The 144,179-nt window shown below is 38.4% G+C and overlaps 1 protein-coding gene across 2 annotated transcripts; it reads left to right on the top strand.

The window, feature by feature from the left end:
• Positions 1-4,270: 4,270 nt before the first annotated feature.
• Positions 4,271-93,356, top strand: HHIP (hedgehog interacting protein; the record flags this gene model as incomplete). Of its 2 annotated transcripts, XM_082653182.1 has the most annotated exons (14): positions 4,271-4,549; positions 10,280-10,472; positions 16,480-16,636; positions 17,338-17,539; positions 61,508-61,659; positions 62,040-62,213; positions 62,825-62,968; positions 66,740-66,861; positions 69,140-69,263; positions 70,215-70,345; positions 74,228-74,309; positions 88,280-88,428; positions 91,992-92,120; positions 92,931-93,356. In XM_082653182.1, 14 exons carry the CDS (start codon positions 4,271-4,273, stop codon positions 92,939-92,941), a joined length of 2,049 nt encoding a protein of 682 aa, XP_082509308.1. In that variant the 3' UTR covers positions 92,942-93,356. The 2 variants fall into 2 exon arrangements, with proteins under 2 accessions (XP_082509308.1, XP_082509307.1); XM_082653181.1 differs by having other exon boundaries at positions 91,992-93,356.
• Between the last annotated feature and the right edge of the window lie 50,823 nt (positions 93,357-144,179).

The following is a 144,179-nucleotide window of genomic DNA, read 5'->3' on the forward strand; positions in this document are numbered from 1 at the left end:
TAAATTTGTTTTCTATGTCTGTGAGTCTATTTCTGTTTTGTAAATAAGTTCATTTGTATTATTGTCTAGATTCCACATATAAGTGATATCGTATGATATTTATCTTTCTCTCTGTCTGACTTACTTCACTTAGTATGATCATCTCTAGGTCCATCCCTGTTGCTGCACATGGCATGATTTCATTCTTTTTTCTGTACTTTAAATGGCAGGGAGGAGTCACTTCATACACTCCTTCCAGCGCATCCTTGGGTCCCAGCTGAAATGTCATTTTCACAGACAGGCTTTTTCCAGTCACTTAATCTGAAATGGATGTGCCTTTGTTATTCTCCATCTTAGCATTTCTTTCATAGCCTTTACCGTAATTATTCAATCATAAGTTCACTTGTGACCTTACTAGACTGTCTTCCTTACTAGATTATTAGCTATCTAGAGGCAGGGTGTTTGTACTACTTTTCATTTCTGGGTACACATCGCTTAGCACAGTGGCTGGTGCTTAATATGTTTGTTGAAATAGAATTAAATAGCACATATTTCTGTGAAGTCCAGAAATCCATATATAAAACCAATTCGAATATCCAAAATCGTTTTATTTTAAACATTTACCAAATTTAAGTTTTGCTAACTTCTGATACACAGACATGTATATCTACATGACTGTTTATATATGCATATATACATATGTAATTCACATCTATGGAATACTTTGAGCTTTACCTATGAAATTAATTTCAATTTGGGTCAAATATTTCATCTTTTGCAAGAAACCTAATTTGTTCATGAAAATCTTGAATCCATGGAGGTAAGGAATAGAATCCCGGGTAGGACTGGGATATGGTAGCGGGGTGGTCAGACACGCCACGAGCCCATACAGGGTGCATTGGTGCAGATTAGAAAAAGGAGCCACATCATCTGGGCAGACACGGCCATGCACCAATAAACTCAGCTTGGTGAGTGGAGCAGGCCTTCAGCTCCCATTCCCTGACACAGCTGGATGCCTTGCCCTGGGTGCAACCGGCATGTAGGTGGCAGTCCTAGAGGGACAGCTCAGTGATGGTGCAAGCAGAAGATGGTGTTCTGGCCACCCTTGTACAGCTCCATTCCTTGCTAGACTGATTTAATTTGTCTGGAGGAGGTTGGTTGGGTAGGGGTCTTTTCTTCTCACCACTTCTGATGATTTAGCTGAAGGAGATCTCCCCGATTGAAAAAGTCCATTTTTCAGGTTCAAGTGTGCAGATGGCCATGCAGTCTCCAAGTGGGCTTTCATGGTTTAATCTTAGGAAATAGCCCAGTGTTGATTCTTGATTCCTAAAAAGAAATATGCTGTCAATCTGGCTGTAGATGAGCTTTGCAATTTCCCTCTGCAAAAAACGAATCGGAAGTTAGTTCACTTGTATAACACTGCTTAGTGACTATTTGGAAATTCTATCAGTGGCGCTGAAAATAAATGCAGCTAACTCATCAGTGACCCGATTTATGGACTGGCGTGACGAAGAGCAGATGGGATCAGTTCTAGCTCCCATGGATCAAGAAGGAACAAGTCTGTCTCATTTCAGTAATCGTTCATAAACTCTATATCTTTAACGTAGGGTCACAGTTTATAACAGCTGCATAATTTTTTAAAACCAAAATTAATTTACCTTTAAATGTCCTTAGTCTTTAAGTATGAACCATAAGGAAGGCCTGTTCCAAAACTAAGATGAATTCATCACTTGGGGTGGGAGCTCATAGCACTGAAATAGAATTTTTAAAGGATTTTTTTTTATTTTGGAAAAACAACGTAAAACTGATGTTTGGGAATAAAGCTTTAGATAGGGGAAAGCAACCTAGATTGGGCCCCTGGTTTTTAAACTACCTAATTAGATGAGATTGTACAAGTCATATAATCTCGATGGGATTCACTTATAGATTTGTTTATTAAATGAGAGTTTAAAGTTTTAAAGTCTTTCTAGCTCTATGATTTTCTTTATATTAAAAAGTCTTCAAAGCAGGAAGAATGTCAGATAAAGCAGTCTGTGGGATCAGAAGAAGCATTTGCGATCACAAGCATACAGAAGTCTTGTGTATACGACGGCCCCTGGGAGAAATGTTAAGTAAGTCATAGGGGCCCTACAATGAGCTCAGGTCTGGACTGAATATCTCAGCAGATTCTTCTCAGCTATTCTAATCTGTCACCTCTTTTGGGAAAAACCTAGCTCCACTAGCAAATCCAGGCCCAGAAAGAGAAAGGGGCAGAAGCCTTATCTAGCCACTGCGACCACTTTAACAATAAGTAGTTTAATCAGCTATCCACACCCACGATCACCAACTTTTACATTAGCTTGGTGAAATCTGTGCCTGAAGAGTGAAGCAAATCCAAATATGGTGAATGTTCCTCCATTGCCAAAATGAGGAAACGGCCTTATCTCCTCTTCAGAACCCATCTACCAGAAAGTCAGCTCCCCTGTTAAATACTCAAGTGGGCAGAAAGCACATTTTGTGATGCAACCCCATAGAGACTCCTCTTGATGCCAACTTGCGGGGATCCAATCAATGCCAAGTCACCACCCTTGATAAGGCACAAATCACTTTAGAAACACCTTCTTTGCGCAGACTTTGTCTAGCGGGGGTGGGGGTAGCGATTTAACTTATTTAGGTTCCCGGGATACGTAGCGCATCCCGCTCATCGACTCCTGCAAACCTACTAATAATTCTTCGTCCAGAGCTGATGTCTCTGTGTTTACACCCCTGCGGAAATCTCCCCAGGATTTTTTTTTTCCATTTAAAATGAATGCTGATTCCAAGGCCAGCTTCTTCTCCGTTCCTCCACCTGGGGCAGGGGAACCTGCGTTCCTGCGTTCCCGGGGAGGCACCAGCGGGGCCCGGCTAAGTTCCAGGGCACAGGTGGGGCCCTCGAACGGGGCGTCCGGGGCCAGCCCGCCCAGGACCCAGGCGAGAGCAACCCTTCCAGGAGGCCCCGACACCCCACCTCACGCACACGCGCTTGTGCCACTCCAAGAGCGCGCAGGACTTAGGCAAGGATGGCTACATCTTCTCGGCACAGTCTTCAAACCACCTCCACATACTCAGCGGCTTGCAGCATCTGGGCTGTTGCCCCCGTCTCTCAATCAGACCCCCAGGACGATTTTTAGTGGCTCGGGCTTCACTCTGGAAATCACCGGGGTCTGGGGGAGTCCAAGCGGGCCAGGGGAGGGAAAGGGGCCAGAGAGCTCCCTCCCGCCAACTCCAGCCCACTCGGCTCATCCTCCCTCCCGGGAGAGGTGCGGACAGGGACCGGGGCCGGGGAGGCCCTGGAAGGCTCCCCTCCCTTCTCGCCTCCCACAGCCCTCTCTTACTCACTTTCTCTCGGCGCCTCAGCGCGGCCGCCTCACGCCCGGGGTCGCACGGAGGGGCTGCGCGAGGAGCGAGGAGCGGGCGGGGAGCCACCGGGCCGCGCCCCAGTCCTAGGCGGGCCGGCCGGGGGGACCAGGGCCGTGCACACCCCCACCCGGACGGCGCGGCCAAGCGGGCGCGCGGCGTCCCGCGCCCTCCAGGCTGGCTCCGAGGACTCCGCCGGGCCCTCCCCCTCCGCCCGCCGCCACGGCCCGCGGCCCCTCCCCACCGCACCCCGGAGGCCGCCGGGGCCGCCCCCTCCCCTCCCCCCAACCCGGGCGGGGGCGCGCGAGCAGCGGTGACGTCAAGGGGCGCGCGGTGGCAGCACCTCCCCGCGCGCTAGTTAAAAAGAAGAAGAAAAGAGGGAACGAAACATGAGAGGCTGTGTGAGAAGCTGCAGCCGCCGGCAGAGGAGACCTCAGCATCATCTAGAGCCCAGCGCTGGCCCTGCCTCCGCCTGCCCCGCCGCCGCCGCCGCCGCCGTTTCTGTTCCTGCTACTACTGTCTCACCTAAACAACTCCCGTTACACGGACAAGTGAACCTCTGTGGCCGTCTTCTCCTCCTCTTCTACCTCCTCTTCCAACTCCTTCCCCTCTTCCCACTCCTCAGCCGCAGCAGAAAGCCCCCCACCCAACTGACACTGGCACCACCGCAAACGGTGTCAACCGCACTTTATCTCGGTCCTCGGGCTCCCCTGACGCATTGGGCCCATCGCCTCGTCTTTTATTTTTTGCAAAGTTGCATCGCTCTACATCTTCTCGCCCCCGCCACCTCTCTCTGCCTCTCGAGTGTCCTGCCACCCCGCAGCCTCCTCCTGGAGCTGCGCCCTAGTGCCCCTGCTGGGCAGTGGCCTTCCCCCCCCATCCTCCCGCGCCCAGCCCCTGCCGCGCGGGGCAGGCGATGCTGAAGATGCTCTCTTTTAAGCTGCTGCTGTTAGCCGTGGCTCTGGGCTTCTTTGAAGGAGATGCTAAGTTTGGGGAAAGAAGCGAAGGGAGCGGAGCGAGGAGGAGAAGGTGCCTGAATGGGAACCCTCCGAAGCGCCTGAAAAGAAGAGATAGGCGGATGATGTCCCAGCTGGAGCTGCTGAGTGGGGGAGAGATGCTGTGCGGTGGCTTCTACCCTCGGCTGTCCTGCTGCCTGCGGAGTGACAGCCCCGGGCTGGGGCGCCTGGATAGCAAGGTAGGCACGCACCCGCCTCGCAGCTGCGAGGTTGGCATACTGGCTGGGTGGGGTGCCTTGTGGCTCCGGCAGTGCTGTGACGGGAAGAGGGGCGAAACTTCTCTGGGGAGTTCTTTTCGATAACTTTTCTAAAGCGCTAGCGTGATTCGTTTGTGTGTTCCTCTGGGGTGCGCAGATACCTCTCCCGCCCCCAAGAGTCTCCGGTCGGGATGCTGTGCAAAACTCCCTGTCTCAGAAAAGAGAAGCTTCTGTGGTACCCGCATTCTGGGCTGGGTAAATACTTTATAAGAATCGCGATTAACAGTGTGTTTTGGATCGAATCGGGCATTGGTTGCGGTAAAACTGTAAATGAAGGTGGCTGTGGTTTCTGGTTTATTTTTCTAGGGTAAAAAGATTTGTGCAGCTTCTCCACGTGCTCGGTTAGAGAGAGGATTGAATCGTAAAGGATGTTGAAGCATGGTTGGTTTATGATCCCCAGCCCCGTCAGAGGGGGGGTGTCTTGCATTACAATAGTTAAACAGCGAAAAGGAACTCCTGGTACTCCAGTTTAGAACCCCAAAATTGGCGAAAGATTTTGCTGGGGCATGTTTATCACGTAAAACCGAGGCGATTCTCCTCCTGTCACGTTTTGTAACATTATAAATTCGGGTTTTCAGTGGTAGTTGTCTAGGAAGATCTTCTCCAGAAACTTGTTTTAGGGGTAATGGCATTTACATTTTCCCGATGTTAATAAGTTTAAACAAATATGAAAATAGTGTTGGTTGGGTGTGAAGACATGCTTATATTTGAGTTTGCAACATTTTTCTTGCCCTGGGTTGCAGTAATGTGTGTTCTCTACTGCATTCCAAGGAAAGACTCCGGGGATCAGTCATTAACAATCCCTGCGCATGAAATAAACAATCAGGTGTCTTTGCCCCCCACCCTTCCCCCATTTTAGGTTTAATTAAGAATTCCTCTGTTACAACACTGCAGTTGTCAAGGTCTGAGAGACTCTTGGAAAACTTCTGCTTCAGTCTTGCTGGCCCAGGCATTTAAAAAAAAAAAAAAAAAACCCAGGCTGAATCTAATTTTTATGCTCAGTTCACGGTAGATTTCACTCTATTCTCATGTAAACAGCTCCTACGAATCAACATATGTGTCTGGGTGGTATCTCTCACTTTGTTTTGTAACAAAAAGCCATATTGCATCATTTAATTTGCTCAAGTCATGCAAATAGGAAAAAATCAATGGGACAAAAAGGGGTCGACTTATCCTCTTCCCCACTAAACTGCTGCCCACACACAGAGTCCTGTTGCTTATGGCAAAAGAATAACAACAACACCATTGTGTTTGTTAGTTGGTTCACTAATGGGTGAAACTAGAGAACATCATTCTCTTTCAGTCCCCAGCTCTGTCCAAATGTTCATGCCTTTTGAGGGAGCATTTGTCCAACTCCCTCTATTCCCAGCTGAGTGAGAACTGTCTTGCTGCAGGTTTTCAGCTGTAACTCTCTCTTTATTCTTACCACATGCAGCAGTAGTCTGAGATTCAGGGAACAGATATTCCCGCATTTTGTTCCAAACAATGTCATTAAGCTCCTGTGTTGTAATTGAATTAAAGTACAAAATCGCTACATTCACATCAGCTCCAGGGTTTTTACCAGGAGCAGGACAGAACCAGGAAATTGAGAGAAAGGATTCAAAATATTTGGCATTAAGCCTCCCTGTGTGCAATATACGCTATGAATGTACCAATGATCCGCAGACCCCTGCAATACTGAACTCTTCCAGGTACAGGAGGAGTGAAAACTTTTTCTTAACTAAATGTAGTGGGGAGCTGGGTGGGGGTGGGGGCGCTGAGACTGAGGGGAGTTATAACCCTTAAGAGGAATTATATAAATTTTTTTAAAGAAATCATTCTTTAGGAATCATTCTGCCATGTTAGCTATCCACATTCCTTTCCGTTTTATGTGCTTCCAATCTCCAACAAACCCCTACTCATTTGGAAAATGTGTCTCAATTAAATTTGGTACACTAGACTTTGCTGGTTCCATTACGAGTGGTTTATAAACCAACAATACTCAAATTGTTCCAATCAGGGATTTGATATAGTTATGCATATGCATTCTTGACCCATGTTAGTTCTCAAGTTTTAATAGTTTTTAAAACATGTTATTTTATAATAAACTTCAGTGTTTCCCTTTTTTCCCCCTAAGCCTTCCTGGCTTATAATATATGTTAGGGTCTTATTTCATAATGTGTGTGCAGAAGAGATGATGGCTATTTGAAAGGGCCCTTTTTTTGTTCATGAAAAAAAAAATTTCCCCAGAAAGCTTTCTGCAACTTTTCAAGAAACTACAGGAGTAGCTTTTTCCTAAGTGAAGAAACTTCATAGACAAATAGATAGTAGCAAACTGAGTAGAATATTGATCATACTTAGCTGTGCGATTAAGTCCAGTTTCCAGGCTAACCCATTTTCTTTAATATGTAATGAACTATTGAATGTAATTGAGTTCAATTCTTTAGCCATGGTACTATTCTTCTAAGTTATTCTATATTTTCATTTCTTTGTATATTTTAATAGTTTTGTGTACTGTAACGAGATGGTTAACTACTGTTACAAATAAGTACTGCCAATATCTAGCAAGTTATATTGTCTTAGCAATATTTTTGCAGCTCCTAAATACAAGATGCTAAAAGGATCTAATTCCCATTAGCCAAATTGAATCTGCAACCAACTGAAATACCCCCATTTCTAAAACTTAACTTGTAGCCACAGAGGCATAGAAGCTCTCTCTACCTTGGGTGGTTTCACAGCCAAAGCTGTCAAGGAATGGGTGAAAAGTAATTGTTTTCAAGTGTGCCCTTTTACAATCATTTGTTTGCTCTGGCTCTTTCAGGGACAAAGGCTATTGTTGAACACATCCAACTAAACAAATAACTCATCCTGGGGTCCCTTTAACAGCTGCCTTAGTACAATGATCTATTTACATATTAGCCTAAAATTGAAACTGAACTCTTTAATGACATAATCCAGCACTACAGTCCAGAGACGCATGTGTTCTACCCAACAGCTGAACAACCTTGTAGGCATATGAGTTTTAGAAATAACTTTTTGTGTACCAAGTGATCTTAAGGCATCATCTTAATATACTGTCCTGTATTTTCTCCTTTTGTCCCCTGATCGAACCCATGTGGGTGCCTTTTCATCCTCTCTCTTTAGTTACTTGATAAATAAAGAGAAATACAGAAGGTCTCTGTCACCCATTTTACTATTTGTTGATAAACTGTAGTTGTAGGCCACGCTTCACTGTGTATTCCAGGATTTATCTTACCTTCCTTGTATGGGTTTTACTTTCCTGTGGCTGAAGATTAGAGGATGACCTGCCAGATGTTATAAATTAGTCAGCAACAGCCACAATCATTACTAGGCACACTGTAATAATGATTCGAAGTTTTACATGATTTCCAAAGTATATTTAGTTTAAACCGCTATAATTTGATGGTTTCGTAGATGGCTTTTAAAAATTGAAACAGGATATTAGCTTAAATTTCTTCTTAAGATTGATGACATTGTCAGACATAAAGTTAAGGACCTGTATAGACACAGACACTTAGGCAAAAAAGAAGAAAAAAATACCCTACCCACAGCAGCACTCATCTGTCTAAAACAGCGCTGCAGCTTGGGCTGAGTCAGTTTAATTGACTTCAGTAAGACTATTGGTTCATTGAAACCAAAGCCAGAATGATGGCTCTATCTATCTTCAAATAGGTATTTACACTGCAGACCTCACACAGAGCAAAATGTTACCATCCTGCTGGGTTGGAACAGCATGAAACTTTACAAAGAATAATATTATACTTGATTTCAGATAATTTATTGAATCCTATTTCTGCACTTTTGATGAGAGATCTTGTGGCCAGGACACATTCCAAAAATTGTAAAAGACAAAATTCTTGAGGCCCTAAAATCAAGCTCTTCCTGGATAGCAGCTGGGAGAGTATATGGGGATCGTTTTGTTTCAGCTATAAAAAAATCGAAGCATGCATGTTCTCCATAAAACCAAAGGTAATTACATTCCAGTTTTTCCGCCAGCAAAAGCGGTGGCTTCAGCATCCTGCAGTTGTTTTGTTCTTAGTGGACTGCCGTATGATAAACAAACAGAACGGAGTTGAACAGTATTAATATTGCATAGATCTGGTGAGGTCTGCCAGAGTATGGACAACAAAAGACATTTAAAACATTCTTGGAATGCAAATTCTAAGTGTCTGGTGTATGTTTCCCCTTAGAAAACTTTAACCATTTAAGCTATTGTCATTTAAATAAATTGGTAAAAATCAAAATGCAAACAGAATTGTGATTAATAATAACTTTTCTGAATATCGTAGATAGTTACGACTCATCATATTTATACACATTTTTTTTTTTTCCAAAACAGGGTAGCTTCTATTGCACGTTTAACATTTCAGCATGCCTTGTATTCAACAATTTTTTTTAGTTGCTTTGCTCTTTCAGGTCCAAATTTTGTGATCACTTAGAATATCTTTATCCTAAAAAATAGAAGCCATGTGATTTGCTCAATTTACTCAAATTAGAATCTCAACTTCAGAATGAAATATTTGCTTTAAGCAGTGATCTATAGAGTTTAAAATGTTAATTTCAGTTCGTAGTTCTAAAGAAATAATTAAGTATAAACATAGTTATATAAACCGGGAAAACACAAAATTCAGTCCCATGATGGTGTTTTTTAATACCATATGGTGTTTTTTAATATGAAAAATCAATGCTTAATTTAGACAGCACTGCATTTCACATCTCAAATATTGTGCTGATAGTCTATATTTATATTTATTAGAGGACGTCCTGAAGTCAGTTTTTTAAAGTCAGTACTAGACACTGAAACCGATTTTATCTGCAAAGTACTAATCTCAATGAATCAATAACTCTCAAGTTAGTCTTATTGATATAAAAGACATAATAATGCTGTATAAACAAAGATAAAAGTATGCCCTTTTTCACTGAAACTCACTAAATACAATACAAAATCATTTTTATTAAACTCTTGTGTTTTTCGTGCATATAACATACCTGAGGAACTAGTTAGAACATTTTTCCTGGCTAAAATACAATGAATAATAAAAATTGGTCTTAAATCTGTTTGACACAGCTTCAGGTATTATTTTTATAGAACATGAAAGGGCGATATTTCTGCCCCCCCTTCAGAAAACTTTCCCTATGCAATCTGTGTATTGAAAATTAATTAAAATGAGAACAATGTAATTCAAGTAATATCTTTGAGAATGTCGTTAGGAATTTCAGGAGTGAAATAGATTTTTACCCAAGACACAAATAAGCCATGTCTTAAAAGTTGCTTTACGTACAGTGGGATAAAGGTATTTGGAGTTTTCAAGTTAAATTATCAGTCAGTGTATACTTTGAGGCAGAGTAAGAAAAAGGGTTAAAGAATCTATATATAATTGTCATTTAATTTTTCACACCTGAAGGACAGATAAACAGACTTGGATTTGCAAGAGTAAGAAGCATGTCTGTGCATCCCTACCCTTTGCCCTCCCATCCCAACCCAAGAGACTGCACTTGTGTCCTTATAAAGGCATACTGTATTGGGACTTGGTGATTCTTTGCAGACAACAGCTAAACGACACTTTTCTCTTTCCATGATGACCAAAAAACATAACTAAACCCAACTTCACGGAACTAAAAAGAAGTTTGTTTCTGATTTATGGCTTTCAGATGTTTTCTGTTACCAACAACACAGAATGCGGGAAGTTACTGGAGGAAATCAAATGTGCACTTTGCTCTCCACATTCTCAGAGCCTGTTCTACTCACCTGAGACAGAATCCTTGGAAAGAGACCTGGCACTTCCCCTGCTGTGCAAAGACTATTGCAAAGAATTCTTTTATACTTGCCGAGGCCATGTTCCAGGTAAAAAAAAAGATACATTAAATCAACTACTGCAGAATAGCTTGCCAAGATACCTGTTCCTAAATGCTTGCTTAGGAAAGTGTAAAATTTATCTGCCTTTCACAGTATCTATTTTTACCTCATAATTCACTGTGCCAAACTTGGAACCTTTTATTGCTGCTCAAATTGCTGCTGTCATTTCAGCCTACAAACAATACATTGTTTTGTTGAAGTGTTTAACATTTCTCGTTAAATGGATAATACAGTTGGTAATCTTTACACAGCTGGATTATCAGCACAAATCTCTTGTTGGTGCCTTTAGTCATCAGCGTTGATATCAAGACAGCTTCCCCTTCTACACAGCTGATACATAAGTGCAGATTGTACATCGACTTTTAAGGTATTTCCTTAAATAAAATATAATTCAAGAGGCCCCAAAAAGTAACACCTTACAAAGTAGTTTCATATATAATGACTAATTTGCTCCTCATAAACCCTGTGAGGTAGATAGGAAAGGTCTGGTCATTTCCATTTGACAGATGAGGAAAACTGAGCCTCAGGAGAAGTTAAATGCCGTAACCAAACTTGTACTGTGAGAAAGTGATAGGCTAAAAGAAGTTCAAGTTCTTATGCTTATAATGTCCCAGATATACCTGGTCACTATCGTCTTTTGGACCCTAATAAACATATAGGCTCTTGGGCATTGATTAATTTTACCATCAGAAGCTTGTAAACCTTGATGGTTTTTGCTTTAGGTTGGAAGAATCAACACAGAGGTAGAAACGAATTTAACGAGTCCGATTCTGTTTAGTTAGGCAGTGTCACCCACAAACAAATCTACTGAAACTAACAGTTTATAAAACTCAATGGCACTGAAGGACAAGACAAGCTTTAAGAACTGTAGGATGCACTTGGAGAATTTTTTTTAACCGCTATGGACATTTTACTTTTTTCTCTGACCCAGAAAAGTGTAGATTTTTGTATTTTTTATAGAGCTCTCCTAATAGTCTAAGAAAACATTTTGACTAGGGTTGCTTGCCTCCTTTGGTGTACCATAACAAGTATCTAAACCCATTCAATGTGAAAATATTATTATTGTTTTTTTTAACTACAGCCATGTTTCTAAGGCTTTCCTTCAACCAGCTGTTTCTTTCTCTTTATCACATTCCCCAAAGCAAAGTAGAATAGGTCACGGTTGCCTAGATGGCCTGCCGAGAAGCGATAACAGATTAGGTCCCATAAAGTTTTGCTGCAACTTTCCAGTCTGCAAGGTTTGCCTTTACCACTATAACTTGAAAATGGTATTGACAGTGGGCATTTTTATCTACTTGCGATAAATACCACTAGGCTGGATTTAGAGACTCATCTGTGGGGTGCTTCCTATATTTGAAGGTATTTTAGCTTCCAGAACAAACAACAAAAAGCAATATCCACTGAAAGAGAGAGCACAGCAAACAACTCAGGAGCCAGAGCTGCAAGCACCTCACTCCCCAGATCAACATATGTGGTGACGAATGACAAATTTATTTTTCTACAAAGTTTGTATATATGTAAAACTGCTGAAGTGCATCAAGATGTCAAGTGCTTTTGGTGGCCACCCAGGCTGCCTTGAAAGATAACCAGATGAAAGCTCTACTCCAGTGGTGGGTGGAGCAGCAAGGCTACTTTTCAGGGCCAGGCCAGCAGGCTTTAGCAACGAGCAGAGGGGGCTTCCTCTGCATCCATCAAATGCTAATAATTGCTCTAAATACTTGTCCCAAAAGTGAGCTGTAATAACACACTCTTTGTGTTACTTAGGTTGATCAATTTGTTAGCCAGACTGATCCTTGGCATGTAGGTTACCATTTCCTAAAGTATGATGAATCAGATGATAATCCTCCCCTCAGCCCTGGCCCCCAGCACAGAAGGCTCTTTAGAATTCTAGAACACTCGTTTTTCAGAAATTGCTCAAAATTTGTAATAATTTCACCTTCTTAAGTCTATTTAATGACATGGATTGCTTTTCTCTGAAGTTTGAAATTGTGAAAAACAGCTACTTTGTGATTCTTCTTTTTTTTTTTTTTTTTTTTTTTGCTATCCTCATTGTTAGCCTCATCTTTCTGCAAATCAAAAACATGAAGAGGAAGGGACCTTAAGGGTTGTAGTTTGCTAAGAGAAGGGAACTGCTGAAAGGGGTTGAAAGAGTGAAAATAATTCTAGACACATCTTCATTTCTTCCCCCACTGCCCAATACATAAAGAATTAAACACATAAACGGTCTATCCCTTTGCTTCACCCTCTTGGCTTTAAGGAAGTGCCACTCACTTTGGGATACACGTATACCTGAAAGACAGCTACTCTCCAGAAACTTTAATTCAGAAACATTCATGGTCTGCTTATTTCCACAAAAATGAAAAAAAGAAGTTAAAAATCACTACAGTGAGGATACACTAGAGTTTTATTAATCTTAAATATTCTCCTGTTGTGACTTTACTTAGGGAGATAAACTCTTAAAACTTCTAAAAACATACCCAAATTTCATTTAAAAAAAAACCACAGGAACTCTTTTCTCAATACCATGGGTCTCGTCTTTTGCCTGAATTATGATGAACAGAGGAGATGCTTTACTGTTCACTAAATGATGGCCTAATAAATACCCTCTGTGGAAAGGATAGGAAAGGACATCTCTGGGCCTTGCTTCTCCCTTTATACTTGTTATCATAGTGATTTTTATCACTCTTGGACCATCATATCTCAGCTGTAGGTTATGGTAGTGTGCAATATCTGTCTGTACACAATTAGTTCAATTGGTTTAATCCCATTGCTACAGAGGCCGAGGTCAAGAATTTGATTCCACTGAGTTTCTCGAGTCCACAGCCACTCCTGACCTAGTCAGATATCTTACACGTGTGTCTCATTAGTGCCCAAGAGAGCAAACCAGAGCGGATATATGAATACACCAAAGTCTACTCCCTCTGCTAGAAAATGCTCTCTAGTGCAAGCCTTACAGATGGTAGGGTTTTTTCATTTTTTCTTTATCATGATGAACAGCATATATAATGAGGAAAAAATAACTTTTCTGTAGCATACATGCTCAGAGAAAAGCTAGAGCTTAGAAAACTGCACAGAGAATATTTATTTACATGTCAGTATTTTATAGGGTGCTTTGTGGTACAGTAGGACTGGGTTAATGATCCAGGAGAAGAGTTACAGTTCCAAAACATTTGATAAATTATCAGGAGTTATAAAAAAATTACAGCTGCTGGAATCATCAGTGTACTTCCATTGTTAGTGGACTTCATCATATTAGGATGATCCAGGGTGAGCTGCACATCTTCAGTAACATGCTCTTCAGTGTTTCCTTCCAAACAGAAGGGTACCATTCGGTAAATTATATCCTCCCTGACAATAAATGTTAGCCCTATGTCCTGAAACCAGATCTCTTTTAGTTCTTCACAGGAAAATATATCTTACTCATCCCTGCTTATAAAATCGGGTCATTTAAGGTAAAGTACTAACAAAAGTATTAGATGTTTCAATTCAAAGTAACATAATTGTCAGAAAAATGCCCAGAGTTTTATGTAAAAGCCTTCTGAGTTGGCCCCCTTCTTCCCACTTGGATTGTTCAGTTTGTCTCAATACTGTAAAAAGCTTGGAATAATTGATTGTTAACATTCTGGTTTTGTTTTGTTTTGTTTTGTTTAATTTGCTAAGAGAGCATAGTATCTCTGGAGAGACAGAGTTTATGAATCTGTACTCATTCATCTTCAGATGTTCCATTTGAAAATGATTTCTCATTTCCTCGTGTTTGTCCCCAGCTAATAATTCCTTATAAAATGGAATTAGCCACCGGCATCGTTCATTAATTTCCCCTTAAGATGGTATTGGTTTGCAGACTGTAATGCTGGAAAACAGATATGTTTTTAAAAAGCAAGCTCAAAATTTCCTCTGAATTGCACTTTGGAATTTTTCTGTGACCCCTGCAGGCAAATAATCACATTAAAACAAAAGGTCTCCTTCACACATTCAGTTATAAATAGATCCATAGTATGACAGTCTTCCCGCATGCATCAGACTGACATGGAGAACTCCCTGCCTGAAGGTAAATATATATTGATATGTAGAGAGAGATATATATAGAGAGATATCTACATATCTATATATAGAGAGATATATATCTACATATATTTATATATAAAACACCTAGCCCCCCAAAACTTCTAGCCCCAAACTGTGAAAAGTCTGATTTAGCAACTCAGTTTTCCTTCTCTTCTTTTTACCTCAAACAGAATTATTTCACACTACCAGGCAGTTTTCATCTGATGCTTAGCCATTAAAGAATGGAGGAGAAAAGTTATCTTTTGCAAACAGTGAATTGCTGAAGATGAGTAAAAGCTGTTGCAGCCGTCATTCTTCTCCCCAATTTCTAATCCCTGGATTTTTTCAAAGAAAGATAACCTCCTCCCCAGCTGACAGCCTCCTTGCCTCCTTCCCAGCTGACAGCCTCCTTGCCTCCTCCCCAGCTGACAGCCTCCTTGCCTCCTTATTCTGCCCACCTCCCCCACAACACACACACACACTCCCAAGGACATCTGCTTTTACTTGCCAATTTCCCAAAGGCAAGATGTTTCCCAGTAGTTGAGTCAGATATTGGCCTTGAAGAGTCTGTCTCAGAAATTTAGGGGTGATCCATTTCACCCAAAATTTAGGTCAAAATGTATATTATGTTTTAACCATTTGGGACCCGCAGATTCCAAGATTAGCTTTAGGTTTGAGGGGACCTAGGTCAAGCTCACAGAAAATCAACTTTTTAGGGTCTTTCATGTTCCATTGATGCGCCTCACTTGGTTGTCCCCAAATCCTTGTTCTTGCAAATCCTTGCAAACTTGCATCCATTATACAACTTCTAAACCTCACCTGGGTTACCAGGTGCCTTTGTTACAAAACTGATTGGGAGTACAATAATCTAATTTGTTAGGTAAAAATCAAGACCTTGAGCATAATTAAAGATATGAAACCAGAAGCAGGAATTTGGGACATCATATAAAGTCAACTCTAATAGCAACATCATATTTTAATAGCAAAATCATCAGAATATGGAAGTGAATCTGATTAATTAATATGCTCTCCCCCCAATAAAAACCTACCTTATTAATTCAAATTGTAAAAGAAATGTCAAAATTGCTTTTGTAATAGGATCTTCTTTCTTATTCAACTTTTTATTTGATAAAAATTCTTACTATGTAAGAAATAAAAAAAAAGATCTTTCACATCCTTTTAAGTCTACTCTGCAGTTTTGTTTTGGCTTGTTTTAATATTTTTTTCATTGAGGGGTAGTATGTCAGCTATTCTGCTTGAGAATATTGAAAGGATATCTTAAAGAAAATTTTTGTATTATAAAATAATCATTGTCTCCAGTAAGTGAGCAAGAAAAAAGGCACCAACACATTTGAATATAGAGCCTCTGTTACTGGCATCAATTCATTGCTTGATCATTCCAGGGAGTCAGTCATTTACTGTAGCATATAATGAATGACCTTGGGATAGTAACTAGATTTATTATTTAATCATATATGAGTGACAATACAATAAGAATTGTAAAATGACCCAAACTGCCTCCCGATGGTCTATCTCTTTCCTGATCGCAAATTGTTCTTCTTAGGAATAGTACTGTGGGCAAAAAGTGCTGAATAGTAATCAGATGAGCTTGAAAGTACAACATATGGTAACCAGGGAGGCTTGAAAACAGAGTCAATGCAATAACAAGATTAATGCTGTGTTCGTATCAATTCTGTTTCATAGGAGCCTTTTAAGGCATCCAACACAATATCATTTCACTTTTACTGCAATTTTTAAATTTTGGTTAAAAAAGAAATGGAAATCCCAAGCCAAAAAATATGTTCTTCTTACCTTTTGGTTTGTGTCTATATATTTCCCTAGAATATTCATATAGTTCCTAAAAAATTCTTTACCTATATTTTGTCTTTCAAATGCTCTGTTTTTACCATGACACTAAATATTTCTAAGGTGTCCTTTTACATTTTTAAAGGTTTCCTTCAAACTACTGCTGATGAGTTTTGCTTTTACTATGCAAGAAAAGATGGTGGCTTGTGCTTTCCAGATTTTCCAAGAAAACAAATCAGAGGACCAGCATCTAACTACTTGGACCAGATGGAAGAATACGACAAAGTGGAAGAGATCAGCAGGTTCATAAAGATAAATGTTCTTTAATCTTAAAAAAAAAAAAAAAGAAAAGAAAAAACCCGACAAGTCTTGTGGTTTTAACAATGAGTCAACTGGCTATGCTCATGTCCAGCAGCTATATCCTCCAGATGCTTTTTGTTTTCTTTTTGGTAGTTTGCTTCTCTAAAATCATATTCGCTTAAATGCTTTTAATGCTGAGACTACTAATCTTCTGTTATGAGCTTGGCTTCTCTCTGATTCATGGGAATTTTATGAGTATAGTTTTAAACTTGAATTTTATGATAGTTGTTAGCTTATGGCACTGTGGAAACATTCAGCACCATTATTAGTAGCAAATCAGAGTTTTATAAATAGATCTTAGAACTTTCTCTCTGAGTGCCTTTCTGTAAGGTTTAATTATTGTGAGTAAAGTCAGTTTTAATTAGAGTCACTGAAAGATGAGATAGTGAGCTTGTGAAATTTTAAAATACATATGTGTTTTGATTCTCTCCTTTACTTCCTAATAGAAGGCTTTTTTGGTTGGCTTTTTTTTTTTCGTTGAAAAGAATTTAAAAGAATCAGAGTGTGACCTTGGGTTAGCAGCCCTTCGTGATTATCAAAACCGTTGATTCCTAGAGGAAATATATTTTGAAAAGGATGCTAAGTGCATCCCTTACCTCCTTCATCTCAAGAAAAGCTTACTGGTTTTCTTTAATTTGTTTAGAAAGCACAAACACAACTGCTTCTGTATTCAGGAGGTTGTGAGTGGGCTGCGCCAGCCCGTCAGCGCCCTGCATAGTGGGGATGGCTCACACCGTCTCTTCATTCTGGAAAAAGAAGGTTACGTGAAGATACTTACCCCTGAAGGAGAAATTTTCAAGGAGCCTTATTTGGACATTCACAAACTTGTTCAAAGTGGAATAAAGGTTGGCTTTTTAAATTTTATTTATCTTTGCTCTGGCTATGTTAATTTTATTTTAGTGTTCTCCTCACTAAAGGTATTTCTTTGTAATAAAAGAAATAATATAGGAGAAAATAAGGAGACAACATAAGGGAACAATAATTATGGCAACTAAATCGGGACAATGACATTAATTTTTTAATGTTATTTGGTGACTATTAAGCAGTGCAATCAGATTGATATTTTTGACATCGTTTCCCTATGTAATTTACATACTTAAAATAATTATTGGTTTTATAAAGTATTTGTTTAAATATTGTTTAACAGGCATTAGAATTGTATATCAGCATTTGCTAGCAGAAACAAAGAGGTCTTTGGGTTACTTTGGCAATTGCAAATCATTCTTTTACCGCATCTGTGTTCGAGTCTGTGTCATAAAAAATGCTACTTATACTGTCATTTCCTTGTACAATATTTTTACAGGTAAGTCAGATATTTTTGTCTATAATTAGCCACCTTTATAATATATAAGCCCATCTATTGCCTTCTTTCCCACTTCTCCAATTTGAATTCTCATGTTAAAGTAATCTAGTAGGTATATAAATAAAATTATTGTCAAATTTATTTCACAAGAGAGTAACACAGTACAGTATTAGCAGTACTAAGCTATAAGGCAAATTGTGGCATTCTAAATTAAGACATTTAACAGCTCATGACCGTTTTAGAATGAAACGAATTAAGTATGATTGGGGAAGAACTGGTTATCTTTTTCTAAACTGGAAAAAAAATCAAAGGAGGATTTATACTCTGCTACTCATATCGAAATAAGCTCCTCTTTGTTTTGTTAAGCTCTATTCAAAGGTAAGAACATCAAAACCAGCAGAAACAAATCAGAAAAAAGTATAAATATATTCGATGTCTATCTATTCAATATCTACTACATGAAATAATTAGGGTGACTCAGTTAGATCACAGAGAATACCTATTGTTTGGACCACCCAGCCTCTAGGCCATGTTGTGACAGCATCACCAAGACATACTGCGTAAGAGAAGTATTTTATGGTACTTGTGGTCCTTTAAGGAAAAGGACTTTGGCACCAAGGCACAGATCATTTGGAAAAGCTGTTTAAATCAGTAGTTTCCACTTTCTCCCAATAAAATTTTTTATTACACTTCACAGCAAATATTCCAAAGTCTCTTAAAATAAAGCATTAGTGTTTTGCACATCAGAGTTCAATAAATACATTCTGAAATGTGTTCTGATAACTCATTGCAAGTGGTACCTCATGAGGAAGGAATAAAGATGCAGCAGCAAGTGCATTACTCACTGCAAGTGTTTTACTTACCTTGAAAGTTAAACATGCTCTCTATAAAATAAAAAATTGGGGAAAGTAAAGTATTTTAAAAATCATCACCTATAATCCCATCAGTTAAAGAATATCACTATTAACATTTTGATATACTTTCTTCCAGTTTTTATATTAAAATTAAATGAATTTTTCCTGACTACAAAAGGAACACAGGTCCATATTAATAAATGTGGAAACAGAAGAACATGTTTTCTTATAGCTTTTTTCCTAAGAAGTGTTAAAATAAAATTGAAATCAAACCATATATACATCTTTTTAGCCTTCTTTTTTCACCTAACAGTATGTCATGGATATGTTACCAGATTTGGAAACTTTTCTCAAAAACTTAGTTTTTTTGAGTGTTCCATTTCCTTATTATGAGATATTTAGGAAGACCCCCAGTATTTTCCTTTTATCATTGTAAATAATGTTATCTATCATTCTTGTATATATTATTTAACCTGATCATGGATGATTTCTTTAAAATTCACGATAAAAAGAGCATTACTGAGTTGAAGGACATATGCCACAATACACATTGCGAATTTGCTCTAAAATTTAATATATCTTTGGGTATTTGAGAGAATAATACATAGTTTTCAAATACTATTTTACTTAAAATGTTGGTATGAAAAATCTGTGTATGATAAAATGTAGGTGAAAGAAATGGGCTCAGAATACTTGAAAATTTTGTTGTAAGAAGGAAAAAACTGATGTTCTTGTTTCTACTTCAATTTAACTGCCTAAAGAATGCCCTGCTTCTAATTAGAGTTACTTCAGACGCCCTCTTCATTTACACCCATTCATTGGAATATGAATGAAAGTGTATCTTCTCTGACTTTGAGACATCTCATCATGCAGGAAAATTATACAAACTCGGTTATGACAGTGCCATGATTCTGCAGTATGTTCTGCAGGCCTCTAGGAATTCTGCAGAACCCTTTTGGCCTTCCTTTCCTAGGAGAGCTGCAGGGCTCCTGGGGCTTAAAATAAACTTCGAAATCCATTCTTCTCCATATGTATTGATAGAATACATATTTCTACATTAAAGACATATTTCAAAGTGCATATTTTGGATTCCCTTAGTATTTGGCACTAGTGATATCAATAAGATAGGAATCTATCACATGGATATTTGAGTGTATACTGATAAGGGAGTAACAAGACCACATCCTTATCGCTTCGAGTAGCTTATACAACAACTGGCCTTTATCTCAGTCTCGAAGGAACTCCTGTCACAAGTCACAGATTGGAAGTGTTAGAAGTGGCTACTGTTGGTTTGATGGGGCGGATGCCAACACATTCATGAGTTGATTAGGATTATGCCATTGACTTTTGTGGTATGCCCCTCAGAGACTTCTGAAGTGAAAACATTATCACAGTTACTTCAGTCATTTTTCAGGCTTCTTGATATGTGAATAGTTAGTTGTTCATGTTAGTGTACAGTTAGTGTATTCTGTGTTCGTCAGTGATCATTTTGCATTAATAATGCGAATAGGAATTTTCATAAATTATTATGCATATCACTTCTCTAGTCTTTTAGTTTTAAAAATCCTAAGAGAGGGAATAAAGCTGTTTTAACAGACCAAAGTATTGATTGCAATTTTCAAATCACAGAATTAATAATGTATATGAAACCCAACCTTGGTATGTTTGAAATAAATACAGGACAAACCACAGTGATGATCTCCCCATGATATTAAGTAATGACCAGTATGAGTATATTAAATCAGACATAAAGAGGAACTCTTGATTATAAGAGTTTCTAAAAGCTAGTGCTGGCTATAGGGAATTTGGAATTCCTTTTCTGCTAATTGTCAATTAAGAATTGACAGGGATATCTGTCACCTGGTTAAGGACGGGCCTTTTTGTGGCAAAAAGCTAGACTTAGTTGATCTCCTTCAATCTCTATCAGCCCTGATTCTGATACCACCAGCAAAGAGCCAGTCATTTGGGGAACTTGGAAAACTCCTCCCTAAATGGGTCTTGACTGAAGCTAAAAATATGGCATCTGGTTTTTATCTAACACCCTGATTGTAGGAGATTTCAGTACCCTGTGAGTGTAACTAAGTTTCACCGAGCAAAAGTTAGGTGCAAAAGTGCAAAGCACCCGCTAAAGAATTGACTTCTTTCTGCTAAAGGAAATAAATTATGGAGTTGGATTAATGGAGTAAACTCCGTGCCATATGAATTTAAACTGCCATTTAGGAAGAGGTGATTCCCTTCACAACAGCTCAAATCCTAGAAGACTGAGCTTGGTGAAATTGCCAAGAGTAAGTCAAAAATAGGTTCGAAAACTAGATAGTGGTTTGCTAGATCTTTGGTGCTAGTGCACTGTACAAGCTGACCACTCATACTGATGCTATGAAGAATGGCTCGAGTGTCCAACTGGTGAGCAAACTTTAAAATCTTCATTTTGTGTGTCTAGTGTCGGGGGGAGGGCTTCTACCTTGTCTGTTGTTGATATTGTTTTTCCCAAAGAGGGAAATTCCAGGATCCTGGTGATTTGAAATCTTTAAATTGAGCTTCTATCTGAATTACTAGTCAGAACTTCTGGAAGTACTAGAACCAGCCTCATCTACTTGAAGTCCTTGAGGAGGATAGACCAGTGGTTTCCAAAAATGGCTGCAGAGTAGAACCGCCTGGGAGCTTTAGAAAATTCTGCTGCCCAAATTAAATCAGAATATCCAGAGCTAGGACTCGGGCATTGATACATTTTTAAAGCGTTTACAGGTAATTTCAGAAGCACTGGTCTAGACTGAGCCAGACCCCCGGATCAGTTGAATAAGGAATGAGACACATTTTCTCTGCCCATCCAGGGCCAAGTCATATTATTGAAATGACCACTGAGAGCAAATGGTTGGACACCAGTTGTCATTGTCCTGTACCTTCTGTCATTTACCTGACCTACACATATTACTTGTCCACTCTGAGTGAGGAGATGAGTAGTTAACTCTGTCAGCATTGTAAGATTCTTGATAGAAAGTTTCGGAAAATGACACTTAAAAATCTCAACAGTTGGGCTTCCCTGGTGGCGCAGTGGTTGAGAGTCCGCCTGCCGATGCAGGGGACGCGGGTTCATGCCCCGGTCCGGGAAGATCCCACATGACGCGGAGTGGCTGGGCCCATGAGCCATGGCCGCTGAGCCTGCGCTGCTCCGCAACGGGAGAGGCCACAGCAGTGAGAGGCCCGCATACCACAAAAAAGAAAAGAAAAAAAAACCTCAACAATTCATTCTAATTGGACAATTGCTTTACCTATTACGTTTTCCTATTTTTGTTCCTTTTGGGAATATGGTATTCAGCTAGTTGGCAAATTGTTCTCATTCCTGTTCCTAAACTATGTAGTTTGCTATTATATCTGAAAACCCTTGTTACGCCAGAAGTTACTCTAGTCTAATCTTACCAAACTTCCCCTGACCACCAAGGATCTGAAAGTCAGCCTTAGCTTTGCATGTGTGTGGCAGTTAAGACAAGCCTGCGCCTGTCACCTACAGGGTGGACCCCCAGGGAATCCGACACACACCGTTCTCTGCACCCCAGTTCTCAGGGGCAGTCAGAGGACCAAGAGGCTCGCACCCGCAGCAGACAGAGCTAAGACTTGTCGATCATTGGAACAAGTGTGCCTGGGCTCCTGTCCCTCTCTATCTACTTGGGTCCTCATTTCAAAAGATGCTTTTCGAAGCAGTCCTTTTACCGCGGGAGGAGAGGACGTAAGGCTGAAAGCTGCTGTTGTCCGGGTGGCTGAGCCCATTGACACTGGGGCTCTTGAGAGACAGTGACCCAGGTGCCCAGGAGCCACAAGAGCATGTGGAGGAGGACGCAGTGTGTGCCGGGGCAGGACCCGGCCGGGCAGCCTCTGATTTCACATGCTTGCAAATCACATGCATACTTAATGAGCAGCGAAAGTTTAGTGAAATCCATTGCTCATCATCCCATTGGGATTGATGTCCTACTTTTCTGAAGTTTGTCAGAGACCCTTCCTTTTACATCTTCCTCTGTCTTTAACTGGTGATCTTATGGCAGCCCATGCAATGTTAGCGTATTTTTTTTCAAGTGAAATGAGTCAGAACATAAATGAGAAGCAATTTACTTTTCAAAACTGTTGTTGGAAACATAGCACGCATGTGTGCACACACGTACACATGTATGTGGCAGTGATTGGGTCCCATATCAAATGCTTCCTCAGGAAAATTGTTAGAACTCTGCTTTAAAGCATGCTTCAGGTTGAAAGAAAGTGTGTGTTCGGTTGAAAGAAAACAGCAATATATTTAGTATATTTGATAAATATTGCAATACAATAGAAGAGTCACCATTCTGGAATTTTTTGTATATGTGACATTTTTAAAGTTTGTGACCTATCAAACTACTGCATTAGAATTTATTAAATCTCATCTGAAAGACAATTGCTCTAGTGGTAGAAATAACCATTAGATAAATTCATTCTAAAAGTGGTAGAAAGTTAATTGAAGAGTCTTTCCTCAGATAAAAACTTTTAAATGCCTTATTTTGGGGGTAGTTTAAAATTCTGGTTCCAAACCATTAAAATATAGATCCGCAAGTAAAATTTTTTACTGTGTTTTTTTTAATATATATATCAAGGTAGTAATGATGTGGCATTAAACCCAACTTTATTTTATTGAGTGTTGCTGACCCTACATCAGAATGCCCTGTACTCTGAGATAAATGTTGTTTTCAATTTTTACATAAGTCTAATCTCATTTTAAATCTAATACAAAAGTCCACAGAGAAATAATTTTTTGTCCCTTGGTCATGTGAAATAATCTCAGTGTAATTTCATTTGGTTAAGTTAATTTCATTTCTGGTGCTCTTACTTTTTTATTTTGGCATTTGCAATTCTACTGATAAAGCATTTTAATAAATGTCAATGGACATAGATATGGTGTATGCCAGTATAAACTGGTTTAATCTATAAAGTACTCTCCAGCATGCATCATGTTTTTTTTACTGAAGTCGAAACTGCAGTAAGCAGGGTCCCTCCAGTTGAGTAAAGAAAGACCTGCTTTCTCCTACATTTTAGGTCCTGTAACTCACAGCTGAGGTGAGGAAAGCTTTTACATGAATGTCTTTATATTTATCTAAGACTTGAAGGGCAAAGGAAATAGAGCCTATAAATCTCAGAAGTCCTATGGTAATCATTTAAAACAAGTGAAAAACCAAGAAATCTGCACCCTAGAGAAGGTCACTGCCATCTTTCAAAAGCATCTGTCTGGACGTGGCAGCCACCACCTCTCTGTATCTGACTAGAAAGAGAACAGAGAAGGGCTGCTGGTGATATCAGTTGGCACGACTTTCCAGTGGCTCTATTATCTAATGAAAAGGAAATCACAGGTGTCCCAAAACTGCCTCTAAGTAGTAGAAGGTAGCACAGTACTCCCTTTTAGAGACAGTCAATAGCTTTTCTTTCCCAGTACTAAAGATAGTCTTCAAGCCAGCCATGTTGTTAGCAAGAATACAGTAAGTCCCCTACGTACGAACGAGTCCTGTTCCGAGAGCACGTTCATTAAGTCCAATTTGTTCTTAAGTCCAACAGAGTTAGCCTAGGTACCCAAATAACACAATCGGCTCTATATACTGTACTGTAATTGGTTTATAATACTTTTCACACAAACAACACGTAAAAAAACAAACACAAAAAATAAAGAAAACATTTTTAATCTTACAATACAATACCTTGAAAAGTACAGTAGTACAGTACAACAGCTGGCATACAGGGGCTGACATCAAGTAAACAGGCAAGAAGAGTTACTGACTGGAGGAGGGAGAGGAGGTGGGAGATGGTAGAGCTGAAGCATCGTCAGCAGTAGGAGACGGAGGGCAAGCTGCAATTTCACTCACACCTGACGTTGATGGAATGCATGTTCGCATCTTTCAAAATTCGCAACTTGAAGGTTCATATGTAGGGGACTTACTGTACTCTAGTCTTCTCTCTTACTAATCATAACCACCATTCTTTTAAGCACTTACTTTGCTAAGCCATTCCATAGAGTACCTCTGTAATCCTTCTGGTAACCCTGTGAGGCAGGTATGCATATCCCATTTCACAGATGAAGAGACTGAGACCCAGAAGTTAAGGAAACTGCCCAAGAGAACAGCACAGCGCCAGTAGCAGAGCCAGATTTGCAAGGCAGTTGTCGGACGCCATTCTGTCAACCACGGTGCTGTGCTACACTGTGCTTTTGATCAGCAGTCACTGCACAGGAGAGAAGACTGGGTAGCACGTTTAAGAAGCAGAGATGGGTGACGGTTGGTGTAGACATGCTCAGTGCTGCTCGTCCTGGCTCGCAGGACAGTGGGGAGGCTGAGGGCCTAGGTCTAATGTCAGGCATACAGACTTGGGTGCTAGTCACTGCATTCATACCACGTGCTGGTTGTTTGACTCTGGACAAGTTATTTAACCTCTAGGCTTGGTTTCTTCATCTGTAGTATAGAGGTGACAAAAGGTTGCACCTACGACTTTACGTGTACAATCTCACATGAATCCGAAGTACTTTGTAAGCATTAGCTGTTATCATCATCTATTACACTAACATGAAAAGAAGAGGAAGGAAAGGAAAAGGTGCCCAGCCCTTAGAATGACTTACAAGCTCCTGTGGCCACAGTTAACTAGACTCTGTAGTATTTAACAGTCCCCCCTCGTATGGGATTGGATGACAATTTATGGAAATTCCATGATAGTGTTAGTGTTTGCACCAAAATTCTATGGCAGTCTTATGGGAGCAAAGTTATACCGACGTGTGTCTGTGGGTTTACTTCCATGCAAAAAGATAAACCTAGAATATTTTTTTTTACCAAAATGTATAACTGGAGGAAGAGAACATCTTCATTTTTAGATCATCACCTCTTGGCATTAGGTGTAGGGCATTGCCACCTACCTCATTATGCAAAACGCCCCAGGTCTGGAGTTTCTCAGAGCACATGCCTGACGATGATTAAGCACAAAGCAGCTGACCCATGAGCACGGCAGCAAAAGCTTCCTCAGCATTTCCTTGCTTTCAGAGTAGTTTTTCTCAACCTGGATATTATAGTAATGTAGGTCTTTTTGTGTGTTTATTTTGGAACATGGTTTGTGTCCCTCTGCCATAGAGCTAATAAATTGTAGGATTTGCAAAGGAAATATACTGAGACTGAAAACTAAGAAAGCACATATTTTTGCCCACCAGCAACAATCGCTCAAAGAACAGATTTAGAATCTCAGGATCTGGGAGGGGAGCAATTGGGCAAAGTTGCTCTGAAATTAACATGTAATGTCATGGTACAAAGAGTGTATTACTCAACAAAATATTTTTGTAAAAGAAGCAGATGAGGTCAGGGAAGAGAGAAGTTTAAAGGAAGGTTTCAGAATTAAACAACATAACAGACATCAGTTAATTTATCATGAAATGTGCTAGAGGTCAGGTGTGAGAATATATACATGAAATGATCTCAGCTACCTCCCTCTCAGACCCCAGGCTGCAGTAGACCCTTTTCCTATCACATCAACTCAGTAGTTTACAGAAAGCTTCCTAAATCTGTAAGCACGTTTGCTCCTTGATTTGTCTTCTTACCTAAGACCAATTTTGGGAGTTTGTTTACGTAGCATTTGCCTTTTAACAGACTTCTTTCATCTTTACATTTCTATACTAAATATATAGAGAGATTTATGTATATAATATATAATACTTATGGAAAATAAATATGTACATAAATATGTTATCAATTACTATAATCCATTTTAATTTATTTGTTGGTAGTATTCGCCAATTGACGTTTAGTTTTGTTTTGTTTTGTTTTTAAAGTCTGAAAGTCTGCAATTATGTTGAACTATCCTAATATCAAAGTGGCCAGAACTGAGGACATTTTGAAAAACGGGGTCACTGTCTAGAAATTAAATCATCTTTGGAAAGCTATTTATTGAGACCATTCTGTAATGTGTTATAATGAGAAAAGTTCGAGAACATCTTTTTCTAAATCATGTCATTTTCTATCCCAGCTTGTCTTTGTGATACTAGGTGACAGTACGTATGGCCACAGTGGCTTTTGGGAATTACCATCCAAAAGGAGTAAAATTTGACTCTTTTTCCTAGTGAATTTTCATTTTACTCTATCTGGGCATGTTGTATACAACTAACTTTAAATTCATCCATTTACTCATTTTAAAATGTTGTGCAGTTCCACAGGCCTAAATTTCAAGTCACAGAAAATCTGTAAAAAATAATTATTTGTTTAAGACAAAAAATATGAGCTAATTATTCTATCATACATATATGTAGTAGCACAAAAACAAAAAAAAACCATCAATAAATTTGATCTAAACTAATACCATGATTGCTTGCGGTTGACATTATATTTAATCTGCTTGTACAACTGAACCCAATAAGCTGAAACTAATATGAAAATAAAGCATGATGACAAAGGATCTTAAAGGTTTATATATTGTCACAAAATTCTTGAGAAAAGAATATTCCTTCCAAATATTCAAATATTGAACATTCTGGCTTTCTCTTTAAAAGTAACTAAATTCTGTACTTTAAAAAAAAAATTCTAATAAGCTGTTTCCAAACCAACCTCTTATCCTAAAGTACCTTTGATCCAAATGGATCACACAGTTAAATAAAATGACATCTGTCCTCAGGCTATTTCTAGATAGGGAAAACACATCTGTTCTAAAAACTCTTAGCCAACAGTTTGAAACTGTTCAGAAGAATTCCTTAAAAAAAGAAAAGACTATGTACAGAGAGCAAAGAGAAGATGCTTGAGGTTGGAAAAAATTAGGACAGCACTAACCCTTAAGAGGATAAAAAGATAACCCAATGTAATTCCCATTAAATTCTTAGCCTTTCTATGAAAGATTTGGTGATGAGATTCCCACAGTGCAAACATCTTTGTGGATGGATGTGAACACACCTGTTCAGGAAAAGGGAAACAAAACTTGAACTGACTCCCTTCCCACACAGGTCACCAAACATCTGTCATAAGTTATCAATTACTAGCCTAGACTGGACTCAAGCCTGTGACCTGAGGTTGAAAAAGCCACGTAGCTCATTCTGTCTCTTACCTAGTCTGTGGTTTTACCCTGTACCACTGGTAAAGCTTCTGTTTAAATCTCCAGGGGTTTGGAAGACCAGGTTGACCCCGTGACATTCATAATGTATTTACTCCCAGGGTTTCCACGCACACCACCCTGGGGCTGATCTTAGTTAGGATTGTGTGACTTGCAGTAATGTAGGCAGCTCCAAAAAGATTTACCCAATAGTTGGCATAGTTCTTTAATTGCATAAGTTCCTTAATTGCAACCTAAAGACAATGTCTTCTTGTCCAAGGAAGGTTGTGTGTGTGTGCACGCGTGTGTGTGTGTGTATTTTAAGATTTTGACTTTGATTAAATGTCAATACATATAAAACTTCTGCATAAAAGCAGAGAAACGAAACAAAGAAAGAAAACCAAAAAAGGCTTATGGGCATGACTAACTAGGTGAGCTTCTTCCCTTGTAATTATTAAAACTTTGGGCGACAGCATCAAATTGTCAATGCTTTTGATCCCTCCTGTGTCTCTTTCCTGTAATATCCCACCTCAGTTGGGTACATGTGAGAACTAATCTCTGAGTGGCTATGGCGCTCATCCACGGAGTTTGCCAGTGGTTGTGTGATTTGGAGCAATCTGCTTAACCTTCTGTGATTCTCTACGTCCTCATCTTCGAAATCAGAGGACTAGGCTAAATGATACCTTAGGTCTTTTCTAGCTCTAAAATTCTGTGAAATAGAAAGCAGTGTAAGTCTCGAACATTTTCCAAGAAAATTATGGTAAAGAGAAGTGGTCAGTGTGGCTCCGACATTGGCAACTCCACCATTGCCCAGGCTCAGAGAGCATGGGGCTCACTTTGCTTTATTCTGATTTTTTGCCTTTGCACTGATATAGAAACACAGGCAGTGTCTCCCAGTGCAGAGCCCACCGGGCACCCTACCACACTGACAGATAGGTGCACTCACCTTTCCGGAAGGTCACCATCACTCCAGTTAATTTTTAAAAGCTGCATAACTCAGCATGAAGTGAGACTTCAGGTTTCAGTTAATGGAAGCATGATGTCTTTAATGTGTAGGAATAATAGGGTGGTAAGTTTTCAAACCTGGGTTCGAAGGTAAAGATACACCATGACCTTGAAGTGAGCAGTACTTGGTGTGCTGGGGAGGACACACTATGGAGCTGAGTGACAGAAGAGGAGAGTCCTCATAGGAGATAAGATTGCAGAGCACCTATGTAGTGCTGGCAGGGTGGAAGTTGTGCATCAGATAATGCAGGGTCTCACATGCTCTCCTAAGGTCTTTGGCTTTTCCTGTGAGTGAAAGGGGGAATCACTGGAGGATTTTGAACAGAAGACTGACACGGTCTGACTTAAGCCTTTTTTTATATATATATAGATTTATTTATTTTTGGCTGCGTTGGGTCTTCGTTGCTGTGCGCGGTCTTTCTCTAGCTGCAACGAGCAGTGGCCATTCTTTGTTGCGGTGCGCGGGCCTCTCATTGGTGGTGCAGTGGTTAAGAATCCGCCTGCCAATGCAGGGGACACGGGTTCAAGCCCTGGTCCGGGAAAATCCCACATTGCCGCGGAGCAACTAAGCCCATGCGCCACAACTACTGAGCCTGCGCTCTGGAGCCCACGAGCCACAACTCCTGAGCCTGTGAGCCACAACTACTGAAGCCCGCGCGCCTAGAGCCCATGCTCCGCAACAAGAGAAGCTGCCGCAATGGCTTAAGCCTTTTTAAACAAGATCAATAGCAGTGGTGTAGAGATAGCCGGCGAGGCAGGGCAGGAGTGGAAGGAGGGACACAGGGAAGAATATCGACTCCTGGTACTAGTTCTGCTCTGAAAGTGCCTTGTGCCAACGGGCAAGTCATTGACCACTTGAGCCTCGATTTTTCTCTGTAAAGGAGCGAATCAGTAATAGCTGAGCTTCCTTTCATTTCCAACTTTCAGTGCATCAACACTTGGAGAAATATTTAGACATTTACCCTATTAAAGGTAAGCATTTTTACACATGGTGTTTACCGAATGTATACCTTCTTTCCCATAGTTTTAAAGTGCAGATTTTAAAACTCAATACCTTAACAACATAGGACATTTAATTGGTTCCGGTGAAAGGTTGTGAATTACAGGAAAATATCAGTTATGGTATTTTATATAAAGAAGAGGGCTCACTCTATACCAGTCGTAAATGTTAATTCATGAAAATGGTAACCACAACTAAAGACTATCTGTGTACTCACACACACGTTCCTCCTCGGGAAATGTACATTTACATAGAGGAAGGGGGTCAGGTGATTATTTTTTAAAAGGGTAATTATAATTGGATTTAGTGTATAAGAGGCCAAAATCCAGGTATCCTTAAGTCAGAGAATATTAAAATAATGATGGAATACAAAACTATGGCCTTCTAATAAGGAGGATACACAAATATTATTGTAGGGAATTTCTAACTATTTAAATTATAAAATAATTACCTAAAAAATAAAAATAAAATAATGACTTGACTTCTAAAATATCCATAATTCACTCTCCAAAGTAGAATATTCCCACATATAGTCAGTGAGTTTCTTTTTTGTTTATGCCAATGGAACCTTATTTAACTAATCAGTCTTTCGTGCTGTAAATTAAGATGGCAAAAAACAAAACAAACTGGCTCCTTTTCTACCTGCGTGTGAATCTACAAAAGTTAATTTGGTTGTGCACAGAGTAACTAGATGTGAAAAACTGAAAAGGGAAAGAGGGTACGCTCCATCATTTTACTTGCACGTGTAAGGATTTCAGTGCTCTGTGTTTTCCTTGAACGAAATCCCATGGTGCCAATTAACCTAACGTATTCAAAAACAATTCTCTATTTAGAAAGAATAATTTTCATTGTGGGTGTTCCTTGAAATCGTATGCCTCATCCCCTGTTATTACCAAGATGTGTGCTGGGCGATTCAAAGTACCAGCTTCACTTCCACGCACTGCATAGATTAGAGCTGTATCCCACACACAGTGTCAGATAATCTGTTTTGATTTTGTCCAATGCACACATATTTTCACCTTTAGTAATTTTTTTAATGTGGAAAAGCCCTCTCTACCTAATATTAAACCAAATATTTCATGTCAAAATTATCAAAAACACTCAAAGCAGGAGATTTGGTTTAATCGGGAAATCGCTTTTTCTTGCAAAAACTTTGCAATAAGTCAACTTTCCTGGCTTGGTTTAAATAGCATCTTCATTTTTCTTTGAAATAACGTGAATACATTTTTCCTCCAGTGTGAGACAAAACTGGACTAGAAAAGACTGAAAAGGATTTAACTAACTTGGTAAATACATTCTCCATTTTATTAGGCTGTGTTGTCTATTTGGATTTCTGGAGTATTTATTTTAAACCTAATAAATCAATTAACCAGTATTCATTCTAAGATTTAATTTGGTGAATAGAATATATGTGCTTTTCATCAGGGCACACATCATTTTTAAGTCTGAAACCACCACACACAAAGGATTTAATTCCGACAGACATTTGTTCTCAGCATAAATACTTTAGGCCAATAGTTGTCCCCACTTAATCATGCTTCTTAAAAGTGAATTCCAGAAGACTTGAGGCCCCAAATGACCCCTGGTAAGGTGAGTTGTCAGTAAATTACTTTTATGATGTGCCCTAGGGAAGCAAGTCTGCTAGAAACTTGGTAGGGAGCTGGCCCCCTCTTGCCTGTAGGGGGATGACCTTTAACTTTATCTAACCTTTGCATTTCTAATTCTAAATTTCTAGGAGGCATTTAGTCACATTGTTGGATATCTTATGAAAAGGGAGGCCTCTCCTGTGCCCATAAGATAGTGTTAACCACACATTTGTTGCTAAACTTCCCAATGAAGCATGCCAGGACGCTTTTTTATTTCTACAATTGACTTTTAAATACCAAACATTTAATGAGTTGAAATATAAATGAGTTCAAAACGGACTCATAGTTAAATTATGACTGCCTTGGGTGACATTTGGGAAACACTGCAGAAAATTTAATCCCTGTAATTTTGCTAATTTGAATTTATCGTGGCACTTGAAAATTTATAAGAGCCATTAAGGATGATTGAAGATATTGCATCAGAATACATTTTTTTTCACGATATATTTAGTTATTGAAAACAAGTCTTGTCGATTTTTGTGTTGTCTCCATTATGAGAAAGTTTTTATTGTGCTTTGGGAGGATAATTACATCAAAATTATCAAATGGAGGAATTTAGATTCAGTTTTAGATGAAAAAATATATACCCTTCTTTGGCTGTCTTATACTGAAAACATTGGAAAATAATGCTCATTTACAGGATATAAAATACAAAGTGATCATTAATTTCTTGTTAATGATCAGGGCTTAAGTTAGGTAGACCCAGATGTCTATGTTTTAGTTCCATGAATGTCTAATTTTTCTTCTTTTCCCATTAGTTTTGGATGACATTGAAGAGACCAGTATTTTTAATTCTTTCCTAAAGCAAAGTATTTCATTGCTCAGTTTTATTGTTTATAAGTGTGTTATACATACATGTAAGTATGTATGTATATACATACATGCATATATAATAGAACACTGTGTGGCTGAATGAAATATTGCTAAAGACAAGCTTCTTCCAAAAAATTATACACCTAATTTTTAATCAGACAATGTTTAGGTATTTAAATACGTAGACTAAATGTAGAATATTTCTATAATCTCTCTGACTTACATGTCAGATTGTAACATAAGCAAAGCCAAGTGGTCTAAGCTTTGCATGTGATGTCAGCCCTTTGAGGAGTTCAGCGATATGCAGTCATAGAAGCAATTAGTGTAACTTCAGTAGTTTTTTAGTGGGGAAGGAAAGAGATCAGCAAATTCTTTCCCGTAAACCAAAGGTTCTGGCTCAAGAGCATATATAAACAAGATGTAAGTTTTAAATATAGTTTAAATGCCACCCAGGAGAAAAATTCAGCGGTAAAGAAGTTGTCAAGAGACAGGGAGCAATCTTTAAATGGTGAAGAAAATATCAAACTGGTGACAATACTTTAGGAATACATAGGCACGTGCTTCCAAACACTTCAGCCCAGAAGGTCCTCTTCCTCCTACCCCACCCCAGTTGTTTATCTTTGGATGTGGAAGGAGTAGCAACAGTAAAGTAACAGTCAAGCAGGATATAGATGTAACTTGTTGATAACCCTAAGAAGAGTTTAGCTGAGAAAATGACCATCAAACTCACAATTTTGAAATGAATTTGGAAGCAATAGTTAGAATACAATACATGGCACATTATGACACTAAAATTCAAACTATCTTAGGCTATTTGCTCGTTTTAATCCTACCAAAAGCATTTGTTTGTCATCATGTATGCTCCTACTGAGATATGGCCGGGCATTTTTTTCTTTGTGTGTGTGCTTGTTTTTGTTTTTTGTCAAAAATTCTGCGCGAAGTATCTTGACGGTTTTGACCGTTACAGCCTGGTCTGCTTTATTTTTGCCTGGAGACTTGCTGTTCGATTACCATTGAACATGGACCAGAAGACACATTCATGTGTTAGGTACTGAACAGGGCCCATCTCTGGAACCCGACCAAAAAACACAGGACCTGGTGTGTGGAAGGTAATTCCGCAAAGGAAAATCAGAGTGCTCTGACCAAAAGGACTGGATGTTGGGCGGGAAAAGCAATAGAGATCTGAGAAACTCAAGTTAACAGGGGAGAGGAAACAGAAAAAATTACCTGGTACGTGCTATAACGAAAGTCTGAGCTGAGTATGGGAGATCCTCCATCCATCTGAGGATGGTGGCCCCTCACGGAAGGAATGACTCTTTAAGGGTATGGGCAGGAAAGAGGGCTGAGGCTTTCATGCAGGAAACATCGTGAAAGGATTGAGATGGGGCTAGACATGTAAACTGAGGCAAGAGACAGCCCCCATAAAGGGTCTTGTATACTCAGGGATTCTGAGTTTCTTCCTAGAGTAGACAGCAAGGACAGTTCTGGCCAGCCCCCAGTGATGTATTAGGCTCTCGTGTAACCGGCTGCCTTCCTTAGGCTGCTGTGACTGCCCTACCTCCCCTTGTAGGGGATCTGGGAGCTTCTCCTTTTCCTGGAGGGCAAGGCAGCTCAAGAACTGAATCTAGAAAGAACTTAAAAATGAATGCAAAGGGAGAAGATTCTAGGGAAAACAAACTCAATTCAAATGGGCTTAATCAAAAAACAAAGCGAAACAAAACAACTCCTGGCTTTGCTTTCCCCGTGTTAGCTTCATTCTTTGCCAGGCTTTCTTCCTGTGGCACAGATTGTGGTAGTTCCAGGCTCACGTGCTTCCAGTTTAGCAAATGCAGGGGAACAAGAGCTGCTTTCCCATAAGAGTTCCATCAGAAGTTCCCTAAATGATGCTCCAGTCTTAGGACCTACACCCACCCTGGGGTGAGTCATGTGCTACCATGGTTGGCCTGGCCTGGGGTCATGTGCCCGTCTCTGGAGCCAGGGGCAGAGATCAGGACAGTCCAAAGCACTACGCCCCAAGTGTGGAAGGGGTAATACCCCAAAGGAAAATCGGAGTATTGTTACCAGAGGAGGAGGGAGTGGATTCTGGGCTGTCTACACAACAGACATCCACTACTCATTGGGCAGAGAAGGCTACTGTGAATCAGAGTCCAGGCTTCTAATATTCAATCCTGCCTTCCTTCCTCCCCATGCTTCTGATTACTGGGCTTACCTCTGGGTCATATTTCAAGGACATTCAAGGGTTGTAAAGCAGCCCAACTAAAGCGTTCTGTTGGTACAAGATACGTAAGTAGGTGGTATTTTCTTTTTGTTCACATAATACTAGTTTCTTGCTTATGTCTATGATTATTTTTAAGACATGTAGATCAAGATACCTTGGTTCGATATACCAATAAAATATGCATCAGGAAGCATTGCTAAATCAGCAGAAACAATGAGGCCAAAAAGACTGACTTAATAGCTTTTAAATCACAGAAAATGACCCATCTGCAAAACAGGGTAGCTGAGGCCCCATAAGAAACACATCTATACAACCCACGGTCCTGTCCTTATTTTGAAAGGCTTTTGTGAAATTTCTATTTCAGTTTCATCCATTAATCATATTTATTAGTGAGTCACTGTAGAGTTTGCATCCAAGCCTGCAAGAATTCCAGAAGCGTGTAGGGAACTGCCTTCAAAATGCTTAAATAGAGAATATGAAACATTTGATGATAATGTTTTGTATTTTGGCAACATGTAATTTTGGAATATTTTGCACCCTATGGCTCTAAAGTTCACGTTTTCTTTCCAATGATGTTGAGCTCATTTTGTGCAATTTAATTAATTTTGGTAAACAAGTATGACATGTTTTAATTTGTCTTTAGTCATAATGGTGTGATTAATGTGCTGTAGACTACTTAAAGAGTAATATTGTCATTCCCTTTTTTATACTCTGAATATTCTCATGAGTCTGTTAGTATGCCTTTGCTAGGTATTTAATAAGCACATTAAAATCTGTTCTTGTTTACTCACTTAAATGAAAGCAAGAGAAAGTTCGAAAAACACAAATCCTGACTACCCAAGAATGTGCATAGTTTTATCTCTAACATTAGGAAAATCTTTAAATTAGTTATTTGTTTTCTTATTGAAAGCCTTTGTCACATCTAAACATGTTCTTCAAATTAATGCTAACTACATGCAATAAGCATTCAAAAATTAAAAGTTAATTTCTTTTTAATGGAAAAAAACTAGTTTATGTCTTATATATCTGAATTTTAAATAGGAATAGTATTACATAAGTATATGACAGACTTTTCTCTGCCTAAAAACATGCCTATGCACTCATTATCCCTCACTAAAAAAATTAACTTGTTTTCCTTAGCATATATTATACCATTGTCTGTCATATCCATGCTTTCTAAAACCAGTGTTTAATTTGCTTATGTAGAAAGTGGCAATGACTTGACCCTTCTGCTTTATTTCATCACCCTGACCCCTTGTCAGACTTTTCATTCTGCCATTTGATTATGTCAAATGATTGGGAAGGTATTTTTCTTTGAAACTGGCTTTTCACCCATGGAAGGTTCAGGTGGAATCCAGCTAGAGGACTGTTACCCGGAGATGGTAATAAAGCTACCTACTGTTTGATCCAAAGGGCGACAGAGTTGTGGAATTCAGCTCAAAGGAATAATCTGTTTTTCGAAGTTCTCTGTGTAGGAACTTACTGAATGTTTTCCCTGTGTTTTATGGATCTGCAAAAATAACATGGCTCTGCTCCACATGGGGGAGATGGCTGTAGGTGTGTCATCCATTCATTGACCGATTCATTCATCGAGTTAATGTTTATTGGATTTCTTCTATTTGAGCCAGGGGAACTGGGGAAAGTCCAGAAATTCTGTCTTTATATGTTGATGGAATACAATGAATTGATTGTAAATATGAAGATAGAGATTTATAGAATTAGAAGGAGAGAAAGATGGAGGAAATGAGGGCCTTTGGATTTGCATTCCGGGGTTACTTTCGAAGCAAGTTCAAACATCTCCCCATTTACTTGTTCACTTATTTCTTATGAGATATTCCTAATATTGACCTGAAAAATACTAAAATACATAAAATTTCTATTTATAACAGGGAATGAGGACTTCTTATTAACTGAATACTTTTAACTTTATTTTATTGAAGTATCATTGATTTACAATGTTGTATTAGTTTCTTACCTGAATATTTTGACTAATAATTTAAAAGATACATGGTGAAAATGATCAGTTTTCAAAGAATGTACATGAACGTATCACAAAAAGCATGTAAATAATGCCAAGGACCATTTATTCTTAGATGCAGAATTTGAAATATTGTAGATTTCAGGTCATCATTAGAAGTACATCAGGTTCATCATCTCTCATAACCCTTTACACGAAACCCTTGAAACTAGATAAGTTTCAGAATTCAGGGATTTCCAGATTTATACTTAGTCAATATGGTTCACATATTACATTTGATCTATTTTATCTAACAACTCTGATGGGGTCTGGGATAGCACCATGTAAAAAATATATTAATATATATGCAGAAAAATCTGAATATTCAAACTGAGTGGACTAAAGAAAGACTCTAAACTTCTTCCCAACAGTTCAGATCTAGTTTTGCGGACAAATAAATTTTACACAAAACTTATAAAAGAGCTTTTGCTTATCAAAGCTTTTTGGATTTCAGAACTGCCTAGGAGAAATCCTGGACCCCTTAGATAACAGCACTGTGATTTAGCATCTCATTTGTCTGGCGGTGAGTTCAACATCGACTTTTAGGGACAGAGCTGGGAAAGCATAATTAAGCAAAAATGGCTTCTGAGCTTCCAAGAAAATAGCTGTCACTGAGTGTCATGTGCTTTAGTCATAAAATCATAAAACTTTCGAAGTCGAAGGAACCTTTGGAATCATTCAACCTAGCTCTTTCATTTCACAGTTGAGGAAACGAGAGCCTGGAAAAACAAAATCATTTGTTTGAGTTTGGTTAGCTACATGGAGCCATGTTGACATTGAATTATAATACAAAATTAATCTTCATTAGTCAAAAAGGCTGGTGTTTTGCTGTTAGTTTTCCCAGAATGTTCAAGTTTCTGAGTGACAGTGGACAGTGGATTAGATACGAAGGACACACAGGGCACCCTAGAGGCTGATTTACTGAGAAGTGGAGACTGAGAGCAGGATAGGAAAGCAGCACATTTGCAGGGCAGAAAAAACTTTATACATTCCCTGAAGGCTAGACAGCGTGACCAGCAGATTCATGTCAGGGTGGCGATACCTGTCTCTTGTTCAGGTGCTCTTAAAGGAAATGCGGTGTCTCTCCATGAATGCAAGGTGAAGTTCTACATGGCAGTTCTTGTTGCCAAACTATTCACCTTGGGTTAGACTTATCTCTTTCGAAACATCCCCCAATATCAAAGTGTAAAAAGAGAATTGCATTGTCTTCTCGATGATATTTCAATTAAATGGAGTTTCCTAAGGAAAGAGAGACGTGGAACGACAGCATTAGCATTGTTGATAATTAGAGTTATCGTCAGGAAAACAATCTCAATGTGTGAAAACAGAATACAGAGGAGATCATTTTTTAAAAAGAGAACATTAAGACGTTAAGAAAATGTTATAACTGTATTTACAAAAGCAAGGATGTGTGAAATACATTTTTTAAAGATTATCAGTCAGATTTTTACTAGCTTGATTTTTGTTAAAATTCAGATGTCCCTGAGAAAGCTGACTGTTATCCTTACCAGTCTTTTTGGTTTAGTGGGAACAAATTTCAGCTCTTTTCTCAAATGCAGGTTTTGGTGGTGACAAAGCTTGGGAATCTTTGGGTTCAGAGAAGAAAAAATAGTTTTAAAGAGAGAAAAAGAAAGGGAGAACCTGAGAGAGTTTAGACACTGAAAACAAATTTCTGATTTTGTAATCTGTCCCACATTAAAGTAGTAACTTCCAGAATCAAGCTCCATTGTCAGATCATAGGATTTTATGTTCCTGTCCAAGAATTTTGAAAGCTTCTTAATTTGCTTAGACGATTGATAGGCAATCCAATGTTTCTCACTTTCTTTTTAAAATCAAGAACCTCGGATCAGAATGACCAGAGCAAGTGCCATTTACTTTAGTCTTAATTTTTGTAGAAGAAATAAAGAATAAGTGTGATTATATTTATGAGGAGTTTAAGTATAAAAGTTGATCCATGGTTAAAAGGGACAGGCGCTAATTACATCATTTTCTTTTTGTTTTAGTAATGTTAAAGAATTAACAAAAGATCACTGTGGTTGTAATGGTTGGCATTTGGAAATTAAGATTATAGTTAAATAATTGAATTTAAAGCATTAATAAATTATACCAACTTCCTTTACATATGTGGATATTACACCACTGGCGGGCCAGAGTAAAGTGTACTTAAGACATACTATGTGGTAATGACTTAGATTAGGGGTCGGCAAACTACAGACCAAATCTGGCCTGCTGCCTGCTTTTATAAATAAAGTTTTATGGGAATAGCCACACCATTTCTTTATGTAGTGCCCATGGCTACCTTTGTGCTACAACTTCAGACTTGAGTAATTGCCACAGAGAGACTAGACGGCTCTCAAAGGCTTAAATATTTACTATCTGACCCATTAAGAAAAAGTTGGCTGACCCCAGATTTAGGTGGTCAATTCGTTATTCTCAATACACTCTTCTCTTATAAGTTAAGCTGCTTTCAATCTTTGAAGACACTACATTCATTTACACAATTATGTTTTAACAAAATTAGGGATATCTTGAAAAACCACGTTTCTCTAAATGCACATTTTAGTCTTATCTCAAATCCCAAATTTTTTGTGTGGTTTATATTTCCAGGCTTTGATTTTTTAGGATGTCATTACAAAGAACTATTTTTTGAGAGTTCTGTATTTGGAACTAGTGAAAAGAAAATGGTATAGGTGTTTTTGATTGCCTTCCGTAGCTTTCTACTCTAAATGACTTAGGCAGGATTCCCATTAGTCATTGGCACACCTGGGGCTTGTATATATACCTCAAATCCCAACCCATTATCTTGACTCCCTGGGTATCCTGCTGCTTCCTACCATTAACGGTGCAACCTTGCCTATACAGGCACAACTCATTTTATTTCACTTCGCTTTATTGCGTTTAACAAATAACAGCGTTTTTATCAAATTGAAGGTTTGTGGCAGCCCTGCGTGGAGCAGTTCTCTCGGCCGCATCTTTCCAATAGCATTTGCTCACTTCGTGTCTCTCTGTCACATTTTGGTAATGCTTATAATACTTCCAACTTTCTCCTTTTGATTATATTTGTTATAGTGATCTGTGATTAGTGATCTTTGATGTTATTTCTACGACTGACTGAAGGCTAAGATGATGGTTAGCACTCTTTAGCAATAAAATATTTTAAAATTAAGGTATGTACATTGTTGTTTAAGACAGAATGCTATTGCACACTTAATAGATTCTAGTATAGTGTGCACATAACTTTTATACACACAGGGAAACCAAAAAAACTGTGTAACTGGCTTTATTGTGATTTTTGCTTTATTGTGGTGGTCTGGAACCGAGCCTGCAGTATCTCTGAGGTCTGCCTGTATATAACTGCAGCCTTCTGCCCTATGCAGAATAGCCCAAGAGCACTCTTCGTAAGTTACACCCTTTACTGTAGCACTAACTACCTTTCACTGACATTGTCCTCCTGAGGGACAGGGACTCTGCTGATAACATCTTCCCGCCTACCATTTGCAGGACACCATTTGCAGGACAAAGAGCTGATGTTTTCATCTAAAAGTATACTTTCCAAATTTTCCTCGTCCGCACATGCTCAATAATTGAAGTACGTATTAAATGAAGCGTGACCATTTAATTTATCATCCAAACTGGGATACCTCTGCGAGTGAAAGGAGAGTTTTATTAGAACATAGACCAGAACTGTGTCCAGGCAAACTAGGACATATAGTCACCCTAGGCTTTATAAATCTTAAAATTACCAAATTTCCTTAATTATACCATGGTTGATCATTAACTCACTCATTATCATAAAAATGACCTTGATGATGGCAACAAAATAACTAAAAACACAATGTTTTAAAAATTGAGGGATATCAGTTAACTTGAACTTGATATTTTGTGCCTGATATAAGCAACATGATGACCAAGCCTCCTTCTTTTTCTCTTCTACTTCCATAGTATCTTCTCCTCCATTCAGTCCTCTTCTTTTATTGTCACTTTGTCACTATAGACAAAGGCCAATAAAAGAAGAAGAAAAAAAAATGAAAACAGGAGTAAGAAGGGGGCTGATCAAGGGTTGTGTCCAGGATTTGGAAGCAATATCTTGCACAAGCCATCTTGTTTCATTTTTATTCCTTTTTAATCACTTTTTTTTTCAAAGAAAAAGCATAACGGAGCATGCATTGATCTTACAATAAGCTTTACTTAAACAGTAACATTTGAGCCCATGGTAAATTATGCAGTTCACTATATTAAGCCAGGACTTTCCAGTCCACCCAAAGTTTCCAGTAAAGTTCTGTTTGACCTTTGTATAAAAGACCACCTTTGCTAGGTGACTTATTTTTGCTGCCCTCTTGGGTGGTCGAATGAGGCAGATTTCCCTGTTGAACAACATACAACCTTCTTTTTTGCCAACTGAACATTACACTGGGATGTGGCTTGGAGGAACAGTTTCTCAATACTATAAACAACGGCTTTCTTGGAACAGCCTGTTGCTGAAGCATAAAGAGAGGTTACTCTTGGTTTTGCCTTCGGTAGCATATGAATTGGTTAAGAAATAAGTGTGGCTGAGCCACCAAAGTACAGTGGCCATAATATAATTAAGTTCCGTATCCTCCCTGGAGGCTCGGAGCAGTATTATTATGACACCGAGCTTAAAGAAAAGGAATTTTTTCAGAGCCAGGAAATTAGTGAGAAGCAGTCCTTGGGGAAATGTTGCAAAGTCAAAAAAAAAAACTGAAAGAAATCAGTAGAAACAGCATCAAAGTTACTCAAGGAAAAGGGCTGGTTAAAATACAATATTTTGTTATCTTGTGAGCCTGAGTATATTAAGTCATTATCTTTCAAAAGAGTAGTGTTTTGGGGATTAAACATGCTATTGGAGTTAGGATGGGGAAGAAATGGAGGATTAAAGATGTGTTTGAAATATTGAAAACAAAGGGAAAATATGAAATGTTTCTAGAAGGAATTATCGGGAAGACTTTTGCTCTCTGCTTATCCATGATAAATTGTATTTAGAAATAAAGTTTTTAATAACAACTTAGACTATTAAGGTGTAGACTTAATATAGACTACTAAAAATTTATTACAGATGTGAGTGACTCTGAGTGGAAAGAAGAGGACAAAGAAATGAGAATGTAGAGCTATTTGGCTATTTGCTGCCTCGCCCTAAGGCCACAACACTCAGCAAAGCAGCTCATGTAGTTGTCAGAGCTTCCCTAGAAGACCTTAGTCGGGCCTCAGCAGTCACAGGGACAAAAAGTTTCTCAGAATACGTATGAAAGCATAAACACTGAAAAGAAAGATACTTAGCCTGGATTTCTTTCCAAATCATTCCTGTTCAAGGCATCACTCTTTATCTTTTAGGCTCCATGACAGATTGGCTTAAGATAAGCGATCAAGTCTTCAGGGCAAGGGTGATTTATTCTTTGGTAATATACCACAGCTTTGTCACTCTATAGATTGTTATATTCAGTCAGTCCTTTTATCATTCATTGGTTTTGACTGAATAATGTAGCGGGTAATCCTGCTTGTGTCTGTCTGTCTAGGCATCAGCCATCCATGCAATAACTCCTTGGATAGCCTAATAATATTCTCTTCATGTGTCCTGCCCAGGAAAGCTACCTTGTAATAAGCATTGCTTTCATAGAAGTAGAGTGCTTTGGGGTGGAGGAGAAGGGCTGCTGCTCACTATAAAGTCCAATCCCACACATGGTACTGGTCAGACAAATCAAGGGCCTGAATGTGGAGCAAATCCATCTCTTATACAACCAGTCTTCTACCTAGAAGTAGAAGAGTTTAGAGTAAACATTAGTGCGTTGACTGTAAACAAGTACAAACTTAATGCTTAATTTCTGCCAACCTCAAGGAGGATAGTTCAGTCGCCTACAAGTAGGAACCAAGAAAATGTATTAGATATGCTCAAGAATCAGTGAGCATCTTCCAGTTCTTTGGCTCTAGATGTGGAGTAGCCCTAGATTAAACTGATGCTTTGATGTCTTCCTTCTTCACACAATCGGGAATTATCTCCCGACCATAAAGCTATAAAAGTCATTTGATCTGCTGAGTGCTTTTGGTGTTCCAGGTGCCTAGTAACTTTTTGAAATCTTTTTGCTATTGGTCTATAGGCCACTTTAGCATTATCAAAGTTGAATATGATACCTTATACTCTATTTACATGCACCTTTCAACTTGATAGGCAAAGGGATGTACCGTTTTGAAGTTTCACTCTATTTCAGAGACTTTTTAAGGTACACCTTCTTTAATTCTGGGTGTTATTAATAGTCCTATAATCTGGGTATTTCGATTCCTATTTTATAGGTAAGAAACTCATGTTCAGAAAAGTTAATAATCTTCTCAATGATATATATCTAGAAACTGGCAGAACTAAGATTCAAATTCCTGTCTGTCTGACTCTAGTAATTGTGCAATAACCATCCAAAAACCAACCTGTGAACATTTGAAGAAATTTTGTTCCAGAATCAGCACTGATTTGCAGCTCTGCTCGTCCACTGAGCATTCCATAATAAACTAACACAAAGCTAAAACTCAGATCATATTCCTGCTCCCATCAGCCTCTGTTCCCAAGTATGGGTCAACCCTGGAACATCTTGTTGAAGCAGAAAAAGAAGCTAAGCTTGATTTGGCCTGGAGCAATATGATTGTAAAGGAAGTTAAGCGTGGCTTGCTAGAAGAGTCCGTTTGATGTTGGTTGACAGAATGTCCTTCTGTAGAATTAATTGGAGATTCTTTTTTTGAAGTCCCAAGCAGCCAACAGGTGAAAATGCATTATTCATGCAAATCTTGGGGAAAAGGCTCACCTGTGGTGAGATAAGGCTTTCCCTATCTTAGATGAATGGGAAGTTTGATTCTTCTGCCAAAACAAATTGGGAGTCTAAACATTAGAACTTATGGAGAAGGGTTATGCCCGTCTGATGTATTTGAAGAAACCTGAGGCTCTTTTGTTCTGTTGTTTCTCCAAGTCAATTTCGCACACCAAAGACACATGTCATGGGGAGCATGTTAAATGTCAAAGAGACTGTGTCAAGTGGGTAGACATTAATTAACTCTGCCAGATGAAACAGTTGCAGAATGGGAGAAATGAGGAAATGCATCTTCTACGAAGCTGTATGCAGAAGTGGAAGAGTTGGGAATTCTTTCTCATATACACGAAACTTCTCAATTCTCCTGTGTCTCCTATTCTGTATAAGTTGTCCTTACTCGTAAATTGGATGTGGTTAAAGGCCATAGACACTTTATGGGTTTAAAGTAAGAGCACCAAAAACTATAACTATAAATGTCATTGGCGCACTTATTTCTCCAACAAGTTTGGTATGTTATAAATGTCATCTAGAGCCCATGCCATACCAGTAGGCAGATATAATTTAGGAGCTTCTTTTAGATACTTAAACCATTTCAATGACAGATAAATATCTTCCAGCGAATTAGGATCACAAAAATGAAAAAAATATTTTTATAAATTGTTGGATTAGGTCATACAGTTTAAGCTTAGTCCATAGCGTTTAAGCCACTCCTGCACATGTGCAATTCACAAAGATAGTTGACTTCAGAGGGCTTTTAGTAATGTATTTTGTTTCATCTAGAAGATGTTCTTTATAACAAACAGGAAACCTCACTAAATATAACCCAAAGTTTAAGCAGTGGAAAGGCACATAGATGATGTCGTACATTATAAATATTTTTTGTACTTGCTGGTTTATTTCTAAGGAAATTATGAGAATGACATCATAATGATGACTGACTTTTATTAGTGTTTTTGCTCTGAAGCTCTAAAGCTCTAGACCAGTAGTTATAAAGAAAAACAAATTGTCTGGCATTATCCCTTAATACTTTACCTGATGTTTTCTAGTGGCATTAATTCTAGGAAGTAGTTCTAGGACCACTATATTATCATCAGTTCTCTTTTACACATTTATCATGAAAACCAGCATGATAGTAAAGCACACAGTTTCTTAAACTCAAAATGGGAAATAATTACCTTGTATTTTTGGCTGAACTACTGCTTGGATAAGTCTACAACTCGAAGAACAATTTTGGAGTAATATTTTATAGACCATTACTAGTTGCAGTTAGAGAAAGGCTTTTCATAACCATCCAATGTAAATTTTAGCAACATGCTCCTTTGTTCTACTAATACCAAGCGGAAGTTAACTTTCTATTTTTACTGAGGCTTTACTCTAATGCCTTTTCTAGATAAATCCTCTTAAATGATTTATTTGATAAAATTGAGCCTTAGAAGAGCATGGGGCAAAGATATATATAATACATGAGATGGAGCTATAGGTCTTATAGTCTTTTATTCATACAGCCAACTATTTGAGTGCCTATTAGGTGTCAGCCATTGGGTTGAGTGCTGGGATACAGTCAAAGAATAATCAGATTTGATTTCCATTCAAGATTTCTTCTTTATGGAGTAGGGAGACTGGTAAGTACAATCAACACAACATAATAGGCTAGTGATATGGTGTCCTAGCAATATGTAGAAAGTGCTAGGAAGAAAAAGAGAGAGGCATGCTCTGGGATCAGAGTAGACTGCAGAAGAGCTGGAGCTGGGTCCTAAAAGATCTATAAGTTCTTCCCCAGCAACTAGATGGGGATGGTCTTCCAAGCAGAGGAAATAACCACGTGCAAAGGCATCAGGATGTGAAAACCTAGGTAGCATTGAGATAGTATGGCAGAGCTGAGGCTGGAAAAAGAGGTTAGGGCTGTCTTTAAAAGGGTCTTGTGTTCCTTGTCTAATCCCTTGAACTTATTTTTTAGGTAATGAGAGTCAGAAAGTTTTGTTTTGTTATTGTTTTAAGGAAGCAAAATTAAATGATCAGATGAGCTTTTTACAAACCTGTGTGTAGGAAGTGGGGTAAGGCTCTTCTTATCATCAGACACAGCCAACAGAAACAAAAACCTCTCACAGCCAAAGAAGAAAAATGAGCTGTCCTTTATCCTGTCCATGGTTTTCTTACCTCCGTTTAGATTTATATCAGGAAATTACTTGATTCAAAGAAAACTTAGCTTGATCTGTGTTTTCAGCAGCTCAACAGCAAAGGATGGATGCCAAAGGCACTCCGGCATCAGTAAGGGCAGTTCTGTCTTGGGCCATTTCCTGCTTCTAGACTACTCTAGGATCATGTGTGGTATTATACCAAAGAATGTTCCTTGTATATTTGAGAGTTCTCCGGACAATCTCACATGTATCTGTGAGAGTCTTCTGTTTATCACACAATGAAAAGAGTACCCATTTTCCAATAAAAGAAATGACTTCCTTTATCATTTTTACAGTGATAAAATGTGGGTTTCTGGATACTTGGATTTCTAATACTCACATCAACATGGCCTTACATTTTGGCTATAAGTGTAAGAAAAAAAATCCTTAAAAGGTTTTATATTATGCATATTAATTTTGATTGGTAATTTCACATTTCCTGATTCCCACTCTCCAGGCTTATAGGTGTAACATAAAAGGCAAGATATTTTGTGTCTGGAAATATTTAAGAACGAGCAGAACAAGGCAGTTTGTGGATATTGCTGACATTTGTGTCCATAATTCGGCTGATGAACTGCTGCTTCTGGAAATTTGCTTTTTTAACCATATGATGATCCTTAAAGTATCTATGTAGTTTTTGCTAATGTGTTTGTGTTTATATTTTCTTTTTTTATATTCACACGTTATGTATAAATACAAACATTAAGTATCTTTATTTATGTAATTAAATAAGTATGTAGATTTAGATTTCCTATATAAAGATGGCCTTTTAAAGTTGGTTCCTTAATTTGATTTCACATAATTACAAATATACAGTAAAACAAGCAGCTTTACTGCAGATGCCACACATGAGAAAACCAAAGGCCATCAACAATGCCCTTTCCAAGGTCCTCACCCTGAAAGTCACTTTGTCACACAAGCCATCAAATGAGAAACAAATCAAATATTTTACCCATCCGTAGTTTTCCACTTGAAACCATCAAGACAGAAAAGATATTTTCCCTATCAAGATGAAAAAAACTATGAGTGCTTAGGAAGAATAATCGAATTATCATTTCTTTTACAGCTGATCTTATAGTGTACATTTTGGTTTGAGGTTATAGCTCTCTTAGAATAATTGATGAATGAATAAATGATTATTCATCCCTGGATATAATCCTAAACTCTCAATCCTTCCTTACATTTAAGGATAGCACTCTGTTGCCTACTGTCATGTACATGAGCTACAAACCCATCGCTCCATCCCTCACGGTGAGGAAGAAAAGAGCTAATTAGTGAGCAGCTAATATGGACCAGTTGAGTGTTAGTAACTTAAAATTTTTATTGTATTTTTCATTAAAAAAGGAAACCTGATGAAGTAGAAGTTATAATTCATTTACAATAGAAAAAAAAAAAACACAAAAATAACCCTGAAGTTCAAGTGTGTTAAATTACTTCCCCAAAGTCAAACAGCTTGTAAGTCACAAAGCAGGGATTCAAACCCAGCTCTCATATTAAAGACCCACCTTTATTTCACTCTATTCATCCGTGACCTCAGACCCCTAAAACTCTTCACGGTCAGAGAGCAGGAATGGAAGAGTGTGTGTACTTTTGTACTCTTTCCTTACATTTCTCTTTTCCCAAAGAATTATACCCAATATTAATGAAGTGTCTCTCTGGGAGATGCTATTCTTTCTTTCCTTGGAATTTTCTTCCCTTTCATTGTCTGGCTCCTGAAGTCTCAACTTGAATGCATGTCTTCAGAGAGGCCTTCCCTGACCCCCCCAGCCTAAATTGGATTCCCCCTGATATGCATTCCAATAACACCCTATTCTTTTCTTTTTAGTCCTCTCCAACATTTAATTATGCATTTGTTTGTAGGCTTACTTGTCTCAAGACTCTTCCCCCAACTAGCATACAATAGCTGGCCGTGGCATATAGTAACATTGGATGACTTTTGATGAACATCATCTTGTGTCAGGGCCCACTCTACACTCTTTCAATTAACTACCGCCCCCCAACAACTTTTGAGATAGCAAATGTCCCTGTTTTGAAGGTGAGTCAACTGAGTAACTTTCTCACGTAAAAAGCTAACAAGTGGAAGAGCCAAGTTGCAAACATAGGCTGTCTAAACCCCTGGGCCCATCCTCGACACCAATGAATAGGAATTTGATGCCTAATGACCTGGGAGCAACTGGCTCACCATATTTGCCCCCTGATGACTGAGTGGAGTGCTGGAATCTGAGAGCAAAGCTGTGCAGTGAGTGAGGATAAATGGTAACCATGCTATGGATGATGGTGGAGGGGGGGCGCTGGCGGTTGGGAAAGTGGAACCTTTATAAACACTTCATTTGCCCCATGTTTGAGAACCAGGAACTAGTCTCTGCATGGTGATTCTGTGAATGAAAACGGGGCAATTAGTGTGTCATCAGTTTTGTCCACATTGCTACAAATGTTGAATTATAAACATATTAGAAAACTCTGCTCTTTTTCCTCAGTTCACTAAGAACACTAATTCAGGCAATTTGAATAACAGAAGTTTCCTCAAATTTTGCCTTTTGGTCCAAAATTATATTATCCCTAAATATGTAAAGCAACTTTTCCATTATATTAAGAATTATAGGGAACAGAGCTTCTTTTGCACTGAAAACTGTCCTACTGGTGAAACTTCCCTGGAAAAGGTGAACAGCTACACACTGTCCTCCTTAAAATAAATCTTCATGTATTTGAAGCAAGTTATGTGCACTCAGATTTTTTTCTTTTGTGAACTTAAGAAATACCAGCCCTCCCTTTAGTCTTTCTTCATAAATCCTATTCTGATTTTATAATTACTTTCATATCTTTAATCTGGACTTCAGATTTTTCAGATATCTGTAATATACAGTTCCCACACTTAATGCCATATAGTATCATACTTTCCTGATTGTGGAACAGCAAAAATTTATGTTTTAAATTGTTACCTAATTTAATATTCAAGATGCATTTTTCCAGAAATATATATTAATTACTTTTATTCAGAATTACTATAAATATGTAATATATCAAATTTCAAAAAGAGTTGCTTAATTTGGATATCTGAGGCATAGCAAATGTTTGTTTACTAAACGTTGGTTTGTAACTAATGATATTTTGGAGTAAGAATGATTTTTTAATGTAAAAATGAAGGTTTGGAGTGATCGTCTTTTAATGTTGCTCTGTTGCTAGAATTTGATCATTTTGTAAAATAGTGATTAATGAAAATATCAGATTCAAAGAATTTCATTTTATTATTTTGGTAAATTGCAAGTTTAATTGACATCTAAATCATGTAAATGCAAACTCTACTCAGAAAGTAATTTCAAAAGTACCATAATTTTTATATGACCTTGAAGTTGAAGCAATCTATTGCATAACTTTTCAAGAGAAGTCACATAGAGGAAACCTCATATTTTCTTAAATTTATTAGTGCTCCTTGGTGGTCTAAACTCTTGGGGGTTTTTTCAAGGTTTCTTTTCAAAGCAATAATCTTACTTAATTGTTTAATGTTTGTTCTCATATAAGTCAATTTGAGTTCTTTTGAGTAACAATAGGAAATACATAATGGCAAAGAGCAGTGAAACATGACTAGGAAACTCAAGTATCCTAGTGTTGTATTTCTATATAATGATGTGAAGATAATGCTTTTAGCTGCATGACCATCGTATTAGCCACACGTCATAAAAAACAAACTTTATAAAAGCAAGGGGTCAAATTAATTTAAAACAATTTTGTACCCTTACCTAGAGTGAGGCATTTATCCTTAATATTGTGATTTTTTTTTTCTTTCATTGAAAGGACCCTGAATCTTCCATTTTCTGACAGGAGACAAAAGATTTTTCAGACTACGACGGTATAAATCAGATGAAAATATTAAGGAAACATGCTTTATAGCCTTGGGTTTAATATTTAAAATAAAATGGTCAGACTTTATGCCACAAAGATTTTAGCTTTAAAGATGGTAAATGAAATCATATGAGTCCATTTTATTTCTTTAGCTTTTCAGTATGAAAATTTAATATTTCTAATAATTTCATTAAAATTTTTACTCTTTTTCTGATAAAAGTTAATAATCCTTACTTCAGTTAGACCTTTATTAATAAACTATGAAAGGGCTTCCCTGGTGGCGCAGTGGTTGAGAGTCCGCCTGCCGATGCAGGGGACACGGGTTCGTGCCCCGGTCCAGGAGGATCCCACATGCCGTGGGGTGGCTGGGCCCGTGAGCCATGGCCGCTGAGCCTGCGCGTCCGGAGCCTGTGCTCCGCAACGGGAGAGGCCACAACCGTGAGAGGCCCACATACCGCAAAAAAAAAAAAAAAAATTTGAAAATAAACTATGAAAAATTATTTTTCTTTATGACAGACCAAGTCATTCTAAGAAAGATATTTCCAAGCTGTGAGACGATAGAATGACACTTCTTCTTACCCATTAAGTAAGTTACAGCTTTGGGGTTTGAAGGAGTTAAGGTATTTTCTAAATCGTTTTCCTTGTTCCAGAGGAATTAGTTGCTTTTCTAACAAGGCTTGCCCAATATTTGTCAACTTAATAATTTTTTTAAAATATTTACTCTTTAAGAATAATGTTAAGAAGGAAATCCTTGAGGGAGTGAGATAAGTAAAAATTGAAACTCCCCAAATATAAACAAATACTTCTATCTGTAGCATAATCAAATCTTTGGGGATATGTATATTTTAATATTTTTATATGTATTTTTTTAATGGATGTACATACTCTCACATACTGTTTGAATAATTTTAGATTCTTAGGTCATAACTGGATATTCAAACTTGCGTCCAAATTTAGTGTCTTTAATCTGTAATATTGCTCTGAGGTAATTTTCCCAGCTGTTTGCCAATATCAAGAATGCATATTTTTCTATCATAAATCTTGAAAGTGCATTTTGACATAGAGTTTGTTTTTAGAGGGGAGAAAATATTGTGACTTGCCATCTGTATTATTAGAGAACAAATATTGGGGTTAATTTGTTTCTCCCATTCCTTTTGCTTGTTTACTAATTAATTTCAGAATATACAAACACTATATATATTTTTAACTGAAAAAAAAAAAAAAGTAGGATTCCTACAGTAGCCAAGTATGTATGTTTCAATGCTAGGATAAAAATTCAGATTACCCCGAGTCTTGCAAATCATTCATTAATAAGCCACTGGTAACACATACCATCTAAATCTTCTAAAGAGATATAGACAGATCTTTATCAAAACTATGTGGTAAGCCTGGTGCTAAATATAAGTATAACTGTGCCTTTCCATGCCTGCAATTTTCTGAAGTCCAAAAGTTCTTCACATGGTAGCTGGCAAGATAATACCCCTCTACATAATTTAAATGCATTCCTCATCTGATTCAAATGTAGGGCTACACATTCTCTACTTCAAAATCACATTCCCTTCCAATATCTGATTGTTTTATGGATCAATTGAGTTTGAGGATGGCTCTTACCTCTCTGTCCATTGTAAATAGCTGTATCTTCCATTCAAATTGCACATTGGAATTTACAAAATGATTTTGCATTTATTGTCTTCTTTGATTATCTGAGCAACTTTATGAGAGGGAGGAGAGATTTTTACCAAGGAGTTTTCCTTTGCCTTTCTTGCCCCTGAAACAACCAAGTAAACTCCTTGAAAGGACTGTTGAGCATTCTACTCTATTTTTTGATGGTATGCTAGTTTTTACGTACAGTTTCATCTAAAATCCAGTAAAAAAAAAAGTACCTCCTCCCCTCATCTTAAATTAATGATTTATTTAATATTTTGAACCCCGTTTCAATTCACAAAAAGATTTGAGTGCTTCGCATTGAAAGGAATAGGTTTGATAAAATTGTAAAGCAGGAGATAAAAGATAAGAGCACAATACTAATGGGGAAAAGAATAAAAGAGGCTTGAAGGAGAATAGAAGTGTCCTACAGTGGTGGTCCAGGGTTTACCAGAGCTAATTGTGCTCACCTCTTCACACACCACAGTCAGACATCAAGTTGCCAGTTTGAAATTGGCCATGGCAAGAGTATTTACACCATGGAAATGTACATAAGTCAGGATTTTTTTCCCAGATAGTTGGCTTATCAGCACATTGCCTTAAGCCGAAATTAACCTTTGTGTTAACATAACTGATATATGTTTCATTTTATTCTCCTGCACAGCTTTGTAAACTTAAGTAAGACTGTTTCAGTACTGCCTCGGTCTGTGAACAATGGGTGCTGATGAGGGAATACTATCTATTTTGTATTTGTTCATGTTTTCATTTAGGAAATATTTGGTGAAGTGGTAGAACATAACAGTTTACATTATTTCTTCTCCAATCAGATAATCTCTGCTTTGCCTCTTCTAGTTGCACATTTGGAGCAAGTTACTCAAATCCTCATGCCTCTGTGTCCCTATCCAGAAAATAAAGATAATAATAAAATAGTATTAAACTCTAGAATTGTTATAAAGTTTAAACAAGATAATGCTTGCAAATTACTTAGCGTGGTTTCTGGCACATAGTAAGAGCTCGATACATGTTACCTTTTATGACAAGGCTTCCACTGTAAGACACTTTGTCTTACTTTGTAAGACACTAGAAATACCAAGAGGAAGTCCCTGCCTTTAAGAAGCTTACAGTCTAGTGGAGAATTGGTCTAGCTCCTAATTTACCTATCTGACATTTTGCTGTGACTAATAATGTAGCTGCCCAATATTTTACTCATTTATAATTCAGTCTAAAAATGTGTGTTTTAAAAATATTTATTTATTTGAAGTGTAGTTGATTTACATATAGTGTTAGCTTAAGGTATACAGCAAGGTGATTCAGTTATATACATATAATTTTTATATCTATATATATAATATTTTTCAGAATATTTTCCATTTTAGTTTATTACAAGATATTTGAATACCCTGTTTTATACAGGAAATGTGTACTTTTAAAAATCTAAGGTCCAGCAAGTATTAAACCTGTAGGTTGCAATAGAAGAGTTTAAGGTAGCTACAGTCTTCTTTAATTATCATTTTTATTCATTTTTAATTCCATGAAGATTCTTGTAGTTTCTCTCAAACTTCTGCTCATTTGTTTTCAGGTACCTAAACATACAGCATAAGAGCTTTGCTTTCTTTACGTGTTGCCAACGTCTCTATACATTTCCTTCTTCAGAAAAGTGTTTAGTGCTAGGATTTTGGTTTTGTTTTTGCTTTGAATTTTATTTATTGTTTTATACAGTAGGTTCTTATTAGTTATCCATTTTATGCATATTAGTGTATCTATGTCAATCCCAATCTCCCAATTCATCCCACCACCCCCACCCCCCAACCCCGCTTTCCCCCCTTGGTGTCCATACGTTTGTTCTCTACATCTGTGTCTCTATTTCTGCCTTGCAAACTGGTTTAGGATTTTGTTTTCAAGAAGAGTTTATTATACTTTTTGTAGCTTTAGTATTTTGTAATCATTTCAAATAGATGTTCCACACATTTAGTTTTATTGAAGCATTGTTTTCTTTTAGAGAAGATGTTTTGGAGAACTGAACTTTGGAACATGACAGATATTATTAACACTTGACATATAGTGAGCCAAATAGTCCTTCGTGCTCAAGCCATTCCCTGATACTATATTGGATTCATTGGACAGCATATATTAAAGGTTCTACAGCAGCTAATTGCTGCCTGGAACAATGTAAAGGGACAGGTCAGTCCACTCTCTAATGTGCCATCCTGTATCAAACATCACAGTTCAAATGGTAAAAAGCCTAGGGAAAAATAGAAACACGAAAGTTGATTCAATTTGACAAATATAAAGTTTGTATAAAATAAATCATGTACACCCATACATAAATTACTGTGACCATAACAGTTTTTACATATGTAACTGAATGTGTATATACTTTTTTCCCCATAGGCATGAGATGTCAAAAGAATATTAGTACCTGGAATAAGAAGCAGCTGGGAAGCTGTAAATTCTAGAAAATAACCGCTTCTAGTATCTTCCCTCTGTGTAGGTCATAACTTAAACCCTATGTGACTGATTTATTTTGTCTATGCTTGAAAAGAGTGGGGAAGAGAATTGTTGAAGAGGGTACTGTGACTTTGGGATAGCTGGTCTCCATCTAGGATGTCTTTTATCCTCTCATTTGTACTTTTCTAGTCTGTTTTTGCATTTGCTACCTTCAGAAGATAAATTGTACAATCCTAAATGTAGATTTGACATGGACCAATTGCTGCATACCAGAAGTTATACACCCCATAAAACACTTCCTAAAAGCTCTGAATTGCTGGGTATCTCCTAGCAGCTCTCCAAATTCATTTGAAGCAGGACAGACCTCTTTGTCAGGTGGGTATGGTTGAGGTAAGCATGGGTCCTGCCAATATATGAAAATTATAAATACTTTCCTTAAAGAACTAGAATTGTATTGGATAAATACAATTAAGCAGAGAATAGGCCTTAAAGAGACAAGACAGGGCTTCCCTAGTGGCGCAGTGGTTGAGAGTCCGCCTGCCGATGCAGGGGACACGGGTTCGTGCTCTGGTCTGGGAAGATCCCACATACCGCAGAGCAGCTAGGCCCATGAACCATGGTTGCTGGGCCTGTGCATCTGGAGCCTGTGCTCCGCAATGGGAGAGGCCACAACAGTGAGAGGCCCGTGTACCGCAAAAAAAAAAAAAAAAGAGACAAGACAATGCCGTGAAGAGCGTTCAGTTATCAGGAAACCAAAAGAGTAATTACAATAAGTTACAGACTTATTTAAAAGAAAAGCCAAATGTGGAAAAATATAGGAAATGTTAAAGAAAAGGGGAGAATTAGTACTATGAGTGATAGGTCCTCAGTATTTTGTGGCTGGTTTCATGCTCAGAGAATAGTGAAGGTAAGAAAAGCCAAAAGAGTGAGTAATAAAATGGCACAAGATATTTTATAAAAACGTTCATTTCCAAAGTAAAATTTGTATGGCAGGAAGACTACCAAATTATTCCAAGTCTAACTTCAACTTCTTCGATAGAGTTGATCATGACCTCCTTCTCCCTAGAAAGGAGGATGGGCTAAAGAACCTCTTGGATTTTTTTCTGGAGTGTTTTCTGACACCAAATGACAGAGGTGTTTTGTTTTGTTTTGTTTTTCTCACATCAACCAATTCTCCAGTACCAACTGGGTGTCCAACAACTCAGTTCAGTTCTGACACTATCCGAGTTAGCCCAGACTCCACAGATTATGGACTCAGTCCTACAAGACTGTCTCCCTTACAGGTACCAGCTACAAACGGGGTGCCCACGCTACCCACATTTCTGCTTCCCACAAGCTCCCCGTCAGCTTCAATAACTCATAGAAAGACTCACAGAACTCAGCAAACTGCTTTACTTACTATTACAGGTTTGTTATAAAAGCTATAACTCTGGAGCAGTTGGATGGAAGAGATGCACAGGGAAAGGTAGGGGAGTTAGGGGGATATGGAGCTTCTGTGCCCTCTCTGGGCACTTCCAGCACTCCCACGCCCTCCAGCACCTCAATGTGTTGACCAACCTGGGAGCTCTCCGGACTCCATTGTTTAAGGTTTTATGGCGGCTTCTTAGGCAGCTATGATTGATGAAATCATGGCCATTCATTGATGATTGAATTCTACCTCCCGTCCATCTCCCCTCCCTGGAGGTTGGTGGGTAGGACTGAAAGCTCCAATCCTTCAATCACATTTTTTGGTTCCTCTGGCTACCAACCCCCATTCTGAAGCTATCTGGGGGCCCACCAAGAGTCCCTTCATTAGCATAAACTCAGGTAAGGTTGACAGGGCTCATTATGAAGTACAAAAGACACTCCTTTCACTCAGGAAATTCCAATGGTTTTAGGAGCTCTGTGCCAAGATCCAGGGCCAAAGACCAAGTACATTTTTTGGTATAGCACAGACCACATCATGCAGTCCCTCCCATAAACTAAGTCAGGGGCCTCAGGGGATTGACTCCTTTCTGAGACCAAATTAGACTTTTGGAGCTATTGAAAAGCAATGCTTCTCATCTTTTCCAGGAGTTGTTGGAGAAATGAATACCCTACAGTGTGTTTCAAAACTTACGAACAAAGCAAAATAACACAGTTTTAGTGAGTTTAAAATCCTCCATTGCATGGAAATGGTTTGCCCACATTGAATTTTACCTTCTTTGCATCCTGTGATTAACACAGGAGTTTGCTCTTGACTGAATTCATCTATGCCCGCATGTTAACGGATGGTCTCTGCCTTCTCCTCCTCCATTCTGAAAAGTGCTTTCACTTCACGCTGAAGGGTGTTGGTTGTTCTTGCAATACTCACAGCTGAGGGAGAGTGCTTGCTGTGAAAGCGCTCTCCTTAGGTATCTCTCTGTGAACGTATAGGTGAATTTCACCAGCCTCCTGTTTCAGGGTACTCACAGCAGGGCACGGCCAGGATGGCTCAAGTCATCAATGCTTTGGATCCTTTCAAAAAATAGATTAAAATAGCCATGTGGTAGGCAGGAAATGCCCCTCCCCCAAAGATGTCCTCATCCTAACCTCCAGAACCTGTGCATATGTTACTTTACATGGCAAAGGGGAATTGAGGTGGCACTGGAATTAAGATTATACTGAATTATCTGGGTGGGTTCAATGTCATCACAAATCCTTAAAAGTGGAAGGGGGAGCAGAGGTCAAAGGGATGAGATATGAGAAGGATTCATCCTGCTGTTATTGGCTTTGAAGATGGAGGGAGGAGGACATCAACCAAGGAATGCCTGATGGCTTCTAGAAGCTGGAAGGGACAGGAAATGGATTCTCCCCTAGAGCCTCCAGAAAGAAACACAGCCCTGCAGACACATTTATTTTAGCCCAGTAAGACCCATGTTTGATTCTGACTTACAAATTTTAAAATAATATATTTGGATCGTTTCGAGCCACTAAGTTCATGGTCATTTTTTATATCAGCAAGAGAAAACCAATACAGCTGCTATTGTATCTGAGCTAATAATTCTCAGATAAACCTATTTGTCATTTCTAAACAGCAAAAGGTTCCAGTCTAAGAAGTACAGGTTTGCACGAGGAGGGGCCCACATTGGTCTCCAAGTCCCCTTGTTCCTTTCCTGAGACTGTGCCCGCGAAACATAGACGTGCAAATGACAATTAATAAATGACAATTAATAATTTATCTGTTATAAAACCAAGATGTTTTTTCTTTTTCTTACCAAGTTTTAGAGTGGAGAAACCTCAGTGATACTGTGTCAGAAGTTACCCAGAGTAGGTATTTACTCTCCTTAATACTTGTGTTTGGGCCATACATATTTCTAATAGTGTAGCACTGTTTAAATACCCTCACCCCCAATCAGCATCATAAAGAAGTTATGGGAGGAATGAAACAACTGAAACTTACTTTGTTATCTGCTTCCATGGGTAAGTTCCCGGAGGGCAGGAATTGGTTCTCACTGATTGTCTTATCCCTGGTGTCAAGTACAATGCCTAACACGTAGTAGGTATTCAATAAATATTTGTCGAATGAATGTTAAATACACAATTGTTTTGACAAGGGGGTAACAAGGAATATCTTGAATTTAGCAGTGCATTATTTACTTTAATCTATGTTTCCTTGCTTTCTCTATACCATAAGGCTGTTGTATAGATCACTGAACTTGAAGCCAGTCACTTGCCAAAGGGTCACTAAGCAAACTATGGAAAAATGAGAAATGATGCTCCCAGCTCAGTGCTGCCCAGTCCTGTTTCCTAAAATACACAAGTCGATTGCCAAATATGAAATATGAAGGCACAGGAATGAAAAAGCATATATATATTAAGGCAAATTTTAAAGAAGTTGGAAGTCAGAAAAAAATTAACCACATTGAGAGTATGAACACACTGGAGTGTTTTCTTTAAAATATCATAATGAAAGGCCATGCCCCACAATTTCTCTTAAAAAAGAAAAACATACTTCTTGTTAGAATCACCTTATGATTCTCTGTGTTTTTCAATAGATGCTTCATTTTCTTCAAAGAGGAATATTCATAGTCAATTGGTTAGAACTTCTGTGTGTTCACCAGGGAAGAGTTTATCTCAAAACTATAGGACTAGATCTGATCTTGTACTTACGTGAAAGTCATCAATACTCTTTGTTTGGGGTTTTTGTCTCTTTTCTGCTGACCCTGTGAAATTGTTCCTGAGAGCTGAATGAGAATTAGAATGGCAGTTAACTACTTATTAAAAGTCTCTAAGGAGGGTTTTATGATTTACTCTGAAACATGGGTTAATCTCAAGGTTCCAAAGTGTATAGGGACATTCTTTTCAAATCATTCAGCTACCTGATTTTGAGGAGTCATTGGTGCTTGGTGAGGGGCAGTCCAGAAGTTCATGTATTGAGAGGACTGAGCACGGGGAGGACAGGGGCTCATGGTAGCCTACGATGATGCTTGGTTGAGGCTTCAGTCAGTGAGCTTGGGAAAAAAAAGAAAAAAAGCATTACGCAAACAGAGGAAACCCTAAAGCATTGCTTGTAAATTACTTGTTGCCCATTTAGTTCAGGCAGTGATGTATACTCCCAGAAGCACGATGTGCACACAAAGCTATCGGTATTAGTAACGAAGTACAAACTATAATGTGACTATTTGGTCACATTGCTGCTTCTCACATGACTAAGGACAACATTTTGGACATTGGGTTAATAGTTTTCAAAAGTATGATGTCAGAAGTCAGTGTCTTTTTGAAAGGTGTGGCTCCCCACCCTGCAGATCTTCCATTTGCCATTCTACAAACGTGTCTGTCTCCCTTTTAAGACAGATTGGCTGAACTAATTAAATTCACTAGAGGTTCATTCTCTCCAAATGCTCAGCAGAAACAATTGAGTCATTTGACATTTCTGGAAGGAGGGCATGGTTTCAAATCCATAAAGCTACACATAACGAGGGGAAAGGATGGGAAGGAATAAGAAGACAGTCTAACATTGACACAAGGGCTTTCTGCTGAGCCTGGGAGAGCTGGGCTGCTGGTCCAATCCTGACTGCAGGGGCAGCACTCGGGCTGTCAGGCGGCAATGTTCCGGTGAAGACTATGGTTGAAGCAACCACAGAGGGTCTGGAAGCCTCAAATGTCTAGTGGTGGTTCTGGCATGATGGCCTCTGACCCTGGTCCAAAGTTAAACCTTCTTTGGAAAAAAAAGAAAAAAAAGCATTACCCAAACAGAGGAAACCCTAAAGTATTGCTTGTAAATTACTTGTTGCCTGTTTGTTTCAGGCAGTGATGTATACTCCCAGAAGCACGATGTGCACACAAAGCTATTGGTATTAGTAACAAAGTACAAAGTATAATGTGAATATTTGGACACATTGCTGCTTCTCACATGACTAAGGAAAACATTTTGGACATACTTCTCCATCTTTATGATTTGTCAGTAACATACTTTAAATGGACAGCATAACTCTGCAGGCTAATTGAAGCTAAATCTCCTGACAGCAGTCATATATCCTTCCTTCCCAATCTCTGAGCATTTAAGAGTTGTGCTATACGATATAATTTTAAAAGCTAGTTTCGAGAGACACTCTAGAATATTTACATAGAATGTTAAATTTTTTCATCAACATAGTTACGAAAGTGAGTATTTCTCTGAAATAACTTGAGTCATTAGTCATGTTTCTAAACCACCCAGAACACTACTTCGCACCTGGAAGTTGACTTTAAAAACATGAAATCACATGTAATGATTACACAAATATAAATCCTATAACCTGAAAAATTCAGGACATTTTAAAATGACTTTTTTGATTTATATTCTTGTCATTCAGATGTCTCATTCTGTTTCCATATTTGGCCCTTTAATAAAAGTCAGTCATGCCCCTCTACATTCATTCGTGTGATAGGTGAATCTTTAACGTAAACGACTGTCTTCTATCACTTGTGGATTTATTTCAATCTCTTTTCCCATCTGTCTCTCTACAATGCATGAATTCTATGTTCCTAATTCCCAAAAAGCAACCAGCACGGTTTTAAACTATGTTGCTAGCCAGCTCAAGTTGTCTTTCAGATGATTTGATTAAAAACTACAAAAGAACTACTTTCAACAAAAGCTTCTTATAGTGGAACGCAAACATTTGTGAAGTGGGTTTGCAGTACTTACCCTGCATTCACAGCTTTAGAGGGAAATATATGCGGAGAGGAATTAATCACAAACTAAATCCCACCCCTAGGCCTCCTCATACATCTATCAAGGAGGTTTACATGTGCAGTGGCTTTTCTACAATCGAATCTTAGTTACACATCCCTGTTTTCAATATCTCATAAGAAAGGCAAGAGATGTTTATTTACTGAAGATATAAGAAGAAAAACAGCAATGTTGAGTCAATATTAAAATCATCATAACAAGATAACCCCAAAAAACAAGGCTTATTCATAAATCCTAGTCATAGAGACTTACCCTTCTGCGAGCTTGTTCTTAAAATTAATCATATTGTGATATGCAAATGAAGAGGCTGCCCTTTTTTGACATTTGAATAATAATTTGGTAGGTCTGGGATATTTGCATCCACTTTATTATTTACACACTCTTAAAGTTTGGATGTTTTCCGCTTTGGATGGCATAGCTCTGAAAGCAGTTTTTCTCTAATCTGGGAAATAAAACAAACGGTGCTTATTAAAAGTGAACTTTTATGCCTAAAGCTTTAAATTCACAAATCCTTGTAGCACACAAACTACAAACAGTTCTGGGCTTTGTTAGTAACACATGCTATCCTGGGGGACAGAGGCAGGAGAGCGCTTCCGTGATTGAGCACAGCCTTGTGAAGAAATGGCGGTATTAGAGACTTTTTTTCCTCTAACACTTCTAAGGAGTAACTTACAGCTTTTTGCCATAAGAATGTTGTGCTGTTGAATGAAACAGCGTGTATAAGGTGATGTCCTAGCGGCAGTCGCCACGTTCAGTTTCTGCCACGTTTTTCGCCGTTGTGCATAACTCAGCAGAGTACAGAGGAAGTGCTCCCTGGCTTACCAGAATTTGAACTTGAATTCTCTGATCTAGATAATTTTAGATACTTTGATTTCATTATAGAAATTCCTAGACTACTTGTGGGATAAAACAAATGCTAAGACCATATTGAGTTTCATCGAGCTGAATTAGCAGAAAATAAAGATAAAATGCCTTTCTATTTAAGCACACGATGATGTTTTAATTGTTACAGCATTTGGCATGCCTAATGTATACAATTCTTGACATTCATACAATAACAAAAGAAGGTTGTTTGGGATTTTTCTTTTATTTCCTAGTGTCTCCTTTCCTCTCTAGGATTTCTCCCACCCCCATCCCAGCCCTGGCTTTTAGCTCTCCTTTCATTTCTCCATTTTTCTATAAGGAAAAAAAACTCTAGGCAGCAAAGGGATATATGTAAAAATACCTCATTTCGATGTAGAGAGGCCAAGGCTGCTTATTACCTAGCTATGATGAACAGACCACCACGGTTGTGACAACTGATGTAGATGCCTCCAGGGTAAAACAAAGGTTTACATATTACACAAGCAATTTAACTGTTTTCTAAACAGATTGCCAAGACAGTGGGAGTTGGCAGCCCACACTGTGTTTTAGGTTTTGGAGACTTGGATTAGAAGTCACTGCTGATTACGAACCTTTTTATTTGTCTTCTGTGAACTACAAGCAACCTAGTAACCCAGCAAAGAATTCTTCACAGCACTTAAACTTGTCTTCCTAGCTTCCCCAGATTACATACACAAATCACTTGACAAAAGTGGTGTAAGGGTCTTGCGTATAGATAACCACACAAGACAATTGTCTTGTTCTAACCCTTAAAGAGTTCCGCAAAGTGAAATGTTTTATAATCCTTTTTGTGCAGTAGGCAAGGAAGAAAAGAAAAGAGTTTGGGCAAAGATTATCCAGGAGAAAGAAAGAGACTCTTTTGGGGGTTCCAGTTGAAACACAATAAAGAACATAATTAACTTCACAATTCTTTGTGTTTTTCATTTGACTGCAGGGAGGAGATGAAAGAGGACTGCTAAGCCTTGCATTCCATCCCAATTACAAGAAAAATGGAAAGCTCTATGTGTCTTATACCACCAACCAAGAACGGTGGGCTATGGGGCCTCATGACCATATTCTCAGAGTTGTGGAATACACAGTATCCAGGTACCACTAAAAGACATTTCATCTTATTTTCTCATTATCTCTTTATAATTTTTTGTTTAAAAGTTACAAATAATTAACCATCAGGTGGCAATAATTAAACCCCAATCTCCATCTGGCTTAAAATCCTGTGTGTGTCTTTAAGGAAAATTGCGAAAAATGGTAGCTTTGCACTTCTCCACAATTCTCTTTCAACTTAAAGGCTACACTTTGGAAACCTGGAGACTAACACAATTTTTCAGTAATTTCTATTGGCTACATTTTTCAGTATGTTTGCTTATTTACGTGCCACGTGTTTTCTTCCCCCTTTGTGCCCTATTTACTTTCCGTGGGTTCACCTTACGTCTTTCTCAATCATGGTTTGTTTCCTCCCCACCACCTAGAAAAAATCCCCACCAAGTTGATTTGAGAACGGCCAGAGTATTTCTTGAGGTCGCAGAACTCCACAGAAAGCATCTGGGAGGACAGCTGCTCTTCGGTCCTGACAGCTTTCTGTACATCATCCTCGGTGACGGGATGATCACGCTGGATGACATGGAAGAAATGGATGGGTTAAGGTAAAAAAATCCAACAAAACAACAGATGCCCCTTGATGGTAAAATGTTTTAAGTGAGTTATATCACTTATGTCTTTGAATGATATCACCTCAGTTAAATATTCAACTTTTATTATCAGCATCTGCCTTTATAACATGAAGAGGAATTCAAATACATATGCTGTTATAGTATTTTTGAAAGTCGCTCTACTGAGATGTCCTGAAACGAGTTCCTGCTGTGGGGTTTGTGCAGTAGCTGCCCTGCACATCCCTGCTGCCTTCGACACTCTACCTAATGGACCAGCATTGTCCAGCGGAGCTTCCTGCGGGACGTTAAATATGTGGTTTGGCAAAAAAAAAAACCATTTTAGAGGACGTATACCAAAAGCAGCGCACCACCAAGGCTGCAGCCTTCAGCCACCGTCGAGCTGTGTCTCGGTGCTGCCACGTGTCTGAAGCCAAACTGCCCCTGGTTTCATTTCCCACGATATGGAATTTGGAACTTTAATAATTTTGTCTCAAATAGGGGGCGGGGGGGTGGTTTTTTAGCCATAGGGCAACTTCCCTGAATTGAGTGTAGGCGCAATACGTAACAAAAACGGAAAGCACTTACGTTGTCCTCCGATTCCTCAGCGACTTCACAGGTTCCGTGCTCCGTCTGGACGTGGATACTGCCATGTGCCACGTGCCTTATTCCATACCCAGGAGCAACCCGCACTTCAACAGCACCAACCAGCCCCCGGAAGTGTTTGCCCACGGCCTCCACGATCCAGGCAGGTGAGAACACAAGCCCGTCCTCTCTCCTGCCTTACAGCAGGGCCGGGATTCGCAAAGTGGGGAAAGAAGGAGGGTTTCCGGGCGCGGAGCAGCTAAGAGTGGTATCCAAGGTTATGTCTCTAAAATTACACTGGTTCATTATCTTACCCAGTATTTTGCCCTCTTTCTTCTATTAATGTGTGAAGCAGATGGAGAAGGCAGATTAGACAAGGCAGAGGACAAGTTCACAGAGAAATATCGCCTTAACATTTTGGAGAGTTATTATTGGATAAACACTGGTGGACAGATGTCATGATGAAGACTTTAATCTGAACAGTTCAGACAGATAATAAACTTGGTCTCCTTAAACCGCTCTAAATGTTAATTTCCTTATAAATACCTTAAATGAGGATGGTAATAGCCACCTTGCAAGGATGCTGTAATGATTAAATACAGATCTATAAGTGAAGAATCAAATAGAGTATCTGACACACGTGATGGATTTTAAATAAATTATTGTTCTTATTATCATAGCTTCACTTAACAGGTGATGACACAGTGTCATTTGGAAGGAATTGAGCTAAATGTTAACATTTCTTTACTTGCAAGAAATTACAAATACTGAAGGAATTCAGACTGACTGTTTACTACAATGAACCATAAAGAAAGGACCGCTAAGAAGAATGTAGAATGAGACATTTGGGGTATACTTGAAAAATGCTAGGAAGTGTAATATAGCAATTCTATGATGAAAGCTTTATCTAATCTGTGGTCTGTTACTCATACTAAGGGGTATCTGGCCACATTTATTCGTTTACTAGTTATTATTGCTATTTAATATTTATTGAGTGTTCACTACATGCAAGGTGAGTATTTCTCGAACTTCTTCTTTTTATAATCCCTCCTGCCCTTCATCTCCTTTCCATCAAAGTCCAAGTCTACAGTTCATTTCCTTTTTGGCATCTCAGCAGATCTTAAAATCTGGGCGACAGGGACTACTTAAGGTGGGTTCAGGAAGTGGATGAAACTGTCACATTCCATTCCTAGAGCTCAGAACCCGGCAGATACCACCACAAAGCAGCACTTTGAAGTCGAGCAGCCTGAGTCACCACAATCCCACTGGAGCCTTCATGCAACCTTCCCGGGGGGTCCCGACCCTCAGTGTGAAAACACAGGGCGAGGTGCCTTACAGACCTTACGTGTGGCAGGACGCCTGTGCGGTGGAGTCTCACCTCTTCCCGTGATAGAGGGCTGAACAGTCTGCCTCCCTCCAAGAGTATTTCAAGCAAAGGAGGATTTAATAAAGCAGAAAGGGAGCTAAAATCATTATTGGCTAAAAGTAAAGCTGGCTCTTATTAAGCACCTTGGTGCAGAGTAGCAAACCACGTGTCATGTGCCCATCATCTGATCAATAACTGTCAGCCACCACTCTGAGGTAGCTGGCATCAGGCGCCTCCCCCTGCCTTTTTTTAAAGACTTTAATCTTTAGATCAGTTTTCAGTTCACAGCAAAATGGAGCAGAAAGCACAGAGATTTCCCTTCCTCCTCACATACATAACCTCCCCCACCCAAGTGGTACATTTGTTACAATTGATGACCCTACACTGACACATCATTACCACCCAAAGACCATAGTTTACGTAGGGTTCCCGCCTAGGGTTGTACATCCTATAGGTTTGGACACAGGTATAATGACATGGATCCACCCTTACAGTATCACACTGAGAAGTTTCACTGTCTGCGCTCTAGTTTATATGAGACTAAAGTTTAAAAAGGCCAAGTGGTTCTTGGTGGATTTGATATTCAGTCAGAGCTAGACCTCATGGTCTCCAGCAACTCCACCTTTGGGAGACCTGGCCAAAGGTCTCTTTGCTCTTTCTTTGTTAGAAACACAAAGCTTTTTTGGTCAGAGTTTCTCCATTTTCAAAAGAAAAGCGGTACAGGAAAAATTTCTCACCCTGCATGGACTTGGTTCCACCTTAAGTCACAGCAGGCCTGTGTCAGGATCCCTGCCAGACGTTGTATTCTGCGAATCATTGAATTAATGAGGACAAGAGAGTGACTGCGGCCACAGAACCACTAACCCACCTTCGGCAGGTCAGGCTAATATGAATAGGATCATTTGGAGTCAACGGGTTTTGTTTCACTGTTGTTGTTGCTTAAGTAATTGCTGCATGTGACTCTTATGTCTCTTAAGCCCCAGAATCTACTCTCAGATTTTCTTTTTAATTTTGTAATTTATTTAATAGCCCCAATGAATTTGTTTTTGTCATTAGTGTATGTTATTGGCCTAAAACAGTGATTCTCAATGGGATGACTTTGCCCCCAGAGGACATTTGGCAATATCTAGAAGCATTTTTGGGTTTCACAAATTGGAAGGAGGAGATCATGCTACTGACACCGAGTGTATGGAGATCAGAGATGCCGCTAAATATCCTATAGTGCTCAGAACAACCCCCTCTTCCCCCCCAAAAGAGAGAACTATCTGGCCCCAAAGGTCAATAATGCCAAGCTTGAGAAACCTAAATACAGTGCAAGACTGTTTTCCAAATTTGTGAGAACTTCAAAAATGTTATTCAACTTCATTCTTCCCCCAACCCAAACTCCCCATACCTAGTCACTCATTGACTTCAACATTCAACAAATATTGAGCCCCTCTTATATTCCTGGGTTTGAACTAAGGAGTAGAAATACAGTGATAAAGAGGTCGGAAGTGGTTCCTGTCCCCATGGACTTTACAGTCAGTGGCTTAAGTCACAGAAATATTCTGGCCCCAGACTGGGGGGTGAATACAAAGTCAGAGTCCACGTGAAAGACTCAATGGTTGTGGAGATCAGCTTTATCTTATTCCTTGAACTGGAGTGCATGCTTTCCTTCATTAGAGCAGTCCACACTTTAGAACGTAGTGATTCTATGTAAGAAACACAAAACTAATACTATAACTATTACAGGTTATCCGTGACTTATGATGGGGTTAAGTCCCGATGAAGCCATCATCAGTTGAAAATACCGTTAAGTCGAAAATGCACTTAATGGTCCTCACCTACCGAACATCATAGCTTAGTCTAGCCCACCTTAAACGTGCTCAGAACACTCATACCGGCCTACAGTTGGGCAGAATCTTCTAACACAGAGCCTATCTGATGTTGAATATCTCATGTCATTTATTGAGTACTGTACTGAAAGTGGAAAGCAGAATTGTTGCAGGGGTGCGGAATCAGTGTCAGTGTATCGTTGTTTCCCCTCGTGATGCAGTGGCTGACCGGGAGCTGCAGCTGCCGCTGCCCAGCATCACGAGAGAGTATTGTACCACATGTCATTAGCCCGGGAAAAGATGAAAATTCACAATTGGAAGTATAGTGTCTACTGCATGTGTACCACTTTCACAGCATCATAAGCTGAATCATCATTAAGTTGGGGACCAAGTGTTCTTGGTGTCGCACGTGTTGCAGATGTGAATTGATGGTGCTGCCATTCTTACCCTTATACTTTACCAGTGTATTATACATGTGCTATTCCTTAACAACAGACTAACAAGTGTTCTGAGTCAGTGTGCACATTCATAATGGAGGTAGATACCAAGAGAAATTAAGAAATACACTCCAGAGATCATTAAACTTCAGCAGAGTAAGCAAACAGGATGTTTCCTTCGGTGGTTTTTAGAGGTTCCAAACTAAATCGCCCGTAGGATCCTTGCCAGCCCACAAAGGATTCCTATGTCAGGAATCTCTGGTCTGAGCTTAGAAGATACCCCGGTTGGAATTCATGGGTATCACCCCCATTTTGTCGCAGATGTGCTGTGGATCGACACCCCACTGACATAAACATCAATTTAACAATACTTTGCTCAGACTCCAATGGAAAGAACAGATCATCCGCCAGAATCCTACAGATAATTAAGGGAAAAGATTATGGTAAGTAGAGCATAATTTGTTGATTTGGCTTTCGTTTGGGCTTTGTTTTATTTTAATATATTAATTGAAGAGAAAAGGATTTCTGCAAAATGAGCATTTGGGAAAGCATCAAAATACTGGCCTAACCATGGTGAGGGCGTCAATTGCTCACTTTTTAAAGGTCCAGTGACTCTTACAAGCTCTAGGGGTTCCATGTGGGTAATTACCTTTCCCATGGATTGAATGGTGCTCTGTAGGTCCAAAAAATTTAATGGACCTTCAAAAGTTAGCAGTTTATATTTTGCTCATCTGAGAATCGAGATGAATACCTTCTATTTATTTAATATATAAGGGAGAACTTGTCTTAACATCTTATATACAGAGGGAAAAAAACAAGTGTTGAAGGTAAGAAATTTCTCAATACCCAACGTACTAGTCTCAGCAATTAGGAAAATTATAAGTGTTTCAAATAAGAATGTATTTTTTAAAGGTGTTTATTTTAGAGAAAACAAAGTAATAGACTTATAAAAACATGGCTTATTTACCCAAGTCATGAAGATGGAATGTTTAGATCTTATTTTTAATAACATGATTACTAGAGTATTTAGAGATACATATTAAAATATAAGGTTAATATTTTTCAGTGTTTTGTATATGCTCCTTTTAGAGGAAACAATATATCAAATATGATTATGATTCAGGGAATATAGTAGATGAAGATTATTAAATTGTTGGCTTCTTCTGTTTATTCATTCAATACGGATATTTACTTAGTACCAGGAATGAAGCAGCTGTGTTGGTTCATGTGGTATTCAGTTATTTTACTTTTTTTTTTTCAGGTATTCATGTATGTGTGTGTGCATCTTATAACAGCCAAACCAAAGAATAATGTGGTTAGAAAAAAAATCTAATGAGTCACTAGCTTGTGGGAATTTTGGTTATATTTGTAGATTAAATTCTGCAATCACATTAATTGGGATTCAGCTGAAACTGGTTATAATATTGATGGCCTTACATTTATGTATTAAACACACAGCCACAGAATCCTTTAACAGTGTGTATATATATAGATATATATACACACACACACATATATGCACATACATGTATAATTTTATTTGTTAATTATACCTCGATAAATCAGGAAAAAAAAAAAGCAAACAGCCACATCCACAACACTTACTACCTGCCAGCTCCCGCAGTAAGCACTTTGCAAACTTCACTCATTTCATTTACAGAGAAACCCTATGTGGTAGGCACTCTTAGTGGCCACATTGTACAAATGAGGGAACTGAGACACAGAAAGGTTCACTGTCACACCACGTAAAGTGACAGGATCTGGATTTGAACCTGACTCCAGAGTTCATGACCTCAGTCTTTCAGTTATGCTGCCTCTCAGTATCCTGGTTATTTAAAACATATCTGTTCTACTTTTTATAATATCGTATTCACCATAATCACATGGGGTGGGGGAAGGACTTTAGAATGACTGTCTTTACACAGAAGTTTTTGCCTAAAATACTTCCTGTTGATAGTGACTTATTTAAGTACGTAATAAGTAATTTTCAGATTAATTTGCAGCTGACTTTGTATCTTTTCCATTGCAACTGGCATCCCTGTATTCAAGTACATAACGACATGCCTGGAAAGACTGAGATACATGTCTATCCACATGTAATTCTGAAGGAATGACTGAAATAGACTTTGCTAACCACATAACTCTATAAACAGAACTCTTAAGACATTTTAAATGAAGATATTACTTGACTAAGTGACAGTGTTTTAAAATATGCAACAAATGTGGTTTTGAAGACCTTTTATGTACCATACCTTTATTTTCTTTAAAGTTTGAACTTTTAAACATTTTATAAAATTTGAGAGGCCTGGCTCAGTTTAGTAGGCATATGCAAAAGCATTTCTACAAAAAATTCAATATTCAAAAAATTAAGTATTTTTTTAAGTATTTTAGTTCTAAAGTCCATGATTTTGCAAAATACCAGATTCTAATGTCATTGAAAATTTTATACATCTTGGCAGTTATAATAACAACAAGCATTTGCAGAGCATTTTTATTTCATTCCGCTATGCGTAGAAGCCCTTTACATTATATTTAATTACATTATATTTAAGAAAACGGGGTAATTATTTTCACTAAATATCTACAACAAGTATCCATCTTACGCATCATGGAACACATTTCAGAGTTAAATTACTGCAATAATTGTGGTGTGGCCTACATGACTTTTCCTTTATGAAAATACATTTCATTTGATCTAATGTTATGTTTATTTATTTCCAGAAAGTGAGCCATCACTTTTAGAATTCAAGCCATTCAGTAATGGTCCTTTGGTTGGTGGATTTGTTTACCGAGGCTGCCAGTCGGAAAGACTCTATGGAAGCTACGTGTTTGGAGATCGTAATGGGTAGGTTTCCTGATACCACAGTTTGATAGATCAAATGACATATCCATTGATTATTGGGCAAACCATCATAAAATATTTAAATGATTGCCTCCTTTTAGAAGTCAGGTGTGGGACACACATAAATATTATTATTTACTTTTAGTTCCACCATGTTTGGTGGGATAATTCAAGAACTTCTTAAAAGATGCTTTTTAAACAGACTTGATCAAATTCATAAAATAATTTTTAAGAGCAGAGAGGTCTTCAGATAGACATTTCATATTATTTAGAGTCTTCCCTTCATCCTTAACATAAATTCACCATGATCATGAGTAAATTGAAAACTGTGGTTTTATGTGAGTTGTATAAATATTTTAAAAATTATCTGGAAGGCTAAGAATTTTTGCTTTTGCCAAACTTTTGGGACTTTTGGCAACAGACCTTAATTTGTCTCTATTCATAGGAATGCTACAAAATTAAATTTTAGCCTAAAGTTTAGAGGTCACATTGTTGATAATTATAAGAAACTCTGTGATGAAACCCAAAATAATCTTGTTCCCCAAGTCACTGGCATTCAGGCCATATGGCAGAGCTGATATGCTTGGTCGCTGAAAGGAACTAAAAAAGAGTACTGACCCCATGATCTTCCCCCATCCCTCTCTCTGATTAATAGCACAGCATGGAGTCTAGTCCTGGAGAGGAAGTATCATTCTCTGGATGAAGGGGAGGGCTTTTCTCAGACTCAGGTACTTTTAGTACCCCGCCTCCAAACAAAATATTATCTTAAGTACTTTCTCTTCACATGGGAATTTCGGCGTATTCACACAGATTATGGGCTATATTATTTTTCCCTTTAGAAGCCAGGTCTGTGGCACAACAATTATTTATTATGAGTTTTATTTTAAACATTTTATTGTGTTTTTCAGGCAAAAGCACATTTTCATCATAGGTTTCTGGTATGTTTTGTTGTAGGAATTTCTTAACCCTCCAGCAAAGTCCTGTGACCAAGCAATGGCAAGAAAAACCACTCTGTCTTGGCAACGGTGGTTCCTGTAGAGGTTACTTTTCAGGTCACATTTTGGGATTTGGAGAAGACGAATTAGGTACTGTACAAACTATTTCTGTTAAGTTCCATTCTCAATCTTTGCCCAAGAGGCTCTGTTCTGCTCTGAAAAATAAGTATAACAATCTCATCCTCCATTTGTTGGAAAAGTAACCTACAGCAAAGAGGACCAACTCAGTATTCTCTTCCAATAAACTTTCTCTGGGGGTCTTTAAACCTTATTCCCACCCACGCCACCAGAAATATGAAAGTAATAAAGCAGAAAACTGGGAGTCGGGAACAAAAGAGAATTTTTGAGTCTTAAAGACATAAAATTTTAAATGTCTACTGATATTTTTGATGCAGCTAAGTCATCTGTTTATATTCTTTATCTGAACCTTTGCACTTATCCATGTCTCTTGGAATAAATTAAAATTTGTTGTAATCTGAATCTCAATTTTTATTTATTTATTTTTTTTTGCGGCACGCGGGCCTCTCACTGTTGTGGCCTCTCCCGTTGCGGAGCACAGGCTCCGGACGTGCAGGCCCAGCGGCCATGGCTCACGGGCCCAGCCGCTCCGCGGCATGTGGGATCCTCCCAGACCGGGGCACGAACCCGTGTCCCCTGCGTCGGCAGGCGGACTCTCAACCACTGCACCACCAGGGAAGCCCCTGAATCTCACTTTATCCCTTATTATTTTGCCCATCGAGGCATGAAATTTGTGCAAGATAATCTGACTTTGTAGATCTGCTTTCCAACAGAATGGAAATTATCTTCTCATTGATAATCTCCAGGATAACATACAATTTATTTGTTGGTATGTTATCAAAATGTATGCAGCTTAACAAGCAAAAAGAAGTTGATATTGGAATGTTACCCATCAAAGGGTGAAATGCTACCAATTTTAAATTTCAGAGATAAATGTAGTTTTCATAATGATTCCCTTTAAAGAATAATATCCAAATAAACTATGGCTACCATGCTCCTTTAGCCTTGGAGATAAATTTCTAGGTGTTAAGAAAGAAAAGTTGTTTCTATCTAAATCAGAATTATTAATCATTTTTAAATGTTTTTTTATAAATTTATTTATTTGTTTATATTTTTGGCTGTGTTGGGTCTTTGTTACTGCACGCGGGCTTTCTCTAGTTGTGGCGAGCAGGGGCTACTCTTCGTTGCGGTGCGCGGGCTTCTCATTGCGGTGGCTTCTCTTGTTGCGGAGCATGGGCTCTAGGCTCACAGGCTCAGTAGTTGTGGCTTGCGGGCTCTAGAGCGCAGGCTCCGTAGTTGTGGTGCACAGGCTTAGTAGCTCCGTGGCATGTGGGATCTTCCTGGACCAGGGCTCGAACTCGTGTCCCCTGCACTGGCAGGCAGATTCTTAACCACTGCGCCACCAGGGAAGTCCCTAAATCAGAATTATTTACTCTAAACACGCAGATTTGGTTTTCCTACATCAAACAGAGAATTCATCAGAAATACATCCATGCCATTCACTTAGGTTACCAAGGGACTCAGACAAGTTTCCTGAAACACAACACACAGATTTCAAAGCCGCAGGAATATAAGGATTCAAAGAAAAGAAGTCCAATCTATCTTTCTCTTCTTCTAGCATTGAAAGCATCTTGCATTTAATTTTCCCTTGAAATTCTCCTACCCCATTCAAATGAACCAGAAAGATACCTTTTCTCGCTTAAATCTTCTGTAATTGTAATTTAAATGTCATTGGCAAACTCTGATTTTAAAATATAAATTAGGATCACATTGTTTGTGGCAGAGTTAGAGATGAGTATTTAGAATCATTTTGATGAATCATTTTGATTTCCCCAGACCTTACTGCCAGTGACTCACCATCATTCATCCTATTAGCATCACCCCCATTAAAATATCCAAATATCTGTCCACACTTAATACAGTGTTGGGAGGAGAACCAAGAAATGAAGCACATACAGTTCTTACTGTCCAAAAGCAACAACATAGTGTATATTTCATAATTAAAAATAAATATACTTTCACTCTTTAATGCAAAACTCTTTGGTTTTTAATTAAGAGCCATATATGAAAGTGAGTTAGAGCTTTCTTTTTTTTTTTTTTTTTTTGCGGTACGCGGGCCTCTCACTGTTGTGGCCTCTCCCGTTGCGGAGCACAGGCTCCGGACGCGCAGGCTCAGCGGCCATGGCTCACGGGCCCAGCGGCTCCGCGGCATGTGGGATACTCCCAGACCAGGGCACGAACCTGTGTCCCCTGCATCGGCAGGCGGACTCTCAACCACTGCACCACCAGGGAAGCCCTGAGAGCTTTCATTTTTTGAAACAAAAAGTGTTGAGAGTCTTTTTCTATGTGTGTGTGTGTTTTTAACTATAAAATTAGGATGGGTTTGTTGTAAGGAGTAAATGCAGTAAACTACATAAAGTACTTGAAATAAATATGATTTTTTTTACTTATATTCCTTTGCCTTTTAATGTCATTTTAATTTTTTCTGTTGTGTCTGTGTTTTTAATGTAAATCCCATAACATCCTTTCCAGAAGTGAGAAAGTAGTAGGGTGTGCTTAACACAATAATAAAGTAGAAGAGACATATAGACTAAATCAAGACCTATTTCATGAGTGAGAACCAAATATAAATTTTAAAGCCTTATAAACATATAATCATAAATACAGCTTCTAATTCCCTATTCATGTGATCAGTTCTATATATTGAATTATATGGAAGGAGTGGTAATAAACGAGAGCGGTTCTCTCCTAAGAGGGTACTCCATCTGTTGTAGTTCATTTTCAGGAACACAGCCTGGTGTCAGGAATCAGAGACATGGAGCTGGGATTGAGCAGAAGGGTCTCTCTCTCTCTCCCCCCCAGCTATTTATTTAAATGTATTTTGTTTAAAAAGCTAAAAATTAAAAAGGAGTACCCAATGCCATCTGGCCTCAAATTATCAATTAACAGTAACAACTTGGTAACCAAACCTTTGAATCTTGGGTGGAATAAATAAAGATAAAACTTGCCATTCTACACTCATTCTACAACTATTTATTGAGCACCTATTCTGCACAAAGCTCTGTTCTAGGAGTTGGGGATACAGGAGCAGATAAAGAGATAACAATCTAAACTGTTTTCATGAAATTTACATCCTAAAGGAGGACAATAAAAATAATTCTTAAAAAATATATTGTACACTAGTTGGTAATAAGTGCTTAGGAGGAAAATCTAGTTGTAAAGAGGGATAGAGATGGCTAGGAGTTGGGACAAATGTACTTTTAAATAGAACAGTCAAGAAAGATGATATCTAAGCACAGACATGAAAGGGGAACAATGCATCTAGTGGTGGTCTACTGACAGGAGCCTGAGATAGGACTTGGGACAGATGCTGAGGTGGGAGGAGCCTGGGACACCAGGGGCCTGAGACAGGAGGCTGGGACAGGAACCTGCCTTGCATGTCCAAAGTCAGGAGGTGAGGCTAGAACCATTGCAGATGGGGTCAGAGCAGTAAGGGGGGGACATTGTAGGCCACTGTCAGGACTTACCTTTGCTGGGAGAGAGATTAGATGCCATTGGAGGGTATTGAAACAGAGGAGTGTGATCCAATTTATATGATCTAACTTGCCTTTTAAGGAATCCCTGCGACTGGTATGTTGAGAATAAACATAGAAGAATAAGAGTAGGAACAGGGAGATCAATTAGGAGGCTGTTGCCATCTTCCAGGTGAGAGATGAATATCTGCTCGCACTGGAGTAATAGTGAGATGTGGGGAGAAGTGACCAGAATTTGGATGCACTCAGGCAAGTGATCTTCTGAGGATGTATGAATATATAATATATGTATATTCGTACACATACCTACATACGCATACATATATACATACGTATTATATATATATATAATAATCTGCTAGGCAAAAGAAGGTAAGGCTTTGTAATACTGTGAATTAACATTGTATTTCTCTCTTCATAGGTGAAGTTTACATTCTATCAAGTAGTAAAAGTATGACCCAGACTCACAATGGAAAACTCTACAAAATTGTAGATCCCAAAAGGTGAGGTTTTTTTTAATATTCCGTTAAGTCAAGTAATATTCTCTCAGTTATTCCAGTGCATTCAAATTAGTGATGGAATCGCAATTAGCCCTCAACAAAGATGAACATTTCCGCCCCGCCCATCTGCTAAGTGCTCTCCTGAGAGACCCTCAGTTCCAGTCTCTGAGGCCTAGACTTGAACACCCTGAACTTTAAACTATATTTCGATCACGTTCATGGCATCTTTGCTGTCCTCTGAAAGCAGCATTATATCTGTGGAATCAGGATCCTCACTTAAATGCCCGAGGAGGACCCCGATGTATGAGGCAGCGGCTTCCGCTCTCTTGTTGGAAGCAATAAACCCTCCTTTCCTTTCGAGAAAACCAGGAGCATTCTGGTAGACCTTAGTATGACTTTTGTTAGGTAATCAGGATAAGTTATTTCGGCAGCTCAACACTGGAGCCTCATTTTATAACTCGATGCTCACAGCTTCTGTGACTAAACAAATGAAAACTGAAGAAATATTTTGTTATTTATTTCAGCAAAAGGAAGATGTGAACGTTTTAATCCTTTAGAGAATATAATTATCCGTCTCCAGCTCTTCTCTACCCACCCACCCAACTTCAACACACACACAACTTTCAAATTATCTTGAGTCATCATTCGTCAGTTGTTAATTTCATGGATAAAATCAGAACTCTCAGAAGCTGCTAAAATTATATACTGTCAAATAGATATTAGCCATAATTTTAGAAACAATTATTATAGGACTTCGGTATCTTCACAAATACGACTACTGTGGAACGCCAGTAGTGGTCAGACCCTAGCTTTGCCGTGCTGTGAATTTCCAATTCTTTCTATGCTAACTTAGCTTCATGAGCCCATTTGGAAATTTAAATTTCAAGTCCCTTTTAGGAGAAAAAATTCCAAAAATCTGCAAAGTTTACTAAGAGCATTCATTTAATTCCACTTTAAAAATATTTGTAGGTTATAAATTGTGTATGTTTTTCTGAAAAATTCACTGACTAACAAATGGAGATTCTTGTCCTTTTTCCATACCCTAAAACACTATCTTTCCTGAGAAAAATATAGGTTGACATTGGTGCTGCAGAACAAAAAGAGACCAAAAACGATCTCTCTGTGATAGAAGGCATCACATACACCCATCTATCACACAGTGATAATGACAGCTTTCCTTCCCTATTTAACAGTACACATTTTCTTTCACAGTAAGAGAAGTACCCATCTACACACTGTAAGTGTTCTTTTCTTCCTTGAGTGTGAAACCAGTGTCCTTCTGTGAGAAGCAAAGTAATGAATGAAAAATAAAATAGACACTCCGGTGCTTGTTGAAGGTGGCAATATTAAGAACAAAAATCAAACCAGTGTTAATTCATAAAATAGCATTCTAACGATTCAGAATGAGGGCTACGATTTCACTCAGATCTATTGCCATTAGTTTCAAAATAGCCATTGTTATTCCATTATATTTGTCAAAGTTGATGTGCTTTTGCAAGCTTTCTGGTAGTGTTATTAATTCTCACTGCTTCTCACAGAAATGTTTCTCTCTTCCTCTGGATTGTTTAGTCTGTTGGTGGTGAGTTGAGGTGAATTTTACACCTTCAGTCCATTATTAGTGTCTAATTACCAGGGCTGCCATGAGGGACCTTGGCTTTGTGATCATGGGGCCTCCTCTCGTAGGGTGGTCTCAGAGTGACATACCTGAAAGGCCTGACTTCTCATTATGGTGTCTGTTTCTGGTGAGTCGTGTCATGCGTGCGGCCAGGGTTAAGATGTGTGTTTGGTTTTCAGAAGGTGGGGGGATTAACAGAGTCCCAGAGACACAGTCCTTGTACACAGGCCCAGGCATACATTTCAAAATTAAACTGACTATAAGAAAACAAATGTTTTCATAAACATTTGTTGGGAGCCTCATGCTGTTTCGATTTGGAAGCCAACGTTTGTTATTATAGTAGTTCTCCCCAGATGAGTGGAAGTTCTATATAAGCAGACACTTTTTAGTATATGTGAACGGGATTATTTTGGAAACACGAGCTAATTACTAACCTAGCTGTGTTCAGGATGTCTGCTTCAGAGCACAACTGTTTTCCTAAAATGTTTGAGGGAGAAATTGAAGAAAGAGCCTCATCAACGGAAAAAAATTATACACAGACATTTCTTGTTACATCAAAAAACCTAACTCGAATTAAAATCTTAGTTTAACTGTATTCTTGTGGAAGAGCCCCAGACTTGTCAGAATAATGTTTTCAGAATGAATTTCAAACATTCAGTTGACTCATGACTCTAAAAGAGAATAACTACAAATCATAAAATTTTTATATTCTGTATTGTGTGTCATGGAAGTTACATTCCTATACACCATAAGATTTATGTTTTTTCTCTTTTTTCCTACACACACACACTCACATATAAGAAAAATGAGGGAGTTTTGAAACGATATGTAATATTCTTTGGTCATTTTGACAAAGGTAGACGAGGTCCCGGCATTACCAGCTCAGTCTGTAAGGGCAATCTGGTCTCAGGCTATATGTTACATAATCATTTACATAAGTTTAAAATCATTTACGGTGGGCATCCTTCTCAGAAAAGGATGGCAAGATAACCTGTTATAAAAAAACAAATTCTATTGTTTGCAATCAAAAAAACAAAAATTCTATGAGAATACAACCAGCTTTCTCTATGGCTTCACTAGAACTCAGGAGTTTTTAAAGGAAAAGCAGAAAAGGGAGGAATTTTGCCTCCCTGTTAGAACAGGGATACCTTCAGAAGTGGAAGAGTCTCATTTCATGGCAGAGTGGAGTTAGAGGCGAATCAGTACAGTCAATCATTCAGCTTGCTGGGCCACTTTGCTGGGTCCCCCAAAGCCTCAAGTACTGGGTTCTGCATGCCCTGGTCTGGGATGCTGCTTCAGCCAGCAGATGTCAAGGCATTGAGGACAAGAGCTGGACACTCATTTCAGTCTCACTTAGTAGAGCCATCTGAAGCCTGTCAACATGAGGAAGTCTATCCTGGCAGGATAGGCAGTCAAACGGTCTTGTCTCTGAATCTTCCTTAGTGTGGACGCTGCATTGTGGCACCATACTGTGCTCCTTCGCCTGTCAGTAAAGTACAGGTCATCATTCTGCCTCTGCTACTTTTCTGTAGAGCGCTGTGAAGATAATTAAATATTGTATTTAAAGCATATGCAATTCTTTAGTACCATTGGTGTTCATTCCATGCATTCAAGAATTATTTGCGGGTGATCTCTCAACTTTTGAGATAGTGTTAGTTTCAAAATTGAGGTCAAGGTGTCCACGGAGTTTTAAAGAGCCCTGAGTACCTAGTTTTCGAATATCCAAGTCATGTCTTAGAGGCTTGGTCTTTGTTAAATCTTTTCAGAATCACACAAACGCTCCTGAGGGATGGAGATGAAAGAATTCTAACAGAGTTTTGAACTTGCCAAGCTTTAGTTTTATTTTATAGAACACAAATATTTTCACACTATTGAAAAAGATTCTTTAATTTTTGTTTCAGATGGACTTAAACTAAATGACCTTTTCTGACCTGGAAATGTTTCCAGGGTTATTTCTCCAGGAGTTCGTAAAATAAAATCATTCTTAAACATGTCGATTTAATTCCTGTGTACCCAGTCTTACACTATTTTAACACGTTGCTTATCTGTTAACCCCCTAAGTCACACAACCCAGTCCCTTAAGAGGTCTATAAATTAACAGTGCAAATTCCCAGCTTCAGAGGTCATTTTGCAGAAACGTCCTGTCCCCAGACTCTTGTGTGACCAACATCAAAAACTGCCCTCCTGTCTCCTCCCTGCCCCTCCTGTGATGACCCCACTTACTGCTCTTTGTTTATTTATTTGTTTATTTAATATCTTCATCCTACTCCTTAGTCTACTGGATGCTGAAGTGTGCTTTTTTTTTTTTCTTCTCAAAAATCACTTCATGAGAGGAAATTGGTTCTGTTTATCCTTCACATATGTCTCAGGGAGCCGGCAGGCAGCTCTGCCATCCTAAAGAAAGCCATGCATAATGGAGAAGGTTTAGCCCAATAAGCCAGTCTAGTCCCAATTCATCAGTCAAAGTTTTATGCAAGTGGCCTCCCTAGGTTGATAAATCCCCACAGTGCCTGTTGACCCAGCTGCCAAGTCCTCTTGCTGCAGGCGGTGTTTTCATGGCCACCCTGACAGTAATACAAACTGTTTAGCAGCTCCATTGACCTTTCAGCTATTAACAGGGACACAGGCTCGACGAGGGACTAGTTTTCAAACATGACAGAATTTCTTAACACTAGAGGTCATGAACAAGTATATGCCCTATAAAAATTCATTCAGCATGGTGGATGTGAAGTCTAAAAGACAAGGAAGCATGGTCCACATTTTTGCTATAATTTTTCCACATTTCCAGTAACTAAAAAGAGTATACACTCAGGTGCCAGCTTATATTTTATTCTTAATATGCTATAGTTTACGTGGTAGTGCACAACATTTTCAGTGAACAGATCCTTCCTATGCTGTCAGATACCATCTGAAATTTTAAAGATATATTGCAGAAGAATGAGATAAGATCAAAGTCAAAACTTCGAATGAGTGGATGAGTATGCATACATGATACATGGTAATGGCCTAAGTGTAACTGGAATCTTATTCATATTTTACCAAGATTTGTGTGTTTCTGTATATACGCACACAAACACACTTGAACATACTCAGGTATTCCATACAAGGCTACGTAGAGCCATCGCCTATCTCAAAATATACACAAAATATGATACCATCATTTATGAAAAAATTTTCTCTAAACGCCCATGCTATTTTAAAAGTCTGTACTATAAAGCTTCTTATGTTTCTATCCTATTTTCTGAAGATGTGACGTATGACCACAGCATTCAAGGGAATTTTCTGCTTTATACTAATTATAGTCCTTCTTAAATTATCAATTTTAAATGTTGAAATATCAGTTCCTAGAGTAATTGTACAGATTGCTATGAAAACTTGATTGATCTGCCACTTACAAATGGCATTTGTTAAAAAGGCATAAAATGGAGAATATGAATAATTAAAAATATATTCTTCAAAAAGAGCCTCATTTGTTAAGAGCCTCTTAAAAGCATTTCTTTTCAATACCCATGTTTCTCCCCCACCTGGGACAGTGGTGGAAATCTGATATTATTAGACCTTCTGAATATCTTCTACTTTTATTGTGACAGTGGATCATCAGATGTTACAGCTCTCGAGATAAAGGCAGATTTAATCTTGCATAAAACAGCCACACAAATTTGCAAAGAGATGGTTTCTAGAGGAAGATATACTTTTTAAAGAAAAAAAACTACCTTAGCATCATTTTTTTACTAATTCATTTTAGTTGAGCTAAAAAAAATCTGTTGCTTAAATGACTCGTTTTTGTCAACATTGACAAGTGAATCAAAAGGTGTAACATCAAAATTTGTGAACGTGTCATCCTAATAGTCTTCAAAGAGAATTTAAACTGACATTTTTGTGCTATTTTAAGGGACAGAAAATCATTTCAAATTTTACTTCCCATTTAAAACATTTAGTGATATTTAAAATTTCTGCCTTCATAGAATACAAAATTAAAACACTAGTAGTCTACAGTTTTTTAAGTGAGAAAAAGATTTATTTTTTAGATGGCTTCTAAAAGAAAAATACTATATAGGCTTTAAGACTTTTGAATTATGTTGTAATCAAAGTGTTACTTAAAATGTCTATTTTCCCAGTCGCAGACATTTCTTATTAAGTGTCTAACATTTTCATCAATTATGGCTTATGAATCAAGTTTTTAAGTTAAAAAAAAATTGGTTTTAGACGTAAAATTCTGAACAGAATGTGGTTCCTTCTTTATATTAGGAAGCAATGGCATTGGCTTTTTATTGTACCCTAATTTTTCAGTTTTTATTTTTCTATCATATCAAAGTACAGTTATACAAGATTAAGACATGAGATTGAATCAGTCTGCAGGTATCTTTGGCTTGTCTCCTGTGTTCAAGATATTGTATTATGTGCTATGGAGGGGGAATATACGTGAGAATTTAGTCCTTTCCTCTAAGGAGCTTATTTTTATCTTAAATCAGGAGATTGCACACATTACCTAAAACATGAACAATATTATCTGAGATAAATATTGCCACTTTGGGACAACAAAATTATGCCAGAACATTGTACATTACAAGTTGCCAGATAACGGTCCAGAAGGTGATGGGTAAAACTCACCATGAGTTGGCTTCTTGGTCCAGTCTGTTCTACCAGGGGGAACAAGGCCTCAGCCCGGCTGCTGTACAGGCAGAAGGCGCCTTCTCAGTTGACTGTTAAAATGAGAAATAAGTGCCCGCAATGAGTTTCCCTCCCCCAGGAGACATTCCTCCAGCTTTGCATGGCTCTCTGCAGGTTTCACTCCCTCCTGAGTTCAAAGCGTCACGTCCATCACCATTTTGGTTTTGTGTGCTCCAATCTCCCCTGAGCAAATCTCTCCTCCAGCTACTGCCGACCTGCTCCCTGGGCTGCCCTCTCCCAAGGTACCAAGCTTTATTTTTGCTAGTGCTTTAGTTACGAAGTTGCATGGATCTCGAGGGGTCTGCCCCAACTCTATTTTTCCCATAAGCCTTATTTTTAGTATGCGATTTTGTAGAATACAAGATTCTTCGGGAACAAGTCCACTGAATTAAAGTGCAAATGCCTATTTTTCTAATAATTGTAGTGGACCCGTTTCTGAATTAAGGACATTGCAAACATAATACAAGAAACACCTAAGGCAATTTAATAAAATTGGACTTTGTCCTTTTTTCCCTAAAAGCAGACAGCCTCATCATCCAGTTTCATTAGTCATTTCTCCTAGGTTTTCCTTTTAAGGAAATACATAACTTTTCATTTCCTAATCTTCGCCTGGAAATATATAAACTGAGGTAAGCTGATAAGGTTGAATGAAGGCGATCCACACACCCTTTTAGATACCTGTGTACAGTGGTAGTGATGTTTGGATAGGGAGATTAATAAGGCCTGAAACACAGGTGCCTAGCTCCCTTTTTCCTAAAAAGGACCAGTTGAGTAGAAAGCTGTGCTAGAAAAGAGTTCCATCCAGATTATCTGGAATTAGCTGTATGAAAGCTATTTCATATCTTCATCCATGTTCTCTGATCTTCTAAATTTGGGAATAGCAAGGTTGGCCCCGTCTCGTGAGGATAAAGTTTAATATGAAATTACTGGAAAGTGTAAGTGGCTTCATTATCTGCTTTCATTCTGGTTGCATCTTTAACCATAGAACAAAATTGAGCAGGTATTTGTGAAAGTTCTAATAATTTCATTAACACTAGGCGGTCCAACTCACAGCTCCACCAAGTTGCCACTACCTTTGTCCTCTTTGAGTTTAGCACCTACTCAATCCCAAACTGCCATATTAAAGCCAGTCGACAGTATTTCTGAGTGAGCATGTGCTCAGCATTTAAATCACAGACCTCAAAATGAAGGCAACCTTGGTCACAGAGAAAAGAGCTGAGGCCCAGCCGCACTGTTCAGCGCATTTCAGAAGAGAGAAATGCAGCGGTTTGAGAAATAAGATAGAGCACTGCCTTTCCCATTCTAAATTTGAATTCTAGAAATATACAGTACAAATTTAAAATGCTTAATATGACCCATAATGTATACAAGTTCAGAGGTAGTCTTGAACTTGTTTTCTTTTCCTTCACTTTATATATGTTACTGAGGACATATGTAAAAAGATTTTTCGAAGCAGCTTACATATGATATAATGTCAAAGAAGGCATTCCTTAAGAATGAAATGAAAGCAAGTAGTTCTTAAAACGATTAATTTTTTTGGTATATCTCAAATGGTACTTGAAAAATATTCTTAGGAAAATGTGTGTTGCTATCTCTACAGCCACGAAGTCCTGTGAGACCGATATTGCGTGGTTACACAGAAGCAGATTCCATTTTCTCTGTTCTCCAACCTGGAATAGGATTGTATTATGAATGTATAAGATTCCTCAGAGCAAAATTGAATTTGTATGATGTATTATCGTTTTACCAGGTACTACAAAATGGTTATATGTAGTCGGAATCCAAAATTCTACTCCTCATGGGTAAACTGACCCTGAAAAGAGAACTGTCAACATGAGTAAGAAGCATTTAGTGAACACCCAGACTGAAGAAAATTATCCAGACTAAAAAAAAAAAAAAAAAGAAAGAAAAAGTAGTTTGTATGTTGACCTTGGAGAAAGGCACTAAAATGAATAATTTAAAAGATGACATAGCACTACTGCACTAGTGCTCATTCCTATGCCTCAAGCTATACAAATGGGAGAAATTTCCCATTTTCTTACTTTTTTTGAGGCAAAAGTGCTGAGTAATGGTTTTAGGAACAATGAGTGGTTATGGGTTATGGCTTGTATATCGAATGCTTACCGAGTGAGGAAATCCATGAAACCACAGAATCGGTGGTGGCACAGGAAGGCTGCCCCCTCGTGTAGAGGCCGTACTCCATCCAATCACAAGATCCCAGAATATTCTGTACTTGGAAGCTCCTGACCACACTTATTCATGGCCCCATTAACCACTTTCGGCTGGGCATGGCCCTAATTAAGAAAGGGGCCTCTCAGACTTGAACATGCATGGGAGTCACTTGACAAACTGAAGTGCAGATTCTGATTCTGTACGTCTGGGGAGGGCCTGGGAGTCTGCATTTCAGATGACCTCCTGCTGGGGCTGCTGCTCTGGGACCACACTGAGTGATGAGGATTTAGATTTATCAGTTTTTCTTACCTCATGACAATAGGAAAAAGCATGGAAGAAAAATCGTTTTGCAAAGGTTACAGTTGCAAGGGAACACTTTTCCATGTGTCCCAATGTGACTATGGATAAGGGAATTCCCTGGTGGTGCAGTGGTTAGGACTCCAAGCTCTCACTGCTGAGGGCCTGGGTTCAATCCCTGGTCAGGGAACTAAGATCCCACAAGACAAAAAAAAAGAATAAGACAGTTCTTACATCACGTCCTTAATCACCTCAAGCAGACTGTTGTCTATGAGAAGCTATAGAATTAGCACATCTTCTGAAATTTCCAATGAGTCAGGATTTTTATAAAAGAGTATTACTAAAAAAAAACAAAAAAAAAGGAGTATTACTCATGATCGATGTACCTTGTTTTACAATAACATGAATTTAAAGTCTGAACCCCTAACAAAAATTTCAGAATGAACCCCTCTACTTTTCATAAAGGACACAATAGATCGAGTTCTGTAACACTCACTCCAAAGATCAGGCCTGCTAAGACAGAATTTATCCCTGTGCTTCCATGCAAATGCACAGAAGACTTCTCATTTATTGATTGATTCATTCACTTACGAAGTATCATAAAATTAAAACCATTCTTTAATCCCACTACCCAGAGACATTCGCTGTTGGCCTTAGCTATTCACAAAAAGTCATCACAGTATAATGTGTGTTATAAATTACTCAGGCTTCTCAACTTCCTCCTTTATTTCAAGAAAGTATCTAAAGCTTTATGCTACTACACAGAACCAGCCAACGTAGGTTTCTAAGAGAATGTCTTATGTTTCTGAAAACAATGCTTATACGTTAAAAAATGTTGGGCAGTTTTCTACACTATCCCTTTAGTGCTTCATTATTTGTCATATATAAAGGGGTTAGAAAATGTGTTTTTCTAATTTAAATTAAGTTTGAGAACTATGGGGATAACTGTCAACAAATGAGCACCATATATTCTTTATTAAAAATCTGAATATCCTCTTGCATAAGTTTTCTATTTTGAAAGCTATCTCAGACTTCATTCAGTAGACCTAAGAGTCCAAAAGTTTAAAAAGTAATTGTTTAAAAGGAGAGCAAGACCATTTAAGTAATTTTTATTAGGCCTACATTAAGATGCTCAATTTCCCAGTGTAATAAAAATAAGAATGAAAAATGAGTTCATCTATCACAAGTATATACCCTAGATTTTTGTTTAGATCCCATCTAGGTGTGTATATGTAGTAATTAGGAACATACAAGATGGTTTATTTCAAGGTGACAATAATAATAAAGCTCAAGTTTACTTGTTTTATTCCCTTTTCTTTCTCCTCATTCCATGTAAAGGAACCTTACTCTTTTCAATGGAAAGAAGAAATGTCCCTAGAACAAAGAATGAGTGGAGAGGAAAGAGATGGTTGGGATCACCAAAAATCTTTGTCAAACTTTAACAAATGTTTTACTAGAAAAATGAATGTTGATATGTTGACTTAATTCCCAGCTGGAGGAGAAAGTAATCCCATCTCTTTATGTCATGGTTACTTCTTTGCCTGTTGTTTATTTATTATGATTATAATTAGTGTAAAAATGCTTTATTTAAAATGAATTTAACTATGCCTTGGAAGAATTTTGTAATACAATATTACAAATTTGTAATTTGTAATTACAAATACTTGTAATTAATACAAGTTAATTTAGCCAATAGAGAGAAATACAGTGAGTGTTTTTAGTTTTATGCTTATGATATAAAAGTATAGTGATTCGATTTTAATGATATCCCTCCCCTAAATAGTCCATATATTCCTAATATTGTCACTCAGTAGCATTTTAAAGAAACAAACACCCTTTTAAAATTCCACTCGTTTCATTCATTCAACAGATTTTTAAGAAGGATCTTCCATGTGCTGTACACTCTTCTGGGTCTTGGAAAGACACAAGAGAAGAGAGGGGAATATTTGTCTTCATGGAATTTATATTCCAGATTTGAAAAAAGTTTCTACTATGTGCATTCAATTCAATAAACATTTATTGAATGCCTATGGTATTTTCCTACCTCCTATGACTATAAGTAGTTGAGGAGATAAAATACTTTGGTAGCTTAAATATCATCTTTCTATAACATCCCTCAATCCTAAATTAATTGCACCTTCATCTGTATTCCTGTGATACTTCATATGCACCTGTATCATAGCAAAGATCATACTGCCTTATACTTTTGTGTTTGCTTGTCTGTCTTCTCCACAGTGGTCTCCAAGAAGATTAGGACCCCGTTTTGTTTCTGTCTTATCCCCATGAAGAGCACAGTACCTGGCAGAGTCAATGACTAGACTTGAAGAGGATTGAATATATAGTTTTTGCCCTCAGAAAGCTTTTATTTCAATGGGAAAGGGAAAGGGGAAATAAGATTACTCATTCCTTAAGAGAAATGAAGTCCTATAGGTGATGGGCTATGTTTTATGTGCATTTTCATGTTCAAGGCTCCCCAATAGAATAACAGAGACAGAGAGAGGATTTATTTAACATGCTAAGTGAGGAATGTTGGTTGTCAACTTCATAAAAGAAAAAATAAATATTTTCCTAGGTAATGAAATAAAAATTTAAGGGCATCATAATGTTTATATATGACAGCCACACAGTTTTATATAAGCTAAACAAGCCCAAGCATGAAGCAGTGACATCCACCGATAGATAAGCATTTGCTCAAGCCTAGGCAAAAAAACCCAACAACTTATAATTCCCTCCCTAACCTGAGTTTCCACACATTTGAATGTTTGGTGAAAATCAGACAAAGTGTCTAATTGGAGGATCATCCAGGAAAAAAGGATCAGATACCCTGCCCTGAAGAACTGAACTTCCACATAAATCTCTATTCGTCATACCCCCTTATCTGTTCCCAGTGTCGTCACACCCACCTTATCTGTTCCCAGTGCACATGAGTCAATGTCCCTACACTTTGCCTCAAACAGGCAACATCTTCCGGTGGTAGTTGTTTGATGGAAGTCACCTACGTTCTTAATCCACATGGTGTCTTCTCCTCTTTATATTCATCTGCTCAGGCATGAACCATATCATCAAGTAGCATGTGAGCTATGTGCCTGCCTTTTTTTGCATTGCATATAACACGTAACATATTCTTGACACATTCTGCTTCTGGGCCTCTTTTCTTGAATGAATCAGAAAGAGCGTGAACGAGTGAGTAACAAATAGAATTGGGTAAACAGAATCTCAGTTACCTGTAAAATGGAAACAATACCTGTTTACCGATCATCACTCAGTAAATGGTGGTGGCCTGTGACTCAGAAGAGCATCATGGCTACGGAGAAACTGCTCTCCTGATGGTCACAAATGCCACCATCATCTCACAAACAAAATAAGAATTTTATATGAGGAAGAAATAGGCAGACTTGGGCTATTCAACAATAAGAAGGCCAAGGTAATGCCCTCACTTTCCTTGGCATATCTGTTTAACATCTTCACCTTATCACACTCTGCCATTACTCTCAGAAAGACTCCCTTGGGGGCACATAGGAAATACTTGATGGTATGTTCTGAGTGAAAATATGGAATGCCTTAAGTACCTTTCACATAAGCTGACCATTTCTAGATTTAAATAAGAGGTTGAATGGATTTAAGGGAGTTTTCTGAATTGTCACGTTAGTTGCAAAACAATACTTTTATTTCTTTCAGTTTTTATTTTATATTGGAGTATGGTTGATCAACAATGTTACGTTAGTTTCAGGTGTACAGCGAAATGATTCAGTTATGCATATGCGTGTATCTGTTTTTTTTCAAATTCTTTTCCCATTTAGGTTATCACAGAATATTGAGCAGAGTTCCCTGTGCTATACAGTAGGTCCTTGTTGGTTATCTATGTCAAATATCATAGTGTGTACATGTCAATCCCAAACAATGCTTTCAACAGAGAATGGGATCTTATTGGAGAGAGGAACTAAAGAAGTCATTAGATATTTTAAATATGGTTTTGAGTCATTGTAGAAACAGCCTGAGGCCAAGCTCCAAATTATTATCACTGTTCATATTGCTACAGGGGCATAACAAGAAAACTGAGTCTGCAGGGCCTAATTATTTGCTTCTCTCGGAAAGCTATATCATTCACCTCTGTGGTGGTTCTGACCTATAATTATCACCTTCTTTGTTATGGTACTTAAGGACTCCCAACTGATTTGCCCATCCTCCTGGTGGTGATCTGACTGGTGATGAAGTGTTTACTTACATTCCTTCACTGAAAAGAGCTTTCTCACCACACTGAGGCACAGGTTGCAGTGACTGATAGCAAAGTACCACTGCACATTTTTTCCCAAAGATTAGGTAACGAGCAGGTGTGATCATGATTCCAGCGTGAAACAACTTGAAAGACACCCTCTTATTCAAAAACATTAAGAGCTATAACAACCATCTTCTGAAGGCATCTTGGTCCCTCTCTAAATGATGGCAATTGTAGAGCAATTAAAACAAAGTCTATGACTTTTAACATGACAGATAAGATGTTTTTGTTTGCTCCTATGAGCATTCTTTTTCTTCACAGCGGGACAAAATCTAATTATAAAAATATATATGTATGTATATAAAATCTCTCTATGTAGATCATTCTTTGCATAAAGAGTTTAAACTTTGAGTCAGTAGTAAACACACACGTGTTATGATGTCCTTTTAAGAACAGTCATTCTGGAAAAAGTATTTCAAAAGGAATGTAAAAATGAAATAAAAAATGATTCCCAAGCTTTTTAGGCTACAACCGTTCATTCTGATGAATGCCTTCAGCCTCGTGATGTTGCCAAATACGCCAGTAACAAGTGAAACCTATCTCAGGTGCTATTCCTAAAAACTTTTGGCGTTTTGAGGGGAAAAAAAAAAAGCTTTAAAATATCTATTCATCTTTATTTTTTAAATTGTAATTGCTAGGAATTCTTAGCTACCAAAATACTGATGTAACGTAATTACATTTTTAATCAATGAATTTTGATCATGATAAAGTTTCTTACCATGTTTGATTTGTTCCCTTTGGTTCGAAACTGGTTAGTTTGTTTCCTCATGGGTGTGTATTTTCTCCTCGTAGAAAGTTGTCGACCTTTCTGTCTGAGTGGCGTAAAAGAAAGGTCTCTTTGGAAAGCAAGAGACGTGCTCTGCAAGCTACGAAATCACTAGATTTCATTCCAATATTGATTTGCAACCGAAATGCACTTTTGACGGTTGTCTTTTGATGCAGACCTCTGATGCCTGAGGAATGCAGGGCCACGGTCCAGCCTGCCCAGACCCTGACCTCTGAGTGCTGCCGGCTCTGTCGGAACGGCTACTGCGCGCCCACAGGAAAGTGCTGCTGCAGTCCAGGATGGGAAGGAGACTGGTGTAGAGTCGGTTAGTTTTCCTTCTGTTCCGGGGAGATTGGGCCTGCAAGAACTTAACGTTCGTTACTTCCTCTAGAATGACCTAGTGTTCAAAACTGTAGCCGTTTACAATAGTAATGCTCAGTCTGTTTCTGAACTTGCACCTGAAATCGTTGCCATTTTCCTAATGGAAACAGTTCACGTATATGAGTTAATCATAAACATAATCGAGTTCTTTCACAAAGTCACACATGAAAACAGCCCAACTAGATCATCCCTGTGGACTCTCAGTCCTGGGTTTGAGCTTTCACACCAGCCAGTGACCTGGTGCTTGCAAAGCCCCTTTCTGAGTGCCAGCATTTTCCAGACACTCCATAAAGACCCTCCCTAAATTTGCTGCTTGCTTTCTTGCTGCAGCGTGCTAAAAACAGGGGTTTTCAGTGGGTGTTTTTATAGAAAAGGGGAAAATGCAGTTATCTAGAGGCATATAATGAGATTTTTCCATTCTTTTTGCCACTGCCTTGTGGACCATCAGGTGGGTGTGCAGCTGCTCAGAGAGCAAATGAGATTCATTCCAAGGTTATTCTATCCTTTAACTTGTGACTTCCGCAGATACGTGTAATCGCGTTTAAATTCTACTTGGTGTGAAGTAAGACAATTAGATTAATTTAGGTACCTAGAGTTTAAGATGTGTATACTGAAAGTATGTTTTCAACAACCGGCATATACATATTACTTGCAAAAGATTTTGATCTCTGCTATTTCAAATATTAAAGTATCTCTTGCCAAAGAAAATTCAAGTCCCGTATTAATATTTAACAGTATCCTTAACTCATAAATGCCTTCTTTCTTTATTCTAAACATGTATTTGTTTCAAAAAATTATAACCATACCTCGTTTACCTCAAATAAAGTAGACATTTAAAGTCACAGAGACAGTATCCATTTTAAGCTTAAATTGCTTCAACACTAATAATATTACGTGATTGATTGATATCATGGTTACATATCTAGGAAAAAGCTATCATAACTGAAACTCAACAGAAATTAAGTAATTACATTATTTTTTAAAAATGCTTACATTCTATTGACCCATTCTGTCTCGTTTCTCATTAGTTGGCCAAAAAATGAGAATCAGTGTTTAAATGCAATAATATTCTAATTCCTGATGATAGATCTTCCTTCTGCTTCCTTCTATGCTTGACAATATCTACTCTCCCTGCTTTTACGGGGTGTCCATTCTGTCTTATTCCTTACTTATATTTTGCCTAACCTTTTAAGTCACCTCAAGTCATCAGATAACAAATATTTATTGAGTGCCTGCTAGTAAAGTATGTTAAACTGAGGGTAAACATAATTTTGAATCTAGGCAGCTTAATACATACCATAATAGATATTAATAATGATATATGATATAAATGAAAGTTTATAAGCAGGGGTCCCCAACCTCCGGGCCACAGACTGGTACCGGTACCGGTCTGTGGCCTGTTAGGAACCAGGCCACACAGTAGGAGGTGAGCAGCGGGTGAGCAAGACGCTTCATCTGTATTTACAGCCGCTCCCCATCGCTCGTATTACCGCCTGAGCTCCACCTCCTGTCAGATCAGCGGCGGCATTAGATTCTCATAGGAGCGTGAACCCTACTGTGAACTGTGCATGGGAGGGATCTAGGTTGCACGCTCCTTATGAGGATCTAATGCCTGATGATCTGAGGTGGGGCTGAGGGGGTGATGCTAGCGCTGGGGAGTGGCTGCAAATACAGATTATCATCAGCAGAGAGGTTTGACTGCACAGAGTCCATAATAAATCAATTGCTTGCAGACTCATATCAAAACCCTATCAGTGAGTGGCAAGTGAAAACAAGCTCAGGGCTCCCACTGATTCTGCATTATGGTGAGCTGTATAATTATTTCATTATATATTACAATGTAATAATAATAGAAATAAAGTGCACAATAAATGTAAGGCACTTGAATCATCCCGAAAACATCCCCCACCCACCCCACCCCCGGTCTGTGGAGAAATTGCCTTCCACGAAACTGGTCCCTGGTGCCAAAAAGGTTGGGATGGCTGTCATAAAGTACTTTAATCTTTCCACTAAATCAAGTAAATACTTTGAATATATAAAGGAAACCAGAACCGTTTTATTAAAGTAATATATTTGTGGTATTTTTGACCCAAGTAAGAACTTTTGACCCAAGTAAGAACTTTATTCATATACTCACAGAGTTTGCTCATCTCCTACAAATTTAAAAGACTATTTTGGTCTATTTTCTCCCTGTTCTTTCTTTCCCATATATCAGCCAGAGACCCCTGGATTTTGATTAACGCCCTGGAAAAGGTTAAAATAACTCTGTCCCCTAAAAGTATAAGGACATGTATTCAAGGAATTTGATTCTGTCTACAGTGGCTGCACACGTCAGATTCATCCTATCAGTAAGAGACAATTAAGTTATATACCAGATTTTATGCTCCATCTCATTTTAGCAATAAATCTTTACATTCCCTACCTATATTATAGTGGTAAACATTCTTTTCTGAAGCAATCCTGCTCTGTAGAGCAGCCCTGTAAAGGATTGCTCAGAACGTCTTTCTCTGGGCAACTGCACTGACCCCAAGAAGGGGCTTCAGGGTGTAATCAGAAAGGGGCATATGCACTACACCCCCTGGGAACAAGGAAAGGAGAGGAATCCAAGGGAATCCACGTGGCGGATCCTCCCTCCAACCAAAATCAGAAACTGACCATTTCTTTTCTTTTTTTTTAAACCCTAGTGTTTTTTTTTTAATTAATTAATTTACATATTTATTTTTGGCTGCATTGGATCTTTGCTGCTGCAGGCGGGCCCTCTCCAGTTGCGGCAAGCGGGGGTCACTCCCTGCCGCGGTGCACAGGCCTCCCATCTCGGTGGCCTCTCCCGTTGTGGAGCACAGGCCCCAGGCATGCAGGCCTCAGCAGTTGTGGCACGTGGGCTTAGCAGCTGTGGCTCGCAGGCTCCAGAGTGCAGGCTCAGCAGCCGTGGCGCACGGGCCCAGCTGCTCCGCAGCATGTGGGATCCTCCCGGACCAGGGCTCGAACCCTGCATTGGCAGGCGGATTCTTAACCACTGCACCACAAGGGAAGCCCAAAAAACTGCCCATTTCTTGATGTTACATTGGTGATGCTCTAGCCACTGGGCCTTTCTCTCTGGCCGCGCCCTTCCCACTGTGAGGTCCTACCCCAGAGGGACGGAAACAGAGCGGTACTTGGCAGGCCCTGTGTTGCAGATGCCCTAGGGAAGCAGAGGTTTTAAAGAACTGAAATCCTTGTTTTACATAAAGTCAGTTCTGCAAGGGATTGAAATTGTTTCCCATGATCTGGACGATCCGCTTCTCTCGAAATGTCTCCCACTGTCTGTTGCGTTCTGGCCCCCAAATAACTAGAAGTCTGAAAGCCTTCTTCCTTTGTACTTATTAACTTTGGGATCATTTTGGGACTGGCCTCCCCCTCCTTTCCCTCCGTTCCCTTACTCGTCAGATATCTATTGGCCTCACACTCGGTGCTGTTTCCGACTTACAGAATGGAGTGTGATTTCATTGCTCTTTTTTCTTCTCCCAGCGAAATGTGAGCCAGCGTGTCGCCACGGCGGTGTCTGTGTTAGACCCAACAAGTGCCTCTGTAAAAAAGGATATCTTGGTCCTCAGTGTGAACAAGTGGACAGAAACCTCCGCAGAGAGACCAGGGCAGGTATTCTTGATCAGATCATTGACATGACATCTTATTTGCTGGATCTAACAAGTTACATTGTATAGTTTCTGGGACTGTTTGACTATTCCTTTCCAATGGGCATTTATTTTTTATCCTGTCATTAAAAAGAACGACTGTTATCCTGCTACACACTCCTGTGATTTCATTTTCTTTGATTAATTTAAAAGTCATTTCCAGAACTGTGCAGACCCTGTGTGTGTATATAGGCACGTTTGTTCACATATGCACACACACTCACAACCCCCGTGAGTGTGGTTGCGTAACAGATGGGTTTTTTAAATATATATTTCCTTGTGCGGAGTAATTTCCCCAGAAATTCCATTGTAAATTGATAACAGAATTTTTATGTCACCAGAAGAGATTATTTGCCTTCCCAGGAATTTTCTGTCTGTAATCACTAAAGTCAACTTCAATGGAGTTTTAAAACATTACTGTGCAATCTGATGGATTGAATTTTAAAAGGCCATATTTTTATATTAAAGGACTATAATATGAGAGAATGTTTCAGAGCTCCCTGATGAATTTATAAGAGGGCAACTTGATATAAAATTGTAATCTTCGGTTTTATCAATGTATCCAATTGCAGAAAGTTAACGCACTTACCTCTTTATTGGCAGAGAAATCTGGTTACTCTAGCTTAATTTCAAGATTGTTTTCAAATTAAATCATAATGGCAAAGTCTAAAACCAATCTTCCTAAAAGGTCTGCTTTTATTGTATAGTCTATTTAACAATAGGCACTGGGTTTGTGTTACATATTTATATTTTTCATTTTATTTTTATAATATAGACATCACCTAGATGAAACACCTTTACCCTGTCCTGTAAAATACTAAAGTTACATTTTTCACCAACTTAATTGGAAAGAAGGGGAGTGAGAAAGCAAACAGTCTTTAATGTGCTGAGGATCTAATCTAGCAATGTATCCTTGTGCCAACATGTAACCATTACCGACGGATGAAAAAGCAAGAAAACAGCCACTCCTTATAAAATTCCAGCATTAAACATTTGTAAAGTGCTTTTCACCATAGCAAGACTGTCAGAGTATATGTGATGAGAATGTTGCAGGTTTCACACTGAATCGCCTCACTGGAAAAGAGTTCACTCATTTTTAACAATCTTGCCTGTGTAAGCTGTCACTTGTACAAATTTTTAATATGATCATTCTTGCCAAATATGACTTTTAATGTATACGTTCCTTCGGAACTCAGTGAAAATCCTCTCTGGTTCATTTATGAATAAATTTCCTGTAAATGTTCTGTTCGGGTTTTTCAAGAAATGCCACTTTCTAACTTAAACTGCAAAAAGTCTGGTACACGTTTTTCTTCATGGTTTTTGAGACAATCCTGCCACGTTTGGATTATAACAAAATGATCAGGCCTCTTTGCCCCACTGAGAAAACATCGACTCATGACATGTGGGCACCTACTATAGGTTGCCCTTCTCTAAACATCTGCTCCTCCAGAATCTAAATTGTAGAGTAGGACAGATTATACGGCACAGACTGACTTCCCAAACCCGCTCCTTACCTTTACGAAAGGGAGCCTCAATTTCAAAAAGAAACAAAATCTTGTAACTAATATTTGTCTATTGTTTTAAAGTGAGAGATCTGCAAATAAAGCACAGTGAGAAACCACAACACAGAAAGGTTGGTTAAGTACTCTGCTCTTGTCTTCCATATACGATTACTTAAGTTTCAAGTGACCTCATGCCCAATGGAAATGGGTTGACAAATCTTGGTGCAGTGCTTAGTGAACAATAGCCTGCATTAAAAAGTGCATATGCATAATTTTGCACAATTTAGATTTCAATTGACAGTCTATTCAAAGAAGTCTCAGGATTAAATGAGCATGGAGACCAAATTGCCCTCTTACCCCAGAAAAGGGGTGGTCCCTTCTAGTCACACGAACACTTCATTGGCCCAACAGTGTGACAAATCTTGCAGTGAACCCTGTACTAGCCCACATCTGTAGGTTAATAGCAGTCTTTTGTCCTCTTTGCTTTCTCTTCGTAGCCCTTTTACTGAATTCCATCACAGAAAGTTTTACAATTAAAAAAAAAAAAGTCCTGACAACCATTTTTGTAAATGGACCTTAACCATCTCATCGTCTCTTATTCAACGTGGGTGACATTCACAAAATGTGAACTTCTTGTGAGGGAGCCAGCTGTCTAAATCTGTCAAATTGTGCAGTTTTATTACACATTCTCCTGTACATAGTTTCACTGAAAACAATAAGGATACTGCTATATATTCAGCCAAATCTGAAAACGCCCAGCATTTCTTCTTACATCTTTAATCTTTCCATCTTTTCCAAAAGAGTCTTTCCAAAAGAAATGGTGTTCTATTGCCATTTGTTCTTCTATTTAAAAATATCTAGATTAAATTGATCAGACCCAGCTTTTTTTATACAGCCCTTTCACAAGTGAAAGAGTTTCAAATGACTTAGAAAAACATATGTACCCCAGGTATCATTGCCTTTTCTATTGTGAGTCATTAGAATAACAGATCAAAATCTTTGAAAAAGAAAATCACAAGATCCAGGGATATTAGACCCCAGCAAAGACAGTCATTGGAGTCATTTCTCTCTGTTCTTAGGAGAGAAGTAAATAGCAATGGCTAATTAATAGCTACCTTTTAAAAACTCAGTGGTCATTTCAAAACATCTTTTGACCTTTCCTTTCAAGTAGATTTTTTAAATACGTGACTGGAGAACGATCTTAAATAATTCATGATGAGAGGCAAGTAAGAATTGGTTAAAAAGTATGAGCTAGGGAAAAATGATTGTTTCATCACACGAATGGTAACATCTACTCGGTTCAAAAAGCACATAATCAAAATGGAAGAAAATGTCCTTGGTATGGATACAAATGTGTGAGATAAAGATAAAATAAAGAAACAGAAAAATGTAGATTATTATCCCTTTTTCCATTCTAGAGCTTAAGCTTTGGGTATCAATTTAATGTGAAAGGCTGTTACGGTAGTTATAAAGAGTTGGGAAAAAACTTTCTGCCACTGCTTCTGCCAAACTCTTGTTCTGATTAATAGAACTTCGTTTTCTTGCTAGTTATTTAAGGTAATGAGAAGATAACTGAATAGGCACATCATTAAAGTGGAAAGAAGGGAAGATTTAAGAAACTTGAGTGATGATAAAAAGTGCTTCCATTCATACCTTTCTTCTTGGAATTTCCTTTCAATGTGGCTATTGTGAAATATATCTTTTATTTTATCACAAAGAACACTCAGAAGTTTTCTCAGGTTAACAGACTATCTCGTAAAGAAAGAGCAAAGAAACCTACCTACACATGCAACATATACATACAACCTAAATAGAAAATCATTCTCTTTTTCATTTACATACTTCAGAGCAGTCACTTCTTCTCTATTTATTTCTTTGAAAATAATTACATGATAATGTACTAATAATTTTTAACATTTTTGTGATGTTGTTTTTATCTCCAAATCATAAACTATACAAGAAGCTGACTAGGTTTAGGACTTAAGGTTAGATGCTACATCTAGGGACTTTTAAAGAACACATTAATTTAAACTTTTATTAGTCTAACTTTTTTAGCTTAGAAACATAAAAGAGAAACCAAACCTACATTTTTAAGAGGAAACTAAGGTGTATCATAGGCATTTGTAGTTGGCTGATCAATAAGTTAGAGTTTCTGGATGTCTCTATAGAACGTTATCTGAGATATCTATCTTTCTTTTTCTCTGTTTCTCTGTCTTTTTGCCTCCCCACCCCCATGTACCCCTCTTCCTCTTAACAGCTCTCTTCTCTGTTTCTATTGGTTCTGACTAAACAGACATGTCTTCAGTACACCCATAATAAACATACCCTGGGGCAGGTTGCTATTGATTTTGCTGGCTATGATCTTTTCTTTATTTTTCTGAAAACACCTTCTCCTAGTACCACATTTGCTCAGATGCTGTATCATAAAGAACAGTAGACAAATATGAACATACTAGACTGACCTATTCATATCGTTGAAAGAAGTAACAAAAAGCGTAAATGACTCCCAGCCTGGATGTCCCAGCTCAGCTAGGGTTCCATCTTGGATGCTGAAAAGAGTATCCCCAGTCAACAGCGCAAGTTAACAGTAGGGAAAGTCAGTAGCTATTTCCTGTTCAAGCAACCACCATCTCAGTGGAGTCTATTTTAAATAAGATTATCCGAAATTGATGAGGAAAAAATAAGTAGTTCCTCAATGGAAACTTCAGAATCTTCTTTCCCCACCCTTGAGCCTTGAACTTGCAGAGAACTCAGACCAAAGTTCCATGCCCAGAAAATGTACCTATTTCTTTATTACCCACAGGAAGTTAGTGGGCCTGTTACTGTGACTGCTGGCAATACGTTTAGAAAGTTCTCCATTAGAATATCCTAAAGAAATAGATGTTTGCTCTCTTACTTTCTTTCTCGTCATCACACCAACACAAATCAGTCATACCTCTAATAATTAATATGATGACAAAGAAAGTGGGAAACCTAAGAATAGAAGCATTTTGATATTAAAAACAAAACCGTAAAACCTGCCAAACACTAGTCCTAGCCAACTTCAACACTTCGTTCCCTTAAATAGCTACTCATATATAAGTTTTGAAAGTTGTCTTAAAAGAACTATTTCAGGGAGTATGATGTACTCATGAGAGTGTGAGAAGGTGTTGTGTTGTTTTCTTCTCAATCATAGTTGTTGTTTCCCTAGAGGCTATGAAGAGATCTACTCACTTATCAGGTTAGCTCTTTTCTTCAATTCTTCATTAAGTGAGAGCCCGAGATACACCCATCATTTACCTTGCTTTCTTTTGTTTAGGTCATCTATAAGTTGGTTGAAAAAAAAATAAAAAATAAATAATGATCCCTTGTATTAACATAAAGCCTTAGGCCTAAATCTTATCACTGCTTTTTTAAACCAGAATACAGAGAGACATACCGGAAAAAAAAAAAAAAGGTACCAACTCAACATGAATTCTAAAGTTACATCTCATGTATATCACAAACACAGACCTCACATTTCAGTCAGGATTTTTTTTTTGCATATGTAGATTCTGTATTACTTAAAATACATGTATACATATGTAAGCAAATTAACAAACATGTTTGGTGAGTTATCTCAATTGACTATAATCTTTTAAGTTAAAAAAAACATTTTTAGCACATGGGATAGAAAAAATGGAACATTAACAGTGATGGGAAATTCATAATGGCTAAATAGAAAATACGCTTCGTCTTCACAGTTAGAAACTAACTGTTGTACGTTTCCCTTTGCACTAAAAATTAACTAGCCAAAAGTTTCCATTCACGTGAACACCGTGTGATCAGATTTGGTAGTCTGTGCCCCAAATGTACGTTGGATATTTCTTTACTTCATGTTCTTAAAATCAGAAGCATGATTTTCATAGAATAAATTAGGAGTTCATGTACTGTAGAACCCAATACTATTAACACATTAATACATTCTGTTCATAATACTATTATTGAGAAATCGAATTGACAACCTTATAAGATATCAGGTATTTCCCACATCTCATTATATTCATAGGACATTTTTGGACGTGCATCTCACCAAGAACCATGTGGTAACAAGATAAATGATACTGAGGTACTAAGGAATTTTTGGAGCTTAATTCGCTAGGACATGCTAAAGAAGACTATTTAAAAGAAACCCATCTAATTAAAATGAAAAAATTATCAAATCATTATAATTAAGAAGCAGAAAACAAATCAGCACAGAAACCCCTGTGTCTTTCCTGGCTTTATCTGTGATTAATTTTATCCAGTTTTAAAGTATGGTTAACTTTTTCATTCTTCTAACACGTTTTGCTTTTCCTAGTTGTTCATTTTCCTTTAGATTGTTGACAGTTTGGGCAATTTGTCCATAACCTTATTCACAGAGGATACCTTGCTTGGATTTCTATTAATAAGAAGCACAAGTAATTAAAGCAGGTACACGTTTAAGGGAGCAGAGTTAATATATGTACTAGTTGGAATTTCTGTAAATGTTCTTCTGAAAAGTAACATGCAAAGTCATTGGCTCAGATAATCCTTCTAAATTTGAATTAGTCTGACTTACTTAACCAAGTTATTATAATATTCAGTACTCTTTGCTTGATCTATTATTCAGCCATCCATCCATTCAATAATTCAACAAAGATTTATTGAAGTGCCCAGCACGGTTATGTACTATGGAAAAGGCAAGGATGTTTATAATGGGGGATTGTGAGCCCCATGGGTATGATGAACACATTTGAAGCAAAAGATAATAATCACACCCATCCAGCTCCGATTCAGTTTAACATCAAAATCCAGCAATAATAGTACAGATGGCCTAAAGTACATCTGTGTGTATCTGTATGTGTGCACACACCCGTGTATATATATTTATCTATCTGTACAAACACTACATATGTATACACACTATCTATGTAATATATAATATATGTATAATGCATATAAATTCTAACAAGTGTATTTGTGTTATCTTTAAAATAGAACAATTGTATCTTGAAGTGATAAATGCAGAGAATTGGTTTTTATTGTTGATCTGTGGATTTAATGATTTTTAGGTGAAAAGGATGTTTAAGTGTATAATTTCTTTTCTTAATTTAATATATTTATGTAAATGCATGCCTGAAATTTGGTTAGATTGGCTGTGTTTTGTGTCCTTTAACATGATCAAATGTATTAAACTTTATCTTATGACCTGATGTACATGTGCTATTTTAAAATTCTTTTTTATTTTGGAATTTTTTAAAGTTTTCCCTAAGTATCCATACTGACTATATAAACACTAATTTTTAAATATTCCGTACCCAAACTACTTGTTCAAAATATTCTTGCCTTTTGTCATTTTTCATGTTCTAATTTTTAAATTTACTCCCCAAAATACAGGCCAATGTTAAGGGTCAGTTTCACTGTGTACAAATAGTGACTTAAATTTATTCTAAGTTGTAAATGACTTAAATCTGATCCTTTCAAGTAAGTAAGAATTAATAAGTGAAGAATGCAAAAGAGCGGGTGAGAGTCCTAAGTGCCCACATTGAAGGAAAGAAGCACGTAGAAGGGGAGAGACATGAAAAAAGTGATTGCAGATACCATACAACCTGGTTGACCTTGCCATTTTGCTTCCAGTTAACTGTATCAAGAGTATTTGTACAAGGTCAACTATGCTGTTTTGAACATGAATTTTAAATCTGCCAACATTCTTTAGAAGAGCAAAGTGCTTTCATCTAGATCTCCTCCCTTCCTGAACAAATACGTCTCTTTGACTCATTGAGAGGAAAAGCTGTTTCCCTAGAAGAGATGATTGTTCTAAGACAATAAAACGTGTTACAGATGCTTATTCACAGAGTCCCTAAACTCAGGTTACTCTCTGGAGTGTTAAGTTAGGCAAAGTGACACCATGAAAAGTGTCCCTTAGCACATTCCTCAATGGCCCAGGAAGCACCAAAGGTCTCTCTGCCTCAGCGACTGCCTTTCCAGTTCTGAGACTCTGTCCCTGTGGTTTAGCGCTTAATCACAATCTGTTTTCTGTGCGTGCCTAGTCTCTCCGACCAGATTATAAATCTCCTGAGGACATACCTTCTGCTTAGAATCCCTGACAGGTCTAGAGCAGCTCCTGCCTACTTGCCATAAGGAAAATAATAATATGTATATAACAGCCTAGAGATGGAAGTGGTTTTTTTTCCTGATGCTAATAATCTCTCTGGGTTTCTTCACTGTCCCTTGATTGGCTTCTCAGCTCTGCCATCACCAGTACAATCAGTCCCCTGCATTAAATTCCCTTTGTTGTAAACAGGAAAGTGGTTTCTGTTTTCTTTTTTTAGATTCTGATTGATACATATGTTAATGAGTGACTTAGATGAGAAGAGAGATAACAGGGTGGCATTACAAAGGGACTTGATGAGATCTCCTTTAGGAGAACACCTTAAGGAACCACTGCCTAGAATCCCAACGTGATTATAGCAAGTTGTAGTCAGAGGGATCCTACTGCCAAACCTGATATATAACCCTTCAATTACTGAGGCAGCTACCAATGGAAAAGGCCATTATTCCCACAGTTGTCACTAAGAATTTTCATAATGCACATTTGTACTATTAAACCTATCAGCTTCCAGTTTGTCCAGGAGTCTGACGGCTAATATGAGAGGGAATTCTATGAACTTGCTTCTTTACACTCAGTTTTTTCTTTTTTTAGAATTGTGTAGACTAATGTATTATTTCCAATGGAAGAACAACTTAAAATGGCAGCCACATTGAGTATCTCATCAGAAAAAAATACACTTTTTTCTATATGGAGGTCTGAAAAGTTCTCTCTGGAGATTAAATTCTGCCATCATTCAAAGGAATGAAAGGATCAAAGAAAGAAAAACAATTTGGATGCAATACTTCTTATGTATTTTCATAATTTGATTTATGCTTGATTTCTCTATAACATTTTCTATGATTAAAACAAACAGAATTTAAAAGGGGAAAAGAGGGGGCCAGGAGAGGCGGAGAGAAGCCTGGGTAGCCCTTGACTAGAAAACTCATTCTTCTTGGGACTATGCCCACATCAGAAACTACTTGAGCTCACTCTTGTAATTTAATAAGATGTCATCAGATCCCTTTGACATAGCCTTATAATTAAAACTACTTGATGCAAAATCCATGTGCTTCATGTAAAGCAATTTAGATTATCATAGATGCCCTGTTCTATGATCTACAGCCACCAAAAGTCACGTACACCAGGTGTGCTGGCAGGAGCCCTGGGCTACGGCTGTGAGATGAGGATCCTGGGCTTGTTTCTCCAGCTAATTAGCTGGACTCAGTTTCCTTATGTGTAAAATGAGAGACAGGTTCTTTCCAGCTGTAACAGGTATTGTTATTAGATATTCATAACCCAGGATCCATGTGAGTTGCAGACTGGAAATTGCAAATCTGAGACAGGACTCCATTAACTACTCCATTGCATGAATTTGAGGTGTCTAAATGATTAGAAAAGACACTCTCATTTTTTTCCAGTCTCCCAGCCTCCTCTCCTCCTGCCCTCTGTGGTTCTTTGTTGCTTTCTCTGATGTATTCTCCAAATCACCTTTTTCTGTTCTTCCCATCCCAGTATGGTTCATTCTTGAATAATCCTTTCATGTCTCCTGCAGCTCTTGCTCTAAATATCTAAAGCACTCTCTGATCTATGGCCATGATTTTCTTCATGCTGAAGAAGCGCACTGTTAAAGGGTTAAAGGGAGGCTGCCATTCCTTCCAGGGCCCTTAATATCTAGTTTTGCAACTGTTAGAAACATAATTGTCTCTTCCATGATCTGTTTTCCCAAGAGGACTGTTGTAGGCACCCTACCTGACTGATAGATATCACATTCTGGGCAGATACAAGAGGGCAAATGCCTGGTAGACGTCATCTAAAAGGCAGACAATTCATGATACAAAAGAAGGAGTAACCATGTGTCCACTAGGGTTGCCCTCAGAAATTACCACAAACTGGGTGGCTTAAACAACAGAAATTTATTGTCTCATAATCCTGGAGGCTAGAAGTCTGAAATCAAGGTGTTGGCAGAGCTGGTTCCTTCTGAGGGCTGGAAGGGAAGGACCCCTTCCAAGGCCTCTCTCCTTGGCTTGTAGACGGCCGTCTTCTCCCTGTGTCTTCACACAGTCTTCTTTTCATACATGTTTCTGTGCCCGAGTTCCCCCTTTTATATAAGGACACCAGTCATATTGGATTAGGACTCACCCTAATGACCTCATTTTAACTCAATTACTTCATATAAGGACACCAGTCATATTGGATTAGAACTCGCCCTAACGACCTAATTTTAACTCCATTACCTCTGTAAAGACCTTGTCTCCAAATAAGAACACATTCTGAGGTACAGGGGGTTAGGGCTCCAACACAGGCATTTTGAGGGGAGACAAAATTCAATCCATAACACTGTGCCTCAGAAATGGCATCAAATGTACTGAGGTCTCATTTTCGGTGTCTAAAGCAGTGCTTCTCAAACTTCAGTGTACCTCCCACCACCTGGGGAATTTGCTAAAACCCAGGATCTGATTCAGTAGGTCTGGGGGTGCCTGAGATTCCATATCTCTAACAAACTCCCAAGTGATGCTAATGCTGGTTCCTGGGCCACATTTTGAAGAGCAAAGATCTAAAGGATGGTTTATAGGCTGTTCTCACTTTAAGGACAGATCAGTAATATTGGAAAAACTTGATGGAAATAATGGCTTTCTGTCACCAAAAAGGAAAAACTGATACGTCCCATATCTTCATATCAGGCTTGTGCTTAGTTGAGTAGAATGTACACAACACAGGGTAAATACTTGTTCCTGGCAGTCAGTTATTCTTGTGATGCTGGGGCTGCTCGCTGTTGTTACTCAGCTGCTGTGATTTTCAGCAGTAGCATCGTAATCACACAAACAAGCACAATATTTTTAGGTACATTGCAATTCATGTATCTGTTCAGAGTAAACTTAAATTGGATTGCTAAAGCAGTATGCACCATAAATAAAATACATGCTAGTTTTAAGCTGTGTAAATTGTGCCAAGATGGTATGTAGCCATAACAAAACTGTGGAAGATTTCGGGCAAGAGAAAACATTTAAAAAGGAAAATATCACTATGAGCAAATAGATTTAAATGAAGATATAACCCTCGACACAATAGCAAATGAATTCTGTGTTGTGTTGAATTTTTTCATAGCTAAAGTTTCATGCCTTTATCTTAAAACCAAGATATAATCACATTACTTAGAGTTGTAAACATATCTAGAATTATGTCTAAGATATCTTGGACGCAACTTTTAATGCTGTTTGCTAAAGAACAATACTTACCATCTGATTCCAACATTCATGTAATTTGAGAGCAGGAATCCTCAATGGTACTTTCTGTGATAGAAATGTACTAGATCTGCGCTGTCCAATATGGTAACCATGAGCCACATACAGCTATCAAGCTGAGGAACTGAATGTTTAATTTTAGTTAAATTTAAATTTCTGTTGCCAATATAAAAATAAGGTGTCTTTTTATATTATACAAAGTAGGTATCTACTTTAAAAAACCAGAGCTAAAGGCAATTCAGAGAGTTCAGTTAAAACGTTTTAGCAATGCGTTTGTGTGATAATCCCTTATACATAATTCACAATGAAATGTTTCACATTCCCTTTAACTTTGTTCTGTTTTGATCCTGTAGCTTATTCCAAATAGCATAACGTACATACTCTGCTCTGAAATTTTTTACATTGGCCTTTGACGGAAACCAATAAAATTGTTAACTCTAGGTATATTTTTATAGTACAGTCAAAATCTATTATGCCTATGTGGAAACTACACACTGTGATCGTGTGTCTGCACGTCTCTGAGTGTAAACAAGCGAAGAAGTAGCACTAGACACATGGAATTGTTGGTAGAGAGAAGTGGTGGTGGCTGACACTTGTCATGTGCCAAACTGTCCTCTGTATTAGAGGAAGTACAGTCAGAGGAACAGAAGGCATAAGTTGCCACTCTGTGTCTTAATACTTATTTCTAGAAAGTTCTCCTGGAAGAGAAGAATTTTGGAGCAATAAGAAACAATATTTGGAGAGGGAAAATCAAATCCATTAGGCTGATCTATAAGATTCAGCTCTAACAATTTGACCACATGCAACCTGACATCACCATGAGGGGTAAGTGATAAGGTACAGCCAATGGGAATGCCAGAGGTCCAAAGAGAGAGTGCGGAAATCTCTCTCCCTAAGTGGAAGCAGACACAAAAGGCAGAAGATGGTAGTGATTCAACTAAACTAAATGGAAGTAAGAGGGGGTAATAAAATAGTAATAGTAAAATAGTAATAAAATCTAACACTTACACGGTGCTGTGTGCCCGGCACCTATTCCAAGTACTGTCCAAAACTGTGAAGGGTCTGAGTTTCGGTTGTCTTTTTTAATTTTTATTTCATATTGGAGTATAGTCGATTAACAATGTTGTGTTAGTTTCACTCTACTTAGTGGACTATAGGTGACTAACAATGTTATGTTAGTTTCAGGTGTCAATTTCACTCTACTTGGTGATGTAGACAAGTCAGACTGCCACAATTTCATGGATGCCAGCAGAAGACTGGAGACTCCTGGTTCAGAGACAATGGGCAGTTTATCATTCACAGCAATAGCCACGATCGGTAACTGGTTCTCTGAGCTCCAGTTCCCACAGGGTGACGCAGAAAGGCCCAGATGGTACCTGCTCGTGCAGTGGGTTGAGTTTCAGAAGAGGAACTTTGCGCTTAGGATGACCAAATCTTTTATCATAGACAGCAGGCAAACGCACCTGATCTTTGCGTTAGAGGGAGAAGCTACCATCTATTTTCCAAGGCCGTTTGCTATGCAAGCATCCTTGATAAGATAGTTTAGAACAAAGGCCTTCAGGGCTTCTGCTTACCAGGGGTGCAGAAACACAAAAGGCCCATGGAGAATTGTCACCCAGTGAGCACTTTACATACTGAGTCATAACCATCTCAACGACCATGTGAGGTAGGTACTTTTACACCATTTTACAAATGAAATGGGAAGCCACAGAGTTCCCACAGCTATTAAGCAGTAGAGTAAGGGTTTGAACCCAATAATCTGGCTCTGGAGCAGCAGTGTCCAACAGAAAGATTACGTGAGCCACATGCATCGTTTCAAACGTTTTAGTAGCCACGTTAAAAAAGTAAAAAGCAACAGGTGAAACTAACTTTAATAATATATTTTATATAACTCCACATACCCAGAATATGATCATTTCAATGTGTAATCAGTATATGAATTATTAATGAAATATTAATAAATACATTCCTTTTGTATACTGTCTTTGAAAACCAGTGTGTATGACACACTTACAGCACATCTTCATTTGGACACAAATTTGTTTTAATCTTTTTTCTCTTTTTATTGAAGTATAGTTAATTTACAACATTGTGTTAGTTTCCGGTGTACAGCAATGTACAGTTATACGTTTTTTATATATGTGTATTCTTTTTCAGATTCTTTTCCATTAAGGTTATTACAAGATACTGAATATAGTTCCCTGTGCTATACAGTAGGTCCTTATACAGTGGTTGCTTATCTGTTTTATGTATAGTACTGTGTATATGTTAATCAACCTCCTAATTTGAGATACAAAATTTTTAACGAACAAACTTGACAGTTGAAAAAGTAGATTCACACACCCAAGCTGTTCCAAACATACTTAGAAGCTTTCCAGTAATCAAGCATCGGATTTTAAAGGTAAGCTAATGAAAATTAAGCAAATTAAATATTCGTTTCTTCCATCACAGCAGCCACATTTCAAGTGCTCAATAACCATCCCTAGCCAGTGGCTTTTATAACAGACTGAATAACTTTAGAGCCTGTGGAATAACCTTTGTGCTCTCCTGCCTCACAGCGAAAGTTCATTAAAAATGTACAGCATTTGTATTTAATTCCTTGTTCTTCTATTTCAGTTGTTTAAAGGGATCACCATTGGTTACTGTGATGCCTGCCCTGGAGGGCTGTTGAGAGGAGTAAAGAGAAGGCAGTGCAGGGTGAAGGATCAGACCTCAGGCTCACGGTCAGACAGACAGACCCAGCCTGATCCATGCCCCATCACTTCCTTTCACTTCTCAGCTGTGTGACCATGAACGTGACCTCCTGAAACCCTAATTTCTTCATCTTTAAAGTAGGTCAACAATAGTACCTCTGAGGATTCAATGAGGCCATTCATGTAAACGCCCTGGCACAGTGCTTAGCACATAGTTCATGCTAAATACATGTCAATCATTATTTGGTAACTGGACTAAATTTAATATGAGAGACCAAAAAAAAAATTTAATTGTACATCATTTCAAGATACCCATCTCAAGATACTTCCTGGAGAGAGGCCCTGCTCACTTAGCCATGCAGCCCAATGTCACCCTCTAGTGCCCAAAACCTTGAACATCAGGCATCACCAACCGAAACCACCAGAACACCGAACATCTGAAAGGAGGATGTGCGTACTTCTACCTCAGATACTGTGTCCGACCCGGATCGCCAATCCCCAGCACTGTTAAGTAGTACCCTGTCTTTCAGGGCAGTGCTTCTCAAACCTTTAATGTCCTTTCTTACCAGGTATCTGGGGAATCTTGGCAAAATCAGTTTATGATTCACTGAATATGAAGTGTAGCCTGAGAGTCTGCACTTCTAATCAGCTCCCAGGTCACTCCAAAGTTACTGCCCCCACAGACCCCTCTTTGAGTAGCAAAATTTTAGGAAATTCTATTATCATTCCAACTCCTCCCAAAGTAACCTCCAAATTGGTAGAATAAGAAATTACAGGATAAGCTAAATGTTGTCTTCTTTTTCCGGTGGACATGAGCAAGAGGAAAAGCCCTAAGTGGATACTGAGGTTGAAACATACCTGAGTTTGAAGGATGGCCTCAAAGAGAGCAGCAGCGTTCTTCCAGGAAGAGCCTCAACCAGAGAATATGGGAAAGATGGGCCAACACAGCCATTCTTATATCCCTTTGACCTCATAATGTAACTCAAGGTCGTGTGCTATTCTAACTAGACATCTATGAATTAACAATGACTATGTAAATTAATCTGTGTTCATAGTTTGAGGCCCAAGATAATTTGGGCTGGATAATATCATGTTGGTTGGGTTGCAGGACCAGCAGTGAAACTGAGTCCGAAACCCAGCAGTCACTGATCAGTGGTCTTTCCGATGTCACATTCAACAGACACCAGAAGGCTAACATTTGGAAGAAATCATCATCTATACATATTTCATATCTGACAAAATGAACATAGGGATAACTGCCACATTTTTACAAACGTCAGAGATAACGGAGCGAAAGTGCTTTGAAAATGGTGCTTCCTGGATGTAAATACAACTTATTAGCAGGCTGATAGACCACACTGGCCTGGTATCTCTTTGGAATAACAGGACCACATTGGTGGTTTCTAGTAAAGAGAAAAGGGGAAGGAGGACATGGAGATAATTGCCATTTGTCTATCCGCTTTTTTGGGAAAAAAACCTAAGATTCCTGTGACCTAATCACTCCACACTTCTAGGTATTTGGGTTGCCTCCCACAATGTGACTACCAAGTTAATAATAATATTTATTTTCATCTTGTTTTCAAACATTTATTTCTGATGATGAGTTTAATACACTACAGTGCAATCGTGCTTTGTTGGTAAGTTTGCTCATCATCTAGCTTGACTCACTACGTTACCAACTTTGGTAAAAAGAAAGTCCACAGGGTTTTTCAAAGGCGTGCTGAATATTCAACACAGCAGGTGTGGAGGGTCTATGCCTTTACCTCATAAAAAGCATTGTGATATCATTTTTTTTTTACCGCTTTCTGTCCCAGCACGGATATATGTGAAGACTGGCCTCTATAGTCCGTTGTCTTACTGTGAGAAATGACTTGATTTGTTTCTAAGAAGTTTGTTTTAAAGTAGTAGTTCACCTCTGCTTGTTTTGACTTAGGAGCTCATAGGGATGTGCTTCCCCTGATTGACTCCCCTACAATATTAGATTTCAAAAAAAGATTCGTATCAATGTACTATACCGACTGCAAGTGGAAAGGGAGATAGGGAAGTCTGATCACCAGAGTCTGAGAAAAAACAAAAACAAAATAAACTTAGCCCTACATTTCTATAATGAGAGAAAAATCAAAGAATGAAGATGGAGGGAGGGAGGAAGGGAGAGAGGAGGGGCAAATCAAGAGGTTTCCTTCATACATATTCTCTCTTTTCATTTACACAATAAAACCTGACAGTAGGACCAGGAGACACTGATTTGTCAAGGACAGTGTTGAGAACACAGCAATCCACCAATCCATTGATAAGTAATTACTGAAGACTAGTCCAGGCCCTGTTGGGAGCACAGGAAGAGCTCAGAATGTCTGTGTCTTTCAAACGAGAACTAAATAGCATGGGAGAAATGTCAGCTGAAAAGGAAGAAGGGGTAGGGGAGACTTCTTACTGCTGCTGTGTAGTTACTACTACATCCTTTAGAAAGTGGGTGGGTCAAAGGGGAAAGACCATTTCACAAAGGACGTGTTTTAGTTTCATGAAAGAGTTGAGTTGAAGCATCCATTTATCCTGACATTTGGGCATTCATTCAACTTTCAGCTAAACAATGAATGCACACCCACTTTGGGCTAGTGGTGCAAGAATAACCAAACCCCGTAGAGAAGAGGGTGCGTGGGCTGTGGCAGTATGAGCAGAAACTCATGATGGGGGTTGTGGATGTATGGTCTCTAGATGTCACTTAATTTTGGTTTCCAATGGACGCGGAAGCTTATTATTTGGATTAACGGTCATGCATGAAGGGAGTTGTGGCCTGTGGGGAGAGAGCCTTGGAACCAAGGCAGCTGGAGTAATGGGTATGGATTGGGGTTAGCTAGTGGCCTTAAGTCACCCCAGGACTTTCCAATGCACTTAACATAAAACCCAAATTTCTTATCAGTGCCTCCAAGACCTTGCATAACTGTCTCCTGCCTACATTTCCAACCTCATTCCTCGCCTTGCTTCCAATACTCCAGCCCATCTGGCCTCCGTGACCATGACCAGACCTTTCCCCCATTCAGGTCTTGGTGTTTTCTTCTGTCTGTGATGCCCTCTTCCAAACTCTTCACATCTTCCTCCTGAGGTGGAATTTCTGTGCCCCTCCCCACCCCGTTTAAAGTAGCTCTGGTTCCCGGTTACTCTCTAGGCCATCAACCTGTTCATTTCCTTCTTGACTTCTGTTTCCCAATGACTAGGCAACAAATCACTCCAAAGCTTAGTGGTATAAAGCAAAAGCAATCATTTTATTATATCTCTAAGTTCCTTTAGGACAGGAATTGAGGAAAGGCTTGGCTGTGTGGTTTCTGCTCAGAGGCTCTTGTGCAGTTGCAGTCAGGAGGTGACGAGAGCTTCCCCGGCAGGCCTGGCTAAACATCACTCTTCTTCCTGTATTCCTCGTGGTCTCTCCACAGAGGCTAGGTTTAGCTTTTTCACAGCATATTGGCACCAGGGTGGTCCAACTGCTTCCATGGTGGCTGGAAATTTGGTTTCCATTGGAAATCAAAATGGAGTGACCTCAAGAGACAGTACATCCACAACCAAAGTCACCAGTTTCTGCTCATACTGCCATGACCCACGTCTCCTTTATCTCAGAGATTTGTACCCTATGATTCTCTCCCACCCCGTGAGATTCTCTGCTGGGTTTCCTGAACCCTCTCAACCTTGCATTCTACTTTTTTATCTTCACATCTATTTCCCCTACAAGGAGCTGCATTTTCGTATTTCCCCATAGGCCCTACCACTGAGTATATACTTCTTGAATGAATGACTTGCTAGAACAAACCCATGACATATGCACCAAATGTCTGACTGAGTAGCCCAATCTGCCCATTTAGTCAACTGTAATCTGCCACCCGTGTCCTTCACTGCATAGGCTGATGGGTTCTTCTGCCTGAAGTCCTTTGTGCCCAGGACCTTCAATTCATCTGCCCTGATTTCTGAGGTTTGTGAAACTTGTTTTTTCAAACAGCATTTGAAATTATGAAGACACTCCTGTCATTTCATCTCTGTGAGCAAAGAAGGGAGGTGGGGGGTGGAGGGGATGAGTTGGGGGCAGGGTGGACCGGGTGGTCGACTGGCTCTTATCATAACTGTTTAGTTTCATTTACATTTCTCTCTGGGCTGCTCAGGTCCCGGGCAGTGTTATTTGATGTGGAACACCTGTCTTCACACAGGGAGAGCTGCGGCTAGCCCTGCCAAGAGAGGCATTGACATTTCTGCTCTATAGAATTGTGGGACAGCTAAAAGGTGAACACCCATGAGCTCCCGTCTGGTTCGGGGGAGTCTGGCTCAAAAGGAGTCACCCCATTGATGATTTCAGAAGTACAACGTCTCTCCTTGGGCTTTGGTGCCTGCAGTAAAAGCAAGTTGTCTGTGTCCTGAACTCATTTGAATTTGTTCATTGGCCATTTTTATATGTAACATGAGTGCGAGATGAGTTTTCTTTCTATTGTGCTAAGCTGATTCTCCTAAAGTCCTTGGTCATGCTCAAGCACAGCTGTATTCAAATGGAAAGCTACGTGGCCCGGAGAGATTTCTGTCCCGAGAATGCAGAACAATTCACAGGTTACTGGATAGTAACAAATACATATGGGGAGCTTGAGAGTCGCGCTTCTCATGTCCATACTAATTACCTGGACATCTTATAAAATGCAGGTTCAGATACAATAGGTCTGGAGTGGGGCCTCAGACTGCATTTCTAACAAGCTTCTATGTGATGTTGACACCCTGGTCCAAGACCATACATAGTGTAGTAAGAGTCTAGTTTAGACTCCAGATTCTATAGCCCGGGCCCAAAGCATGGTCCCCAGACCAGCGGCACCCAGCATCACCTGGGAACTTGTGAAAAATGCAAATTCTCAGCTCTCACTCCAGACCTACTAGATCAGAAATTTCTGCAGTGATGCTCAGCACTGAACGTCTTAATTTCCTCCAGGAAATTCAGACGCATCCTGAAGTCTCAGAAGGAAGGCACTCTCAAGATTCACTTAGGTGAACGAAAGAATTTTAGCCACTGTCTCCAAACTTAGATCTAACAATCAACAAGTCTAGAATCAATACGTTTGATGTATTTAACACAAATCTAGACTTTAGCACTTAAATTCATTTCAAAAATGTTTCACTCTCATCAAGTTGCAACTGCCATATAAAAATCCTCAGCCTTTTTTCACATTTAAAAAGATTAATCCTTTCAACCTTCGTTTAAAGATCTTCCGATTCAATAATATGATTCTTGGCCAAGTTCAAAACCCTGAAAGTCAAGCTCTTAATACCCTGGTATGGACACCAGGCCCAGGAGCACCGGAGTTCCTGAAGTCTAGGCACGTTTTTTGTTGTTGTTGTTGTTGCAGGCTCCGGACGCGCAGGCTCGGCGGCCATGGCTCACGGGCCCAGCCGCTCCGCGGCATGTGGGATCTTCCCAGACCGGGGCACGAACCCGTGTCCCCTGCATCGGCAGGTGGACTCTCAACCACTGCGCCACCAGGGAAGCCCTAGGCACGTCTTTGAACATTTCCAGTGGCCTTGGGGTTATCCCTAAAGGGAGGAGGATGGATGACTCGGTAATATGTCAGACTGAAAAAGGGTGGACTCAAGACTCATTTCTTCTATTTGAATGCAGTCAGCCAAACGGAGGACCTCCTGAAATGATTGGCAGCATCAGTAGGCTGGTAAGAATTAGCCTACCTTCCCAGAATAGGCTGGAAAAACATCTATGACCTCAGACCTTGAGGCAAAATTTCCAGGGCTGCCAGGACTCTGTTAACTGTCTATCACCTCTGAAAGGGCAAAAGGGCAGGCAGGCTGCCCCTCAGGTCACCAGAGAAGGTAGAACCTGGAGCCTGTCCAGGCCACAAAGCACTGCCCCGGATGCCTGTGAATCAGGCCTAGAGCCTTCGTTACCTGCTCTGGTTTCGACTTTCACAACTGGGACCACTTTGCAATTTCAGTTTTAAGAGTGATCTTGGGGAGAAATACATAAAGCCCCGACTAATACCTTCTTGACTGTAACTATGCTAGTACGAGAATGTACAGCAATTGAAGAAAGCTGACTACTAATATGTTGGCCTCCTATAGCCCTTTTCATCTGAAGACCTCAAAGCACTACCCATATGACCTCGCTAATCCTTAAAATAACGTCTGAGAAATATATGGGAAATATTATTGTCTCCATTTCTCAGGCGGAAAAAAGAGGGCATCAGTGAATTCCCCAGGTCTCACTCTGAGCTCATAACTGGGCTCAAGATTGAGAGCCGGTAGAGAGATTCGGGGCATTGAGGGGTCCGGGAAGAAAGGGGGTGGAATGTGGCAATCCGGAGAGAAAACAACTTTGGTTGTAATGTAAGCAACATGAATCACAGAATCAATAAAAGTACTAGGAAACAGAAAGGGGGGTGGCTTGGGGAATTTTATTTTGTCATTGTTTTGTTTCACAATACATATTTTTCTATCTCCATGCTTTGCTTGAGTCTTTCCTCGGGTCAATGTAGGTTTGGGAGGGACAGGGCTGAAGGGAGGTCATTGCTCTATCTCTCTCCACATTACTCAAGTTCATCTTCTGAGGTTCTGCCCAAAGGTCAGTGGCTAAGCTTCCACTTAAGATGCTGATCCTTAGTTTCCTGATGGTTCCCTTGACTCCAACTTCTTTTTCCCAATACTGTTTTTGTAATCCACATTGTATTCATGCAACAATTGCAAAAATTTCCCAAAGGGATCATTGAGAATATTATCAAAGTATCTCAGATTTCCTGAACCGTTAAGTGAATATTTAAAACTTTTTTAGAATGGTGCAACTGCCTTTTTTCTTTCTTCCTTCCTTTCTTTCTTCCTTCCTTTCCTTCTTTCTTTCTTTTTCTTTCTCTCTCTCTCTGTTTCTCTCTCTTTCTTTCTTTCTTTTTTCCTATTTTAAAATGTCAAAGTCTTCCTGACATGCTTTGGCCATGGAAATGGAAGATATTTTCTCATTAGGTTAATTAATGGCTCTGCTTGGGTGGCATAATTTGGTGTAAGTTTCCTTTTAGAATTCTGTCATAACTAAAAAGGATCTTATTTTTGTTATGTTTTGTGGTGTCTTTAAATTTTTATGACTTCTACTTTGTTTAGTCTGTGTGTAATCCTTCTTTTGAAACCTAATGTCCTAGAAAATTTACAGTTTTCTCTCAAAACTGGCACTTTTTACATTTTACGGTGATTCCTGTTTCTTTGGTTCTCACTAGAACTTCATTTAAGTCCTTAAGGTGTAATTCGCAGCTCAGGGAATTTATGATTACGTCGTCAAAGTAAACTGCCCAAGTGCAATATATTAAACCTGACAAGACGCTGTTCATTAATCTTTAAAATATAGCCAGGTGTGATGTAGTGAAGTGAGCCTTCCAACTCAGAACCGCTGAAGAACTCGGAGCTGCCCCCCACAGGGGAGGATTCCTTCCTCCTCTCTGCCAAGGCTGCCTGGGTGGGGACCGAGAGGGCCAAATGCCCTTCCTTTGCCAACTGTGGTGTTCCCTGTCTCTGCTGGTGTTCTTTCAGCTCTGCAGCTTCTTACCTTCTCATGCATTTGTTCATTCAACAAGTATTTATTAAGAGCTTACTTTGGGTCAGGCACAAGATGGACCTGGAAAGCCTGTAGTAACCGAAACAGAAACAATCCCTTACTTCATGGGGCTTATAGTTTGAGGCTCTAGCCATAAGCAAAGGTCTCAAGACTCCTTTACTCAATGCCACCAAAGCCGTGTGAAACAAACTACATTATCTGAACAGGCAGCATTTCTTCTCAGCCTCAGGTGTAGTTTTAATGCTAAATAACTCCCAGTATCTGCCAGTGAGATTGCAGTCCAGCCTGATGAGTGCTCCGATAGAGGTTTGCAAATGGCACTATCAAGGAAGAACAACCAAAGCCACCTTGGGATCAATCAGTGCTTGGTCAGAAAAGCAGAGTCTACAGAGACATAGAGGACAGGCTTGTGGCTGCCAAGGGGGAGAGGGGTGAGGGAAAGATGGAGTGGGAGTTTGAGATTAGCAGGTGCAAACTATTATATACGGAATGGATAAACAACAGGGTCCTATTGTATAGCACAGGGAACTATATTCAATAGCCTGTGATAAACCATAATGGAAAAGAATATGAAAAAGAATGTATATATGTATGTATAACTGAATCACTTTGCTGTACAGCAGAAATTAACACAACATTGTAAATCAACTCTACTTCAATAAAATAAATTAAAAAAAGAAACAGCAGAGTCTAGCTAATCACTGTGCAACAGCACATCCAGAACAATGGGGAAAATCCGGATAAAAGGCAATACCTCTTAAACGCATTGTGGGTCTTCCCCAGACCCTTCTGTTTGTCTCTATAAAACATGGCGGGCTAAATTCCTTGTGGGATTCTGGATTGGATTCTGAAACAGAAATAGGACATGAGTGGAAAAACAGGTGAAATCTATAGAGTCTAGAATTTAGTTAACATTAATATCCCAATATTTATTTCTTAGTTTTGTCTAATGTACCATGGCAATGTAGACATTAACACTAGGGAAACAGGGTGAGGGATGTTTAGGAAATCTTTGTGTTTTCTAAATATTTAGAAATCTTTTCTATAATTCTAAAACTACTCCAAAATAAAAATTTACTTGAAAAATGTTTGCTTATGAAACAGAATCCTTAAAATGAACAATAAAAAGCTACTTTTGAAAAAAAAACATAGTAGGTGTGGGAAAAAAAGATACAGCTCCCAATGACAAGCTACAAATTTTTCCTGAAACTAAGGAGAAATAGATCTAGAAACGCCCAACTCAGAAACTGGTATTCTACTAAAGACAATATTCTCATTGGATTTTCCCTTCTTTCTCTCATGCTGCAGTGAGTGTGCTCTCACTGGTTTTAAGATCTCCTTTGAAGGCGTATGTGAAGAGGACAAGTGTGCAGAAGAATCATATGCCCCAAGTTAAGGAAGCAAGATTCCTATCGTTTTAAGTTTAAACCCTCTGAATTTATAACACTCATTCTTTCAATCATTACCACCTTCCCTAATTCACACACACACACACACACACACACACACACACACTCCAGATCATTGCTGAAAAACAGCTAACTTGTCCTTTCCTTTCCTTGTCTGCATGCTCGCTCTTCATTTTCCTGTATTTGCCTGGCTGTATAGAAACTTCTTTTTAAGTAACACAACAAGGATTCATATGTGCAGACTGAAGACCTTTCTGACTTAGAATTACATTCAGGAAGAGTTGGCTTAAAGGGCAAAGACGGGGGGAGGGTAAATTAGGAGTTTCGGATTAACATATACACACTACTATATATAAAATAGATAACCAACAAGGACCTACTGTGTAGCACAGGGAGCTCTACTCAATATTTTGTAACTACTTATAGGGGAAAATAATCTGAGAAAGAATAAATATCTATATATGTATGACTGAATCACTGTGCTATACACCTGAAACTAACACAATATTGTAAATCAACTATACTTCAATAAAAATATTAAACAGAAAAAGAACTGTATTAAGATACTTTTAAAAAAGAGCTGGCTTATTGGCATCCAATAAGGGATTCTTGCTTTTGTTAGACTTGCGGCACTGTGAGGTCATTACACAATATGTACCAGACACACTCCCATTTACATTTTTTCAGGGAGAATTTTTCATTTCAGAATAGAAATGGTGGTGATGAAAGCTCTAATTTTTTTTTAAGCTAGCTGCATGCTTAAAAAGATCATGGTTTTGTAAACCATGTGTAAACCTTTGGACAGACTTCTGGCTGCAGTAAGGGACTTCCTCAAAGAGAAGAGTGAGCCTTGGAACATTCAAATGGTGCCTTGTTTAAGATGAAATTTTCTCCCCACCCAGAGAAATGGCTCGTAGAATTAGAATATTAGTGCTGGGAGGATTCCTAGACATCATCTACTATAATTTTATCATATTAAAGATGAGAAAAACAGGCCTGGGGACTCACGCCTTATCCAAGGCTTTAATGTCTCCGCTGAGAAAAACCATACACCGGGTGCCAGGTCCACCGTTTCCTCCTCTGTGCCGCACTGGCCCATCATCCTGGGGCCCAAGCTCTCGGGGTTTTACTACGAATCTTCAAAAATTTTGCTTTGTGTTCCAGACTTTCTTTGTTTAAATGAAATAATGTGTGCAAAAAGTCATCTGTAAGCTGGGGCGTACCACACATGTGTCATTTGTAATTGATGCTTTTGTTATTGTCATTATTAGCTACAACGGGCTACGAGATAGACTGGACCCATGCAAATTCTACAAATTAGGTGCTGGAAAGAAAGGCAGTTTCTACATGCTGACGATCGGCTTCTGCTCCAACCCTTCTGTTGCCCCTGCTTTCCCATGGGGTCCCATTCTCTTTAAGAATCTGCTTTTTAAAATTCCTTTCCTCCTTTCGCATTTTCATTCTCTTTTTTTAATATATATAAGCCCACAAGGAGGACTCACCGGAGAACAGAGCCCAGGTTTCTAGAAAGGCTCTGCAAATAGGAAGTAAAGCCACATCACACCATTCATCTGCCAAAAGTAATAAACCCAGCCAGCCTCAGCGCCCTCTCAACTTCGTCAGCAACTAAGGAAAGGAAAAAAAAAAAAAAAAAATGCAGGCAAAGAATGCCAGGCAAATCAAACCATGGGAAAAATAACACCTTCAAACTCAGGGCAAAACGCTCCTTTCCAATCCTTGCTGCCGATGCTGCGTCCGGTATGCTTGGCGGGGTGTGCCGTGCTTGGAACAAGATGCGGAACACAGGTTAGGGAGAAGATTTTGGCCAGAGAGACTGGTTGTTAATTTTTAATTCATGGTTGTAAAGCCTGAGAAATCTCACTATGATTTAGTTTCATACAACAATCAACACAAATCCGTATAAGATGGTTCCTTCCACAGCTTTAAGAAACACTCCTCTGATTTCCCACAAATCATATAAATTCATTGCTCTTCAAATCAGTGTGCTGATCATTAATGAGTAGAATCAATAATAAACTCAAGGTTCAACATTCCAATATTTGCCCCAAACAGAAACTGCTGTGGGGATTCCAACCTGGAAAGGCCATTCTTGATTCTTTCCTTTTTTCCAACCTGAATCCACCTGCCTTTTCTCTCTCAAATCACGTAGAAGATCATTTGTAGGTGAGTAAAAAAGCCCACCTTCTTAATATCGGCTTGCTTCTTTCCAGTTAACCAAGAGCAGCGACTGAGAGAAAAAACAGTTATGATGAAGCCCGGAAATATAGGGCTTTGCATTAAAAATCCAATAATCTGGATTTTAATCCTTTCTCTACCACGAACTCACCGTGTGGCATCTCTAGGTTCTCAAATCCCTTCTGGGTCCATCGACATTCTGTTTTAATAACAGGGATAATTTCTTCCAGCTCTAATCTTATTTTATTATCCCTGAAATTAGATTTCTATCACACAGGCAAAAATATCTTCACAAATGGCTGACACATGGGTGGAGAAAAGCCATGATTATATCTCTAGAGATGGGTTTAATGAGGAAAACCAAAGTTCTGAGAACAGGGAAAAAAAGTCTTCCTGATTAGGACACTTCTCCTGTTTCTATCCATTTCCCATTCACCAAACATTGTCTTTAACTGTTGCTTTCTGTACTCAGCATTTCTTCCAGGAGACAGTGAAAACATCAGAAAACTCAGGTGCATCCAGGGAAGTTCTTTTCTACAGTGATTAAAAAATCAACCAAGGAGATAACCTTTTGGAGTCATTGCTTCACAGTTAATCCTTGTTTTAAAACAGGTTCTATCATGAATTGTTAGAGGAGGGAGCTAGCACGCACCGAGGCACCCTCTGCGTCAGAATGACTGCTCCGTGGGTAATGTTCATGGACTCATCTATCACAGCACTTAAAGACAGACAGTAGGGTATAACCCATCTTATAGAGGTAGGAAACTAAGGCACAAAGTATAACAACTTGTCCAAAGTCATTTATATGTAATAGAAGCTGGAACAGAAATTTAAACCAATTGTGTCTAATTATCAAACCTTTCCTCTACAACATATGAGCTTGTTTACACAGTGCTTTGCCACTTAGAAAAGATTAGCTTACAAGGACCTACTGTACAGCACAGGAAACTATATTCAATATCTTATAATAATCTATAATAGAAAAGAACCTGAAAAAAAAAAGAACCTGAAAAAGAATATATATGCACATATATATAAAACGGAATCGTTTTGCTGTAAACCTGAAACATTGTATATCAACTATACTTCAATCTTTTTAATTTGAAAATTAAAAATTTTAAAAAATTTTAGAAGAAAAAATTTTAAAAAAGATTAGCTTATTAATGGTACCTAAGTTAAGTTTCCTTTCTTAAGACAAACTGCACACAGAGTTATGTCATTATAATGCTTTACTTAAACCGTCAAGCACCACTTCTTGGATTCGAGGAGTACTAACATAAATTCAAAACAAAAAAGAGTATTTTGTATTTTACAAGCACGGAAACCAATGGGTGATGGATCGCCCTTGTGAAAGATCCAACAGATGTTTCAAAGGCCACCCAAGGGATTACCCAGCAGACTGAGAAGACTTCACACTGGCTGTTCTTTCAAGTATTTCCCTACCTCACCCTGCATTCAACCCGGAGAGTTTCAAGGGGCAAAAGAAGCAGGAAGGAGCAGCATGGCGGGCAGGGTAGTAGGTCAAAGGCATGCCTTGTAGCATGGAGGGGCCACCCCAGTGAAAATCAAAGAACCACCCCTGAGAGCTTTGTTTTCAGCCGTGAGAGGCATTTTGAAGTTCACTGGTTGGGATTAAACTCCCCAAACATCCTTCATCCCATCCCCCCCTCTATTTGTTTACTTCTCACCACCTCCCGTATCTGACAAAACCCAAGGCTATTAGGGGGACCTGGCAGGAGGAGCTTCCAGGTGTCCTGCCCCGAGGGATTAGAAGAGCTCAGGTTTCAACTCAGGACTGTCCCACCCATTTTCTCCTCAGTACTGCACCCATCACTCACCCTGACAGGCACATCTCATACCTTTGGCTGTCTTCACAGGAGGAGTTTATAAATAAGGTCACCTGTCTGTGAAAGCCAGACATTCATAGGCAGAGCAAGGAGACAATAGATTACATGTTTGGGGAGTTTCTGTGCCTGAACTTTCCCAACAGCTGGATCTGCACTACAGAGGCTTTTGTGAGGTTTTGTGTTACAGGAGAAAGAGAGAAACAGGTTCCTTATCTTAGTATTAGAAACACATCTGCAAACCTGTCACATTCTCCAGCAAGTGAAACAAAGGTAAACATTTCATAGTACTTGGAACTCTACCCCTTCTCTGTTAAGGAAGGTTAAAACATGCTGGTTAAATGAAAAGTTTGGCTGAAACTAGATTCTTCGCCAAACACCAAAGGAGGTTGCAATTTCAAGAATTTTTCTCCTTGGACGTAATCATGAATATTAAGTATTGGTACCCAAGTGCTAGAGTAACACACTAAAGACCACCCATCAACTTAATTCCAAAGGCTTATTGCATGTAACTCAAGCTCCAGTTATCTGAGAGTAAGTGATGCTATTCGCAACTGCCCATAACAAAAGCCAAAGGTCAAATTATAGCAATTTGACCTTTTCATTTTTCACTGGTTTATTTTTCAGATAGCTGGGAAAATATTTTCCACTTCTATTTGATGACATGATCTCTAAAGCATGTTGACTAGCTTAATTAGCCAGGATCACCCCAAATGCCACTTACAATGAATCATGGGCCCAAAAGGCCCTTGTTCAGTGATGAAATTAAAGCAAAACATAATTTGAACCCAATATTCCACAAGGTTCTAATTCATATAAGCGATGGACTTTCTCTTACAGTTGTAGTGTTTGCTACATCCTAGTATCATTCCTTTCATTTCTTTTCATGCATTTTCATTCTATTCAGGCTCCAACACTCCAACTTTCTTCCACCAGTCCCAGCACTGCGTCCTCCACCCTTGCCATTTTAGATGGCAATGAAAGATTCTATCCCTTGTCATTTCAAAGTCCAAAGTGCATTCCTCTTTCTTCCCCAAAACAGGAAACCACAGATGGTTCAGTCGATGATCTGTGACTAAATCATTCCGCAACTGAGACATGATGCCAAAAGAAAAACACATTCTTAACGCATTGTTTGCCTGGAAAAATAAACTGCATAACAGGGAGAAATGTAGAGCAAGGTAATCATAGAAACCCAGAGGCATAATCCAGTTAGGTCCCTTGACCTGCATTGGATGTTGACAATTGTAATTTCTCTGTTCCAAGAGAACTTTCTGGGACACATTTGCAACAGTGCTTGAAAGTCCTGCCACTTAGGGCTTCCCTAGTGGTGCAGTGGTTGAGAATCCAACTGCCAATGCAGGGGACACAGGTTAGAGCCCTGGTCCAGGAAGATCCCACATGCCACAGAGCAACAAAGCCCATGCGCCACAACTACTGAAGACTGCATGCTGCAACTACTGAAGCTCGTGCCCCTAGAGCCCATGCTCTGCAACAAGAGAAGCCACCACAATCAGAAGCCCATGCACCGCAACAAAGAGCAGCCCCCGCTCGCCACAACTAGAGGAAGCCCACACGCAGCAGCGAAGACCCAACGCAGCCAAAAATTAGTTAATTATTTATTTTTTAAAAAAGTCCTACCACTACTTAGTGGAAGAATTAAATAAAACAGACCTCAGAAAAAAAAAATTAAAAAAAAAAAAAAAACAGACCTCAGGTAACCTGCTAGATGGAGAGACCTTGGGAAAAAAATAACTCCTCTATCAATAAGTCTTCCCTTAAAAAAAAAAAACCATACCATGTTAGCATTAGACCTGATTTTAATAAAGTGTCAAGATGCACCAAAATGGGTCATTTTACTCCTCACTGTTCAAATGCATGACATTCAAGCTAAGAAAGACTTGAGTTCAAGCCCTCAGAACTATGGGTGAAATCCACAAAATAGCTTATGGTAATCGCTCTGTTAATCTGCTTTGGTTGACAGTTTTCAGAATGGATTCCACAGAACTAAGAAATAAACCAAATCCATTCCACTTTCCCCTGGTAGAGGGCACTCAACTAGGCACTTAATCCTGCAAAAGCTCAGCAGGAGGACTCTTTATAAAAGGGATTTCTTTAGTTGGCTAAGGGAAAATATCCTGTCTGAATAGGCAGGTAGATCATTAGTGGCCAGACCTCCCAGATAGCCCCTAAGTTTCTGAGAAAACTTCCTGATGAGTCATGCTAAGAAGGAACACTCCAGAAAGGCTTGGAGCAAAGTACTATTCTCAAGTAAGATCTACAATGCATGCTTGGCCCCAGTGATAGCAAAGGATGTGGTATGACAGCAATCAATTCCTCAGTGACTTGAAGGGGTAGACTTGCCCTCTCCCTACCTGGCCAAGGAAACATGAGAGCTGTGATGGACAGGATCAGAAATAGTGTGTGATTACAGCACACTACAGATAGATGTGTTTCTATGATGTAAGGCCACTAAACACACTTTCCACGTGCCAAGGCCTACTCTAGATTCTACTTTGTCTGTGATTAAATGGAAATGCTATTAGGAAAATGCCTACTAGTTCTTTCCAAACGTCCAGGGCTATTTGGAGGGAAGCAACATTTGCTTCTGGTAAGAAAATTATGACTCCAGACTTCATTAGTTGTATCTTCGATTCCATCTCCTATCTCTGGGATAAATAATCTACTGGCCAACACTTGTAGGTAAATGATCTACCAGTGAACACTTGTGAGGTTTAAATTAATATGTATAAAACACTTTGAAAGGAGTTATGAAAGATAATCCTACCACTCAATATTCAAGAATTATGTTCTGTGCCTTTACCCAAGTTTTCCATTATTTGTTCAGTTTTGGGGGTTTTATTTTGGTTGTTGTTGTTTTTTGGGTTTTTTTTGCTGCGTTGAGTCTTCGTTGCTGCATGCGGGCTTTCTCCAGTTGCGGCGAGCAGGGGCTATTCTTCATTGCGGTGCGCGTGCTTCTCATTGCGGTGGCTTCTCTTTGCTGTGGAGCACAGGCTTTAGGCACGTGGGCTCAGTAGTTGTGGCTCACGGGCTCTAGAGCACAAGCTCAGTAGTTGTGGTGCACGGGCGTTGTTGCTCCATGGCATGTGGGACCTTCCCGGACCAGGGCTCGAACCCATGTCCCCTGCATTGGCAGGTGGATTCTTAACCACTGCACCACCAGGTAAGTCCCTTGTTCAGTTTTTTAAACAAACACCATTGTTTGCAGATCCAGATTTGATTTCAGAAAGAATTTATTTCATAATTTAAACTGAAGTGCTTTTCATAATTTAATTATTAGTATTGCTACATTCAGGAAGGGTTTTTTCCATCACTCTTACGGAAAAGTTTTTTTCTTCAGTTTTAAAAACAAGAGGACTTTTTAAACTGGTTTAAAATAAAAGGACTACAGTATTTTCCAGAGAACATGAAATATTTTCATAATAAAGAGTCATTATTGTTTTATCATTTTATCAGTCATTTCTAATGATTTTCATAGCCACTCAGATGGTTACATGGTCTTCTTTCTGAAAGAAATAAATGAGAAACCAAAATGAACCTGAGACCTGCCATACAAGAAATACTAAAGAGTATACTAAAATGAAATTAAAAGACAAAGTAGTGGCAAATCTATATGAGAAAAATAAGTGCCAGTAGAGGTAACGACATAGGTAAAAATAAAAGACCGAATAAATAAAATTTTGTTTATAACTCATTTTTTTCCTATCTGATTCAAAAGACAACTGCACCTAACAACGGCACACCAAAATACATGACACAACAACTGTCAAGATTGAAGGGAGATAGACAGTTCAACAGCAGTTGGGGATTTCATACTCCACTTACAGTAAGAGATAGGACAACTAGACAAAACATCAGCAAGTAAATCAAAGACTGGAATAGCATTATAAGCCAACTACACCTAACAGAGATCTATAGAACACTCCACCCAACAACAGGACAATGAACATTCTCCTCAATTGTACCTGAAACATTCTCCAGGTGAGACCATATGTTAGGACATAAAATAAGTATCAATAAATTTAAAAGGATTGAAATCATACAAAGTATGTTCTCTGACCACAACAGAATGAAATGAGAAATCAATAACAGAAGAAAATTGGAAAAATTCACAAGTATGTGAAAATCAAACAACACATTCTTAAAAAAAAACAATGTTTCAAGGAAGAAATCATGAGGAAATTAGAAAATGCTTTGAGATGAATGAATACAGCATACCCAAACTTATGGAAGTAGTTAAAGCAGTTGTTAGAGGGAAATTTATAGCTATAAGTGCCTATATTAAGAAAAAAGAAACGTCTCAGATCTATAACCCATCCTTCCACCTTTAGAGGAACAAACTAAATGCAAAGAAAGTTTTCCTTTTGATGAAACTAACAAGTTGATCCTAAAATTCATACGGAATTGCAAGAAACTCAAAATAGCCAAAATAATCTTGCAAAAGAACAAAGTTGGAGGATTTATGCTTCCCAATTTCAAATTTACTATAAAGCTACAGTAATCAAGACTTTGTGGTGCTTGCATAAAGATAGACATAGATCAATCATCTGGAATTGAGAGTCCAAAAATATACCCATACATCTATGGTCAGTTGATTTAGAAAAGGGTGCCAAGACCATTCAATGAGGAAAAGAATAGTCTTTTCAACAAATGGTATACAGAACACAATGAATTCTTACAATTAAACAATAAAAAGACAAATAACCCCATTAAAAATTTAACAAAGGATTTGAATAGATATTGCTCCAAAGAAAATATATAAATGGTCAATAAGCACATGAAAAGATGTGCAACATCATTACTCATTAGAGAAATGCAAATAAAAACCACAAGATATCACTTTTCAACCACTAGGATGACTATAACAAAAGACTGATAATATCAAATATTGATGAGGATGTGGAGTATTAAAACCTTCAGACATTGCTAGTGGGTGTTTAAAGTGATGCAGCCTCTGTGGAATACAGTAAGTCCCCTACATACGAACCTTCAAGTTTCGAACCTTCAAAAATGTGAACATGGGTTCACATGTCCAATCACGTGAGTTAGTTCACGTCTGGAGTACATTGTCACGTGTGTGTACCCTCTACCAGTGGCTGTGTTTTTGTGTACTTTGCCATATAGTACTGTATAGAGTACAGTGGTACAGTATTTTTATTTCAAGCCCAGGATGTCCAGAAGCAAGTGTAAAAGCAGCGGTGATGTAGTTGGTACTACTATACTTTTCAAGGTACTGTACTGTAAGATTAAAAATGTTTTCTTTATTTTTTGCATTTGTTTTTTATGTATCATTTGTGTGAAAAGAACTATAAACCTATTACAGTACAGTACTATATAGCTGATTGTGTTAGTTGGGTACCTAGGCTAACTTTGTTGGACGTACAAACAAATTGGACTTAAGGATGTGTTCTAAGAACCGAACTCGACTGTATGTAGGGGATTTACTGTATAGTTTGGCGCTTCCTCAAAATGTTAAACAAGGATTTAACACGTAACCCAGCAATTTTACTCTTAGATATATGGCTTCAAGAGTGACACCTCTAAGGCTTGTTCTGTACCCTCTCCCAGGGGTCTCTTGTGGGAATGCGCCCCAGTTAGTTGCTTACAATGGTAGCCTGCTTCCTAACACAAGTTTTCTGTTTCACTTCTCTACTCCCCTACTATTTATCCAGAAAAACACATCAAGCTGTATATGGGTGTATTAGTCTGCTAGGGCTGCCATAACAAACTACCACCAACTGGGTGGCTTAAACAACAAAAATGTATTAGCTCACAGTTCTGGAGGTTAGAAGTCTGAGATCAAAGTGTTGGCAGCATTGGTTTTTCTCTGAGGCCTTGTTCCTTGGCTTGCAGATGGCCATCTCTCTGTATGTCTTCATATTATCTTCCCTCTGTGTCCTAATCTTCTCTTCTTAAAAGGACACCAGTCATGTTGTATTAGGGCCCACCTTAATGGCCTCATTTTAACTTAATTACTTCTTTAAAGGTCCTACTCCAAACACAATCACATTCTGAGGTACTGGGAGTTACGAATTTGGGGTGGACGGATTCAACCCATGATAGTAGGTGTCTGTGTACTGTGTCATTTTTTGTCTTTAGAGGCAAAATGCTTTCCAAATAGATTTCCCCACCTTCCTCTTCTCCACAGATTAGTATAATAGGGACTACAGAATAGCATCCTTTCTTTAAGATTCAAGGCTTGGCGTTGTAGAGTGGGCCAAGCTTCCTCTCCCAAAAGAACTAAAGGAAAGAGATTGCTAACAAAGGAGAATGAAAATACCACAATAGGAAGAAATCTGTAAGCTTCCTGAGAAACATGACCATGTTCTTGACAAAGAATCCTACCACAGTCCTAACAGAGAAGGGAATTACGTCCTAGTTTTGAGTCTCCATGAGAAACACCAGCTAGCAGCTCTGGTGGTCCTCACCTCATCGTCCCTGGAGATTTGATATGACAGACTCACTTTGTATATGAAGATTGCATTACCCACTCATTCCTTCGTGACTTAAATGAGGACACTGAGGTCCAGTGAATAATGCTGGGCTCTCTTCATTCTTCAGATGGACAGGGAGAACGTGATTGGCTCTGTATGAGGGGAAACTGTGATGATAGCGTGATTTATGACCAGCAGAGCTGATGTGGTTATTATTCATTGTTATGTTATAAACACACAGAGAAATACACATATGCCACATCACGAGCCAGTGTCATCTGAGCTATTTGGTGATATTGTGATCCAGGACTCAAGAAAACATTTCATTGAGGAGATTGATGGAATGCAGTGATCAAAGAGGCAACGAAATTTGCTTATTTCTGCCTAACAGATGACCTGTTAGCTACAGAGACGATCTCCACTCAACTCTGCACCTTTTGTGTTCTGCCACAGCAGTGCCATCTTTCCTTACCACTGGGATTTATGGCTCTTCTGGGCTTCCTTCCTGTACATATTTCATAACTCAGGAAGCATGCTGAGATACAAATAGAGATTTCTTGGTCAGGAAGCCAAGCCAAGTGTGTTTGCTTCCTGCTGCATGGCCACAGGGTCTTTTTTTTTTTTTTTAATAGAACTTTCTCTGCTCTCCTGATCTTTCCAGATCCATGGCAATCTGGGTCCTGTTTTCTCTTCCCCAGATGCACTTTCTTCAGTTGTTGCCTTTTTTCAATCAATTTCCAGATGTTGTTGCATATTCTTTTTATTTTCAGCACAGTTTGTCCTTTCCTGAACTTCTGCATAGTTCCCTTCTATACCACCTTCGCTCCCCTCCAGATGAATTCCAGAAGCCTGCTGCAATTACACCAAATTTACTTGGCTCTTCCATGCACCAGCTGAGGGTGCCCCAGCCCTGAAGGTGAAAGGGATGATGGGTCTGCAGGAGAAGCCCCTTCTGAGTGAGTTCCCAGCTGATAGCCAGCTGCGGTTGAGGTCCGGGCCCACTATTGTGTAAAGGTCTCTATAGAGAGGAAGAAAGTTCACTGGGGCCCTGCTGTCCAAACTGCGGTTTGTTTTAGAACTTCTTTCTTTTTTTAATACTCTCTTTGTGCAAATATCAAACCAGTAAGCCAGAAATGTTTTTTAAATTATCGTTGAACAATATAAAAATTGTAACGAGGTCTTGCCTTTCTGTAATTGTTCTTGCATTTGGCACGATTTGTAAATGACAGCTTCCACATAAATTAATTTTTTAGACAACTGAAACATGCCTTTAAGTCCCAAATCATTGCAAATCTTAACCATTTTTACATAAATCTTTCTAGACTGCATTACATTTTAGAGTGTGCTGATCATAATCTAATGTTTCCCTAATGATTCAAGGTCAAGGTTATGAATATCAGCAGCCATGCCCCAAGGTTTAGGAGCTGTTAGTCTACTTTCCCTTACACCAGGGTTTCTCAGATTGGTGTTGTTGACATTGGACCGGATAATCCTTTGTTGTGGGAATATGGTCCATGCATTGTAGGATGTTTAGTAGCATCTCTGGCCTCTACCCTCTAGATGCCAGTAGCACACCCTTACCCCCAGTGGTGAAAACCAATAATGTCTTAAGGACAAAAAATACACCATTATCAAATATTTTCAACATTGTTCTGGAGGCTCTAGTCAAGTGCAATAGGAAAGGAAAGGAAGGAAAAGGTATGAGGATTGGAAAAGAAGAAAAATGTTCTACTTTTATTTACAGAAAACATGACTATATACATGGAATAATCAAAAACAATCTGCAGGGCTTCCCTGGTGGCGCAGTGGTTGAGAGTCCGCCTGCCGATGCAGGGGACATAGGTTCGTGCCCCAGTCCAGGAAGATCCCACATGTCGCGGAGCAGCTAGGCCCGTGAGCCATGGCCGCTGAGCCTGCATGCCCGGAGCCTGTGCTCCGCAATGGGAGAGGCCACAACAATGAGAGGCCCATGTACCGCAAAAAAAAAAAAAACAATCTGCAAACTATGAGAATAAGTGAATTTAAAGTGTCACTAAAAACAAAATCGATACACAAAAATTAATTGTATTTTTAGGACGTAACAAACAACCAGTAAGTGAAATTTTTGAAAATACTATATACAATTTTATTCAAAAATCAAATAACTAGAAATGAATCTATCAAAAGATGTGTATGACCATTACACTGAAAACTACAAAATATTAAAGAGAAATTAAAGACCTAAATAAATTGAGAGACACAACATGTCAATAGATTGGAAGAATTCAAGGTCATTAAGATATTAATTCTCCCCAAATTTATCTATAGATTCAATGAAATCCAAAACCAAATTCCATCAGGGATCTTTTTTTGTTTTTGAAATTGACAAATGAATCTAAAATTTATATGGAAATTTAAAGAACTTAGTAAAACAATCTTGAAGTAGAGCAAATTTGGAGGAATAATACTACCAGACTGTAAGACCTAGTATAAAGCTACAGTAATTAAGACAGTGTAACATTGGACAATGGAACAAAAAACCAGAATCACATTTAAACCCACCCACATACAATCAAATGATTTACCCAAAAAATGCCACTGAAATTCTGTAGGGAAAAGATGAAAATTTTAGTAAATAATGCTGGAGTAATTAGATATCCATATTAAAAAAAAAAGTAAAGCTTGATGCCTACTTCATTCCATACACCAAAATTAATTTGGTGTTCTTCATGGACAAAAATATAAAAAGTAAAAGCATTAAAAAAACTTTTGAAGAAAATATAGAATATCGTCATGACCTTGGAGTAAGCAAAGATTTCTTAAGCAGGATGCAAAAGGCACTAACTATAAAGGAAAAAAAATTGTTAAATTAGATTTAATTAATCTTAAGCATTTATATTCATCAGAAGACATCAGTAAGAGATGAAAAGACAGATCATAGAGTGGAAGAAGATACCTACAATACAAAAATCCAACAAGGGACTTTTATGCAGAATGTGCTTTTAAAAAGCAATTTAAAATAGAGCAAAAAAAAAAAAAGAGACCAGATATGTTATAAAAGAAGATACACAAATGGCCAATGAATATATGAAAAGGTGCCCCAATTCATTACTCATCAGCACAAGCAAATTTAAACCACAAAGAGAGACATCACACATCCAGCAAAATGGCAAAATTGAAAAGACGGATAAACCAAGAGTTAACAAGAATGTGGAACAACTGCATTGTTGGTGAAGTATAAATTGGTAAAACCTCCTTGGAAAACTGGCAGTATCTCCTAAAGCAAAATATCTACCCAATGCATGACCCAGCAATTACACTTCCAAGTGTGTACCCAAAAGAAATAAATATATATGTTATTAAAAAGATATGAACAACACTGCTCATAGCAGCTTGATTCATAATAGGTAAAAACTAGAAATAACATAAATGTCCATCAACAAGATAGTGAATAAGTTACATAGCATAGTCATATAATAGAATACTACACAGCAATAAAAAAAAAACTACTGCAGTGATATGCTCAAAAACATTTAACAACTGGCTCCCCAAGGAGAAGAAAAGTCCTGACTGGTAGTTTATTCTAATTTTTGTGGTATAAATACTCCCAACATGGCCAATTTCAAGTTATCAACATGAAGTCACAGAATTCAGAAGGAAAGGCACACACACAATTGCAAGTTGGTATGAGTCAGCTTCAGCCCTCTGCTGCTTTACTGGTACATGTAACAACATTGATGAATCCCTCAGAGGCTATGTTGAGTGAAATAAGCCAGAAACAAAAGACTGCATAATAATTATCTTTCTATTAATCAAAAGAACAAGCAAATTATTTGATGATGATAGAAATCAGAAGAGATCACTATCGGAAATTGGCATTGGCATGGAAGGAAAACTTCTTTCTGGGATGCTAGATATATTCTACACCTTGATTTATCTAATGATTAGATAGATGTATAGACATATCTAGGGATGTAAGGAGGTAGGTAAGTAGACGGGTAGATAGATGTAAAAATTCATCAAGCTGTAAACTTAAAATTAGTGTTTTACACACTTTAAATATGTTATACATCCATTTAAAATGCTTTAAAAACAGGATACTGCTGGGTAAACATGGAAAATTGAGCACACACATCTCTTTTTGGTTCATTCTGAAACCTAATTAAAGGAATAGCTTTTAAGGCAACAATCTACAAGCATGGGGAGAATATGAAAAGACACTATAAAATATCTGAAGCTAGAAAGCCACTGGACAAGAGTTAAATAACTGTACCGAGAAGAATAAATCCTAAGCCACCAGTAGAGAAAGCCAATACTAACCTAGTGTACACCACGGAATCTCCAAGAAGTTCATGAATTAGTGCAGAAGCTACTATTGAAAATGGAAACAGGTGAATGGTGCCAAACTAAGGAAGGTTTGTTGACAGATTCCCAGGAGGAAAAACAGGTCAAATATAAAAATTCAGGAATCAGAATGTCCTCCATGTTTTTATAAGCAACACTGGAATCTAGAGGACAATTGAGAAATGTTTTTTAAAATTATTAAGAAAAGCATTTATAACTAGGCATATATATGCAAAGAAACTAACAATAAAGTGTGATGTAGAAGAAAAGAATATTTTAGACATGCAAGATCTCATAAATCTATCTCCCACAGATCCTTTCTCAGGAAGTTATTAGAGGCTATATTCCACCAAACTGAAGAGGTACACAAAGAAAGAGTAAAACATAGGATTCTGAAGACAGGAAATTCAGAGCCAAAAGGAATTCTGAACTGATGGTGCTGGTGATCCTAGAATGACCTCTCTTCAGTAACAGAGGACAACCTGTCCATATTAGAACTCCTAAAAGGATTGAAATTCCTTCAAAAATGTGAAATTGTACCATAAGTACCTGTTATATCTAACATCAGGAGATGCTCAGTTGGCAGTGTTTGGAGCTGGAAATATACCTAGAAAACTAAGCAAATGATCTCCCATCCCAAAGAAAATTAACTCCCAGAAAACATAAAACACAAGTAGTTGTCTGTCATAGGCTATTTCATAGCCTTTGTAAATTCATAAAGACAAAAGCAATAAAGACTGCTCTCAACAAAATAAATATACAACTATTATGAGAAGGTATGCTGAGGATAGAAAGTATGCATGTATGTTTGACACAGGGAAAAGATAGTCAAAGCTTCATTCTCCCTTAAGAAAGATGAATAGTAATGCCTACAACTGGGGATCAAGAGGTAGCAGTACAGCATATTATTTAGACACATACAAATTAAACAACAAAAAAAAATAGCTAAAAGAAATTAGTTCCCTTTGGGTAGGAGGAATGTAAACCAGAAGGCAGGATCTGTTGTTGTTTTTCTTTAACCATCTTTGTAGAACTATTTGATTCTTTAAACTACATAAATGTAAAATTTTGAAGGAAATGTTTTTTAAAAATGGTAAAAAGATTTGAAAAAGTAATGTGCAGATACAGAATATGAGGCAGACATAAAAAAATTGGAAATCTTAGAAATTAAATATAAATTATTTAAATAAAAAACTCTATAAGTGCCCCCACATATACAGACAACTAATTTTCAACAAAGGTACAAAGGCTATTGACTGGAGAAAAGATAGTCTTCTTGACAACAGATGCAAAAAAAAAAAAGAACTTTGATCTATACCTGTACCACATGCAAAAATTAAGTCAAAATGGATCATAGCCCCAAAGATAAAAACTTAAAACTATAAAACTTCTTGAAGAAATCATAGGAGAAATTCCATGCTCTTGGGTTAGGTAAAGTGTTTTTTTAATATGTGACACCAAAAACATGATCCATAAATAAATAAATTGATAAGTTGGATTTCATCACAATTTAAAAGTTCTGCTCTTTGGAAAACACTCTTAGCAGAATGAAAAAATAAGCCAGAGACTGGGATAAAGTATTTACAAAATATATAACTAAGAATAGACTTGAATACAGAATAAATAAGGAACTCTCAAAACTGAATAATAGAAAAACAAACACAACAAAAACAACAGCAAAAATGAACAAAATGTTTGAATAGACACTTAATCAAAGAAGATATGCAGATGGCAAATAAACACCTTCAGAGGTGCTCGACATCATTAGTCATTTGGAAAATGTAAATTAAAACTACAATAATATACCACTATGCATCTATTATAAAGGCTAAAATTTATTATTATTATTTTTTAAAATTTATTTATTTATTTATGGCTGTGTTGGGTCTTTGTTTTTGTGTGAGGGCTTTCTCTAGTTGTGGCAAGCGGGGGTCACTCTTCATCGCGGTGCGCAGGCCTCTCACTATCGCGGCCTCTCTTGTTCTCTGCGGAGCACAGGCTCTAGACACGCAGGCTCAGTAATTGTGGCTCACGGGCCCAGTTGCTCCGCGGCATGTGGGATCTTCCCAGACCAGGGCTCGAACCTGTGTCCCCTGCATTGGCAGGCAGACTCTCAACCACTGCGCCACCAGGGAAGGGCTAAAATTTAAAAGGCTGATCATGTCAAATGTTGGTGAAGATGTGGAAAAAGGGGAAATCTCATAAACTGCTAGAGGGAATCTGAAATAGTACAACCACTTTCAAAACAGTTTGGCAGTTTTCTTAAATAATTAAACACACATCTATCTATCACTCAATCACCATATTCCACTCCTATCTATTGACTCAACAGAAATGTAAGCATATGCCCATACAAAAATTTGTACAGGAATGTCCATAGGAACTTTATTTTTAATAACCAAAAATGGGAAACAACCCCAAATGTCCATCTACAGGTGAATATATAACTGTGGTGTATCAATACAATGAAATGTTCTTTAGTTATGAAAAGGAATGAACTATTGATACACACTACAACATGGATGAACTTAAGAATAATTATGCTGAGAGAAAGAAACTAGACAAAAGAAAAAAAGAGTATACATCATAATGCATTATTTCATTTATATAAATTTCTATAAAATTAACACTAATTTTAATTTGGTCAGTTAATTATTTATTAATCTGGTCAATCTACAACAAAGGAGGCAAGGATATACAATGGAGAAAAGACAGTCTCTTCAAAAAATGATACTGGGAAAACTAGACAGCTACATGTAAAAGAACAAAATTAGAACATTCTCTAACACTGTATACAAAAATAAACTCAAAATGGATTAAAGACCTAAATGTAAGACTATACTATAAAATTCCTAAAGGAAAACATAGGCAGAACACTCTTTGACATAAATTGCAGCAAGAATTTTTGGATCCATTTCCTAAAGTAAAGGAAATAAAAGCAAAAATAAGCAAATGGGACTTAACTAAACTTAAAGGCTTTTGCACAGCAAAGGAAACCACTGACAGAATGAAAACAACCTACTTAATGCAAGAAAATATTTGCAAATGATATGACTGATAAGGGATTAATATTCAACATATATAAACAACTCACACAAATCACCATCAAAAAAACAAACAATTCGATTTAAAAATGGGCAGAGCTGAATAGACATTTTTCCAAAGAGGAAATGCAGATGGCCAACAGACACATGAAAAGATGAGCAACATTGTTAATCACTAGGGAAATGCAAATCAAAATCATAATGAAATATCACCTCACACCTGTCAGAATAGCTATCATCAAAAAGAACACAAATAACAAATGTTGGGAGAAAAAGGAACTCTCCTCACTGTTGATGGGAATGTGAATTGGTGCAGCCACTGTGGAAAAAGGTATGGAGGTGTCTTGAAAAACTAAAAATAGAACTACCATATGACTCAGCAATTCCACTTCTGGGTATGTATCTGGAAAAACCAAAAACACTAATTTGAAAAAGATACATGCACCCCAATGTTCATAGCAGCATTATTTACAATTGCCAAGATATGGAATCAACGTAAGTGTCCACCAACAGATGAATGGATAAACAACATGTGGTATATATATATACGAATACTACTCAGCCATAAAAAAATAAAAAATTTTGCCATTAGCAGCAATATGGGTGGACTTGGAGGGCATTATGTTAAGTGAAATAAGTCAGATAGAGAGAGACAAATACTGTATGATATCACTTATATGTGGAATCTAAAAAAATACAACAAACTAGTGAATATAACAAAAAAGAAGCAGACTCAGATATAGAGAACAAACTAGTGGCTACCAGTGGGGTGGGGGGGAAGGGCAATATGGGGTGGGGGAGGGGGAGGTGCAAACTGCTGGGTGTAAGATAGGCTCAAGGATGTATTGTAGAACATGGGGAATAGAACCAATATTTTGTAATAACTTTAAATGAAGTGTAACCTTTAAAAAATAAAAAGTAAATTTTTAAAACCTAAAGCAAGGTCACAGGAGGTGGTTGCAAGGTCACAGGAGGTGAAGGAAGGCGATAGGGAAGGATTCTGACATGGCACAAGGAAGTTTTGGAATTCAAAAATAATGGATGTGTTCATTATTTTGATTGTGGTGATGGTTTCATAGGTGTATACATATGCAAAAATATTAAATTACCCATTTTAAATATGTGCAATTTACTATATGTCAATTATACCTCAACAAAGCTATTTTTAAAAGTGCCAAGGTCATGGAAGATAACAAAAGACTGAAGAACTATCACCGTTTGGAAGAGAATAAGGAGACATGACAACTAAGTGCAATGTGACATACTGAGCTGGATCCTGAAACACAACACAAAAAAGGACACCAGTGGAAAAGTAAAGTCTAAATTTAATTAATACTGTTGTACCAATGTTAATGTCCTAGTTTTGATAATTGTACAATGATTATGTAAGATGTTAACATTAAGGGAAACTGGGTGAAAATGTATGGCAACTCTATTTTTACAATACTTCTTTAAGCCTAAAATCATTTCAAAATAAGAATTTTTTTAAAAAATCTATAGATAATTCTCAATAGGACAAGGTTAAAGAACTATTGAAATGGAAAATGTGGCTGAAGAGTTCTAGCACACAACAACAAAATAAAATAAAAGGTTTTTTTAATGAAAAATATTTGAATGACAAGAATAGATTTAAAAGTACCAACATTTGTTTAGTAGTACTTTCAAAAGGAGAGACTAGAGATTGTAGGACAGGCAACAAATAAAGTAATAATGGCAAAAAATTTTCTCAGAACTTAACATCATGAGTCCTCAAATAGAAAAAAACAACAGATTGCCAAGCAGAAACAAGTGTTTTAAAATCTATACTTTGAGTACTGGCACTGAAATTCTAGAATATCAAGGATAAATAGAAAATCCTAAAAGCTACCAGAAACACAGATAATCTAAAATGGAAGGAAAATCAGATTTATACCCAACATCTCAAAAGTAACATAGGAGACTATTTTTTTTAATGGAGTGGTATCTTTAAATATCTGAAGAGAGATAACTTTGAACATAAAATTCTATATCCAGAAAAACTATCATTCAACAGTAAGAAAAAAATAAAAATATGATCACATATAAAAAGATCCTAATGTATACCAGCTGTAATGTAACACAAGTACATGTCAATGATTTTCCCTGGAGTCATTAAGTGCACAGCCTGGTCAGTGTATGTGGTAACCCTGATCCAAGATCCTTGTTGAAAGAACTCTAAATTCAAGGGTAACCACTAGAAGACCAATATAATAAAATTATGGAACAAAGAAAACTTAATTGCTTCAAAAGAAGGAAAGAACAATACAATTTTTAAATGTGGTTAATAGAAAACAAAAATATCATGGAAGGGTTAAGAGAATTACCCTCCCACTGAATATAACAAGAAAACTGGACAAAATATATGAAACAACTCTTTTCAGACATTGGGAAACAGGCAGCATTTGCCTATGATCCTTGGGAAGAGGGAAGCAAATAAGATAAGCCATATGATTTTCTTGGCTTTCTGTCACGTGGCAGTTTCTAGGCAGCTCAAGGAGGGAACTATACACACCCCAGTATCTTCAGTATATTAACAGAGTTAAGAGGACAGAGATTATAGTTCAGGGAGGTCAAGGTGACTAGAACTTACAGAGCAGAGTACCAGAGACAAGGAAACTGTAGAGACAGTTCTAAAGATCTGCAAATAGTCCTCTGGAGCAGCAGTCCCCAACCTTTTTGGCACCAGGGACCAGGTATCATGGAAGACAAGTTTTCTACAGACTGGTGGGGAGGGGGAATTGTTCAGGTGGTAATGCAAGCGATGGGGAGTAGCAGATGCACCTTTGCTGGCTCACCCGCCACTCACCTCCTGCCGTGCGGCCTGGATCCTAACAGGCCCAGGGGTGAGGAACCCCTGCTCTGGAGCATTTGGCAGAATACCAATCTCCACGTCCAAGGGAAAAAACTCTTGAGGCTGCAAGTAGAAAATCAGTGGGCTGAAGCATTCCCGGAATGCGGCTAGTTCAACAGTCAGAGCAGAGAAACTTTGTGATATGAAGAGCATTTAGTAGGGACCTCAGAAAGATCAGACTTTATACTGGGGCTAAACTAGCACTAGAGTAAAGATTCTTCTAAACCGACCTTAGCAAATCTAAAAGAACCAAAAAGAGCAAACAGTACTGCATAACTTCACTGCTTGCTGGAACAAAGTACAATGCTTGTTAAAGGAAGACAGCAAAATCAGGAGTTCAACAATGTAAATTTTAGTGTGTGGAATCCAATAAGAAAATAGTCAGGCCCACAAAGAAGCATGAAAATGTCATTACATAGTCAGGAGAAAAATCCATAGATTAAAAATAGAAAAAGAACTGATGAATATGACACAATTATCAGACACTGAGTTATCTATTTTATTTTATTTAATTAATTAATTAATTAATTTAATTTTTTTGGCTGTGCTGTGCAGCTTGTGGGACCTTAGTTCCCAAACCAGGGATTGAAGAACCCATGTCCCCTGCAGTGGAACTGCAGAGTCCTAACCACTGGACTGCCAGGGAATTCCCAGACATTGACTTTAAAACACCAATTATTAATATTACAAACATACTCAAAGATTTAAAGGAAAAATAAATATAATGAGAAGAATGAAAGATATAAAAATAACCCAAATGGAACCGTTGGAGATGGAAAATAAAACACAAAGGCAAAAAGATTAGTGAACAAAAAAAGAGAAACTACCCAAAATAATGCACAAAAAGAAAAAAAATTTTAATGAACAGAGCCTCAGTGACTAGTAGGACAATATCAAGCAGACCAATACACACATAACTATAGTCTTAGTAGGAGGGGCTGTGAAGCAATGCAAAGGCAGAGAAAATATTTGAAGAGCTATTAGATGAATATTTTTCAAATTTGATAAAAATTATAAACACAAAAATCCAAGAAGTTCAACAAACATCAAACAAAATAAACATGAAGACAACCACACCAAACAACATCATGTTAGTATTATTGAAAAACAGTGATAAAGAGAAAATCTGAAATGAAACAAGATAAAAGGACATATTACATACAAAGTTACAAAGATAAGAATTTTAACAAACTTCTTGCCGAAACTTCAAAGTTAGACAACAGTGAAGTGACATATTTAAAGTATATATGTAAAAAACAAAAATGTCAATCTAGAATTCTATACCTAGCAAAAATACATTTCAAAAATGAAGGCAAAATAGACTTTTCAGACAAATAGGAGCTTAGAAAATACATCACCAGCACACCTGCACTGGAAGGAAATCTGTTCCTCAAACGGGAAGAAAATGATACCTAATAAAAATCTGTAACTAAACAAAGGAGTAATCAGCATCAGAAATTGTAAATGTGGGGGTAAAAATGAAAGACAATTTTTTTGATTTTTTCATTTCTTTCAAAGATCATTGACTGCTTACGTACAGTAACAATGATACAGGAACTATTATCTCCATTTTATAGATGAGGAAACTGAAGCACACAGTGGTTATTTTCCTAAGGTCATACAAGGTGGTAGAGCTTGCATTTGAATGCAGACCATCTGCACATTTGGCCTCTACATTAAACAGTAAATAAAATATCGAATATATATATATATATATGTATACAATGAAATATTATAGACTAACTACATGAAATAAACATGATCTTCATGTATTAATATGGATGAATATCAAATTCATATTGTTGAGTAAAATTAGCAAGTTATAGAAGTCATCATACAGTATGATACAATTTATGATAAAAACACATGCAAACTCACAAAAACAATATTGTGAATTTCACAAGGGCATACACATTTATAAAAAATGTTTTTAAAAATCTGAAAAAGATCCATTCCAAATTGAAAGTGCTGACCAAAGGGGATCTTAGTTTTATCTATAATGTCTTAAATTTTTAAAAAGGAGAATGTACTCATGTAATACTTATGTAATCAAAATATTTTTAAAATGTAAGTAGGGCACACACATAGAAGGAAAATGTTATATATCAATAGAGAGAACAGAACAGAAGAAAAAGATTAGTATCCATAACAAAGTATTAGCTTGGTAATAGCCGCACAAAGGGGATGGTCTATTGTAAGTACACATAATCATGTGCAGATAATGAAAATATTTTGTATGTGTCCCTTAGGAGGAGCATCATAGAAGAGACTACCATTCTTACAAATAAACTTGAAACGTAGAACAGATAACAGTAACTAGCATTTATATATCATTCTACAGATTAGTATGAGTTTGTGAATATATGTAAAACTCCCTGAGGCTGGAGATACAGGTCATTAGCAAGTCTACTTTTTATTGATAACAGAATGTGTTAGAGGATAATATTTTTCTATATTAACATACACTGTTTTTCTCCCTCAGAATTCTCTTTTACCCTATAACCCTCTGCCATTCAGGCAATAAGACTTTACCATAAGACATTAAGAAAACATTGCATACCATTTGCATTAAGAAAACAAACAGGGCTTCCCTGGTGGCACAGTGGTTGAGAGTCCGCCTGCCGATGCTGGGCACACGGGTTCGTGCCCCGGTCCGAGGAGATCCCACATGCCGCGGAGCAGCTGGGCCCGTGAGCCATGGCCGTTGAGCCTGAGCGTCTGTAGCCTGTGCTCCGCAACGGAAGAGGCCACAACAGTGGGAGGCCCGCGCACCGCAAAAAAAAAAAAAAAAAAAAAGAAAACAAACAAAAATGTCAAGTTTCTAGAATTCTAAGTGAAAGCTTTTAAGAACTAAAGGCCTAAATTTTACATCATGAACAACAGATTCAGAAGAATGCATAATCAGTCAGAATTCATTTTTTTGCCCCAAGAAAGATAAAAGGTTTGAGGGATGAGGTAGAAAAGAGTTGAAGTGACAGACATTAGACTTCGGTTGTTTCTCTGATAGAGAGGCCTATTCCTCACCCTCCACCTCTACCAACCCTGGGCTGAGTCTTGGGGGAGGAAGAGAAAATAACAGAAGCCTCAGATAGGTTAGGGGGTGAAATATCAGAGGAAACTGTGCCTCAGTCCTTGTGTGGAGCCCAGAGAAGCAACATGTCTTTCAGAGTTGCCTCAACATAGCACAGAGTAACTAAGGCTGGCAAAGCAGGGGAAAATCACAGTAGTTGCTGAGAGACAGGAGAGCTGGACTCCAGAGATAATTGGGTCAATATGAGAAAAACATGACCATGATTACAATGCATTGATGATCAAAGAGCAGATGGGAACAAGGATGTATCAAAGAATCTTACTAAGATGCCACTCTCTTGACTGTAATTTATATAATATATCATTTAGCTCTTGCTGGAAAAATGCTGCATAACAAACTATCCCAAAACTCAGTGGTTTAAAATAATAACCATTGAGTTAGCTTATGTGTTTGCAGGTCAGCTGGGAGTTTGCTGATCTAGGCTGGTGCGACTAGGGGTAAATTCTGCTTAATATGTCTCTCACACTTTTCCTGGGGCTGGTGGGCTAGTTCAGGCTTTTCCTTCTCATGGTGACAGTGAAGACTCAAGAGTGAGTAAACACAACTCTACATACAAGTTTCAAGCCTTTGATCACATCACGCTTGCTAATATCCCACTGACTAAAGTGAGTCCCACAGTCAAGGGCAACACAAAGTTACATGACAAGGGAAAGGTGAAGAATGAGGGCCACCAATTCTGTCTCTATCACGTTCAATCTTAGATGAAACCCCTGGAAGAGGGGAAAGAAAAACAATGATTTGATTGCAAGAAGATAAAAATTAGTAATTAAAAATAATATCACATTGCTTGCACATCTAGGATTTTGAATTGAAATTCGTACCTGTGATAGTTAGAAATATTACAATTGGGAGATATACAAAATGCAAAGGAAATCCATCAACTCATTCTGACATCAGAATCACATCACTCATAAGGTGTATGTGATCTGTGCTATAAAAGATGAGGTTAAGTGAAAGCCCAAATTTACAAAAATTAGTTTTTGAAATGGCAGAGATTTCTGTAGCTGCATTGACTGAGTAGAGGGGAACGATTCTCTTCAAGAGACCAGAAACTTGTAAACAATAGGAGTCCACAGCAGTTTTTGTTATCTTTCTGTTTTTTCATTGCTCAGAAGGAAACGATGAGAGGAACACTGCTTGCATGAGATACTTACTGTAGGTCAGGAACTGTGCAAAAGGAAGGCTATGTGTGGAGGTCTGGAATAGATAATTTGTTCCCAAATAAAAAGCAGAGAGAAGACATAGTGGAAGCAAAGAGAAACCAGTAAAGCTGGAAAAAGAGAAAAGTCACAGGGGGACACAGTTAACCCTAATTTCTGTGGCTTTTCTGATGAAGATGTGGTGCTAATAGTTTCAGAGTTAATCAGAGAGCCATGTATCTTAAACCTCAGCTCTAAGCCAGATGAAAACAGACATCCCACTTAAGTGGTGTTTTAGTGGCACAAAGGCTGAAAGGAAAAAAAAAAAAAAGATTTGCATAGTAATGACTCTATCTTTGCCCTAAAGCTCCACAGTACTTTCAGAGCCCCTAACAACCACCAAATCAGGAATTCAAACCACACCCTGGGAAGGCTGGGCTTCCTTTTGTTAAAAAGAAAAACCGAGGATCTCTGAGGTCAGTTACCCAGGCAGTGAAAATCAAAAGTCCTGCCTCCCTTCTAACCACTGGAATATTTGCCATGTGGACCCACACTCACCTATGACACTGCCGCAAGTACCGTGACTAAGATCCATGTCTTTTTCTGGGTACTATTTCTACAGAAAGCTTCTGATGTCTCTTCCCTGACATTTTACAAAATAGAGAAAAAGGAGAGGAAAAGTATGCCCTAGAAAAAGCCAAGTGTGAAGAAAAATTGGACTGTTGGCATCCCATTTAGAAGGTTCTACTTATATCCTCAACCCACGTAAGGTTTATTGTTGAACCAACACCATAAAGAGAAGACAGCTTCAGCTTCTATAAACGACGACACCATAAGCAAAAGCATTGATTTAATGGATAAATATAATAGCTATAATTATTAAACTCCTACTATGGGCCAAGCACCGTACTAAGATCTTTACATGTAAAACTCATAAGGTCCTGACAATTATTTTATAAAGTTGATACTTTTATTATCGCCATTTTACACATGGGAAAGCTGAGGAACAAACTGGTTATATAAATTCCCCAAGGTCAACATGATAAGAAAGCAGAAAGCCAAGATTCAATCTTAGTAGTCTGATTCCAGGGCCCATAAGCTTAAGCACTATGTATACTGACTCTTAGAGAAGAAATTAGAAATAACACCCCTCTTACAATAAATTTTCCCATATATATAGAATTGATAAACAACAAGGTCTTACTGTATAGCACAGGGAAGTATATTTAATATCCTGTGATAAACCATAATGGAAAAGAATGTGAAAAAGAATGTATATGTATATACATATATATGTATAACTGAATCACTTTGCTGTACAGCAGAAATTAACACAACATTGTAAATCAACTGTACTTCAATAAAATAAATTAAAAATAAACTTTTCCAGAGAATAAAGAACATTTTTCAACTCATCAGAATAACCTTTACTCAAAACCTGACAAAGATATAACAAAAAAAGAATTAGAAGCCAATCTCTCTTGGGAAGATAGAAGCAAAACACAGTATAAAATATTAGCAAATTGACTTCAGAGAATTCTTACAAATAGATAAGAAAAAGGCCATCTGATAGAAAAATGAGATTTCACAAAAGATATCCAAATGGTAAATAAACATATTTTTAAGTGTTCAATGTCATTAGTCATCAGGGAAAGGCAAATTAAAGCCAAAACATATCCACCTGAATTACTAAGATTAAAAAGACTGACAATATCAGGAGTTGGTGAGGATGCAAAATAAGAACTCTCATGCACCACTGATGGGGACACAAATTAGTACAATCACTCTGAAGAAAAGTCTAGAAGCATCTGCCAAAAGTGAATGTACACATACTCTGTGGCCCAGAAATTCCACTCTTAGGTTTATACTCAATAGAAATTCCTATATGCACAGCAAAAAGACGCAAATAAAAATATCATAATACCTTTTTCATGAGTCAAAAACTGGAAACAAACTACATATCTATTGACAGGGGAATGGATAAATAAACTGTGTTATATTTATGCCAAGGAGTGCTAAGCAGCAGTGAAAATGAACAACTGCTGTTCACAATAGCTTGAAGGAATCTCACAAATTATAATGTTGACCAAAAGAAGCCAGACACAAAAGTGCACCTGTGATTCCATTCAGGTATTGTTTTAAAATAGGCAAAACAAACAAAAAAACAAAAACAAAACAAAACAAAAACAAAAACAAAAAAATAGGCAAAACAGGGACTTCCTTGGTGGTGCAGTGGTTAAGAATCCGCCTGCCAAAGCAGGGGACACGGGCTCGAGTCCTGGTCTGGGAAGATCCCACATGCTGCAGAGCAACTAAGTCCGCGCACCACAACTACTGAGCCCGCGCGCCTAGAGCCTGTGCTCCGCAACAAGAGAAGCCACCGCAATAAGCCTGTGCACCACAACGAAGAGTAGCCCCCGCTCGCCACAACTAGAGAAAGCCAGCACACAGCAACAAAGACCCAATGCAGCCAAAAATAAAATAAATAAATAAATTTATTTTTGAAAAATAGGCAAAACAAATCTATGGTGTTAGAAGTCAGAACAGTGCTTATCTCTGCCAAGAGGTTGTAGTGATTCAGTAAGAGAAGAAGGAGGGGTGCTAGGGATGCTGCATTTCTTGACCTGGTCATTGGGTACGTGAGAGTGTTCATTCGCTGTTTCAAGTGTAGTTTGAGAAGTAGCATCTTGGTGAGAAAGATGGGATAATCAAATTCATGCTATACATTCAGCGTAAGTGGTTCAACCAGATGAGAGAGACATTATGCAGATTCAACTTCAAAATCCACTAAACATTCATTGCTTCATTTATTGCTAAGTCCTGAGAGTAAAAAGATGAAAAGAGGGCTTCCCTGGTGGCGCAGTGGTTGAGAGTCCGCCTGCCGATGCAGGGGATGCGGGTTCGTGCCCCAGTCTGGGAAGATCCCACATGCCGCGGAGCGGCTGGGCCCGTGAGCCATGGCCGCTGAGCCTGCGCGTCCGGAGCCTGTGCTCCGCAACGGGAGAGGCCACAGCAGTGAGAGGCCCGCGTACCAAAAAAAAAAAAAAAAAAAAAAAAAAAAAAAAAGATGAAAAGAGAAACTTCCTATTAGCAAATTGTTCACAATCTAACTGAAAGAGAGGTATAAAAATAATCTATTTCAAAACAACTTATGCTATCATGGAATTGTACAAATTGTTTTGAGAGTTTCGAGAAGCCAGGGAAGATGCCCAGAAGGTAGCAACACTGAAAACTTATAAGGGCTTTGCAGGTAAAAATGCTGGATTGGGGGTGGGGGTAGTAGAAGGAGAGCGGTCAGGGAGAGGTATTTGGCTCGAATTGACAGCATTTGCAAAAGAGAATACAGAGAGACAAATACAGTTCAAATATGTGAAATCACTGGAACATTAGATCGTGAGGCATGGCTGGAGTTTAAAATGCCAGACAGAGAAAAGTGGGAGGTGAGCCTGAGCAGGTAAGTCTTTTATTCCTTCTTGGATGTTTATCCTGCAGGACATGGGACCTACTGAAGAATTTTTATTTAATCCAATGTGAAGGGTAGGTGGGAGGAAGATATGACCAGAGACTGGAAGATTAGAAAGGAGGTTTTGCAAACATTCAGACATATGTGTCAGGTTTTACCACAGTAATAAACGATCCAAAATCTCAGTGGTTTACAAAAACAAATATTCATTTCCTCCAAAACTTTGGTGTCTTATAACCACAAACATTTATTTTTTACTCATTGGGTCTGTGGGTCAACTGTGGGTTGATTTGAACTCAGCTGGGCTTGGTTGCAGGCTCCGGGTGGATTCACATGTGCTCCATGGGTCTTTCACTTCAGGACCCAGGATGAAGGAGCAGCAGCTTCTCTACACCACGTCCTCCTATGGACGGATGGCAGGAGTACAGACTGGTGGGCAGAAGCATGCAACGTCTCCTGAAGCCTCTGCTCAGAGCTAGCACACTCTCCCTTCTGCCCACATTACACTAGCCAAAGTTGCACAGCCAAGCTCAGTGTCTATAGGGCACAGGATTTCTCCACCCATAGGGTGAGGAAGGGGAGAGTAAATATTCGCCAAACGTATTAACTCAATCTACCATACCAGGCTAAAGATTATGAACACCCAAACTAAGGTAAACAGAGTAATAACGGACAAGAGGGGATCAGGAAAGCTAGGACCATAGCCAGAGTCTGATGTCACTGCTAGTTGGGCTGGGTGGAGATGGACTGCCACGTGGGGACACTAGCAAACTAAGCCAGAAGCTTTAACTCAGGGAAGGGCCAGATAGAGCTGGGTAGTCAATCGAGAACTATTCACTGATTTGAAAACATTTGGCCAAGATTAGAAACTCAAGGACACATCTCTCAAAGGGAATTAATGAAAGGGAAGAATTGAAATGAGGGGGAGGGTACACGGTCAGTGACAGTATGGAGCTGAGCTCAGGTCTGTGGCAGTGAGCTTCCTGGGAGCTCTCAAAAGACAGCCCCAGAACAGAGAGGAAGGATAGAACTGAAGCAGGAGGAAAGGGACAGGAGAGACTTTAGGATCCCTCCCGGTTTTCTAGTCTAAGAAAATGGGTAGTTACTGGTGTCACCTGCT

Source organism: Grampus griseus (assembly GCF_964374135.1).
Source record: "Grampus griseus genome assembly, chromosome: 4".
Taxonomy (NCBI): domain Eukaryota; kingdom Metazoa; phylum Chordata; class Mammalia; order Artiodactyla; family Delphinidae; genus Grampus; species Grampus griseus.